The following is a 144,179-nucleotide window of genomic DNA, read 5'->3' on the forward strand; positions in this document are numbered from 1 at the left end:
GCGTTGCGGTCTTCTGTTATGGTCACGTGGTGTAGATAATCAATGCGCAAATTTATCCAACTCGGTTTTGCTGCCATGATGGGAATAACCTCTTCTGCCACCTTCTCAATGCTCAAATGCAACAAGTCTTCGATGTAGACAGTCTTTCGAGTTGTGTTTGTTGCATCGGCTAGCTTAGGAAGCACATTGGCTTCAACATTCTTGGACCTCAAAATTTGTTGGATATACCAGGAATGGTAGTTTGGGAGGAGCTCTTTCTTTAACCTTGGCTAAGTAAGCTTGCATGGCAGGCTCTCGAGCCTCATACTACCCATTCACTTGGTTACCTACCAACTAGGAATCATTGTAGATGGTGAGGTGCTTTGCACTGACCCCCTTGGCCAAAGATAAACTTGCAATCAATGCTTCGTTATTTGATGCTCGAAATGCGAATCAGAGAGCATACTCCAACTTGACATCATTCAGTCCAGTCCTACTTCCTCTTTGATTGGATGAATCATCCACATGGAGGATCCAGAGATCTTCATCCTAGGTTGGGACAGGTGCCACACTGGTCCATGCCTTCAAGGTGGTCACAGGTACTCCAATTTCAAGGGTCAGCGAGCTGAATGTACACTTGATGACAAAGTCGGCCAAGACTTGGGCCTTTATCGTTGGACGAGGCTCAAATCAAATATCGCATTCTCTAAGCTCGACTTCCCATTTTTTCAACCTTTCTGACACCTTGGGATTTTGCAATACTTGCCTTAGAGGCTTATCAGTGAGGGCAACAATAGTATGGGCCTAGAAGTAAGGGCGCAACTTGCGAGATGCTAAAACCAAGGAGAAGGCTAATGTTTTAATGTCAAGGTATCTAGTCTTGGCGGTGTATAGGATTTTACTTACGTAATAGACAAGTTGCTACACTCTACCCACCTCTCAGATTAATACCGAGCTGACAACCTTGTCACTTGTATAGAGGTAGAGCTTTAGCTTGTTTTTGAGGTTCAACCTAGTTAGTAAGGGTGGGGAGCTAAGGTATCTTTTGAGCTCATTGAATGTGAACTGGCACTCTTCGATTCATTCAAATTCTTGGTCCTTTTTGATAACCTTGAAGAATGGAAGGCTTTGCCTAGCCAACTTAGACATAAAATGAGGGTGGATATCTAGCCTATTAACCTTTGGACCTCTTTAATGGACCTAGGGGATTGCATGTCTAAGACGACTTGGATTTTATTGGGGTTGGCTTCAATGCCACATTGGTTTACTATATAGCCGAGGAAATTTCCTTACGTGACACCGAAGACACATTCATTCGGGTTGAGCTTCATGTTAAATTTTCTTAGTACGGTGAAAACATCAATTAAGTCAAAAATTAGAGTTTTAGAAGATTTACTTTCTGCTACCATATCATCTACATAAACCTCAACTTTATTGCATATAAGTTCAGAAAAACTTTGTTTACAAGTCACTAGTAGGTCGCCCCATTGTTCTTTAAGCCAAAAGGCATGGCCTTATAACAATATAAGCCCATTTTAGTTACAAAAGCAATATTCTCCTGGTCAATATGATCCATTTGAATTTGGTTGTAATTGGAATAGGAGTCCATGAAACTCAACAGCTCGAACCCCAAAGTCGCATCCTGACCACTACGTTTGTAACCTAGCTTGGGTACTCGACCTCTTTAATGAAGTTTGCTACAAGGAGCTTCCTGACCTCCTCATCGATTATTTTCCACCTCTCCTGGGCGAAGTTCCTTTTTCCTCTATTTTACTAGTCTAACCAGGGGGTCAACATTTAGTTTATGATTTATGATAGAGAGGTCTATGTCGGCCATGTCGGTAGTCGACCAAGCAAAAGCATTTAAATTAGAAAGTAAAAAACTTACTAGTTTAGAGCGCATGGTTTTTGCATTTGAGCATAAATCTGTACTGTCTTTTGGGGGTCATCATTTGAGACCGGCACCAAGGCAGTATCTTCCATGGGACGAGCTCTTTCTTTATTGTTTTCTGGGGGACTCTCCAAGTCTACCTCTACGACCTGTTTTCCTTTGTCTTGTAGGGCTACCACGTAGCACTTGCATGATTCCAGCTGATCACCGCACACTACTCCCACTCCATAGTCGGTGGGGAACTTCATTGTTAGATAGCAAGTGGACACCACTGCTTTCAACGCGTGTAAGATTGGATGACCGATAATTGCATTGTAGGGAGAGAAGGTCGCCACTATGAGAAAGTCATGAATGAAGTGAACCTTGTTTGGTGCAAAGCCCGCTATCACTCACAAATTTATCCTCCCGATAGGTCACACCACCTTTCCACTGAAGCTAACCATGGGTACATCGGCCGCTACTAAGTCCTTCTTTTGCAACTTCATCTACTCAAAGGCCTCCAAGAATAGGACATACACTGAGCTGCCCGAGTCTACAAGAATCTGCTTTACCTCGAAGTCATGGATAACATGTTTGACTACGAGGGTGTTGTCATGAGGGTTTTGGACCCTGCGTGCGTCATCCTCAATGAAGTAGATGACCTCTTCAACCCACGGGAGTTTTAGTGGGTTCTTCTCTTTGTGGATCAACTTGCATATTGAGTTTTGGTTGGCCATGGTTTTGTAACATGCTACTATCGACTCACCCGTGATCATATTGATAACTCCTAAGATCGAGCGATCATCCTACTACAATTTGCACGGGGGCTGTTCTCTCCTCAACGGAGCCTCTTCTCATCTTGGTTGCTCTACGAGGCTATCACAGTCATCTCTCTTGATGAACTTCTTTAGGTACCCCCTCCTGATCAACTCTTCAATCTCATCATTGAGGTTCTCATAGTTTTTTTGTATCATGTCCTCTCTCCCTATGGAAGTGGTTGTACCTTTCCTTGTTGCAATTGGCTGGGTCTCCCTTCAGGCGAGGTGGCCACTTGAAATACTTGGCCGATTTAATCCCCATCAGAATTTTGCCCCTTCTAGAATTAAGAGGAGTATAGTTCTTCGTCTTAACTAGGGGAGTCCAAGAGTGTTTGCGTGATGATCTACTACTTCTTCAGGCAACCTAGTTCTACAACGGAGCGACCTGCTGCGCTTGGGTGACCTGCTCTTTTTCCGCTACTTGCTATTGCCTTGGTCATCTTCCAACCTCTTCTTCCCACTCAACTCGCTTCGAGACCCAAGTGCTTCCTCAACCTTTATGTACTTGACCGCTTGGTCAAGAAACTCCTCCATAGAAGTAGGAGGGTTCAACTCAACCCTCAAGCGCAAGTTAAGGTGTTGGACGCCATTGACTATTGTGATGATCTGGATGGTGGGATCGAGGTTTGAGACATGTAGCAGTTTCAAGTTGAACCACTTGACGTAGTCCTTAAGCGGTTTTTCATGATGTTGGACCATGTTCATCAGATTGATAGCAGACTTTTAGCAATGCTTACTAATGCGTGTTGAATAAATTTGTGAATTGTTTCCACGAGTGGATTGTGCCCACAACTAATCCAAAATACCACATCCAAGTTATGCCTTAGAAGGTGGTTGGGAAGGCCATGCATAGGCTCATGTTTGAAGCCCTATGAAGTTGCATTAGGGCCTAGAAGCTCTTGACATGGTCCATTGGGTCACTGGTGCCATTGCAAGACTCAAGATTGGGGGCCTTGAAGTCCTTGGGCCGAGGGCTGTAAGGATCTTGGCCGCCAACAGAGATGTGCAGGGAGGACGACGTGGTTGTCTGACTATCTTCTTCCTTCTTTGCCTCTTCCTCATCCTTTAGGGCAAAGCAGCTTTTCCCTATGGCACTATGGGTGCATCTATGGCACCTCCTTCAGGACCCCTCAGTTGAGTCGGTGTTGGCGGGCCCGACTGAGGAGGTAGCTTGACTAGTTTCTTCAGATGGGACACAAATGGGGTCCCGAGCTTCCAAAATGTAAGTCCCCTCCTGGTTGTTGTTTCCGACTTGATTCTAGTTCTGGTCGTTCTAATGGCGAGGGGGGGGGGAGTATGACACTTGGTTTTAGTTCTGATTCAGGTCGCCATGTTGCTGGTTCATGTTCAAATTGACTATTGGTGCAAGGATCTGGCCAACGACCTATTGTTGTTGTTGCTGAAGTGCTTGTGGCATTTGCATGCTAGGTACAAATTGAGGCTACATCTTGGCCATTGCTGCGAAATGGCCTTCCCAAGTTTGCATCCATAGGTTGATGCCGCGAATGTACTACACCAGCTCATAAAACTTGTGGCCATTGATCCTAACAGAAACCACCAAGGGCTCAATTGGTGGGATAGGCATCATCTCAGTAGGTAGTGGAGGGTGGTTTAGTCCCGAGACAACTAGGATGCTTGATAGCATTAAGGGGATGGTAATCTACCTGATTGTGATAGATGGGTTCTCTACGTTATGCACGGGTTGATTTTGCTCCCAGTCAAAGTGTCGTCAATCTAGACGTTGTTGTTGCTAGAGGATGTCATTGCTCATTTAGAAGAAATGTGAGAACTTGGCTTTTTGCAGTGAGTTCCCACAAACGATGCCAATTGATGGTGCGCAATCTAGTGCTTCTTGCTGGAGGACAACTCGGACGCCAAAGTGGCAAGGTTGACTGGCCGAGCTATAAGAGAGTAGTGATCAGAGTACCTAGGGTGGGCACTCTGATGCTTAAGTTAGTGAAGAGTGTATGAATACTCGAAAGTGATAGGGCTTAGAGAATTTGAGAGCTAAATTGCGCGTATCTTTTGATTAATGGGACGCCTTTATATAGGTGCAAGTTTTTGTGGGCTTCACGTTGCACGTTCAAGATCTCCGAGAGGACATGGCTTATCGGTCCATCTCGATTAGAGTGGTTTCATGCTCAGAGAACTTTCGCGTAAAGCGATAGAGTTTATCTAGTTGCCTCTGAAGTGGGTGAGGCAGGAGTTAGCTTTGTCAATGAGGCGATGTGATTCTAGAGGATTTGGAGATGATAGCTCATAGGTAAAGGAGGTCGGCCACCACGTCATGCAGGTTGCCAATTGGGCCTCAGACAGGTCGGCAATGAGAGGTCGCCCCTTATGTCGAGGTGCCTATATATCAGCCCTGCCGCGGTGGTGTTGGTACTCTCTTATATTGTGCATGAGGTGTCTAAGGTGCGACCGAAATTGTTGCCTACATGGTGTTGATATATGTCAATTCCAAGGTGCCACGTGCCATGATATCACTGAAGGGCCAAATCACCCCTCATTAGTATATCTCAAATACGTCTCCTAAATTTTTCTTTTTGATATATTGAAGTTTGAACCTTGTTATATTGAATAAGTCAATGAGTTTGTGTATTCCTTATTGAAAGTTTGAAATTGGAAGTTTGGATTGATTGTGATGGAGCGTGATTTGGTTGCTTCTTACTAGAGGGCAGCTCGAACATCAGTTGCCTAGTTGGTCGGTCGAACTGCAAGGAAACAAGGCTCAAAGGACCAAGGGTGGCTTATCCGATGTGGTTGCTCCAATGCTTTAATTAGTACACTATGTATGCGAGCTTAAAGTTTGATATCAAGTAGGCTAGTGAGCAATAAATCGTGCGTACCTTGTGTCACTGGGGTAGATGCCCTTATATAGGTGAGTTGCCATAAGTCTCATGAAACACCTCCAAGATCCTTGGCCTGCGCTATTAGGAGATCATTCTATACCAGGAGGTGGACTTCGTGTTAGCCGAGGTCATCTCCATTCTTTTTTCTTAGATAAGCCTTCTTTTCCTCGCCTTAGTCTATTTTCAATCTTTCAATTCGGTATGTCTAGTGGTAGCATGGGTAGCCTGTTTGAGATGAGTAGTGAGTCCGGTCAGGTCAAGGTAGGCACCTCGGTCCAAGACATAGAATCTGGCCCGACTGAGATGGCCGTGTCAACCCGCAACTTAGAGTCCAACCTAGCCGAGGCGGACACCTCGGTTTAGGAGCGAAAATCTTCTAGTAAAAAGGCTTCGTCCTCTCACCACGCTCATCCTTCTTGGGGGCCGGACTGCTTTTGTCCTTTGATCTTGACGTATGAGCAGATTAGTGCTTTAACTACCCACTATAAGTTCCTGACCACTATGGATATAGTCTTCCTCGAGAGAATTTTCCTTGGGAGCACGATGACGGCAAGATCATTGTCTTCAAGGAGTAGTTGTCATCGGGCTCCGGTTTCCTCTTCACCCCTTTATTGTCAAAGTCCTAAACTTCTTTAGTGTCATCATAAATTAGCTTCACCTGAACTCAATTTGTACTGTGGTCGGCACCATTTCTTTGTTCCTTGACTGCAACCTCCCCTTATATATAGATACCTTCACCTCTCTCTGCTCAATCAAGAAGAACCCTGCCAGCCCCAAAGGGGTCGACAAGTTTAGCTATTATGTCACTTACCAACCTGGATACAAGCTGCTTCATAAATACCCTTCCAAGGTGTCGGCCTGGAAGACTAGGTATTTCATTGTGAACGCTGAAGGGGATGGCCCTTCCAAACTCAATGGAAAACTACCATCAGTGACCCCAAAGATAGCTTGAGTAGGAAGATGAAAAAGAAGATGCCGGCCTTAGTAGATCTTGGTTTGGACTTGGGAGACTATCTGGTTGAGGACAAGCTTATCGAAGCTAGGTTAAGTCCTCTAGGTAGGTCACCACCTTGGCACGCACAAACTTAGCTTTTTTACATTACCTTTTCTCTTATCACTTCGACTGACTCGGTACTTGCTTTTCACAAGCATTATGATGGGTGTCCCGATAACCAATCTCTTCTCGGGCATGAAGAAGAGGAAGAAGAGGAAGACGACTCGATGTGATAATTCCCAGGGGCCCATAGTCGAACCCACGGCCCCTGATGCAACCAAGGACCCTTCGGTTATCAACTTGGTCGATGAGGACTAAGGAAAGGATTCTCTGCCTCGCCAACCCGTAGTCCGAGCATCCATGCCTCAGACCACTACTCCGGGGGTCGGTTCTTCTAGTGAAGGACCCGAGATGATCCCAAGCATCCAGAATGATCAAACTAGCCTCTTCAAGAGTAGGGATAAGGTCTTCCTTGAGGAGGTCTCTAAGTTTGTCTAGTTGCCTATTGCTCAACTCAGGGCTAAGGTTGTAAGTAGTTGCATGCTGGTATGTCCCTAACCTCGGTACCTTATCTTCTCCTCACTCCATTTTTATACTTAGCAAACTTTTCTCTTTTACAGGTAAACTCGATGATCCATTCCATCAGGCAGTAGTCCGAGCAGCACCTGAAAAGGGCACTGGCCGTCGAGGTGAGGGTCAAACACATCGAGGGGATACTTACGGAGTCCCAAAGTAGATTAACGATGGCCGTTGATGCCATCCAAAAGCTAGAGGCTGAGGTGCTGGAAAAGAAAGGGCTGGTTGAACAACTAATGAAGGAGGTCGAGGATCAAAAGTTTGCTGCTATCGAGTGTGAGGCCCTTCTTACCTAGGGCATTAAGGAGGCCAGGAACGCCACTGTTGCTGCCTACAAAACCTCATCAGAGTATCATCAAATGAGGGAGGAGGTCAGCTCGGATGATTTTCGGAAGGGCTTCAAGGTTTGTCGCTGGCTGGCCAGTGCAATTTCCCCGAGCTCGACCTCGGAGCCCTCACCACTGTTAGAGTCAATACTTAAATGGTATTAGAAGCTGACTAAGATCCAAACTCCGGGGAGGAGAGTGATGATGATATCAATGGGGGAGCAACAAAGAAGAGCCCAGATGCTACAGTCAATGAGGTCATAGAGACCAAAGAGGTTGCTGCTGCTGAAGATGTCATGGATGTTGAGACGACCAAGGACCCCGAGGACGTTGAAGGTGGGGCCGAGGAGCCCTGTGGAGACTAACTTTTGCCTCTTTTTTGTGGACCCCCCTTGTAAATACAATGTATGCCGAGCCTCCGAACTTGGTTCAGCAGAATCTTTCTTCTTTCTTTTTTTTTTTTTTGTGAATGTACAACTCATCGTTTTTGGAAGAAATGAAATACTGTTTTTTGTCACTTCGCATACAATGAATCAATGATAAAAAATTTTCTAAGTGTAGGTTGCCCCGCGGTGCCAAGCTTCTAACACAGGTAGTCATAGTTAGGAGTAACCTGAGGTAACTATGTGCCGAGGTGAATAGACATTGTAGAGTATAGAACCCAACTGCTTGTGCTGCCCATATGCTTAGAAAGCGACTGGGTCTTAATCGTCTTTGGCACGGAGGTCACTATTGACTTGGCACCGTGGACCTTAGGCTTTGGGAGCAACTCATGGTCCACTCCCCATTGTATCATTTAGCCAATGTGTGGCTTGACTGGGTCGCCTAAGTGGGTGGTCATCTAGACTTAGAAAAATTTGGCGAATGCTTTGCTTCCAAGCTCATAGGTAATATCTCCTTAAGTTGTCAACATTCCAGGCATGGGGCACCTGCCTCCCTTCCAACATCTCAAGCTTGTACGTCCTTTCACCGAATATACGTCTTACCCTATATGGACCCTCCCAATTCGATTTGAGCTTACTCACGTCGGGCTTAGGTACCATCACCTTTCGGAGCACAAGGTCGCCTACTTAGAATTGGCGTCTCTTGACTCGAGTGTTGTAGTACCAAGCTACCTGCTGTGGGTAGGCCACACTCTGGATGTAAGCCAAGTCGTGTACCTCTTTGATCAAGTCAAGGTTCATGTGCAACTCATCGTCATTGGCCTCCTTGTCATATGCCTCTAGCCACAAGGCGGCTACTTGGCTAGTTAGCCTTTGCATTTCTTTTACGTTCCGGGGTGGTCCCATATCTAAGATGCCCTTTATCTTTTTCGGATTAGTCTCGGTGCCACGCCAGTTCACTATATATCCAAGGAATTTGCCTGACATGACCCCGAAGACACATTTGTTTGGGTTGAGCTTCATGTTAAATTTTCTTAAAATTTGGAAAATAGAGTCTAGATCATTAACTAAAGAAGAAAATTGGGTCTTCACAATCATGTCATCAACATGAAATTCAACTTTATTACCTATTAAAGACTTAAACACTTTATTTACAAGGTGCTAGAAGGTTGCTCCAGCGTTTTTCAGTCTGAAGGGCATTGCTTTATAACAGTATAACCCTAGTTCGATTACAAAAGTAGTTTTGTCCTAATCGACTAGATCCATCCTAATTTGGTTGTAGTCGGAGTAAGCGTCCATGAATCTCAACAACTCATGCCCCGATGTCTTGTTTACCAGGTGATCTATTCTGGGAAGGGGGAAGCTGTCATTTGGGCAGGCTCTGTTGAGGTCGGTGTAGTCGACGCACATGCACCACTTGCCATTATCTTTCTTCATGAGGATTGGATTTGCTACCTAGTTCGAATACTGGACCTCTTTAACAAAGTTTGTTGGGTTGAGCTTCTCGACCTCCTCGTCTACCACCCTCCATAGCTCTGGGGCAGGGTTCCTTTTTCTTTGTCTAATTGGCATGACTAAAGGGTCCACATTAAGCCTGTGAATTACAACACTAGTGTCTATGTTGGGCATTTCTACTACCAACCAAGCAAAAACCTCTAAATTATTTAATAAAAGCTTACCAGTTGTAACCGAAGTGGTTCATTTAGGTGAGTGCCGATCTAGAGAGTCTTCGTAGGCTCAGCATCAGAGACTTAGACTTGGACTGTCTTCTTCATCGGTGCAGCTTGCTCCTTGGTGTGCTTGGGGGGTGGTTCTAACTCCATGTCGTCTGCCAACTTGGCCTTACCCTTAGTGCGACCACGTAGCACTTTCGTGACTCTAGTTGATCGCCCCGTACTACCCCTACTCCATAGTTCGTCGGGAACTTCATTGACAAATAGTGGGTTGACACCACCGCACGTAGTGCATGCAAGATTGGCTGACCTAGAATGGCATTATAAGGGGACAGGGTGGTAACCACTAGGAACGTGTGCTTGAACAAGATTGTGTTGGGCCTAGTCTTTGCTGCAACCAGAATCATGATTCTACTGAGGGGGTTCACTATATCTCCACTAAACCCGACCAGGGGTGTATCTGCCGGCTAAAGATCCTTCCACTCCAGCTTCAGCTTGTCGAAGTCTTCTAGGAAGATGATATCCGTGGAACTGCCTGAGTCTACCAGGATACGATTTACCTCAAAGTCATTGATTACCATCTTGACAATGAGGGTGTCATCGTGCAAATATTGGATCCCACGAGTGTCATCCTCGATGAAGTAGATCACCTCCTCTATTCGAGGGTGCTTCGACAGGTTCTCGTCTTCGCTCTTGAGCTCCCGGACTGATGCTTTGCCTGATGCCATGTTGCAAACCTGGGTGGCCACTTAACATAGCTAGTGTCCTTGATGGCCATTAGAATTTCACCCCACTTGGCATTCAGGGCAGTATAACTGGACCTCTAGATAGGAGGGGTTCTAAATCGCCGACCTGACCTAGAACCCCGAGGTGGTGACCGGCTCTTCTCTAGCGACTTGCTTCACCTGCTATGCGGTGACCTGCTTCTTTTCGGTGACTTGCTCTTTTGTCGATGCTTACTGCTATTGTTCTCCTCTTCTGCTTTCTTCCTCTTCCCAGCCTAGTGTATCTCTAACCTGCACTTGAGAGCTTCCTCCGCAGTGATGAATTTGTTGGCTTCATCGAGTAACATCTCCATGGTCCTTGGAGGGTTCAACTCAAGATGCCAATGGAAATCCGACTGGCGAACTCCCTTTTGGGTTGTAGTGAGCTGTACGGCACGATCGAGGTTGGGTACTTGTAGTCTCTCCGAGTTGAACCTCCTTATGTAGTCTCTTAAGGACTCGCTCTCCCGCTGAACCACATTTAGAAGTCTCATCACAGATTTGGGGCACTTCTTACTTGTGACGAAATGGGTTGTGAACAGGCCCACAAACTGCGCCCAACTTCTAATTGATTCCGATGGTAAGTTCCTATACCACGACCTTGTTGTGTCTCTGAAGGTTGTCGAGAAGACCATGCAAAGGCTAGCATCATCTGCCCCGACGAGCAACATCAGGGACTAGAAATTGTCCACATGGTCGTTCGGATATGAGTTTCCATCATAGGTCTCCAGGGCAAGTGTCTTGAAGTTTTTTGGCCTTGGGGTTGAGATGATCTCTGGTGCTAAGGGGGGAGGCTAGCTTAGTAAAATAGGAGCCGACTGTGCAGCTATCGAGCTCACTTCTTCCAGTCTCTTCTCCACTGCTATTGTTGGTGCACTACTCTTACCCAAGGTGTGGCGTGCTCAATGATGGTGTCGCTTCTTCGCTGCTTCCTGTTGGTGCTATTTACCTCAGTGCTGGTTGGTATCTCGACCCTGGTGTTCTCCCAATCTCAGACACTACTGCAAGGAGGGAGCTAGTCTCTGTTATTGGCATTCTCACAAATGTTGTCTAGGTTTTGGTTGTTACTGGGAATAGAGGAGTCTCGAGCTGGGTCCTCGCCTCTTACCCCATGTTGTTGGTTGCTGATTTGCTGTTCGTCATGACAGCGGTGGTGTTGATCATTGCGTGATCGTTGTTGTTGATCGTTTGATGGTTGTGTTGTGGATGATTTCTCTGGTCCACTACTTGTTGGGGTGGTGATCGACGCCAACCTATCGAAGGGTCTCGAGGTGGGGTCTGGTTCCGAGGAGGAGTTGGGACTCGAGATGGCACTGATCCCTAAGGAGGTGACCGACATCCATGCTACTGGTTCACGTTATGTTGGTTTTGTTGAAGAGGAGGGAACTGTTGTTGATACTGGAATTGCTGGTACTGGTACTGGTAGTGCTGGAACTATTATACCTACTGCATTTGTAGTTGCATGAGTAGGACACTTAGCACAAGCTCATGGAATTGTCGAGCTTCTATCCCAACAAGAACCACAAAGGGATCTACAGTTGGGATAGCGGTACTCACATGCGGTAGGGGTGTGTTGACTGACTAGGTGACGAATGTCTAGCTCTAGACTGTCAATACCCCTGGGCTGGTGAGGGGGAAGGTGGACTGTCTAATGGTCACAGAGGGGATCTCTGGGTTAAATGCAGGTTGGTCCTGCCCCCAGTGACTATCATCTCAATGCTCTTGCCGATGTTGCTTGATGATGCCATTAATGAAATATTGCAGAAGAAAGGTAGGTGATTCAAAAGTGAAAACTTAGCTTTTTGTTGCATTTTCCATAGGCGGTGCCAATTGATGGAGCACGATTTGGTTGCTTCTACTGGAGGGTAGCTCAGATGTCGGTTGCTTAGTTGGTCGGTCAAACTGCAAGGAAACAAGGGTCAGAGGACCCAAAGTGGCTTACCCGGTGTGATCGCTCTGATACTTAAGTCAGTACATTATGTGTGAGAGCGTAAAGCTTGATAGCAAGTAGGCTAGTAAGCAATAAATTGCACGTACCTTGTGCCACTGGGGTAGATGCCCCTTATATGCCCCTTATATATGTGAGTTGCCGTAAATCTCATGAAACACCTCTGAGATCCTCGACCTGTGCTGTTAGGAGAACATTCTCCACTAGGAGGTGGACTTCATGTTAGCCGATAAGGCTTATTGTGTCTATTTGATCTGAATGAGATAAGGATAAGACCTACAGTTGTGCGACGTGATCTCGAAGAGCTCGGAGACAACTAACTTACTTCTAAAAGTCTACTACATGTCACCTCAGTTGATCGGGCCATCCCAACTACTCGGAATTCAGTTCTTGTCGAGGTGCCTGAGGTACCCAAGGTGACCCGACCTACTGAGGTGGCGTAAAATATCAAATCACTGTCAGCAAATTGCATCCACGTATCAGCTAATTAATAGGTTGGGCCAAATCACCCCTTATCATATCGTATACTTATTAATTATTTTATTAACTAGAGGGCATGGAAATAAGTCATTCACTTTACTGCTAATGGTTCATACATCTCCACTAAAATGGATACTTTGAGATACCACAGAATTCTAATTTAGTTTTGATTAAGTATGAATTTCATTTGTATTGGTATAAATGTATAAGAGTGTAAATTCTAATTTAGTTTTGCTTAAGTATTGACTTTACCGTGTTAAATGTTTGTAACAATTAAAAAGTAAAATAATGTGATCCTCAAAATCATTAGTGGAGGTTTATTTATTTGGAAGTGAGGTAGGAAGCAAGATGATGTGATATGCAATTTATATATGAAGGAAAAGTTAGAAAGAAATAGGGTTGTAAGTTGGGCGGGGTTAGGTCGGGTTGAGGCCAATCATAGCCCAACCCTAAGTTCTAAACCCCAACTCTAATCCTAACCCAACCTGACCTTCAACCCAACCAACCCAACCCTAACCTTAACCCTAACCTTAACTAAATTCCTTCAACCTTAACCCAACCCGACCCAACTTGGAGCCAATTTTGGATCGGGTTCGGCCCAACCCAAGCTTCTTCTCATCCCATAAAACCTCATAGAATTTCTCGATTTTATATCTTAACTCAACTTTTACTACATATATTAGTCCTATATTTCATTAGTATTTGTTTGTTGACGTTTTTTTTTTTGTTCTTTTGGTACAAAATTCAGAAAAACAAATGTTAGAAATGACTATAGTTTATTATGAGTTATGATTTACAATAGATCTTTCTTGAGCGACAAACAACATAGACGAGATGAAGAATAAAATTTTCAAAAAACATAAAATAATGTTATTAAGGTTTTAGTCTTTCTGATTAGGATTAAGAGAAATGATTATCTTAAAAGAAATACATGATACTATGTGGTGGGAGCTATACAAATATCATGCATCTAAACAAATCAATGTATATTATATATTACATATAACATATATTTATATATGACATGTACTATAGAGTCGGATTCGGTTGGGTCAGGTTGGCTAAGGGGTCAATCCTAACCCAACTCGAAGTAAAGTTGGATTCATGAATTTCAACCCTAACCCTAACCCAAACATCAACCCAACCCAACTTTTTCAGGTTGGGTTCGGACCAACCCGACCCAAGTTGCAGCCTTAGAAACAAAGCGATGCAAAATTTATATCAGTTTGTAGGATGCAAAATTTACACTATATTGAGTGCAAAATTTTGGCTTCTATTCAGATTTGCATTGCCAACAAACACATAAAATAGGGGTGTTTGATTGGAATCTTTTTTATTGTTTTATTGTTATTCGTGGCCAAAATATACAAAGATTACAATCCAAAGGTTTGCATAGGACCTCTTCCCCTTGGCCACTAATCGAAATCGTATTTTAACACTCCCTAAAAGGATTAGGCAAAGCCGCAAAGGTCTGAGTCTGCGTCATGTCATCGGTCTATTCCTTTAACAAAAGCCGTGACTTAAATAGTTTAGACTCTCTCTAAATAATTGACAGCACACTTATTCCAAAAGGTAAGTGGGCCCATTAATCTACTCAAAATTTAGTAACATATTCTAATCCAACGGTTCTCAATTTTAGGGTGGATCTCCGTTACATTATCCCATCTCGAGAGCAAAAGATAGTGCTGATACAGTCCCCCTGGTCTATTCCTCGCATGATTTGCAGCCGGCCAACCAAAAATTGCAGGACGGAGTGTCTCGACTCTGAAGACTAGGCCCCACCTTCCACAGATAATCTTTAACCGTCTGATCTTCATACTTCTTTTTCCAGTGTTACCCAACTCATTGCGCACCACCATTCGGATAAGTTTTTCTAATCCAACGGTAGACAGTTGGCCACAATCGAATCCATTGGCCGCACATGTTTGAATCATCAAAGGCTGGGTTTTTCGTCAGTTGATAGATGGGTGGGGTCCAGCCCAAAGAAAGGGATCCCGCCATATTCCGATGCGTTCTGCTTTGGTTGTTGACAGTGGACCGGAGGAGGTGGAGACCACCGAATCGTGTGGTGGACCTTGACGTGTACCGCAACATCTTCACCGTCGAAAGTTTTTCGGATCTTTGCCACCTCAAATGACTAAAATATCCTTCTGTCTATCCATTCCACATTTCCACTCTTGTCGAATGTCGCCATGTCGGTCCATTATGCCGTCAAGTAAGCATTTTGATCTACAACTTTTTTTGCCACGTAGAAAAAGATAAACTGATAATGAAATTTGCCACGTGAATAGAGATCACATGGTGAATTAATCTGGTCGAGTTTTGCAAGAGCAGGAGAAATGGTTTGGTGAGTGCGAGGAATGGGTTTAGGATGAAGAACAAAACCGCTGAACTGGGGTAGCTCTGGAATTCTTTGGAGAATTGAATTAAAAATTCTCTTTCCGTTGCCTTTTTTTAGTTGCTATAGTTGATCATGCATGGATATACTCATTTCAAACGCATAGACACAAGGCCAGAGAAATCTAGCACATAGATAGGGAGACAGTTGCAGAGAGGGGTAGATAGAGAGAATTGGATGAATTTGATCCGTTTTAGGATCTGGGTCTGCTCTGTAGTTTGAGGAGGATCTATAACAGCAGTTGTTCGCTTGATTAATTTTGAGTGTTGGAATAATCATCAATGGCGACCAGGAGACCTCTACAGTGTTTCCTGAAGAGGGCTTGCAACGGGAGGAATTTCAGTGTTCTTCCCCAGAAAAGCAGCCCTCCCTCTTCTCAAGAACTCATGAATTTGGAACATGAATACAGTGCCCACAAGTGAGTCCTTTTCCACTTCTCTCCCATAAATGTTCAATTGATATCTGGGCATCTTAATTCTAATTTTACAATTCCAATCTCTTCCATGTTCTGTTTTCTGGGTTTGTTTATGTTGCTTGGTTTCATTTAGAATTTTCTTCTTGTTTCCATGTATAAGTGATACACGTGCATGCTTGTAAATGTACAGTTTTACTGATGTCTATTTTCATTGACACGACTTGTTCTCCTCACTCTTTCATCTATCAATATGACTGTTTCAGAGTCTGATTTTGCATCCTTCCTTATTGTTCTTTGTTTATACTACATCAAGTCTCCTGTCTCGGTGGACACGATTGTATTAATGGCGTTATGACATAAAAGACCAAAGCTACCTTTCATTTTAAATTTTGTTTGGTATTCTTTTTTTGTTGTGTATAAGGGGTAAGAGGGTGGCGGAGCGGACTAGACTTTTGATAATAATATATAACTTACAAGCTATGATACATTAAACCTGCGGCATCTAAGGACAAAGATCATGGGGTTCCCCAAAAAATTCGGTCTTTAGTTTTTTTTCCCTTGTCCTTTGGTCTCTAGTTTTTACTAGAGATAGGAGTAAAAAGACACTTCATTAATTTCATTTTTTTGGTAAGGTGATTAGTTTCACTTGGTGCATATGCAAAAATCATGGAAAACAATTAGAAATAGAGTTTATGCAGTTTGGTTAGAATCGTTGGATATGATGGCCCTTTAAATGTTGTGGATTTTTGATAGCTTCAGGCTATAATTAATAACTTTCATTTAGTTGTCTCATGGCACTAGTAAAAGCAAAGATGGAGCTAGCCAGGTGATTTCAATCTATATGTTTACAATTGCAGTAGCAACCAAATGAGATTAATGTTATAGCTATTTGCTGGGGCCTCACAACAATCACCCACAGGATAAAACCACAAAGTAATTGAAATAACAACCAAGAAAAATCCAATAACAAAAATAACGAAATTCAAGCAAAGACAAATTAAAACAAACACCACCAATAACACAAAGAATTTACGTGGTTCGGCCTTACCGCCTACGTCCACGGGAAAGACAAAATTTGTTCTTTATTATGAAAGAAAATGAGAAACAGTATAGGTACCTTGTGGCTTGCAAACCGAACCAACCCTTAACCCTCCTACACCCGTTCTCCCTTTCTCCCTTTCCTCTCTTAACCTGAAGAACAAAAACAAGGGAAAACTCCACTCTTACACCAAGAGTGCCATCTTTCTCTCGACCTCCCTTTTTTTCTCTCCAATAAGAAAAAGAGTAAACTTCTTTATCACTTGTCTGAAAAAACACTAGCCCTACACAAAAAAGAAACCTTTTATATGTAAAATTCTCTTTAACCTAAAGAGGGACCACACCAACCTTTAGATTAAAAAATAATCCAACGGTTGAAAAATAAGACACAACCCCAACACTATTCAACAATAAATCTAAATACCATGTGAGGTTGTTGAGGAAGTGAGCTTTTATTGGGTATTTCATGCATTCATATAAAATTATTTTTATATTTGGATTAAAAACTTAGATACATTACATGAGACCCATCATTAGGATTTCCAACAAACATTGCCTAGAGGGTACCAAATAATTTCCATGAAGACTCCATTTAGGTGGCATTTGATAAATCTGAAACCTGAAGTCTGAAAAGTTATAAAATATCAAGTGTCTGAAATCTGAAAAGAGGCATAGATGCTTTTCTAATTTTTAGAGGCTCTGAATAGATAAGGTTGTTTGTGTTGGATCAAACCTTTAACATCTGAAATTTCCTGATTTTACTATTTTACCCCTAGAATAGACTATTTTGTAAAATTGAGCTCAATTTGTACTATTTCACTCACTAACCCAGAATAGATACTTGCTTTTCCATCCTACAGTTTCTTTCCACACCTTTCACTCACCAACCCAGATATGAGATGATTTATACTTTGTTCACAATGCTAAGCCCCAATATGATCAGCAATATTAGGAAGATCACTTACTAGAGCTAACCTTTGAACCACTGACCAACTTAGAAAAAGAAAAGTAAAGAGGGTCACCCTGATAAAACATTCTCCTCCCTCCCTAACTTCGCCTTTTGCATCAATATGCTGAGATCCTTCAGTGTGATAATGAACAAAAAAGAGTTTTTTTTTCCAGGTTCAACAAAAAAAAAAGGTTCACCCTTACCTGATGGATACTCTGGACCTTCTAAAGAAAGCTTTTCAATTAACCATTTAGTACATAAATATTATCTATGAGGTTTTCTTTGGCCTCGTGTTGCCATCTGGCAGGCTAGATAATTCTACACCTTTATCTATGCTCTTTAACAAAGCTATTGGTATTAATCCAACACCCTACCCCTCCCACCCCAAATAAAAACAAATAAATAACTAGTGTCATTCAACTTCATTTCTGAATCATAACCAGTAACATCTATTTAACTTCATTTCTGAATCATAACCAGTAGCATTCAGTTGTGTGACTTCTTTCAAAGTTAAAATGTTTTGAAGACATATAACAAATGCCTTTTCCTCTAATTTTCTACTTATAAATGGTACATACCTATTTATCAAACATCTTTTACTGTCTTGGAATAATCATTGACAATAGTGAAATAAAGAAAAGAAAATAAAGGCACAAACATATAAGAATTAGAACATCAAGTGAAGAAAATAGTTGATAAATGCCATATAACCACAAGCAGAAAACAAAAGACGAAATAAAAATACAGTAAATTGAGCAACTGAACAATAGTTGTTTTTTAGAGCATACTGCTATGAACAACTGTAAACAAATCGAAATTTAAACATAAACAAATCAAAATAAATAAAAAATCTGAACTGGGTTTCCTATGAACAGTCGAAGATGCTTGTTAACCGTTGGCTAGGCATGAGGATGCTACTTCAGACAAGTGGCGATCTTCTTTCCCGTTCGAGAGAGAAAACACAAATGAGATAGGTTTTTAGGTTTTGGGGTTAACAGGGACAAAATCACGTCATTTCCAACTTTTCGGAGGGATTTTTTCAACTTTATGCTTGCTCTGAAACGTGTCTGAGTGCATTAAGAGCCGGCCCACGACCTTACAATTTCAGATCTGAAAACAAAATTCAGACCAATTTTTAGAAGCAACACCAAATGGGTCTGGTGTCTGAAAAGCAAGTTTTTCAGACACCGAACCTCTGAAAAGCGTTATCAAACGCCCCCTTAGTTTCATGTAAAATAGAGGTAAACAAATAATTTCTACAGGAAAACACTATTTTATGGTGTTTGATTGAATGCGAGTAGTTGTAAAAAGCAAACATTTTCTAGACAATAAGCAGTTCGATGAAGATGTCGAAAAAAGGAAATAAACCATGGAAATGAAGTTTGAAACTTGGGTGGTGTCAAGATTGAAATCTTGAAATATCTGCATACTGCATATGTATCAATCCTTGAGGTTTATTTTCTAATTTAGTCATAACACCAGGAAAAAATAGTGATGATTTATTTTCCTATTAAACTTCTTTGCCTACCGAAATCATTGACTTTTCCTTCATTTCATGTCCAACTAAATTTAGCCGAATGGCCTCTTTGAAGGTACTGGTCAGAAGATGGTTCAGTGAACACAAGATGATTCAGTGACATCAAAATCATGGTCAGAAGTTGACGTAGGAGAGGATATAGCAATGGAACGAAAGTGGGAAACATTCTCTAAAAAGCATGTCAAGATATGCAAATGCGCTGAAGAAGTAGGATCATAAAAAGACAACCTTTATGATGAGAATTGTACCGCACAAAAGCACATAAATCTTCCTGTGTGGACTGCTTAGTGCACTCCTATAGAGGTAGATGAGCATGGCAAACACAACAAAAAAACATGCAAATTAGAATAATTAGGGACATGTTGAAACATAGGAAAATATGATGAGGTTATAAGATGATGAAGTCTGACAATTAATTAAACGAGCAGCATTGGTTTTTGTTGCAGCTTCAACTGGAGATATTTGGATATTGTATAGTGGTAAATGAGCTTATTGATTCAAGAAGGGAGGGAAGGATGGAAATCTTGTGCAATATGATCTGGAAAAAGTCTATGACAATGTCAATTGGTGATGTTTGGATAACGTTCATGAGAAAATGTATTTTGATAAGTGGAGGAATTAGGTTAAGGTGTGTGTCACTATCCAAAGTTCTTTGTTTTGGTAAATGGGCAATGGAACCCCCTCTCCCTTTTGCTTTTCATTTGTATCATGGAAAACATGACTTAGTTCTCAAAGAAAGTGATGGAGGTGGGGCTTATGGAAGGTTTTGGAATTACCCACATAATGAGAAGGTGCAAGTGCTGCATTTCACTGATGACACACTCTTCTCTGTTGATGCTCCACAAAGCCACTCTCTCAGCTCTCTAGGGAATTCTGATGTGGTTTTAATTAGTTTTGGGGTTTAAAGGTTAATACGGGAGAAAGCTCAATTATTCCTGTTGGCCAAGTGGAAGAGGTTAAAAGCTTGGCTGAGGTTCTCAATTTCAAGGTGGACTACCTCCCAATCAACTATCTGGGGCTGCCTTTGGGAGATAGCCTATAGCAATCTGGAGCCCATTCATTGGGAGGGTTAAAAATAAGCTTTCATCTTGGAAGGCAAAATATTTGTCTAAGGGAGGCAGGGTGACCTTGATTAAGAGCTCCTTGGTGCACCTCCCCTCCTATTACATGTCCTTGTTCCCTATTCCAATGAAAGTAACTAGAAGAAGTGAGAAGTTGTAAAGAGACTTCTTAAGGATTGGTTGGCAGGAGATCAAAATACAGGCTGTGAGGTGGAATCAGATTTGTCTTCCCTTCAATGAAGGAGGCTTGAGGATGCCAATTTGCTCGGGAAATGGATTTGGCGGTCTGGGGCTGATATGGAGGTTTGGTGGAGGAAGTTAATTGACTCAATATTTGGTTTTTCTAGGGGCAACTGGATCTCTTAAAACTATTCCTTTGTATGGATGCTCTGTTTGGAAGGATGTGATGAAATCTTACAGGTCTTTTTCTAAAGGGGTATCATATAAGGTGGGAGATGGAGGGTGGATGAACTTTTGGCAGGATAGGTGGTGCAATGAAAGGCCATTAGCAGAATCGTTTCCCTACCCTTTCTAATTAGCTGAGAAGAAAGAAACATCTGTGGCAGTCTGGCAGATCCTAATCAAATTTTGGAGGGGAGTATGGTGATGCGGGAAATGGAAGAGTCCAAATTGGAATTTTATGAATTTTTATGAATTTTTGTATTTTTGGACACAAGGGATATTTTTGACATTTTGCAATTTTATGTGGGGTCTACTGATAGGGTTTAATTTGTCTAGTTATAGTTTGTTTATGTTTAAAATTTCAGAGTCATTGCATAAGTAGGATTAGAGTTATTGAGTCTTCTTTGAATTGAAATAGGATATGACAACTTAGTTTGAGTCCTACTAGGATTATTAAGTCCAAGTGTCTAACAGTTTGATTCTTAGGACTATTATGAGTCTAACAGTTTGATTCCTAGGATTATTATGAGTTTAGAGTCTATAAATATGTATGGAAGTTTCGCACAAAGGCAATGAAATATATTGAGTTTTCTTCAGCTTATGCTAACTATGGTGAGTGATTCCAGGTATTTTCTCTCTTCTTTCTATCCCTATTTTCTCTCTTATTCCTTCAAGAAGCCATTACAGCCATCAACAACCATAAAATTCTGATCAACAAGACCAATAAACATTCTTTAAGGACTAGAGCTGAGCTAGTCCTACATTGTAGAGATACTAGGCCGAAAGGACCCTAGTACTTGTTTTTTGTTTAGTAGTGTTCTATTTATTTTTTATATATTAATGGGCCTGTTAACTTCTTTTAATTTCTTTCAAGTTATTGCTCAGCTGGATACCCACTTAAGGGCAGACATGTAATTATTTTGATTAGTTCATATTAATAAAAGATTAGTGAGGGGAGAGAGAGGGAACCATAAAACTTCTTCTTCTTCCTCTCCATCTTCTCAATCTTCTTCTTATTCTTCTTCTTCTCTTCTGTTGCATCTCTCTTATTTTCTTCCTTTTTTATTGCTGTAATCAGAAATTAATACCAGACTTAAGAGGACTGATTCACATCTTGGTATCAGAGTGGTCCTTCCTCCTTTTTTGTTTTTCATTCTTTTCCCATACACCCTTCGATTAGAGCAGTGTATGGATAGCTACGTTTCTGATTGATTAGAGAACTGTTTTTCCCTAGTTGGTAGAGGGTTGGAGAGTTAAAACTGGTTGTAGATTGCCAAGAAGTGAAGCTGCTGTTTTTGTCCAAAACCCTAACCGACTAGAGAGATTCTCAGTTATAGGTTAAAGAGAAGGATTGGGTGTGGCGCTCAGGAGTTGGGAGGTTCCTTTTGATCTGTAGAAGAGGGCGATTGAAGTTGGAAGAAGTTTGGAGAGCTCTGGTAGGGGTGGCTACTTTTCTCTTTCCCGGCAGCTGGGTGCAATGAAACCCTAGATTTTGAGTCCTTGGGTACTGGACTAACCTAAGTTAGGTTCATAAAGACTGAAAACTTTTTTTTTTTTGAATTTTATTTGATCAATGGAGCAATCTGGAAGTGAAATGAAGCAGATTCTAGCATCTGGGGTTGGTCCAGTAGACTCCCTTTTGACCGGTGTGACTAGGGGTGAGCAAATGGGTACATTCTACTCGGAACCGAATGGAACCGATCTTGAACTGACCCTACCCAATCTGTTATAAAGTAGGGTCTAATTCCAAATTCTTGGAACTGACCCCCACCTAGGCCGGTTCTAGGGTCTATGGGTTTACCCTACTCGAACCGATCCGATGAACCGACCTTGGTTGGCCTTGGTGGAACCTGCCTTGGAACTTAACTTGCCTTGAAATAAACCCCAAAATACTTTTGGGGATGTGAAGATTTAAACCCAAGCACTTACGGTTACGAAGGCCATGGCCTCACTTGAACATTTACTTAAGTTATTTGATCATTTGTTTTCATTTTAATATTTGAATGTTTACAATAAGTAATGTAAAAGGTAATATTTACAAAACTTAAATTTAAATTATAAGTTTTCAACCATATAATGATAATCTACATATTAAGTTACTCAATTTAATCAATAAAGATAATATAAGTTCTAAATTATATATTACATTTATTAAAAATCAAGTTTTTAAAGAGCATGCTTCATTTTTTTGAAGGGGAGTAAAGAAGGAACAGGTTCCTTGGGTAAACCTTGGAACTGACCCCGAAACCACCAAGGCTATAACCAACCCTGGAACCGACCTTCACAAGGTAGGTTCTGGTTCCAAAGACTTGAAACCGACCCCTATAGGGTAGGTTCCAGGTTCTGCCGTGGAACCGAACTGAACCAACCCATGTTCACCCCTAGGTGTGACTACAATTAAACTGGACGAAACAAATTACCTAACTTGGGCATAATCTATACAGATTTATGTTTGCATTAGAGGTAAACTGGGGTATCTCACAAGCAGTAAGAAGAAACCTAAAGAGACTAATCCTACATACTAAAAATGGATGCAGGAGAACTACACAATGATTGGACGGTTTGTAAACTCTGTGTAGCCCCACATAAGTTAGCATTTCCTTTGGATGACTTCAGCCAAGGAGATTTGGGATTGTGTTATGGAAACATATTTTCATAAGTTAAATGCTGCAGGAGTCTATAAGTTAAAGAATGATGTGAACAATCTGAGATAGGGAGAGAAGAGTGTGGTAGTTTACCACTCCATGTTAAAATCATTGTGGTAGGAGATTGATACTGTGGAGACAATTGTGTGGGAAAGCACCAAGGAGGCAAAGGCATCCAGGAAACTAATAGAAAGAAACAAGGTGTTTGAGTTTCTTACAGGACTCAACCCTGAGTTTGGCATTACTAGGCATAATATTCTGGCCAAGGGAAGCCACCCTTGCTTAAGCATATCCTATGGTGGGTAGTGAAGAAAGTAGGCTACAAGTACAGTTACATGGACCACCTTCAAAGTATTTTGCACATGTTGGGGTAAAGCCAAAAGGTTTGACTGAGAAGAAAGAAGTGATCTGTGAATACTGCAAGAAACTGAAACATACTAAGGATACTTGCTGGAAAATTCATCCAGAGCTTCTCTCGGACAAGTTTCAGAACAACAACAACAACAACAATCTTAAGAAGAATGGTTAGATAGGGAAGCTTAAGAATGCAAATGTTGCTACAGTAGCTGAAGAAGGAAATAGAGAAGGTGAAGAGAAATTTTCTATGGAGCAGTTGGCAGTAGTAAAGGCAGAATTTGAAAGGTACGAGAGGTTAATTAATCATTTGGAGATCATTGTTGCAGCATCCAACTCTTCAGACAACACTTCTTCATCCGCATTTTCCCAATCATCTACTCATGCTTCTACAAATCATGCTACTGTTTCAGGTAATCATAAAATCCCTTTTCTTATTGATTCTAGTACATAAAACCACATTACCGGCATATCTAACCTCTTTTGCTCATATCAGCTCTTCTCTGGTAGAGAAGATATCCCTTATTGATGGGTCCCTTGCCCCCATGTCTGGCAAAGGGCATATCGAAGCCTTTGACACCTATGTTTTATCCTCTATTCTTCATGTCCCTAAGCTTAATACCAACCTCTTATCTATTAGTAGCTTGACTAAATCCATGAACTGTAGCATAACTTTCTTTTCTACTTATTGTGTTTTTTAAGAACTGAAATCTTAGAGGATTATTGGTAGTGGCCATGAGGTGAATGGAATATACTTGCTGGATTCACTTGATAAAATTCTTGGACCACCTAATGGAGTAGCTTTGGAGTTTGTTTTATCAGAGTCAGTTGATAAAGTCATGTTATGTCATTTGCGTTTTGGTCATTTACCTTTTTTTACTGAGTCATTTGTTTCCCGACATGTTTACGGGAATATCTTTGTTGAGTCTTCATTGTGAGTCATGTGAACTTGCAAAACATTGTAGATAGTCTTATTCAAAGAGTAATAAAATATCAATTTTTCTTTTCCATATTGTGCACTCTAATGTGTGGGGGCCATACCATTTACCTGTTATGGGGGCTTACAAATATTTTATCCCTTTTATTGATGATTTTTTCTCGCTATATATGAATTTACCTTATGAGATCCTAGGATGAAGTACCAATTATTGTGCAAAAATTTCATGGACTTACTCTTACCCAGTTTAACACTTGACTCAAAATACTCCGAACTGATAATGCCAAAGAATATTTTGAGAAGAATCTTTCATCCTATTTTGATGCCTTTAGGGTTATTCATTAGAGTTCTTGTTCCTACACTCCACAATAGAATGGAGTGGTAGAAAGGAAGAACTGCCATGTGGTTAAGGTTGCTAGAAGCCTCCTCCAGCTCATCCTCCTACATTTTCTTCACATCCTATTGTCCAAAGGTGGTACCAAAGACAAGGACTCAGGTATGAGCAAGTTGTTTCCACTCCTTCAACAGAGCCTCTTGCACCTCCCATCACTACTAATGTCACAAGTCAGCCTTCCTCTGTCCCTTTTGCTACCTTCCTAGACCTTGATCTTCCTATTTTCCCTTGCAAAATAAAATGGAAGTATACTGCCCATTACATCTCCAAACACCTGTCTTACAACCTTCTTTCTCAACCTATTATCCCTTTCGTGCTTTTGTTTCTATACATGTGATTCCAAGATCCGTACCAGAAGCCTTGTCCAAAACCAAAATGGAGGGATGCTATGATGATCGTGGACTTTCCTGAGGGGAAGGAACCAGTTGGTTGTAAATGGGTGTTTACTATCAAGTATCATTCTGATGGTACTATTGAGAGGTTTAAGGCTCGGTTGGTTGTTAAAGGCTACACCCAGATATATGGTATTGATTGCTTGGAGACTTTTGCTCCTTTGGCTAAGATGACTTTAGTTCGGGTTATGTTGTCTCTAGCTGCTATTTTTGGTTGTCCACTTCACTAATTCGATGTTAAAAATGCCTTCTTGAATGGAGACTTACATGGAGAGGTCTATATGTCTTTACCTCTAGGGGTGTATGAGAAGGAAATGCAAGGGAAGGTGTGTAAATTGAATAAATCCCTTTATGGCCTTAAACAATCTCCTAAAGCTTGGTTTGAGAGATTTCGGGTTGCCCTTGTTTCTTTTGGATATACATAGACTCAGTTTGATCATACTATTTTGATTGTTTATGTTGGTGACATTGTGGTTACTGGCAATGACACCAAGGAAGTGGTTAAAATCAAACGGTTCCTTAAGACTAAGTTTGAAATCAAAGACTTGGGAGATCTCAAATATTTTTGGGAATTGAAGTTGCTAGATCTAAGGATGGTATCTTCATTTTTCAACGCAAGTATTTCCTTGATTTACTTGTAGAGACTGACAAACTTGGTGCTAAACCGGCCTCCACCCCTATAGACTTAAATCACAAGCTTTCTGCTATTGATGGTGAACTATTGTCTGATAGAGGAGTGTTCTAAAGACCGCTTGAGAAGTTGTTATATCTTTGCATGACTCAGCTAGATATTTCATATGTAGTGTGTCATTAGTCAGATTATGCATTCATCTAGAGATACACATTTAGCAGTTGCAGAGAGGGTTTTGTGTTACTTGAAAGGCACTCCAGGGAAAGGTATTCTGTTTGCCAAGCACAAACATATGAAGTTGGAAGCATACACTTACTTGCCGTTCATTGTTTCAAAAGAGCAGTTGGCTGATGTCTTGATCAAAGGTGTTCCAAAAGGAAAATGGATATACTATATAAGCAAGTTGGGCATGATTGATATCTATGCTCAGCTTGAGGGGGAGTGTAAAGAGGCTGGGCTGAATGGGCCCTAGTACTTGTTTTAATTTCTTTTAAGTTATTGCTGAGCTGGCCACCCACTTAAGGGCATACATGTAATTATCTTGATTAGTTCAGATTAATAAAAGATTAGTGAGGGGAGAGAGGTCACCATTGAACTCTCTTCTTTTTCTTCTCTTCTACTGTATCTCTCTTCTTTTCTTCCTTTTTTATTGCTGTAATCAGAAATTAATACCAGACTTAAGAGGACTGATTCACATCTTACATCATATGGTCTGGTCTCCAGGTTTTAGGAGAAACTTGCAAGACAGGGAGATGGGGGGGGGGATGCTGGGCCTTCTTCAAATGTTGAGAAATATAACTATAACAGCAGGGCAGGAGGATGGGTGGTGCTGGAAATTTGAGAACAATGGGGTATTTACTGTCAGATCCTATGAAAGAAACTTGAGACCCCAGATACACCTCGTTCCCAATAGTGGCCCATGCCCCATGGTTCCATCCAAGTCTGTTTCGTGCTATGGTCAACTAAGGACAGCTTGTTAAAGAGAGGATTATGGATCCAAGATAGTTCTTGTGGGCTGTGGCTGGACATGGAGAACGTTAATCATCTTCTTGTCCACTGCAGGGGTGGCTGGCTTCTAGATACACTTCTTAAGAGATACTAATCTGAAGTGAGTGTTGCCTAGGTCCCCCATTCCTGAATGATGTGCTTCTTGCCTGGCCAGTTCATGGTTTGAATAGGAAGGGTAAGCTCATTTAGGAGATGATTCCTTCAGCAATTGTGTGGACCTTGTGGGCTGAGAGGAATATGAGGATGTTCCACAATATTAGCAGGGTAGAGGATGAGCTTCTTGGTTTGGCTGTTGGTAAAATTAGGCCTTGAGTTAGTTAAAAAACAATAATCAGGGAAGATGGGTGTATAGACAAGAATTGATAGAAATAAAAAAGCTTGCATCTGAAGTTGGGGCCTCTTTCAAATGGTTTAATGGATCAGCAAATGGTTTGGATGATGCCAGATGTGTTGGCCAAAGACGAGGTTTCTTGGGATCAATTATATTGGGTGGCTTTGCATGATATTTGAGGTCTGGGCCAGCTCTAGGGAGCTGGTGGTTGTATTTCTTCAATACGCTTCTTTTAATTTAATATTTTTTGCTGATAAAAAATGGGTCTTGGGTTTCTGCCTCTAAGGAGTTTTCTCTCTAGTTTGCTATTTTTCTTACACAAAATGTAAAATTGTAAACTTGTGGAGCATCTGGTGTTCTTGTAGCCTGCTCTAGAAATCTTGTTGTATCTTTGGTTGTGTTTTGAATAAAATTACTTTATCCTTTTTCAGAAAAAAAATCTGAAGAAAATACCTGTTGCAGACTGTTTAAAACAGGTTTTGTAAATCTGGAAATTGATAAAGCAAAACCAGACAATATATTAAAACTTAAAAGTGAATCAATCAACTAAGCAGTATGATGTTTATTGGGCATTGAAATAGAAATAAAAAGAACTGGAAGCAACTTCTTATATACTAGTGATTGAGGTGTGTAATGCTCTTTACTCCCCACCCCCACCCCCAAAAAAAGTGTGTATTATGTATGCCTGCCATACTTAAGGTAGATTTCATCCTCGCCCATGAATGTTTTCCTGGTTCCTTGAGGTCATCTACATTTAACCCAGATATTTAAGCCAGCATCTTAGTATAGAGCAGAGCATGTACAGATCTCAGCAATAATATGACTCTGAGAGAGGAAGCAATGCCCAATCAATGAAAGGCAAACTAACTTAACAGCTTCCTATTGTTTGATTTTGTATAAATAGATTTTTGTATATCTGAGGGATTGTAATAGCCAAGGCTGGATAGCTACAATTCTGAGGGATTGTAATCCTTTCTTAGGATTAGTGAATGATTAAGCAAAGTCTATAAACAAACTTAAAATAAAGAAAATAACTTAAAACAAAATTTGGAATTTAAACCGATAAACTATGACTGAAAATAAGATTTCTGGTTCAAGAAAAAGATCAAAATCAAGAGTGAAAAGAGCCAGGGGATTTTCTCTAATTGAACAAGAGTCATCATTGCACCTATCTTGTGTAAGAGAATGATGGACTGCACCACCTAAAGTAGCTGTTCCAGGAATCACTTTTGGGCTTCAGAGAGACAATCAAATACATAAATCCTTAAATGTGTATTTTGGCTTATGTGAAAAAGGTGAAAGAATATTTAATTTCCTAATTAGGTTTAAACTGGACATTGTCAAAATTTTTTCTAGAAACTATCTTACATCTATTTAGAATCAAATTTCGATACTAAAGCTGAATAGAAAGTAGAAACTACTCATAAGTTAGATAACAATTAAACTACTCTGAAAGCAAAATATTAAGTATTTTGAATAATTGAGAAGCCAAGTAGAACTGTTACTCATTACCTGTCTATATTTTGGCCACAAGTCTTTCAAATCAACTACAGGGGCATAATCTAGGACATGTTGGTTAGATATCAAAAAACTTTTCCAAAAGCATCAAAAACAAGATTATTCAAAACTTTTTGACCAAAAAAAGTTGCAATAAATACTCAACTCTGCTCAACTAAACCTTGTCTCAACTGTATGGTGTTGGCTACACAAATCCTGTTCCGCCATTCTGTTCTGTTCAGTATCATATCTATTGTTAAACTATGGGCCCTCGAATTATTCCTCATTACTTCAGCACTTTTTTTTCTTGGTCTGCTTCTTTCTTTCTAGACTCTTCAACAAATAGAGTTACACCTTTGATATCAGTGATGCCCAAATACTCAACTTTCTTTCCATATGGATGAAACATCATTGTTCTATGTTCTAACCACAGCCATTTGCATTTACTATCAACCTTTAATACTTCTTTAAAGCTACTCCACAGGAAGGTACAAAGAGAAAAAAACATATACACTCACACATGTAGAGCGTCTAGTCTTTGTGGTTCATTGTTGGCAATGTGCATACATGCCTGGCATTCTATGCAAGTCAGTATTTACATCCATTTATTAGTTGTAGTCTCTTAAAGGTTGCTTGGTGTTTTGGTGCCATTTAAATTCAAAATTTCTTGTCAAAATGCAGTTATCATCCAATTCCCGTGGTATTTTCACAAGGAAAGGGTTCACATGTATGGGATCCTGAAGGCCACAAATATCTGGACTTCCTCTCAGCTTACTCTGCTGTTAATCAGGTAGACATATTCTTCTAAACATGAGGCAGGTTTAGTTCATTCTATACATGACTCCAACCTTCTTCAAGCGTAAATTTGAGAAAAAAATGTTAATTTAATTTTAAATTATTTCATTTTCAATGGAGTCTGTTGATGAAATGAGTTTACCAAATAGTGCTTGGATATTAATTCAACTCTGGCATCTAAACCTCAGGGGCATTGTCATCCAAAGATCATGAGAGCTTTAGTTGAACAGGCAGAAAGGCTCACTCTGAGCTCTAGAGCTTTCTACAATGATCAATTCCCAATATTTGCAAAGCATATAACAACGATGTTTGGCTATGACATGGTTCTTCCAATGAATACTGGGGCTGAAGGTGTGGAAACAGCACTGAAGTTGGCAAGAAAATGGGGTTATGAGAAGAAAAAAATTCCCAACGATGAGGTATAGAATAGTCATTGAATATACTAGTTTTCATAATGTTTCTACTTTTAATGCAGACTAAACATCATTGTCTTATATACAATGAAAATTCTCCTGATAGGACTTCGGAGTGAAGAGTGTTGGGTATGATACTCAACTAAATGTTGGTACATATTCCCTCAATTCACACATGTGTACCAATATAATATAGCTAAGTTATTTCTCATTGTGATGAGGAGATTATGGCCCTTTGATATTGTAAATACCATGAGTAGGCCTTACATTTCCTTCTTTTTGTTGAGGTTTTATTTTTTGAGGAAATTAATATGCATTTAAATTCATTGAACTTTACATTCACTGGGCCCTGGTGGAAGAGGATCCATCAAGCTTTTATATCTCCACTATTTAATTTTTATTTTATTCCCCTAAAAAAGGCAAATAACTCCAGTAACTTAAAACTGAGTCTTGCTCAGGCAATTATTGTATCATGTTGTTGCTGTTTTCATGGTCGTACATTGGCTGTGATTTCTATGAGCTGTGACAATGACGCTACACGTGGTTTTGGACCGTTGTTGCCTGGTCATCTTAAAGTTGATTTTGGTGATGCTGATGCACTAGAGAGGATCTTTAAAGGTATGCAGATATGAAATACTTAGAATATATTGGTGTTTTTTTCTGTGTTTGTTTACATAGAACTAAAACATTAAATTCATTGTTGGGATGTACCTTAAAGGCTTAAACATGACCTGATATATGGTATGCATGTTGTAACTTATTATCTGTTGGATCCAACCAAGGAAGTTTCATTAATCAAGCTAATAGGATTCTCTTAACCATCAAATATATAGATATGCCTGGATTGCTCTAAATAATTTGATAAATTACCAATTTACAGACATGCCAACCCTATTCTTTTTCTTGTTTATGGTATTTTATAGGTGGGAAACATCAAAATGTATTTCCAGCTTCTCGTATGTGATCCTCCTCTAAAGTATTTGTTAGTAGAGCTAGGATCAGGCCAAAATGAACGTGAGTTGGAAGTAGTGGGAAATGGTTTGAGGGCCCACAATTTAACAATAGATGTAGCACTCAACAGAGTGGGATGGCAGAACAGGATTAATGTAGCCAACCTTGTATAGTTGGGACTAACAAGGCTTACTTGAGTTGAGTCAAAATGAAAGGTTTAAGTATACCGGGGGCCATTTCACAAGTATGAGAGTGCAGTTTTAAGTCTGAGAGCAGCCACTTTGTGCAAAAAATGTCAATGGTTAGGTCCATATTTAGTCCACCCCTTCCAAGACCCTGGACAGCTGGGACCAACATTCGTAATGTTCCTTAAGGGGCCATTACATGGTGCAATGGTAAAATCTCAGTCTAACAAGCATGAGACCGTGAGTTTGAGTCTGAGAGCGGATAATTTGTGCAAAAACTGCCATGGTTTAGGCATGTTCTACCCCTCCCAGTCCCAAGACCCCAAACAGTTTAGGATCATAATTGGGTAATTGCCCTTTTAGATTTAAAGTATACCTAAAGTAACTTTTGGACTTTACTTTTATTATTTGTTATTAATTTCTCAAATCATTGTTGTTTCAAAAGTGTAATTGTTTGTCTCTCTCTCTCTCTCTCTCTCTCTCTCTCTCTCTCTCTTTTGATGCAGAAAAAGGAAATCAGATAGCAGGGTTTTTGTTTGAACCTATTCAAGGAGAGGCTGGGGTATGTGTTCTATGAAGTTGGAACTTATTATCGGCTGATTCTATTCAAAATTTTTTGGTGGATTATTCAATAAATTATTCCTTGATTTGCTAACTTAATCCAGTGGAATCAGTTTGGCTGCACCTTAAACACCTTGTCTTAACTCTAAATTAATATCTATAAACTTTTATAAGATCTCATTAACTCGGTTGAGTTCATGCAGATATCGATTTTCATATATAACCCAAAATATCCATTATTATTCAGAACTTCAATAATTCTGAAAGTATTAAATATTTTTCGATAGCTATTTTCATGATAACCCAATAGAGGGATCTCTCTTATTTTCTTCCTTAATTTCCTATGCAGACCTAGGATTTAACTTTGAATGAAGTAATTTCATTCAACCTTTGAGCTGTATAGCAGCGGTTAATCTTCCTACTCTTATGTGGAGAAGAAGGTCCCTTGCCATAACATGAGAATTCAACATTTTTTTTTCTTTTTTTGGCTGCTAATTTTCCTTGTATAAATTGAAAAGTTGCATATTAGATTTTCATTTTTTACAAGGTAAGTAGTATTTCGTGGACATCCTTTTTACTATTCTCTTTCATTTCTTTTCTAGGTTATACTTCCACCAGATGGGTATTTAAAAGATGTCAGAGATCTCTGCACAAAATACAATGTTCTAATGATTGCTGATGAAATACAAACTGGCATAGCACGTACTGGGAGAATGCTGGCTTGTGATTGGGAAAATATCCGACCTGATGTTGTGGTAAATATTTCTTATTTATCTTGACAAACATGCCAGTTATGAGTAAAATATGTGACATACTTTTGGTCCTTTTTTGGCATTTTTGAACTTTCTATCAGCAAAAGCAAAATTGTTAGCTGTCTAGAAATTCCTTTTTTCTTTGACTTTTGTCATATTCTTTTTCCTTGAGGTATGAAGCTTTTAGGTGGGTAATATTTTAGAAAATGTCACTTTCAAAATTTCCTACTTGCACAGTAATCTAGGTTTCTGGATGATGTGATGGGTGAGCTACATTCGACTGTCCTAGCCTCCAAACAACATTGTCTGAATACAGTAGTGTTCTTTTCCACGAGTGTCCAGATAACATACTATGGAATAAGTCCATCTAATCAAAACGGTTATTGATGTTAATCAACCCAAGAGGTGGCCACCTACTAGTGGTCAAATATGAAATACCCTTGCATGTGTCTGGTTGGGTGACTTTCCTTTAAGTGTGAAGTTTCATTTGCTCTATTCCCTCTCTCAGTGTTAGAAGGAACCCATTACTAAATTTTACTCAGTCTTTTCTTCGGGCTTGAATTGGGATTTCGGTTTTGGAAGGGGCTTTTAGGAAAGAGAGTGACTCTGTGATTGAACCATTGTCATTGCTTAATTCAGTCTTCTTGGATCCACTCATCCACATTCAACATATGTTGGGTTATTGCCCAATGCAAGGACCACTTTGAGGGGGTTCTCCTCCTACATAAGGAAGATAAGGAAGGGGAAGGAAGAAAGAGTTGGGATAATTCTTGGCATGCTCTTCTCCTCCTCTACTAACGTTATATAGTTCTCTTTATTACAACCATTACCCATTATTCTGCCCTAACCAATTCTGACTTCACAGTGGATCCCAACCAACTAGGCTGACGTGTCCTGTCTTTTGGTGATTGGTATACACAAAATGAACTGGGTGTGGAATATCCACTCTGTTTGCCACCATTAGACTGCTACTGATGTGGGCCTTGTCCTGGGCCTGAGAAGTGGCCTGAGACCGTGAGTCCTGTAGGTTCTTATCAATTGTCGTCCCTCAAGAAAACCTTGCCCTCAAGGTTGAATCCAAGGTACTATTGCTGGATCTGTGTACAAGATTCCTAAGTGGCATCATCAAGATTAAGTTCATTCCAGGCAATCAAAGCTTCTTTTGCGAACTTCTTCCCTTTCTTGACACAACAAAAGTCCAACACCTTAAGGGGAACTATTTAGAGAAACCTGTCCTCTGAGAATTCGGGGAGGGTGGTACACACTCGAGTTTCTGAGTTGAGGAACTGCTTAAGAAGTGAAACATGGGATACAGGGTGAAGCTTGGAAGTAGGGGGGAAGACCCAAGTGGTAAGCCACCTCTCCTACCTGAGCTATCACTCGAAATTATCCATAGTAACAAGGAGACAACTTCTGATTTGCTCTCTTTTCCACAGTTATCTGGTGATAAGGTTGTAGTTTAAAATAGGCGAAATCACCCACTTGAAATTGCACTTCCTTATGTTTCTTATCATAATGGAGCTTCATCTGTGATTGGGCCCAACGTAGGTGTTCCTTTAGTAGCTTAAGTATCTCATCCCACTCTGTCAGATGGGCATCCACCTCTGCAATTACTGAGTGAGGACCCCTTTTCATATGGTAAAATAAATAGATGGGGGTTCCCTCCCATTTAATGCTTGGAAAGGAGTCATACCAGTTGAAGCATTGAAAGAGGTATTATTCCAAAGCTCTGCCCAAGGGAACCATTTGGTCCATTACTTTGTCCAATCACTGTTGAAGCATCGTAAGTAAGTCTCCGAAGAGCGGTTTACCACCTTGGTTTGACCATCGGTCTGTGGGTGGTAACTGGTAGAGCAATGTAGTTTATTACCCTGGGCCCTGAAATAATCCTTCCAAAATTGGCTACATCTTGAATGAAGACCCTAGCCACTTGTGACCCGTGAAGCTTGGCTACATCTTGAATGAAGACCCTGGCCACTTGTGATGTTGTGTAGGGGTAGGAGAGCCGAAAAATGGGCATATTTAGTATGGTGATCCACAACTACCAAAATACAGACTTACCATAGGAGCTAGGGAGTCTAGTGATGAAAACTGTTTGCTGGAATAAGGCTGCCAAATGAGAAGAGACTAGAAGGGCGGCAATATTACTCTCAGCCAGCCCTAATCTATTATATATAAGGGCATTACATAGTGTTACATAAATAGACTAGAATTCCCCTGATTAGTGATGGGACACCTAGTCAAATAAAACACTAAATAAGATTAGGCCCAATAACTAATGTCTTAAGACACAACAAAGATAAAACAAACAAATTAAGACAGCCGAACCAACACTCCCCCTCAAGCTAAGCATGGATGTCAATCATGTTTAGCTTGCCAAGTAAGGCCAAGAATTTCACTATAGCTAGCCCTTTAGTTAGAACATCTGCAATCTGCATCTCGGAGGGAGTATAAGGAATGTAGAGTTCTCCCGAGACGATTCTTTCTCTGACAAAGTGGCGGTCTATCTCAATATGTTTCGTTCTATCATGTTGCACTGGGTTATTTGTAGTGTTGATGGCAGCCTTGTTGTCACAGAACAACCTGAGAGGGCACTCGATCTTTATTCCAAGTTCACCAAGAAGGATCTTAAGCCATAGAAGTTCAGCAACACCATGAGCCAAAGCTCGATATTCGGCCTCTGCACTAGATCTAGCCACCACATTCTGTTTTTTACTCCTCCATGTAACTAAATTTCCTCCAACAAAGGTGCAGTACCCAGAAGTAGACTTCCTGTCCCCAACAGAGCCAGCCCAATCTGCATCAGTATATCCTTCAACTTCAATTTTATTGTTTTTTTTGAACAGAATTTCTTTCCCCGGGCAAGACTTCAAATATCTGAGGATGCTTTCCACAACTCTCATGTGAGGGATTGAATTCACTGACAACATGTACAGCATAAGCAATGTCAGGGCGAGTGAGGGACAGGTAAATCAACTTCCCCACCAACTTTTGATATCTTTCCTTATCAAGGTAGTCCTCTCCTATAGACTCTTATAGACCATGGTTTTGTTCTATTGGAGTATCTGCTGGCCTACACCCCATCATGCCTGTCTCTTGTAGAAGACCAATGACGTATTTCCGCTGACATATATAGATGCCCTCTTTGGATCTAGCGACTTCAATCCCAAGAAAGTATCTCAGTTGGCCCAGGTCTTTGATCTCAAATTCAACAGCCAAGACCTTCTTTAGTCTTTTAATCTCTTCCTGATCATCCCCTGTAATTACCATATCATCCACATTAGACAATAAGTGTTGTAAGTTTGCCATTTCTCTTCCTTATGAACAGGGTATGATCTGCCCCACTTTGAGTGTAACCCCCTTTCTTCATGGCCCCACATAGCTTCTCAAACCAAGCACGTGGGGACTGCTTAAGACCGTATAGAGCTTTTCTCAGTCTACATACCTTCTTGCCAAACCCATAATCTGGTGGAGGATCCATGAATACCTCTTCATGTAGGTCGCCATTTAAAAAAGCATTCTTCACGTCCAACTGATGTAGCTCCCATGAGAAATTTGCATCCAATGATAATAGAACTCGGATTGTGTTGAGTTTTGCTATTGGAGCAAATGTTTCTTTGTAGTCAATCCCTTCTTTTTGAGTAAACCCTTTTGCTACCAGTCTAGCCTTGTACCTTTCAATGGACCCATCCTCCCTATGCTTCACAGTGAACACCCACTTGCATTCAACAGTGCCTTTCCCTTTTGGTAGATCCACTAATTCCCAAGTCCCTGCTTTCATTAAGGCCTTCATTTCTTCGTCCATAGCCTCTTTCCATTTTGGGTCAGATACTGCCTCTGAATACCTAGTAGGGACATGCACAGAAGAAAGATCCGACACAAAAGAACAATACCAAGGAGACAATTGTGAGTAAGACACAAAATCAGCAATGGGGTGTCTGATAGTACAAGAACGGGTAGACTTACGAAGGGCAATAGGAAGATCCAAGTCAGAGGAATTGATAAGATTACCTTGAGTTTTTGAGACAGGTTGATCCGACTCCAGTTGGTTGCTGTCATGAGTTAGATGACCCTTCTTCCTTCTGTTGTAGGTGATTTTGATATCTCTTTGCTGCCTGCTGGAGTCTTCAGTAACATTTGCAACATCATTAGTAGTAGCCGGAACAATGGGAGCCTCACTAGAATCACTCGGAATACCACAACTAGGTGGATCAAGAGGAGAAGATGGAAGGTCTGAGGTAGAGAGAGGCACAAAGAAGGAGGGAACAGAAGGATCCTCTTCCATCCCACTAGTCTCCCCCTGAAGAGGATTCTGGGAAGAATGAAAATAGGGTTGAGACTCAAAGAATATCACATCCTTTGTAACATTTTTTCTTGGTGACTGGATCATAACACTTGTACCCCTTCTGAGTAGGGGAGTACCCCAAAAAGATTCCCTTCATAGCCCTAGGATCCAATTTGGTCTTCTGTGGATCCTTGACATATACAAAGCAAACACAACCAAAGACTCTCAGTGGAAGAGAAAAGTCAGGAAGGTGAGGGCAAAGAACAGAGAAAGGAGTTTTCATCCCCAATACCTTGGATAACATTCGACTTATCAGATATGATGCAGTAAGGATTGCTTGAGACCAATAGTTTTTTGGAACTTTGTGCTGAAATAGTAAGGCTCGAGCAGTCTCCAATAGGTGTTTATTCTTGCGTTCAGCAACCCCATTCTGTTGGGGAGTACTAGCACAAGATGACTAATGAATCATTCCAGCATCCTCCATAAACAGATTCAGGGACCTTTCAAAATATTCAACAACATTATCTGACCTGAATTGTTTGATTTTCTTGCCAAATTATGTTTCAATCATTTTACAAAAAGTCATGGTTACCTGCGACACTTCATCTCGTGCTTTTAATAAGTAGATCCATGTGCATCGAGAATAGTGATCAATAAAACTGATAAAGTATCGAAAGCCATCAACAGAAATAATGGGAGAGGGGCCCCAAACATCAAAGTGGACTAAGTCAAAAGAAGCTTGAATTTCATTACTAGAAGTTGAATAAACAGTTCTACATTGCTTTGATAGTTGACAGACTTCACAGACTAACTCTTGACTTGAAACATCTTTGAATAAGTCTGGAAACAACACTTCCAATGATGAAAACGGTAAATGACCTAACCTAGCATGCCATAGATGTAAACTAGCTATTGACTCCACATTGGACCGACTACTAGTAGCAGATGTTTGTAAGGCCGAACTGATGTCTACATCAAGGTAGTAGAGACCTCCACACTCATGACCGCTCCCAATCGTTCTCCGTCAATTTGTTCTGAAAGACACAATTCGTAGGAAAAAAGGTTATGCTACAATTCAAATTTTTTGTAAGCTTTGAAATAGATAAGAGATTTGAAGAAATATTGGGAACATGCAAGACAGATTTGAGTGAGAGGTCCTTGCTTAGGTCAACCATTCCTTTCCTAGAAATGGGAGAGAGAGAACCATCAGCAACCCTCATCTTATCGTGGCCAGACATTAAATGATAGGAAGAAAATAGAGAAGACATGTGTGTCATGTGGTCAGTTGCACCAGAATCAATAATCCAAGAGGCAAAATCAATAGTACTAGTTGCACTAAAGGCAGAGACAATACCTGATCTAGCAAGGGAGGTGGAAGCAAGAGAATTGGTCCTTAGACGGGCTAGGGCCCGGCTGAGTACCTCTACCTCATCGGCAGTAAAACCCAAGGACCCGATTCTAGGGGAATTAGTAGTCTGTCCCAAGGAAGAGGAAGAAACAGTGGATGAGTGTTTTGAACCCTCATCACTGTGACTCGTAGCTAGATTCCCACTTGCAGGTTGACCTTTCTGATGCTTCTTATCTTTCCTCAATGCAGCTGGCTTTAGATGCGGATAGAGAACCCAACATTTCTCTTTTACATGCCTTTCTCCTCCACAGTGGGTGCACTCAGATGTCTCTTGTCCGAGTACCTGTTCCTTTTTGATTTGTAGAGATTAGGGCCGAATGCTCCACAAACTGTTCAACTAGTTTAGTTTGAGTATCAACCTGCATCTCTTTTCTTCTCACCTCTTCATTCTTCACAAGGTAGTAGACATGATGTAAGTCTGGCATTTCATCCCTTCCCAGAATTTGGGACCGTATGCTCTCATATATTGGATCTAGGCCAGCCAAAAATTTAAATGCTCTATCCTCTTCAACCTGTTTGTCATGCTTTTCCTTGTCTCTGTTATTCTCCCAATCAATAATAAGGTGATGATCTAGCTCTTCCCATAGTCCTTCTAGTGTAGCAAAATATGTTGCCACACTCATATCTCCTTGCCTCAAGGCAGCAATGTCTTGATTCAGTCTGTAAATTCTGGCATTATTTTTTTTCTGCCCATAGGTTTTAGACACTTTTTCCCATATCTTGGCAGTAGTGGAAAAATGTTGAACAGTCCTAGCTACCCTTGGAGTCATTGAAGCAAGTAGCCAGCACATAACTGTAGCATTCTCCTTGTGCCAAGCTGCACTCCCCACTTCGGGTTCCTTCTTCTGCCCGTCCAAGTAATCAGTGAGTTTCCTGGATGTGATGAAGAGCATGGCTGAAACAGACCATTCTCTGAAGTTGTACTCATCCAACAACACATTTGTGATCTGTAGGCTGTGCAGATTTGGATTCTCCAGATTAGGAGACCTCCTCCTACAAGCCCTAACATCTCTAGAAGACACTTCCCCAGATATAGAAGACATCTTCTCCTACTTGTAAATGTCAAGACTGTAAACACAATATATTGAGAACTGTTTCAAACTTACGGAACTTGCTGCACTGAAACTCAGTCCTGAGAACCCGTCACAGAGCTGAAACACCGAGTACTACACTGCTGCACTGCACCCTAATTACTGCTGTCACAGACTATAATCTGTTGTGCGACCCTCTGCTGTGTTCTAATCACTGGTGCCGCAGCCTGCAACTTGCTGTGTTGGCTTCTACTGTGTGCTAATCACTGCTATCGCAGGCAATAACCTCACCCACGAACAGTTCTAGGACTGCTGAGATCAGTCCTCCCTCCTAGATCTGTTCTACACAGATCCCTCTTAGCCGAATGGCTACAGTTTGCTGTACTGTGCCTATTAGGGCATCAGTTTCTGGGCCTAACTCCCCTTGGGCCCTACAACCAAGGGAAACCCTAGATGTAGGTCCTGCTTTGTTCTACGACCAACCCTAGGGTTTCTTTGCAGCAACCAAGATAGAAAAGAAGAAGAGAGAGAGGTAGATGCGAGTAGAAGAAGAAGCAGCTGCTGTAACCAGGCGAAAGATTAGAGCTCTGATACCATGTTTGCTGGAATAAGGCTGCCGAATGAGAAGAGAAGAAGAAGAAGGAGAAGATATGAGAAGGGTGGCAATATTACTCTCAGCCAGCCCTAATCTATTATATAAGAGCATTACATAATGTTACATAAATAGACTAGAATGCCCCTGATTAGTGATGGGACACCTAGTCAAATAAAACACTAAATAATATTAGGCCCAATAACTAAGGCCCAATAACTAATGTCTTAAGACACAACAAAGATAAAACAAACAAATTAAGACAGCCGAACCAACAAAAACCATCGTGATATCTTCCTAAACCCGGTTTGGCATGGGTAAGGGCTGCAATATCCCAGCCGGGGCCTGATTATTATACTTGTTCTGTTGCCAAATATGACAACTTGCTACGAATTCCCACACTTGTGTCTTCATATCTGGCCAGTAGTAGTGGCTTGATAGACACTTGTATGTTTGCAAAATGCTTCAATGCCCAACCATTGCTGTGTGAATAATTTCAGATTTTAGAAGTTCTTGGTGGAGCTCAGATGGAGTGACTGCCAACCTGCCTTTGTAGAAGAGCATTCCATCTTGGGCATAGTATCTTGGAACTGATGATGGATTTTTGGTCCAAAGCTCCCTTATCTGGCCCAAAGTGGTGTCATACTGGGCTTCTAATTTAATCATGTCCAAGAGGGGATATGTGGGCTGAGATAGATCTATGGAGAGGAACTATATTCAATTTAGTAGTCATTTACCATTAACTTGTAAACCCATTTCTGTTGCTCAGGCATCAAGACTTGCTGATCCAATAAATGCTTTAAATTCTGTTGATTTGTATGGATAATGAACTGGCAGCCTAGTAAATAAGCACACTACTTGAGAACTGCTAGAACTGCAACCATTAGCTCATTTTCATATGTTGACTTTGTTTGGGCCTGAGCAGAAAGGGTCTTACTGTAGAAGGCTATGGGCTGGTTGTCCTGCATTAATATGACCCGCAATCTGGTGCCAGAAGCATCAGTTTCAACAACTAAAGTTTTGATGAAGTTCGGAAGAGCTAGTGTAGGTGGTGGACTGGTCACCGCGGTCTTGAGGGCCTCAAAATCTTGTTTGCTGAAGCATCCCAATGAAATGCTTCTTTCTTTAGTAGTCGGGTCAGGGGAGTGGCTAGTTGGACATGTCCTCTTATAAAATGACAATAATAATCGGTCGAGCCCAGAAAGCCCGTAAGGCATTTCACTGAGTTGGGCCTAGCCCATGATACCATAGTCGAGGTGTTATTTACCATGAACTTACCATTCTCTACACCATGGCCCAAGTAATGCACCTGTGATTTCCCAAAAGAACATTTAGGTTCTTTGGCAAATAGATGGTGAGCTTGCATTACCTCAAAGGTGAGTCATAGACTCATAAGTGATCCAAATGGGATCTCTAATCTGAGTTGTAAACCAATATATCATCAAAGAAAACCAAGATAAACCGGCAAAGATATGGTCTGAATAATTCATTAAGGCCTCGAAAGTTGATGGAGTATTTGAGAGCCCAAATGGCATAACTAGAAACTCATAATGGCATTTGTTGGTGCAGAAGGCCATTTTGTGCACATCTTTAGGATGCACCTGTATTTGATGATAAATTGATCTCAAGTCTAATTTGGAAAAGATGGTGGCTGCCTTTAATTCATCTAGTAGCTCATCTATAACTGGAATTGGAAATCAGTCTTTGACCATAGTTTTGTTCAAGTTTCCATAGCCAACACAAAATCTCCAAGAACCACCCTTCTTCTTCATGACAAGCATCGGGGCTGAATATAGGCTGGTATTAGGATGTATTTGTTTTTTCTCAAGCATCTCCTTCACTATCCTCTCCATCTCAACCTTTTGGAAATGGGGTACCGGTAGGGATTGACATTTGGCAGGTGGGGCCCCTGGTTGAATTGGGATTCTCTGATCTTGTGGCCTAGCAGGTGGTAAATCATGTGGCTCCTGAAATATGGACGAGTAGGCCTGTAGAAACTGGGCCGTTAGGGCCCAAACTCAGTTACATGATGACTAAGCTTCCTTTGGCTAGACAAGTCTTCAACACAGTCCCATATTCTTCAGCCTGGGTGCCTTGGCTTGTAATTCCCTAAAGTATGTAACGCTGGGTCCCAATGGTAAACTCCATAGTCATCTGGGCCCAATTACAGATTACTTGGTCTAATTGGCTTATCCATTGGACCCCCAACACTATATAACTCCACTAAACCTCAAAGGATATAGGTCCACCACAGATTCTTGGCCTTGTACCTTTGGTTTAATCCCTTTGCATAGTCCCTCACAGGAAAGGTAACAACCATTCACTACATGCACCTTGAATGGTTGGACTAGTTGCACCACTAGGCCCATTTGTTTGGTCAATGTTTGGGTGACAATTCAATGAGCTCCCACTGTCTATAAGGATAGTGATAGTCCTGCCCTTAACATACCCCTTGAGCTGCATGGTTTGTGGGGAAGCTTGCCTGGTGAGGGCATGAAGAGAAATCTCAGGGAGGTCTATTTGGGCCAGTTCAGTGGCCTCAATCAGGTTCATTTGCCCCTCATTAGAAACCAGGTTTTGTTTCCCCCTTATCTTCAGCTTGAAGAAGGAATACTTATTGTGCCTTGCAATGATGGCGTGGTGTGAATTTCTCTTCGCAATTATAGCACAACCCCTTATCATGTCGGGCTTGCATTTCAGTCCATGTCAACCTTTGTATGGGAGAATGGGGTGTGAATCGGGTCATTGGGGTTTGGGCCGGGCTAGCTTTGTCTTCTTGGTTGGAGTAGGTAAGAGTGGAGCTGGGTTTCTTGGGACCTTCTTCAGGTGGTTCAACCGCTCTTCATGGATATGGGCAAGTTTAACGGCTTTGGGTATCCATTATTGTAACTGGTTGCTAGGCCTTAACCTCCAGTCTAATATCATCTCGTAACCCCCCTAGCGAAGCACTCAACTAAAACCTTTTCTTGCCAGCCATGGACATGGATAGCAAGTTTCTCAAATACATCCTGGTATTCTAGAACAGTCCTGGTTTATTTTACTTTGCTTAGATTCTCATCTAGGGCATCATAATTAGTGGCGTCAAAGCGCTGGCAAATGGCTTCCTCCATTTTCGTCCAAGACAGGTAGGGATGGGATCGGCAATACCATTGGAACCACTTCAGATCATTGTCGGTCAAGTAGATGGGTGCAATAGTCACCCTCTGTGGATTGATGATATCGTAATATGCAAAGTAGTTCGGATTTGTAAACCCAAGAGACAAGATCCTCATTTGAGAAGACGGAGAAGTCCAACTTTAGGGTGGGGGTGATTGGTCCCTGTTGAAGGCGTTTTTTTTAATCCAAATATTATTTAATAATTTAATAACCCAAATAAGTGGGTTGGCTAGTCCGCTAGCCAAATCATCAAAACTATAAAAAAGTATCCCGTATGGGAGTTCCTCTCTTTAAGTGGGAGGGACAGGTGTCCTTCACCTAGGAGGAGGGAGGTAGTTACATAACTACCCCACTCCCTATTTAAGCTCCTTAAGGGGAAGCTAGAGACTGACTTACACTCTTTGGAGAAAAATCTCTCAAGAGATTCTAAAGAAAAGCTAAGACAAAGAGAGAAGAAAAGAGAAGTTCTCAAGGGAAGGCAAGGAAGGAAAAGTCTCACTAATACAAGTAGAAAAAGGAAAGTCCTCTCTGTGAATACTTCCTATATATGTCTTCTGCTATGAATCCTTCTTCTTCTCTCTTTTATTTTCACTTTTGAGAAAAGGAAATAGGGGGAAATAAACCATCTACATCCAAGTTCCTCTACTTGGTTGATTATGGTACCTCTTTCAAGACAAAGTTAGGGATTAAACCATCTAAAGTCTAATTCTCAAGGACTGATTATGGTTCCCTTCAAATGAAAATGAAGAATAAAGGGATGAAAAACCGTCTACAATCAAATATTCAATTTGATTGATTATGGTTCCCCTTTTGTACGCAAAAATCCAAAGGATTAAGGCTGTCTATAGTCAGAATTTTATCTGATTGACTACAACTTATTGTGAAGAAAGGAGTGAGAAGGAAGTCTTCTTTGTACCAAAAAGAATAAGAATAGAGAGAAATGTATTGTTGTATAATTTCTCAATTGTACTTTCCATTTTTTTCTTCTTATTCTTGTACACTTGACGTAAAAGAAACACACATGGAAAGTTCTTAAGTACCCTATTGTTCTTTTCTTTTGTTCTATGCATTCATTTCTCTAAGTCAAAATCAAAAGGTGTTTTCTACTTTCTTGTGGAAATGTAATTAAGGGGAGCAATCTGTATGATTCCCTAAATGGGCCTTACCCAAAATAATAAAAACTTAATCACTTGATTGAGTGAATTATGTTGCATGAGAGTTTATTAAAGGACCCTTCATACTTATCCAGGGGAGGCATCTTGAAGTCCTTGGGCATCGGGGTCGCCAAGAGCTCGGAAGACAGAGGGGACGACCCAGAGAGCAGAGGAGCGGTCTTTGTGGCTACCGAGCTCGCCTCCTCTTTACCTTTCACCTGTTCCTGTTGGTTCGGTCTTGCGAGTTGGCTATTCTGAACTGAAGTTCGCCGTGCCTTGCGACGCCTTCGCTGTTGCTTCTTCATGGGCTTTGCATTGGTACTACTAACCTCGGTATGATCTGTTATTGTTCTGCCGTGAGGTAGCTCCTGGTTCCTTGTGGGATCTTGGGGCTGGCTGTTGCGGATGGAAGGACCTTGCCTTGAGTTTGCGGCTAGAACCCCAAACCGGTTACTTGCGAGCGATCCGCCTTCTTGATGTGAACGCCGAGGAAGAATGGCCCTGTTGGGCTGAGTGTCCCTGGACCTATTTCCGATGTTGCCTTGTGAAGCATGTAGGGTGAAATGTCTGTCTCTCCTGCCACGAGGTGAGACTTGGCTCCCCAGATGAAGTGGGACCTGGGAAGTCTCCTCGCCTCGGTGGAGAGATCGAGAGATGTTTTGCATGCGAGGTCGGTTCTGTTGAGTTGTTGGGTGCCGGGGTGGAACCGACTGCTGGCTTTATGGCAGTTGAGGGAACTGCTGCTGGTAGTACTGGTAGAACACATGCTGCTGGTATTGCTGGAACTACTGGACCTACTGCATTTGGACCTGAATGGCCTGCGCGCAGTGTACCAGGTCGTCGAACTGGGATTGCTCGACTTTGGGGGGAACCACAGATGGTTCAGCGAAGGTTGCGCTCACCATTGGAGGGAGTGGGGCATTCACCTGTGTAGTATTTTGCGGCATGGTTAGTGTTGGGACCCCAACCGCAGTAAGTGGTATGGTGAACTGGCCAATGCACTTTGATGGAAATTGAGGTTGCCCCCCAGAGACGTTCATTTCACTACTTTGCCTGTTGTGACTGGAAGATGCCATTGACTTTAGATGAAAGATGTTAATTGTTAAGAAGGCTTTTTGATCGTCTTCCCACAGACGGCGCCAATTGATGTAGCGCGACCTGACTGCTCCCTGCTAGAGGGTGATCTGGCTTCCAATCGGATGGTGAGCTAGGTAAATCTACAAAACAAGATCAGAGAATCCGGGGTGGCTAACCCGGCGAGGTCGCTCTGATGCTTGAGTTAGTAATCTGGTGCGAGCTAAAGAGCTTTGAGAATGTAGAGAGCTAGAGAGCTAGAGAGTAGAAAAATCACACGTACCTTGTGCCCTCAGGGTTGGAGCCTTTATATAGTTGAGTCCTCGTGGGTCTTGCGGGTCTGTTTCGTGATCTCCGTCACGATGGGATCCGTTTCCGCTTTAATTGGGAGATAACGTTATCAACTGATAAAGCTTATCAATTCCTCCCGAACTGGGTGGGGAGGAGATAAGGCTTGTCGTTATGCGGCGTGATCCCGTAAGGTTCGGGATCTGTTGGAGAGATCTTCAGGATCGTCACGTAGTGGTCTGGGTCGGTATCCCCGAGCTGATACTTTTTAGTTCCGAACTGGACTGAATGCCGAAGTGCCTTGGGGCCGATGTGGCTTTGTCTCGAGGTGACCTTGTCCCGAAGCGACCCTGTGTCGAGGTGGTTGGGTGTCCGAGCTCAACTGTTGCGAACTAGGCATGTCAGGTTGAGCTGTCATCTCTTAGTCAGGTCGCGTCCCCGTGTCCCCTTTTTACTAGGTCAGGCCAAATCACCTTTCATTAGTTCCCTTGTTCCCATTTCTAGCAAGGGAGACATCAAGTTGTCTAATATCATTTCCTTATCTTTAGTTTTGCATGTTCCTAAACTTAGTACTAACTTGCTTTCAGTCAGTAGCATTACAAAACACCAAAATTGTTTAGTAACCTTTTTTCCTGACCGATGTGTTTTTCAGGACTTGGAGACAAGGAAGGTGATTGGGACTAGCCGTGAGACGAATGGGATCTATATGCTTGGAGAGAGTTCTCAGTGGGAAGATAGTGAAGATAGGAAGTCTTTTGTTTCTCAGTCTGTTAGTCAGGTTATGCTTTGGCATAATCGGTTGGGTCATTTATCTTTTCGGTCGTTGAAGAATTTGTTTCCTAATTTATTTGAGTCTGTTCAGATGTCCAGTTTGAGATGTGAGAGTTGTGAGCTTGCAAAGCATTGTAGAACATCTTATTCATTGAGTAATAAAAGAAGTAATAATCCTTTTGATATTATGCATACCGATGTCTGGGGACCTTATCATATCACTTTTATGGGGGGATACTGATATTTCTTGTTGTTTGTTGATGATTATACCCGTTTTTCTTGGGTTTACCTTATGCGTTCTCGAGATGAGGCTCCTGCTTTGACTTAGATGTTTCATCAGACGATTTTAATCCAATTTGGGGTCAAAATCAAAATCTTTAGATCCAATAATGCGAAGGAATACTTTGCCAACCCATTAGCCTCATATTTGCTTGATCATGGGATTATCCACCAAAGTACTTGTCCTCATACACCATAGTAGAATGGAGTTGCTGAGAGAAAGAATACGCGCATATTGGAGGTGGCTAGAAGCATCATGTTTAACTCCAATGTGCCTATTCGTTTCTAGGGAGATGCTATTCTTACAGCAGTGTATCTCATCAACCGAGTTCTTTCACGGGTTCTTGATATGAAACCTCTATTTACCCTTCTAAATCCTGATAAGGAGTCATCGTTCCAAATTTGATCCTAAGGCCTCCAAATGTATTTTTCTCGGTTATGCACAAACTCAAAAAGGATATTGCTGCTATGAACCCACTTATGGGAGGAGATTTGTCTCTATGGGTGTTACTTTCTTTGAGGATGTACCCTATTATCCTAGGGTTTCTCCTCAGGGGGAGAGTAGTGAGTGTGGGGTTAACTCATAAGAAGATCCTTTACTTGTTCCATTGAGTGATGAGAGATGTAATGGGGAGGGTTGTCAGAGGTGTCGGGATTTAAGAGTATCACAAACGGTGGAGGCAGGTTGATTTTGGTCATCAGCAGTCTAGGCTAGTCCTAGTTCCTTCTGCGGATCCAAATCTAGGTATCACAATCCCTTTATCAAATTCGGATTCCAATGAGATACCTTCCACCGTTGAGCCTTTACCTCCATTGGATGACCTTGACCTCCCCATTGCAGTCCGTAAAGGCAAACGACGTTGCACAACATCCACAACCCACTGCATTTCCCAGTTCTTGTCCTATGATCACCTGTCCCCTTCTTATAGGTCCTTTCTTACATCCCTTGCTGATATTTCTATCCCCAGAACAGTGCAGGAAGCCTTGTCAGTTCCTGAGTGGAAATATGCAATGAAGGTTGAAATGGATGCTTTTCTGAGGAATAATACTTGGGAGCTAGTTGACCAACCTAAAGGCAAGAAACCAATTGGATGTAGATGGGTGTTTACTGTGAAACGTAATGCTGATGGTTCCATTGAAAGGTATAAGGCCCAATTAGTTGCAAAGGCATTTACTCAGACTTATGGTATAGACTACTTGGAGACTTTTGCTCCAGTAGCAAAGATGACCACTATTAGAGTTTTATTATCCCTTGCAACCAGTTATTCTTGGCCCTTGTTCTAGATGGATGTTAAAAATGCCTTCCTCAATGGAGACTTGCAGGAAGAAGTCTACATGTAGTTGCCTCCTAGATTTTATGATGCAGAAAGATGAAAGAAGGTTTTCCGGTTGAATAAAGCCTTGTATGGACTAAAACAGTCTTCTAGATCTTGGTTTGATAGATCCAGACAAGCCCTTGGAAAATTCGGTTATGTGCAGGTCCAATCAGACCATACATTGTTCATTAAGAGAGTAGATTCTTCCTTAACCTTGCTTGCTGTATTTGTGGATGATATTGTAGTGACAATAATGATAACAGTGAGATTGAGTCTCTTAAACAAATCCTTCATCAACAGTTTAAGGTACAAGATCTGGGAGAGCTACGATACTTCTTGGGTATTGAGGTAGCTAAGCCTAAACATGGGATTTTTGTTTCTCAAAGAAAGTATGTTCTTGACCTATTGGAATCAATTGGAAAGTTGGGTGTTAAGCCTGCAGACACACCTATTGAACAGAATCACAAGATCAGTGCAGAGGGTGGAGAGCCTCTTGAAGATAAAGCTATGTTCTAATGGTTGGTTGGAAAACTCCATTTTGTCTCACACGACCGAACATCAGTTATGCAGTCAGTGTTGTCAGTCAGTATTTGCACTCTCCTATAACCACTCACCTACTTGCAGTTGAGAGGATATTAGCATATTTGAAGAGGTGCCCAAGTAGAAGTATACTATTCAAGAATAATAATCACATGAAGATAGAGGTTTACACAGATGTTGATTGGGCTGGGAGTATTGATGATAGGTCTACCTCTGGATATTGTGCTTTTGTAGGAGGTAGCCTTGTCTCTTGGAGGAGTTAGAAACGAAGTGTTGTTTCTTGTTCCAGTGTTGAAGTTGAATATAGGTCCATGGAAAAATGTTGTGGCTGAAATCCTATGGTTGAAATCACTATTTGAGGAGTTGGGTGTTGCTTATGAGAAGCCCTTAATGTTGTATTGTGATAATCATGGTGCTATTAATATAGCCTATAATTCGGTACAACATGATAGAACTAAGTATTATTGAAGTAGACAGACATTTTGTTAGAGAAAGGGCTTCATCTCAAGAAGTGTGTCTTCTGTATATCACCTCCAGCATGGAGCTCGCAGATCTTCTCACCAAAGCAGTTCCAAGGAAGAAGTTAGAGGCAGATCTATGCAACTTGGGAACGACAAATATCTATTCTCAACTTGAGGGGGAGTGTAGAGAACACTGATGTGGACCCCACTGATGTGGTCCCCACTGTGTTCGTATGGCAGTAATATTTTAGTTAGTTATGACAGTGTATTAGTTGGTAGTTATTTAAGTTTTTATTAGTTTTATTCTTTTTGCCATGTAAGCAATAAGGGAAATTCAGCCCTTTTACAGTTAGTCAAACATTTATATAAATCATAAGAGTGGGTCGGGAGTGGTTTTGACCCTCTCTCTCCTTTTCTAAATTCCTCTTCATGTACTTCTTCTCTTCTTCTCCTCTTCAAATTAGTATTTGTTTCTTTCTAAAACCAAGACAGATTGTAGTCTTGATCAACTACTATTGCCATGATGCAAGTTCCTGCCAATGAGCACACAACTCTTGTGTCTACAAAACCCAAACAGAGTTCTGGTAAACCTGAAGATGTAGTTTGTGAATATTGCATAAAGCCAAGGCACATCAAGGATAGGTGCTGGAAACTAAATCCCCACCTAAAGCCTGAGAAGTTTAGAACCGGAAAGAAGGTAAATGTTCATGTTGCTATAGCTAGTCATGATTCTCAGACTCACATGCTTGAGGGAAATTCTTCTGCTTAGGCATCTACTCATGACACCTCTGATGTGATGTAAAAATTGAGAGGCATCTTGCTCCATCTTGAAAAGAGTGGGTTGCCTACATCTGTTGGTTCACATACACCTTCTAGTGCCTTTGCAAAATCAGGTACTGCACTTGCTTGTCATGCCTCATCCTCTGGCTCTTGGATAATTGACATAGGAGCCAGTGATCATATGACTGATATGCCTTCCTACTTTACCACGTATAAAATTTTTTCAGGGAAAGGTAAGATTACTGTTGTTGATGGATCTTAGACCCAATCTCGGGCTTGGGTGAAGTTAAACTTACCAACAACCTTTCTCTAAAATCAATTCTCCATGTACCACAACTGCATAGAAATCTCGTCTGTTAGCTCTCTTACTAAGTCTCATAATTGTTCTGTAGCATCTTTTCCATCTTCTTGTGTCTTACAGGATCCGAGTACAGTTAAGACGATTGGTAGTGTACATGAAGCCGATGAAGTTTATCTTCTTGACCAGTCTCCAAAGCTTGGGTTAATGTGTCAATCTGAGTCCTGTCATGATGAAAAACCAAGTTAATTGAAACTGTGGCATCACCATCATGGGCATGTGTCTTTTGGTTCATTGAAGTTTTTGTTTCCTAGTCTGTTTGAGTCCTTGTCTAGTTATGGTCTACAATGTGAAGTCTGTCAACTATCAAAGCAATGTAGAACCACATATTTTGCAAGTAACAAGAAAAGTAATGTTGCTTTTCATTTAATACATACTGATGTTTGGGGACCTTATTCTATTCCATGTATGTGTGGTTATAAATATTTTATTCTCTTTGTTGATGACTACTCGCGTTATACCTGGTTGTATTTGATGAAGAGCCGAGATGAAGTTCCTTCAATTATAAAAGAGCTTTTTTAATATGTTGGGGACACAATTTGAAAAGACAATTAAGATTATTAGATCTAACAATGCCAAGGAATACTTTGAGAAGCACTTACAAACTTTCCTTGAAGAGAAAGGAGCAGTTCACCAAAGTTCATGTCCTCATACCCCCCAACAAAATGGGGTATCAGAGAGGAAAAACATACATGGTTGAAGTTGCTAGGGGATTGTTATTCCATATGCATGTCCCAACTCGGTTTTGGGGGGATGCTGTACAAACAACTGTATATCTTATTAACAGATTTCATTCGTGGACCCTTCATCTCCAGTTTACTCATCAACTTCTTTTTCCTGATGAGGATACCTTCCATCTTCCTCCTAAGGTCTTTGGGTGCGTTTGTTTCGTCCATGACATGAGTCCTTCTAGGTTGAATTTTGATCCAAAGTCTATTAAGTGTGTCTTCTTGGGATATTCTTTAGTCCAAAAAGGGTACCATTGTTATGACCCTCGCTCTTAGAAAATGTATGTACCCAAAGATGTTACATTCTTTGAGTTTACTCTCTTCTTTTCTTCTTCTCGTCCTTCTCTTCACGGGGAGAATGCTAGTGAAGATCGGACTCCTTTTTGTATGATGATTCTTGCTCCAGTTGTAACTAGTATTGTCGATCCTCCTCTTCCTCCTCTTCCTCGTGGTGGTAGTAATATTCCTCCTGTGCCTCCTATTCCTCGGTCTTGGCACCAGTGGTTCGTTAGACGAAAAAGGAGGATGACTCCAGAGATTGAATGTTCATTACAATCTAACTTCCTTGACTCAGGTAATCTGGATTCTATATCTCTTCTTGTTTCTGATACTTGCGGTGAACTTGTTATTGAGCCTCCTAGTGTGGTTTCTAACCTTAACCTTCCTATTGTGATTCGTAAAGCAAAAAGGACATGTGCTAAATATCCTATCTCAAATTATGTCTCTTATAATACCTTATCTCCCTCTTATTGTGCCTATATCTCTTCCATTGTTTCTATTTTTATCCCTCATAGTGTTACTGAGACAGTGCAGTTCCCTCATTGAAAGGATGCTATGAACTAGGAAATGGAGGCGCTTGAGAAAAATCAGACATGGGAAATTATTTCTCTTCCAATGGGCAAAATTCTTGTTGGATGTAAGTGGGTTTACACGGTGAAGCATAAAGCTGATGGCTCAATTGAAAGGTATAAAGCTCCACTTGTGGCAAAAGGGTATACTCAATCTTGCGACATTGATTATTAGGAAACCCTTTGCTCCAGTAGCTAAGATGAACTCAATTCGAGTTATCATGTCTTTTGCTGCCCATTATTCTTGGCCCTGGTATCAAATGGATGTTAAGAATGCCTTCCTTAATGGCGACCTTCAGGAAGAAGTTTACATGGAACTTCCTCCTGGAGTGAACATCCTTGGGAGTGAAGGAAAGTTTTGTCGTTTGAAGAAATCCCTTTATGGCCTTAAACAGTCCCCTAGAGCTTGGTTTGACAAATTCAAAAAAGCTATCTTAAAAATTGGCTTTTCTCAATCTCAAGTTGACCATACCTTGTTTATCAGGAGAGTAAATGGAAAGTGACTATGTTGATGACATTGTTATCACAGGGGACGACATCTCTGGAATTGTTGAACTAAAGTCTTTTCTTGCTACTGAATTTGAAATTAAAGATCTTGGAAATCTTCAGTATTTCCTAGGGATTGAGGTCGCAAGGTCAAAGAGGGGCATTTATATTTCTCAGAGGAAATATGCCCTTGATTTGCTTCAGGAAGTAGGGAATTGGATTGTAAACTGTTAAGATGTGCCGAATAGGGGTAATTTAGTCTTCTTCTGTTTATTAAGTAACTTGCTTATGTGGTAGTGTTATTAGAGTTACTCTGCCCCACACTTAAGTAAGGGCATTTCTGTCTTTGTAAACATTATTAGAATCTAATATAGATTAAGGGGGTCGACTGGATGGGTTAACCATCAGATTTTCGATTGACCCTTCTTCTTCTTCTTCCTGTTCGGACTACTGTAGCAGCAGTCGAAACATGGTATCAGAGCCATGCTCCTGACCTACGTCAGTTGGTAAAGCACCTCAGCATTGTTCGTGACTCTTCACCTTCGTTTCTGGTCAGTCGATGGAGAGAACTGGTTCACCCTAGGTCAGAAACATTACAGCTTGTCTCTCTGCTGCGCATAACCTTCTTCAACAAGGAAAGTGACTTCAGCAGTGAATGGTTGATTGATATTCTCAAAGGAAGGTCGGTTCTCTCTTCTTCTAGTGTTACTTATATTTCTGGGTAGAAACCCTACAAGAAGCTGTTAGTATTGAGTAGAACCTAGAGAACTAGGTTCATTGTTGCCCTAGGAAGGGCTGTGTGTGCAGTAGCCGAATGGTGTAGGGCTGCTGTAAGTTGTTGAATGGTGTTAGGGCTGCTGTAAGTGGCCGAGTGGTGTAAGGTAGAATGCAGTGACCTTACCAAACTCCTTGTGGTTGTGTAATGCCCTCTTAAGTGTGTTAAACAAGTCTGAACTGGGTGCAGCAGATTTGGCTGTGTTGTGGTGCTTGAGTGGTTGTAAGAGGGCCTCTACTTGTGATTAGTGAATGGTAAACTGATGCTTATGTGGGACGTAAGTGTGTGAAGTCAGCAGTCGTGTGAATAAGAACAAGTGTGTACTTCTACTGTGGTGTTTTGAGGCTGCAATAGGTGTTGAAATATCAAATTGTGAACAACATCAATCAGCTTGTAGCTGAGAAGTAAAGTTCGAGACAACTGTGAAAGAGTACAATGGCAGCAATAGGAGATGGCTACAATGATCAGAAACCTAGTGTAGTAATTTCCTCCAACTACCTAGGGGTACAAATGACCTCAATTAAGTTAAATGGGGAGAACTATGCTCCATGGGCTAAATCAGTGGAAGTTTTCTCAAGGCAAAGAAGAAAGTAAAGCATGTAAGAGATGAGAAGCCACCGATTGACTCTCCAGGGTTTGATGATTGGGAACAAGAAGATGCTCAAATCATGACTTGGCTGTGGAATAGTATGGAACTCAAAATCAGTGCCAACTTCATGTTCCTTGATACAACTAAGGATATATGGGAGCATGCTAAGAAGCTATATTCTGGACAAGATAACACAACAAGAATATATCAGCTGTATCAGGAGTATTTTGATTTACAACAAGGAACCAAAACACTAGAAGAGTACTATGCCTGCATGAAGAATATAAGGAATGAACTCAATGTCTATCATCCCCTTACTCCAGATATTCAAGTTCAGAACAACAAAAGGAGCAACTAGATGTTACAAGATTTTTAGTGGGGCTAAAGTCGGAATATGAACCAGTTGGAGTTCAAATATTGGGGGATTCTACTCTTCCTATACTTGAGGAAGTATTCTTAAGACTTCGTAGAATTTCTTTGGGCCAGACAGAGAACCCCACACAGTATGATAGATCAGCACTTGTGACAGCTAGAGGTGGTGGATATAGTACAAGAGGGGGAGGTCATTCCAGAGGGGGCCGTGGCAATTCTATGATTGGTCGGGGTGGCCGTGACTCAGGGGGAGGCCGTGGTAGAGGAAAAAACAACTTTACAAGGAAGTGTACTCATTGTGGTAGGGATGGACACACAGTGAATTTCTGTTATGACCTACATGGTCCTCCCTCTAAATGGGCTAATCATGCTGTAGCAGGTGAGGTTGCTATTAGTGATAGTAAACTGGTAGACCGAACACCTCCCACATCTACATCTACATCTACTTCTTGGAGGGAGATGGTGAGTGTTCCGCGTGATGAGTATGAACGGTTCCTTCAAACTACTTCACAGCATACCACTGCCACATATGCCCAATCAGGTATTGCTTGCATGTCATCTAAAACTCCTTCCTGGATTATTAACTCTGGAGCCTCAGGTTATATGACCGGGACTCCAGGTGTGTTCTCTTCTCTTTCTGAAACCTCCACATCACAAACTGTTACACTTGCCAATGGGTCCTCATCTCCCATCTGTGGTGTTGGTAATGTTGACTTGGCTTCTGTCCCCTTATCATCTGTTTTATATGTACCTAAGTTTCCATTCAATCTTATGTCTGTTAGTAAAATAACTAAAGCTCTTAACTGTTCTGTTACCTTATTTCCTTCCACTTGTGTTTTTCAGGATCTCAAGACGGGGAAGAAGATTGGTGGGGGGCATGAAGCTGGTGGATTGTATTACCTTGATGGCGGTGGATCTTCAATTGCACTTCAGACTTCCCTTACTCCTCTACAATGGCATTGCTGACTGGGACATCCATCTCTCAAGGTTATCAAGATGTTGGTTCCATCATTGAGTTAGTTGTCAGTTTTACAATGTGAGTCATGTCAGTTTGGTAAACACCGTCGTGTGTCCTTCAGTCCAAGAGTTGAGAGTCGTATGTTGAGTCATTTTTCTTTGGTTCATTCAGATGTTTGGGGTCCAATCAAAATAGAGTCTTATAATGGGTACAAGTATTTTGTCTCCTTAATTGATGATTGTTCAAGAATGACATGGATTTACTTAATGAAAGAAAGAAGTGAATTATTTTCCATTTTTCAAAAATTCCATGCTGAAATACGCACACAATTTGGTGTTCCAATCAAAGTTCTCCGTTCAGATAATGGTCGTGAATACTTTCTTACTGCATTTCAACAGTATTTAGAACAGCATGGCATTATTCATCAGACCTCGTGTGCTTTCACCCCTCAACAAAATGGGGTGGCTGAACGGAAGAATCGTCATCTTCTTGAAATTGCTCGGTTTATGCTTCACCACATGAATGTTCCTAAACGGTTTTGGAGTGATGCTGTACTCACTGCATGTTTTCTCATTAATCGGATGCCTTATTTTATTCTTCATGGTCGGTCCCCCTTCTCCATCTTGTTTCTCACTTTATCTCCGTTTCCATTAACTCCTCGTGTCTTTGGTTGGGTGTGCTTTGTTCATAATCCGAGTCCTGGAATAGACAAGCTAGATGCACGCTCAATTAAATGTGTCTTCCTTGGCTACTCTCGCACTCAAAAAGGATACAAGTGTTATAATCCCATTGCCGGAAAGTGCTATGTCTGCCCTGATGTCACCTTTTTTGAGTTTGTCCCCTTCTCCAGTCATGAAACGCCCTTGTCCTCACCCTTACCTCCTCTTCCTCTTCCTGTCAGTGATTCAGTTCTAGAGGCTGTTGTTGGAGTAGACTCATCTCCTCATCCAGTGCAGGTCACCATTGAACGACCACCGATCCGACAAGTGTATACACGTCGAACGACACCAGCCCCTCCTGCTGCTTCTACCTCATCTGCGGATCCTCTCATGGCTCCTATTGCTGAACCTTCAGATCTTGACCTACCCATTGCCTTACGGAAAGGTAAATGTAGTTCTACACTCCATCCCATTTCCAATTTTGTTTCATTATCTCGTCTTTTTACCTCACATCGCCAGTTTGTTTCACTTTTGTCTTCTATTTCCATACCTAACAATGTTCAAGGAGCTCTTAGTTCACCTGGATGGTGGCGGGCAATGGAGGAGGAACTTTCTGCTCTTCAACATACTCAAACGTGGGAACTTACTACTCTCCCACCTGGTAAGCATGCTGTGGGCTGTAAATGGGTGTATACTGTGAAATACTTGCCAGATGGTAGTGTGGAGCGTCTGAAGGCCAGACTTATTGCTAAAGGTTACTCACAGTTGTATGGTGTGGACTACACGGAGACATTCTCTCCGATGGCTAAAATTGGTTCCGTTCGTGTCCTAATTTCCTTGGCAATTATGTATGATTGGCCTCTCCTTCAACTTGACATAAAGAATGCCTTCCTCCATGGTGATCTAGTGGAGGAGGTATATATGGAGCAACCACCTGGGTTTGTTGCTCAGGGGGAGGGTGGTAAGGTGTGCAAGCTGAAGAAAGCAATTTATGGGTTGAAGCAATCTCCACGTGCTTGGTTTGGGAAGTTCAGCGAAGTGGTGAAGAGTTTTGGAATGATACAATGCCAGGTTGATCACTCAGTGTTCAGCTATGACTCAGAAGCTGGGAAAATTTTATTAGTGGTCTATGTGGATGATATTGTCATCACTAGTAGTGATAAATTGGGGATCGGCAAACTAAAGGTATTTCTGCAAAATCATTTTCAAACAAAGGGCCTTGGAACATTAAAGTATTTCTTGGGAATAGAGGTTGCTAGGTCAAAACAAGGTGTGAATTTGTGCCAAAGGAAATATGTCCTTGATCTATTGGAAGAAACATGACTGTTAGGTGCAAAACCGGCTGAGACCCCTATGAAACCAAATGTTAAGTTGAGTAGTGATACAAGAGAAGTATTTGAAGATCCTGGAAGGTATAGATGACTAGTGGGAAAGATGAACTATCTGACTATCACGAGACCTGACATCTCCTTTGCAGTCAGTGTGGTGAGCCAATTCATGCAGAACCCTTGTATACCTCATTGGGATGCAGTCCTTAGAATTGTGAGGTATCTGAAAGGAGTTCCAGGCCGTGGGCTATTGTATAAACCAGGAGGAAAACTTGAAGTAGTTGGGTATACAGATGCAGACTAGCAGGCTCAGTGAGTGACAGAAGATCTACTACAGGCTATTGCACATTTCTGGGAGGAAATCTTGTGACATGGAAGAGTAAAAAGTAGACGGTTGTAGCCAGAAGCAGTGCTGAAGCTGAATATAGGGCCATGACTCACACTACCTGTGAATTAGTGTGGCTGAGGAATCTCCTACAAGAAATTGGATTTCATATGGATAAACCTATGAAATTGTACTATGACAACCAAGCTGCACTCCATATCTCATCCAATCCTGTCTTTCATGAGAGAACAAAGCACATAGAGGTTGATTGCCACTTTGTGAGGGAGAAGGTTCTTGCCGGAGAGATAAATACAGAACATGTGGGCTCCAATGGCTAGTGGGCAGATTTGTTTACAAAAGCTCTAAGCTCAGGGAAAGTGAACTATCTATGTAACAAGCTGGGATTATATGACATATATTCTCCAGCTTGAGGGGGAGTGTTAAGATGTGCCGAATAGGGGTAGTTTAGTCTTCTTTTGTTTATTAAGTAACTTGCTTATGTGGTAGTGTTATTAGAGTTACTCTGCCCCACACTTAAGTAAGGGCATTTCTGTCTTTGTAAACATTATTAGAATCTAATATAGATTAAGGGGGTCGACTAGATGGGTTAACCATCAGATTTTCGACTGACCCTTCTTCTTCTCTTCTTCTTCTTCTTCTTCTTCTTCTTCGGACTACTGTAGTAGCAGTCGAAACATAAACCAACTGAAACTCCAATTGATTACAATCATAAGTTGGGAGTTGATGATGGAAATGTCCTTCCTGGCAAAGCTGTGTATCATAGACTTGTCGGTCGCCTTCTTTACTTGTGTTTGACTAGACCAGATATATCATATGGTGTGATTGTGGTTAGCCAATATATGCACAAGCCTAGGTCATCTCATATGCAAGCAGTGAATAGAATGCTAGCCTATTTAAAAGGATGTCCAAGAAAAGGGATGTTGTGTTCTAATCATGGGCATCTCAAGGTATAGGCTTATTTTGATGCTGAATGGGCAGGTTCTATTGATGATAGGCGGTCTACTTCTGGCTATTGTACCTTGGTGGGTGGTAATGTTGTATCTTGGAGAAGTAAGAAACAATAAGTTGTGGCTTAATCTAGTGCAAAGGCAAAGTACAGAGCTATGGCTCATGGAGTTTCCGAATTGTTATGGCTGAAGGACTTGTTGACAGAAATGGGAGTGCGTATTGATACTTTAATGATATTATATTGTGACAATTCTGCAGCCATAAACATAGCCCACAATCCTGTTCAACATGACCGTACAAAGCATATAGAGGTTGATTGACATTTCATTAGAGAAAGAGTTGCGGTGGAGAGATTTGTTTACCTTTTGTGAGGTCTGAAGATCAATTTGTCGATTGTCTTACTAAAGGTATCTCCAAATCAAAGCTTGACAACAATTTGAACAAGCTGGGCATGACAAATATTTATACTCAGCTTGAGGGGGAGTGTTGAGAGTGTAAGGGCATTTATGTCCTTTTATCCTTTTTTGTATTTGGGTGCCTTTTCAAGGTCCCATTTGTAATTTTCTTAAAAAAGTTGAGAAGGCCTCTTCAGGGTGTGAACAGTAACACACCTGTCTTCTTCAACAAAAACTCTTCTTCTCCTCGATTACTTTAATTGTGTTGACTCGCCATATCGGAAAGCCCCATGGTACATTGTGAGAGAGTCTTCCATTTTAGGACAGGTCCCTTCCACTAGTATATGACGCCCCTATCATCCAATGAAGCAATCCCACCAACCGACTCAGTGAAACGGATAGCCCAATTTTATGGTGCATCCCCGCCCACCAATTCAACTGGCTTTCATGCTAATGACGGAAGGCCTTTAGAGATACCATCTTATGATATTCCCTATCATATAACACTTATATTATTCATGATGGAACAAAATATCAGTCCCTAGGTCAGCTTTAGGTTTTACCACGGTGGCTCTCACTGATTTTCATAAAGTCAAATTCAAATGGGCCCTTAATGGGCTAGGGTTCTCGTGGGGTTCCTCTTTGGAGGGGAAACAAGAGAAGGGCCCATTAGAAAGGAGATCATGCAATGATCCATGGGAATTATGGAAATGGTGTGCATTCAGCCATGATGATTGTAGAGAGCCACATAAGTCAATTCATGGGCCAAGCACTTATGGCTCATGATCGAATCACATTCACATAGCACATCACATACATAATTGATCCAAATCAATATTAAAACTTGTAAAACTTAGATCCATTTAGACTAAACACATGATTAACCCATCAATGGACCCAATTATCTAATAATATTTATCTTGGCATATGAGGCCAACTGCAAAAAGTAGTTCGGCCCATATAGCTGTCCATGCTAAAATGGGCTATTCTTGCTTTAATCTAACTCTAAATAGGTTTTACAAGCATGGGCTGATTTGGTCCATGCAGTGGCCCATCAAACCTTGAGTCAAGATCCAATCTTGATCACTTAATCAGCAATTTAAGGGGCTGCTATCAGTCCCCATTAAACCATAGGTTCGGCCCATATGAGTTGGACCAAAACTAGTTCAAATCGGCCTAGGGTTTGGTGTCCAAAGCATGCATCAATTTACAAGGCTTATGATCTGAAAATTTTCAGTTATGATTCACAATCACTTAAGCAAATAAACAGCAATTAATCAAATTAAATAACTAGGGCTGACAGTGTGATGGTTTGAATTCAGTTTGGACAAATGCAGGAAGCCATTGAATTGCTATCTCTAGATCAACCTTCTCTCTCTTTCTCCATGGTCTCCGGCGATTTCTCTGTGATCAAATAATCAAATTGATGTGCATGAATTTTGCCACCATCAAAGACTTCGATCTCCATCACACTTTCAGCCCAAGAACTCAAGAATTCAGAATAGAACAATTCTATAATATATCAGAAAATATAAAGATTGATTTTTAGACCATCGGACCTTATATTGAGAACCGATTTCTCAGTTTTTACTACTGACTAGGTCAAATTGGCTAGAGTAGTTTGTTGAAACTGAAGAGAGGAGAGGAGACTTGTATTTTCTGCAATGAGGGTTCTGTGAAGAGTTTTCGAACACTCTCTATCTCATCCCTCTAACACTGTTTTATTAGATATATTTGAGTAATTACAAGGGGGCCCTTAGTTGGGCAAGAATTTACAAAGAACTTAAAAAAATAACTTAATATTGACAGGATGGGCCCAAAATAACAAGAAGAATAAACAACCTATGGGCCATTCGGCCCATCTTCTCTACACTCCCCCTCAAGCTGAGCATAGATGTCAATCATGCCAAGCTTGCTGGTATCATGCTGAAGTTTTGCCTTGGGAATGCCTTTGGTAAGAAAATCTGCCAACTGTCCTTCAGATGTGATGAAAGGAAGACACACTTCACCCGAAGAGACCCTTTCCCTAATGAAATGTCGATCAACTTCAATATGCTTGGTTCTATCATGTTGCACTGGGTTGTGAGCAATGTTGATGGCAGCCTGATTATCATAGTACAACATCATTGGCTTGTCATATTCAACTCCAAGTTCTTCCATCAAAGATTTTAGCCATAATAATTCAGAAACCCCATGTGCCATGGCCCTGTATTCTGCTTCAGCAGAAGATCAAGCAACAACCGATTGTTTCTTGCTTCTCCAAGAAACAACATTAACAGCTACCAAGCTGCAATACCCAGAGGTAGATCTTCTGTCATCAATGTTCCCGGCCCAGTCAGCATCAGTGTAAGCTTCAAGTTTCATATGACCATGCTTGGCAAATAGAATACCCTTTCCTGGGGAGCCCTTCAAATAACATAGGATTCTCTCTGCAGCTGCCAAATGAGTGTCTCGAGGAGCATGCATGAATTGGCTAATGCAACTGACTGCATATGCAATATCTGGCCGAGTCATGCATAGATACAAAAGTTTCCCAAGAAGTCTCTGAAAGATTCCTTTGTCTTCTAACAATGTCCCTTCTGAGGTTGAGAGTTTATGACTCATATCAATAGGAGTAGCAGTTGGTGTAGCACCCATCTTTCTAGTTTTAGAGAGCAAGTCAAGAACATACTTTCTTTGGGAGATAAGAATCCCATCCTTGGATCGAGCCACTTCTATGCCAAGAAAGTATCTCAATTCCCCCAAATCTTTAATCTCAAACTCTGTATGGAGAAAAAATTTTAGATCATGAATTCCTGAGGCATCATTACCCGTCACTACAATATCATCGACGTACACAATGAGGTATACTACCAGAGGTCCACTCCTCTTCACAAAAAGAGTATGATCGGACTGTGTCTGCACATAACCAAAGTTAACAAGTGCTGTTCTAAATCTCTCAAACCATGCTCTAGGGGACTGTTTTAGTCCATAAAGAGATTTCTTCAGCCTGCATACCTTCCCTTTTATATCAGTTCCATACATCCCTGGAGGAAGAGACATGTAAACCTCCTCATGTAATTCACCATTCATAAACGCATTCTTCACATCCAATTGATAAAGGGGCCAGTCAAAATGAGCAGCTAAAGACAGAAGAACCCTCACAAATGTCATCTTGGCAACAGGTGCAAAAGTCTCTAAATAATCAATCCCATATGTCTGTGTATAGCCTTTTGCAACCAGCCTGGCCTTGTACCTTTCAATGGCGCCATCAGCTCTGTATTTGATAGTAAAGACCCAGTTGCAACCAACAGGATCCTTCCCTTCAGGCAAATCCACCACTTCCCATGTGTCATTCTTGTGTAGGGCATCCATTTCAGATTTCATAGCATCCCTCCATTCTGGAATCTTAAGAGCTTCTGACACAGACCTAGGAATAGGATGAGAAGCAACAGAAGAGAGATAGGCAAAATATGAAGGTGAAAGCAAACTGTAAGAAAGGTGCTTGGAAATGCAGTGTGCAGTACACTTCCGTTTTCCTTTTCTAACAGCAATGGGAATATCAAGGTCAGGGAAGGATGAATCCAAAGGTGCTGAACCAGTACCTGTTGTCTCTTCTGTGACTGGAAGTGTAGGAGGCTCATGTGTTGTAGGAGAAACAACCTGCACATTTCTGGATCTTTGCCTTTGATACACCTTGGGATTGAGGATAGGACGAGGAGGTAGGGTACCGGGACAAGGAGAATGGAACGGCTGATCCAACCTTGATTCATTTGAGGGAGAGGCAGACACATCAATGGACTCAACAGGGACAAGAAGAGGAAGAGAAAACACCTGTGTCAAATCCTCCCCTTGTGGACAATGTCCTTCTGGAGAGGAACCATAAAAAGAGGAAGACTCATCAAAGGTGACATCCATTGAGACATACCGATTGCCGGACTTTGGATCAAAACAGCAATAACCCTTCTGTTTGGGGGAATAACCAAGGATGATACACTTTTGGGCTTTGGGTTCAAACTTATGCCTTTGGACACTTGGAACATGTACATAACAGGTGCAGCCAAAGACACGAATTGGAACAGGAAAAAGGTCTTTGTCCGGATGAAGAAGAGTGAAGGGAGACTTAAACCCCAAAACCCTGGATGGCATGCGGTTTATAAGATAGGTAGCAGTAAATACATCATCACCCCAAAACCTGGTAGGAACATGTGAGGCAAATAAAATACTTCTTGCAACCTCAACAATATGCCTGTTTTTCCTCTCAGCAACCCCATTCTGTTCTGGGGTCCTAGCACATGAGCTTTGATGAATAACCCCCATGTCAGAAAGATAGCAGGATAGGTTTTTCTCAAGGTATTCTTTTGCATTGTCCGATCTGAAGATTTTAATCATGGTATCAAATTGGGTTAGAACAAATTCATGGAATTGTTTTATAGGTCTTGGAACTTCATCACGGGATTTCATCAGGAATATCCAAGTGAATCGTGAAAAGTCATCAATAAACAGGATAAAATATTTGTAGCCACCCATGGAGGGCAAGTGGTAAGGCCCCCACACATTAGAATGCACAATATTAAAAGAAACAGAAGATCTTTTATTTCTCAAAGGATACTTGCTTCTACAATGCTTTGACAATTCACAAGACTCACAATGAAGACTGGACATACTAATTCCCTTAAACAGTTCAGGGAATAGATGACTCAAAGCCGAAAAAGACAGATGACCAAAACGACAATGACACAACATAATCCGACTAACAGACTCTGTAGAGACAGATCCAAGAGCAACATTCCCAAGATGATCAGTGCATTGTCTCGGAGTATCAAGTAGGTATATTCCGTTCGCCTCATGGCCACTCCTAATCACCTTCTGAGACTTCAGATCCTAAAAAACACAGTAGGAAGGAAAAAATGTTACATAACAGTTTAGTGACTTGGTTAAACTGCTCACAGACAACAAATTTGTATTTAGTTTAGGTACATGAAGGGCAAAAGGGAGATACAAGGAATCCGTAGCCTTGATGGTTCCCTTACCAGAGATAGGGGCAAGTGAACCATCAGCTAAAGTGATTTTATCACGTCCAGGAAGTAAGTCATATGAAACAAACAAGGTAGACAGATTGGTCATATGGTCAGAAGCACCTGAGTCAATAATCCAAGGGATCTTAAGATTACCTGAAGAGGTAGCATGATTAGCAGAAGCCCTTATAATACATGAATGAACAAATGCTGAAGTAGTAGAATTTCCTGAAGGGTCGGTAGCAGAGGTCACATCACTCAGCTGACTGATCCTCTTCCCAAGTTTTTCATATTCTGCTCTCATGGCTGTCAACTGTGCAGAAGCAGACATCTCTTCACTATCTGGCCCGACAACTACATTTGTACTTCCTGATCTTTTACTATCATATTTTTTCTAAAACCTGATGGGAACAAGATTAGGATGTAACTTCCAGCACTTGTCTTTGGTGTGCTTCGGCCTCTTGTAGTACTCACATACAACTTCTTTCTTTCCTGTGCCACTAGAAGTTCCAACATTCCCTTTAGGTTTAATCCCCATATTGGCAAAGCGATCATTAATATCAGCCCCTTGAACCTGAACAACCCTTCTGCTCTCTTCACTACTCACCAATGCATAAGCTTGTGACAAAGATACACACTCCTTGGAAAGAATATTCTGTTTTGTGATATCATATTCCGGGTTTAGTCCAGTTAAGAACTCAAAAACCTTGTTCCTTTCAACCAATTTTCTGTAAGTCTCTGCATCATTAGTGGTGTCCCAAGTTACAGCTTCTATTAGGTCAATCTCTTGCCATAGGGATTTCAGGGTTGAGAAATATACAACAAGAGGTTTCTCTCCTTGCCTTAAGTTCTTTACATCACTTCTCAATTTATATGCCCGGGCCACATCGAGTTTTTGGGAATAGGTTTCTGCAACACTGTCCCAAATTTCTTTTGCTGAATTCATCCATAGGTAGTGTTGACTGATTTGTGGCTGCATTGAGTTCACAAGCCACCCAATAACAGTGTAATTTTCTTGCATCCACTTCTTGTAGGATGGATCATCTTCTGGGGGAGCCTTCTTACTCCCCAAAATGAACCCCCACTTTCCTCTACTACAAACATGAATCTTTATTGATTGTGACCATGCCAGATAATTAGTTCCATCTAGTTTAACTGTGGTCACAGTCAATAAGGAATCACTTGGAGTCCCTTGACCCAGTCCATATTCAGCACCACTTTTGTTTTCAAACTCTGAGGAGTACATCATGTAAACACTCCAAATATGATTTCAGATGACTTCTACAAGTATGCTGCATAAGAACAAGCAATAACTGAGTTCAGCCGACCACAAGGAGGCAACACACTGAGTTCAGCCGACCACAAGGAGGCAACACACTGAGTTTAGGCTTCAAGAAGTAATCAGAAACTCCTAGGCACTGTGCACTCAGCCGAAGTACCTTTTCAAGGTTGTACACTCAGCCAAGAAGAGTAAGTACCAATCGGTATTGCTGAATAGGCCTTTTCACAAACACAGTGTGGGCAATAGAGACAACCCCACTGTCAAGGAAAAGACCCCAAAAACAGTTCGTACAACCCCCTAAAACAGCCGAACAAGAGTAACAATACACAGCCTTGTTACAAGGATGTTTCGGCAGGTTTTAACAGTCCAAGAAGATGAGAAACAACAGCCCAGAAATTTCTGGGTTAAACCAGATTTAATGCAGTTGAAGGTAGTACAGAACAGCTAGGATTTTTGGACACTTCAACAGTCTAAACATAGTCGAAGGTAATACAAAACAGAACCAGAAAACTGAGCACAACTTACAGTTCGAGCTTCAACAGTCCAAACATAGTCGAGCTTCAAAAACAGAACCGAGCTGTTCCCCTTCCCTTTTTTTTCTTCTTCTCTGATTCTTCCTGGTCACTGAACCCCTTCTCCAAGAGATTCTAGTCTTGGGCTCGTTCAATGACCTCCAAGAATCAGGCAGTACGTGACTAAGCCTCCAGCCCTAGGATGTTCAAGTTCAGATACGCTCTGATACCATGTTGAAACTGAAGAGAGGAGAGGAGACTTGTGTGTTCTGCAATGAGGGTTCTGAGAAGAGTTTTCGAACACTCTCTATCTCAGCCCTCTAACACTGTTTTATTAGATATATTTGAGTAATTACAAGGAGGCCCTTAGTTGGGCAAGAATTTACAAAGAACTTAAAAAAATAACTTAATATTGACAGGATGGGCCCAAAATAACAAGAAGAATAAACAACCTATGGGCTTCGGCCCATCTTCTCTACATAGTTCTTGCTGATTTGATATCTTTTCCAAATCTGATTCGGTTCGGTTCAAGAATTGAACCTTTTGGCTCTGATACCACTGTTGGAATATGGTTGGGAGCTTCAAAAATTTTTCTAACCTTTTCGGGAATTGATTTCCTGGTAAACTGATATCTGAAATTTCAGGATTGTTCGTGCATTGAACCGGACCAGATTGGAACCAAAGAGAAGGGAGATTATACCTGATACAGAGACCACAAATTGCAGCTCCCAAGGTGGTAGTTCACGCCCAATATCAAACCCAAAACCGTTCTCCAACTGAAGACGGCATAGTGTACAGAGAACCGATTCGGTAACACTTGTTTTCAGCAAATCTGCAATCCAACCTGTTTGGTTCCAGTGCGGTAATTGAGCCTGAAATTCTTCTTAGTTTTTCTTGCAAAAACAAAGAAGAATACTGATCAAAATCAGTTCTTGAAAGCCTAGGTCATTCTAGGGTTTCTTGGAAGACGAGAGAAAAAGAGAGAACAAGAGAGAGAGAGAGAGAGGTGTTCTTGTCTAGTTCACCCTTTTCTTCTTTTATTTCATTATGGAACACTCTCCTAATCTAATTAGGAGATTATCCAAATCTGATTTGGATCTGGACTCTATTAAGAGATAAGCTTTATCCTTTTAAGAGGATAGGTGCTCCATACCCAATACCAAACCCAGATTCAACCCGGAGCACATGACAACTTGACAGCTTAATCAATCTTATTAATATTGGGCCTTTGGTCCATTTTCTTCAAAGGCTCACGACCCTAGGTGTTGCATGGCCACTTTAAGCTTGATATTTTATGGTGTGGCCATGTGGGACCCCACAAAAGTCTCTCTCAAGTCCATAAAGGTCCAGCCCCACCTCTGTAAGAGGCTAGGCCGAATACACTATTCAGAGCAATGAACCCCTAAGACAATCAGCATGGACTCAGTCTGGGCACAACATTTACACCTAAATGATCATTGGATTCAGCCACCCTATGAAGACCCAAGGATAATGGACTTAAGTGAGATAAATCCCATTAGGTAATCAACCCTATAATGGTCTCTTACACTTAACCTCTCAGCCCATAATGATCAAAACACTGCCCGACAGGGAATGACCTCTCCCCTGGCTGCAAGGTGCAGTGCCACACTCTCTACTTAGATGGATCCTGACATTATAACCTTTTGCAAACCTTTTTCATAAAATATTAGTATATTAAAAAGTTTAATAAATTCTCATGCAACATAATTCACTCAATCAAGTGATTGAGTTTTTATTATTTTGGGTAAGGCCCATTTAGGGAATCATATGGATTGTTCCCCCCTTAATTACATCCCCACAAGAAAGTAGAGAACACCTTTTGATTCTGACTTGGAGAAATGAACACAGAGAACAAAAGAAAAGAACAATAGGGTACTTAAAAAGAACTTTTCATTTGCTTTTCTTTTACATCAAGTTCACAAGAATGTGAAGAAAGAAAAAGAAAATACAATTGAGAAACTATACAACAATACATTTCTCTTTTCTTTTTAATACAAAGAAAATTTCCTTCTCACTCCTTCACAATAAGCTGTAGTTAATCAGATGAAGTTCTGATTGTAGACAGCCTTAATCCTTGGAATTTTGCATACAAAAAGGGAACCGTAGTCTAGATGATTTTCATATCTCTGCTCTTCATTTTCATTTGAAGGGAACCATAATTAGCCTTTGAGAATTAGATTGTAGATGGTTTAATCCCTAACATTGTCTTGAAAGAGGGACCATAATCAACCAAGTAGAAGCACCTGGTTGTAGATGGTTTATTCCCCTCTATTTCCTTTCTCAAAAGTAAAAACAAAAGAGAGAGAAAGAAGGATATGTAGCAGAAGACATAAATAGGAAGTATTCACAGAGAGGACTTTCCTTTTTTCTACCTGTATTAGTGAGACTTTTCCTTCCTTGCCTTCCCTTGAACCCTTCTCTTTTCTTCTCTCCTTTTTTCTACATGTTATCTGTGATGTGCTAGTTAGTTTGCATTTTACTTGGACTATTAGCTTATCAATGATTCTTATTATGGGAAATGAAATGGAGATTTCATGAGTCTGTCATATTTCCATAAACTAAATTTATTATCCAATTCTAGAACTAGATACTTAAACTAGGAAACACAATAAATTCCTATAGGAAATCTGACATGCCTTCCTCATAACCTTTATATAACTTGTTGATTTTCTGTCTGAAATAGATTCTCTCCGGAGCTGTTGGATAACAGCTGAAGTGTCTGAATCCAATGTTTTATTCTTTGTGTTTAGTTAAGAAGTTATTAAGGAGGTTGTGAGCTCCATAATTGCTGAAGCTGAAGTTGGGTTGCTTACCTTGAATATTTTGTTATTTAATTATTTTATCCAATAAAAGACAAAGCAATAAATCATTAAGTTCAGTCGCTTCATCTGATATCAAACAGCTCCTCAGGCTTATTGGATAGCTAATCAAATATTTTAACAGTACCAAAGTTCTTCATTTCAGAAGTGGTATTCTCATTGTGTGGATAAAAATGACCCTAGAATGGACCAAACTATGACCAGTGGTTCTTGGATTTTGGTCCCACATTTCTCACCTTATGCTGATCTGTTTCTGTTGGATGAAGCAACTCTTTTTAGGATGTTTTTATGCTAGACATCCTGAAATTTCTATACCGAATCTCTGCATGCCAACTGCTGTCTATGTTATAATTACCCACTATAATTATGTAATTTTGTTCAAAACTTACATGCCTCCATGTTTTGTTTTTGATAAACTTTAGTTACACTTGTCAAATCCAGATTTTAGGAAAAGCAATAAGTGCTGGAATATTACCCCTAAGCGTGGTGCTTGCGGACAAGGATGTAATGCTATGTATCAAGGCAGGAGAACATGGAAGGTTTGTGGTTTTTAATGATCTTGATTTCATAATAGATTAATTCATTTGAAATTTCCTAGTGCACTATTATTGGGTTGACCCATGAAGCATAATTAGTGGTGCCCTGTCTTTCAAGTTGGGACCTGAATCTTGCAGGTTTAGAGACAGCTTAGCTATGAAAAATTTGGTGCTTCTCTGAATCTTCATGCCTCACCTGTTGGCCCAATCCAATCACCATGTTGCTCTTGTGAAATTTAATCATATCCAAGTTGGTTATGAGAAAGTGCTGCTACAACAGTGTTTTAAAAGCACCAGGGGCATTTTACACCTGAGGCACGGACCTTTTGGAAGCAAGGCGTAAAAATGCAAATTCCAAATAATCAAAAAAAAAATTAAAAATATTAGACATAATATTAATTAAAACTATGAACTTAAGTTTTAAAACAAACGTTTAAAAACAATCCTATTATCTCAAATTAAACTACATAAGCATAACATGTAAAACATATTCAAAATGAAAATGTAAAATTAAAATCAAACATACAAAACACATTCAAGCATGTGAAACTTTAAATCACTTTATTTTTCCCAATTGCATTACTTTAAATGGCTATTGTGGTGTTAAAGATTTTGCGTTCCTAATTCTACAAGCCACCTTTGTACCAAACTCCTGGAGGCAAGTCCAAACAAGTCCATTTTAGGGTCCTAAATTCTTAATTCCTACAAGTAAAAAAGATTTTATAATTTAGTTAAAGAGGGCAGCGCAGTGCACTTAATTCCCACCAATGCAGGGTTTGGGGAGGGACAGATATATGGAGCTTACCCCTGCACATAGAGATCTGCTGTTTTCAAGATCTGAACCCTGGCCACCCAGGTTTCAATGGAGCAATCCAACCATTGGTGCCAAGGTCCACCTTATTTTATAATTTTAGTTGTATTTTAAAAGAAATATTTTATTAGGATGAATGAATGAACAATCTTAGCCAATAAAATTTCTTTTTAAAAGACAATTAAAATTATAAAATCATTTTTTTTGTAGGGATTAAGATTTTAAAACCCTAGCATGGATTTGTTTGGGCTTGCCTCAAGGGGCTTGGTTGGGGGTCTGGGGGTGGATCCCCCGGCCCAGCTGCTATGCTTAAATAAAAAGAAAATGCGCAAAATTTCGAAAAGGCGCATGCCTGGGATAAAGTGATGGCATGCCAAGTGCACACGCCTTTTGAAAATGCTGCACCTGGAGCTGAGGCACACCTTTTAAATCACTGTTCTGCAATTGCTGGAAGCTTCAAAATGTCAGGATTTATTTATAGACTACTTATTCTGTTTTTATATATTTTAATTAAAAGATTATATGTCACTGAAGAAAAGATTAGAGGAAAAGGAGTTGGACAAATTTAGTTGGGAAACCAAATGAAGAAGAGAATGATTGTTAACATGATTTGTTATAATTACTACTTTCATAACATTTAGAAGCCAATTTTGGAGCTTGCAGAGGCCAACATAATTGGTTTATCAACCAAGGTTCTTAGAACTGGATAGCGTAATTATTACACTTTAAAATTGGTCATGCCTATGGTTCAAAGTTTGTAAACTTGTGGGATTTATTAGTTTCCCTTTTAACTACCTTACTAGTTAGTTCACAAGTTCTTTCACATTTCTATTACTTATTTTTTATTTTTGTTATTTTTGAAATATCTATGCATTTTTTTTGTCAGTCATCCTTCTCTCTCTTCTATCTCTTGTTAGAGTTTATCTCATGGAAGCTAACCTTTATTTCTGTGATTTCAGTACCTATGGTGGAAATCCCTTGGCCAGTGCTGTAGGCATTGCCTCATTAAATATCATCAGAGAAGAGAGGCTTGCAGAGAGGTAACAACCTTTTTACCTTATATTACATCTTCAAGATCACAAAACAAAATTATTAAGGAAATAATTTGAGTGTTACTGATTCTAAAATATTTGTCATTGATATGGACATATGAAAATAGCTGTTCACTTTAATAGAATGGAGAAAATTTCCTGTTTCTTTACTTTCCTTTTTTCTTTCTCATTTTTTTAGTAAAATGAGTTTGGTAAGCCCTGATTGTCTATTGTAAACCAAATAAGTAAATCCTTCCATATATACAACTTGTAGCATTCTCCTCAACATCAAGAGAAATGGAACATAACAAGATAAAAAGTTCAAATAATCTCTGCCCTCTTAGCTCCTTTTCATCCCTGTTGTGTCTTCCATCCAGTAAGTGATTGAGGGCCATGGTTAGGGACATTACCAAATATTGGTGGACTTGGCTAGCATGATGGTTGTTAGAATAACTAAGTTTTTATAGTGTTTATGTTCTGTAAGTGCCGCAAGGGCGTAAGGCTCTTTTTCTTCTTTTTTAAGTGCCGCCCTATATATAAATAAAGAAATCTGGCGCAGCCAGATCTGATTCATTCTCCCAACCTTTTCTCTCTCTCTCTCCTCTCTCTCTCTCTCTCTCTCTCTCTCTCTCTTCTCTTCTTCCATATTTCTTTTTTTTTCTGTTAATATGGTATCAGAGCGGTTCTACTGTGCTTGAGAGTAGATCAAACAAGAATTTTTTCCTTCATCTTGCTGCCCTCTCCAGACTGAGATTAGAAAATTAAATCTACAACTGATACAAGAGTTTTTTATTTTTTTTCCTTCCTCTTGGTCGTGTACCAAGAAAACAACTATGATTTAAGGTGGCTGAATGCTGTGAAAAAGGATTATGAGTTTCAAAACTCTTTTATGTGGATCGTGTGATCCTTGTACCTGAGAATGGAACTTCTGTAGTTCGACCTGTTTTTGTCCTTTTATTCGGTGTGAAAACACTGTTTGTGGTCTCTTCTGGTAGTAGGTATGTTTAAAAGGTCTGGAAGAGTGGTAGACTGTGTCTGTTAAGCCTATTCAACAACGAAATAAACCTGGAAAATTTTTTTTTTGAGAAAAATTGGGGCTGATCTGTGTTCAAATTGTGTCCAGACTGTAGTTTGTGCACGTGGGCTGCAATTCTCGTGTTAGGTGGCTAGGTCCAGTGCTGAAGCAGAATACAGAGCTACATGGAGTTGCTAAAATCATGCGGATAAAGAACCTGCTAGGTGATTTGCAGTTAACTACCCTATGTCACTCTATTGTGATAACAAAACTGCTATCAACATTGCAGCCAACCTGGTCCTCCATGATAGGACAAAACATATTGAAGTGGACAAACATTTTATTAAGGAAAACTTGTGAGTGGAGAAGTATGTATGCCCTATGTCAGCTCAGAAGAACAACTTGCAGATATTTTCACCAAGGATCTTCATCACTTGCGGCACAACGATTTGTGTGACAAGTTGGGCATGATTGACATCTGTGTCCCAACTTGAGGGGGAGTGTTAGAATAACTAATTTATTATAGTGTTTATGTTATGTAAGTGCCACAAGGGCATAAAGGTCTTTTTCTTCTTTTTTAAGTGTTGCCCTATATATAATAAAGAAATCTGGCACCACCAGATCTGATTCATTCTCCCAACCTTTTCTCTTCTCTTCTCCCTTCTCTCTTCTCTCTCTCTCTCTCTCTCTCCTCTTCTTCTTCTTCTTCTTCTTCTTCTTCCATATTTCTTCTATTTTTTTCTGTTAATAATGGTAACCATAATATTCACATATATGGTCCTATATATACTCAGTCTTGGCATCAAGAATGTAGGCTACCTAAAGGAAGGTCTATCTATTTTAAATATCCCACTACTCCTCCTATTTCAATGGGACCATCCCCTGACAATCACTGTTAGGGGTTATCATTTCTAGCCCATTAAGGCTTGAAAATTTCTAGGCTTGGGCCTAGGATTTGTGCTCAGGTCTGGAAATTTTGAACTAGGCCTGAGACATACTTAAAGCCTAACCTACAATATATATTTATATAAAAACATTGTAAAAGTATAACATATATTTGATACTTATAATATAATATATTATATATACATTTAATGTAATGCATTTAAAGTCATAGGTCTAGATGCCCGGCCTGGCCCAACTCGGCCATGATCACCCCTAGTTACTATCACATTAGATTTTTCAGATGCTGGTCCCAGTTATTTGGGTCTTTATAGAGATAGACTGGATATGTGTTAGGCAGTGTATGCCCTTAGCTCCAATCAGCATGATGTACATTATGACATTTATTGTAAATGAATAAAGTACATATTTGATTCATGTTATTATGGTGTGTTTCTGTGTAATACACTTAAACTAGACACATATGAGACTCATGTTAGTTTAGAATCTTCATAACTGTTGGATAGATTTGGAGATTTGTTCTGGCAAGGCTGACACTAATGTACCACCAAGTTGGTTGGGGTGGCTTGTCTCAGATGCTAAGGTGAGACCTGAGGTACATGCAATGTAGGTTTTCTTGAAACCCTGAACCGGACCAAAATTCCAGTATTGCCCTGGACCTTGGAGATAGATGGGCAAAACTGAAATGTTACACCTGACCCCTAGACTCGATTATGATATTGCACTAGGTGCCGGATTGGGTTGCCTTTGATATGCCAACCAGTGAGATCCTTAGAGGGGGTCAAAACTTGGGCATGTTGGCACAGTCCGAGAATTCATCTGAGTGGGTGATCATAGTGACAGGATCAGCCCCTTTGTCGGACAAAGTGAATGATCGGGGATGCACTCTCTCTGATGGAAACCTAAACTGCCAACGATTGATTTCAACTGTTGAAATTTAGTTTTGCAAAATATATTTATATAGAGATATACATATATATTATAGTTTCAAAATGCTTGCAAAAGGTTTTAATTCCCGGGATCCATGTGAGTAAAGAGTGCAGCACTGCACCTTGCAGCCGGGGGAGAGGTCCTCTCTTGTCGGGCAGTGTTTGATCATTATGGGCTGAGAGGTTAAATGTAAGACCATTAAGGATTATACCCGATGGGCTAATCTTGCATCTGCCCATTTAGTGTAAATGTTGGGCCCATTAAGAGCCCATAGTGATGGACTCAGGGGTTCACTGTTCAGTAGTGAATTCGGCCAGGCTTTGTAACAGAGGCTAGGTTGAACTTATGTGGCTGATGTGTAGATCAATGATAGGGTCCCATGCCATACAAAGAGAGCCAAGCTAGCCAGCATTAAATAGGAAGTGAGCCTGAAAGCTTAATGGGCCTAAAAGCCCATTTCGAACTGGGTTAATTAGATTAATTAAATAGGGGCGGATCTAGGATTTGGATTAGCAGATAAGATAAGGGATTATCCTTGTCTACTTAAAGAGTCCAGATCCAAATAAAGATTTGGATCAAAGGAACTCCTAATTTGATTAGGAAGGCTAATCTTTATCTACAGATAAGATAAGAGATTATCCTTATCACTTAAAGAGTCCATATCCAAATAAAAGATTTGGATCAGGAAACTCCTAACGAGATTAGGAAATTGTCTCTTTAAGGCTATAAATAAGAGAGCAGGGTGAACCTTGAATTCACTCACTCAATACAGAGAGGAAACAACTCAATTAGACTGATCTTGCCTTTACCTCTTTTTTTCTTCCTGCTCTTGCCGCCCTACCCTATTCGATCTCCAGTTCTTGGATTGGATCAAGATTCGATCTTGATATTGTTTCTTGCCAGAAGAAACAATTTAGAAGTTGTGCTCATTGTCCCATTCGATTCTTGTTGAAGAATCACTAGTTCTTGGTGAAGAACTACCTACTGATCCTTCCTCATCCCAAGCTGTCATCTTTAGTGGAGGGAGGATTTGTTACACTCTTTGGGTGTGAACACCTACGTTGGGAGGAGCATTCTTGCGTGGATTCCGTATCAGGTATATCCCTCCCTTAATTTGGTTTCAGATTTGGTTCGGTTTGGTTACAAGAACGAACCTTGAAAATGCAGTTTTCTAAATTGGGAATAGGATTCTCGGATGAGAGTAAAGAATTTTTTGAAATTTCGCCCAGCCTTCCTACAGGGTTCGGCCATCCATATGATGGATCTCCCATCCCTACAGTGGTATCAGAGTCAGGCTCAAGTCTTGAACCGAATTGGATCAGATCTGAATCTGCGCAAATGGGCAGAAGGCATTTTACCCGATTTGCACAGTTAGCATTTTTTCTGGGAATTGGTTCCTAGATTTTGGGCAAATGATCTGGAAAATAAATCTTTATTATTCTTTGATATTTATAGAATTGTTCTGTGAATGTTTCTTGAATTTTTGGGCTGCACATGTGATGGAGATCGAATCTTTTTGGTGCCAAGATTGGCGCATCCTGTGATTTCTTTTCTATTCAAATTTGGTCTGTAAATAATTTTTTTTTTTTTAATTTTAGACAAATTGTATAGGAATTCAATGTGATGTAATAATAGAAAAATTAGGTTTTTCTATCTTATTTCCATCTGGAAATTGCTAGAGTGCGCAACAGAGGAGAGGAAGATTTCGCACAAACAAGTTTTGCAATCTGCGATTTTGCAGATATCGATTCTGCAATCTGCGATTAACTGTTCTTTGCAGGTTTGCAGGATCTCCAAGAAAATCACAGTGCAACCCTCTGTTTTAGTTTCTTGATAATCTGATTATCTTGAATTAAATTTTGAACTGGACACCAAAACTTAGGCCAATTTACACCAGATTTGGTCCAATCTGGTTGGACCGAATTGTTGGTTTGATGGGGTTGGTTTTTCTAACCCTAATTCGATTTAGGCCAGAGGGTTGATGGTCCACTTCAAGCTTTAATTCGGCCCACCTCTGTAAAAACCTAATTTTAATATGATAAAACTGAATCTACCCTAATAGCTACATGGGTTGTACTACAATGTACCTAGATAATGTTATATGATAACATTATGGGCTTTGTTGGGCTGATACTGATTTAACCTAATTAATTAAGGATTTTACAGATATTTTAATTGATTGGATCAGTTTATTTCATGCATGTGATGTATGGATGTGTGATGTACTATGTACATGGATCATAAGTACTTGGCCCATGATTATTTCGATAGTGGCTCTTTCGCATACCATGGCTGAATGCACATCATTGCCATGGTGTCCATAAGATCATTGGATGATCTCCACGTTTGGTGGGCCCCCCCATCAGCTTCTTCCCCAAGAGGAATCGTGCGGAACCCTAGCCGTTTAGTGCCCATTTAAATCTAGCCAGTGGGTGCCACTTTGGTTTAACCTAAATAAAACTAGGGCGTAATATTCCGTTCCCTCTGCTAAAATATGAGTGCATGTGATAGGGAGATTAATATGATGAACTCTCTAAAGGCCTTCTATCATTAACATGAAGATGGGTACTTCAGTAATGAGGAAATGCACCATAAAATTGGGCAATCCATTTTCTTCTGGATTTGTTGGATTGTTTCATAAGATGATAGGGGCATCATAGACCGATATGGGAGGGGTCTATCCTAAAATGGAACTCATGGTACCTTGGCGTTCACGAACATGATGGGTAAGCACTCACTAGACAGAAAGGTTTAACCTAAAATGGCAATGAACCTTGTCTGACAAAGGCCAAATGGAAAGCTCATGAGATGAGTGGATGTTCTTGACAGTTTAGTCGGCCAGAGATAAGCAGAAGAGGAGAGGAGAGAAGAGAAGAAGAAGAGAAAAGAGAGGAGAGAAGAGAGAAGGTTTGCAATGTAACAGTACTGGCGGCGCTAGTGTTTATTTTACTATATATAGTGCAACAGAAATAACAAGGGAAAAGACCCTTGTGCCCCTAAGTACAATAACAGACAACAGAAATAAAAAAAACACTTTAATTAGCCAAATAGGCCCTAACATCTGCAACTAAGTTATTTTAACATTATTCCGACGCTCCCCCTCAAGTTGGAGCAGGCAACTTGTCACACAAATCTTTGTGCCACACATGATGAAGACCTTTGGTGAAGATATCTGCAAGTTGCTCTTCTGAGCTGACATATGGTGTGCACACTTCTCCACTTTCAAGTTTCTCTCTGATAAAATGCTTGTCCACTTCAATGTGTTTCGTCCTATCATGCAGAACTGGATTAGCAGCAATATTGATGGCAACTTTATTGTCACAGTAGAGTGACGTAGGATTGCTTACTGTGAAACCTAGTTCACCTAACAGATTTCTTATCCACATGATTTCCGCAACCCCATGAGACATCACTCTATACTCTGCTTTAGCACTGGATCTAGCCACCACACTTTGTTTTTTGCTTCTCCATGTGACAAGGTTTCCTCCTACAAATGCACAATAACCACTCGTAGACTTTCGGTCATTGACTGCTCCAGCCCAATCTGCATCAGTATATACTTCCACTTTTAAGTGACTGTGTTTCTAGAACAACAAACTAGCTCCAGGAAACTTCTTGAGATATCTCAAGATCCTCTTTGCAGCCTCAAAGTGAGTTGTCCTCTGGCTGTGCATGAATTGACTAAGGACACCCACTGCATAGGCAATATCAGGCCTGGTCATAGACAAATACAGAAGTCTCCCCACGAGTCTCTGGAACATCTTTACATCTTTCAAAAACTCTCCTTGACTGTCTCCCAGATGGTGATTAGGTTCAATAGGTGACTCAGATGGTTTTACCCCCAACTTGCCTGTATCTTCTAGTAGATCTAGTACATACTTCCGTTGGGAAATAAAGATGCTCTTGTGAGAGCAGGCAACTTCAATTCCAAGAAAGTATCGTAAGGGGCCTAGATCCTTCACCTCAAATTTAGTGGCTAAGAATTTTTTTTAGTCTCTGGATTTCAGCCTCCCAATCTCCTGTGATCACTATGTCATCCACATACACAATAAGAGCTGCAATTTTACCTTCACCTCTTTTTACAAACAGGGTATGATTTGACTGGCATTGTTTGAATCCCATCTGTTGGACTGCTAAATGGAACTTACTAAACCAAGCCCGAGGTGATTGTTTCAACCCATATAGGGACTTTTTTAACCTGCACACCTTTTGTTCACTGCCTTTGGCACAAAGCCCTGGGGGTTGGGTCATGTACACCTCCTCTTCCAAGTCACCATTCAAGAAGGCATTCTTGATGTCCAACTGGTGAAGATCTCAGTCAAGATTTGCTGCCAAGGAAAGGAGAATCCGGATAGAGTTCATCTTCGCTACTAGAGCAAAAATCTCTGCATAGTCCACTCCATATACCTGTGTGAAGCCTCTTGCTACCAGTCTAGCCTTGTACCTTTCAATAGTTCCATCAGCTTTGTGTTTCACTATGAACACCCATTTGCACCCCACTGGTTCCTTCCTCTCAGGAAGATCTACCAACTCCCACATACCATTTTTGTGTAAGGCATCAATTTCTTCCTGCATTGCATCTGCCCATTCAGGTTTTGACAAAGCTTCTGCCACAGTCTTAGGGATGGGGACACTATCCACAGAAGAGAGAAAGGCATGATACGAAGGTGAAACATGCTCATAGGACACAAAGTTAGAGATAGGATGATTAGTGGTACAAGATCTAACACCCTTTCTCTTAGCAATAGGAATATTAAGATCATTGGGGACAGGTGAATCAACATTTAAAGGAGCAATGGGAGCAAGTGTACCTGCCTGATGAGACGGATCTACCTCGGGTGAATCCGATGATGTTGGTTGCATAGTGTCTGGCTCCACGGCTCTTGAACTCTACTGGCTCTTATGGCGACGATGAAAAACCCAGAACGGAGGAGGATCGGGTAAAGGAGGTAGTTGAATCTGAGTCGTCGCTTGTTTCTCCTCAACCCTACTCTCCCCTTGAGGAGAAACCGAGAAGAACGGTTGACTCTCAAAGAATGAGACATCAATGGAAACATAGTACTTACGGGCAATGGGATCATAGCAATGATACCCCTTTTGAGATGAAAGGTAACCAAGAAAAACACAGGGAATAGCCCGAGGGTCAAGTTTACCACGAGTAGGTGACAGGTTGTGGACAAAACGACACCCAAAAACACGCATCGGAATGGTGGACGCGGGGCTGTAGGGAACAAGAGCTGATGTGGGGCCTTATACTCTAGTAGCCGAGAGGGCATGCGATTGATGATATATGTCGCACACAATACTGCATCCATCCAGAACTGTTTTGGCACATTCATATGAATCAGCTAGCCACGAGCAACTTCGAGAAGGTGACGGTTTTTTCGTTTAGCCACACCATTTTGTTGGGGTGTCTTGGCACAAGAGCTTCGCTGAAGTGACCCACTCGAAGCAAAGAACTTCGTGAGATCACTATGGAAATATTCCTTTGCATTGTCTGACTGGAAAATATGAATTTCCGTTTGGAATTGAGTGAACACCATGCGTTGAAAATCTTTCACAATTTGTGGCACTTCATCTCGAGATCGCATAGGGTAAACCCAAGTGTATCGAGAATAATCATCAATCAAAGTAACAAAATACTTATAGCCAGCCGCAGTAGGTAGAGTAACAGGGCCCCAAACATTAGAATAAACAATATGAAATGAAAATTCAGATCTTTTATTTCTTAAAGGTAAAGAACTTCTACAATGCTTACTCAACTGACGAGTTTGACACTGTAACTGACTCACTGACAAGGACTCAAACAACTTTGGGAACATAACTTTTAACGACTCAAAAGAAAGATGACCTAAACGACTATGCCATAAATAGGCCTGACTCTTACTCGACGAACTTGTGAACTCAGTCGCCACTAGACCAACATTATTCTCCAACACATAGAGACCATCCACCATGCTTCCTCTACCAATCGTCTTCCCCGAGGTCAAATCCTGAAACACACATGAAGACGGAAAAAAGGTGACTGAGCAGTTCAAAAAGTGAGCAATACTACTAATGGACAACAAATTAATAGGTAATTTCGGAACATGCAGGACATTAGGAAGAGTAAGGCCAAGTGGGAGAGATATGGTGCCTTGGCCAGCTATGGTAGAAAAAGAACCATCAGCCAGTCTTACCTTATCTCTCCCAGAGAGAAGGTTATATGTTTGGAACAAATTTGACTTACCGGTCATGTGATTTGAGGCTCCGGAGTCAATAATCTAAGGAGAATCAGTAGTATGAGATGACACATGGAAGGTTGTGGCATTACCTGATGTAGACGCAAATGAGGTAGGAGTAGGCCCAGAATCAACCTGGCGGAGAGTCCTACCATATAATTCCAAATGTTCACGGAAGGAGTTGATAATATCTTCCTTAGGGTCAGAACTGGGATGTCTCTCCCAAGTTACGGAAGGACTTGTCTCTGTCGATGCCATATTAGTTGAGTTATACATTTTTTGATTCTACTGGCCTGGTTTCTTGCCCTGATCCGGTGCTGACTTCTTACCCAAATCCTGTGCCCATTTAGGTTTTCCATGGAGATCCCAGCATGTATCTTTAGTGTGTCGTGTTTTCTGGCAGTGAGTGCACCAAAGCTTGCTTTTATCTTCTGATTTTTTCTGAGTGTCATCCCTTTTAAAGCCACCTCCGACATTTGTATCTGAATTTCCCCGGACCGCTAGGGCAACTGACTCCCCTTCTACACCATTCATCACACTTCTGCTTTCTTCTGACTGCACCAAGGCATACACCTCCTAGACTGATGGCAAGTCTTTACTACCCAAGATCTGTACCTTGATGGACTCGTATGACGAATTCAGCCCTAGGAGGAAGGCAAACACGCGCTGCTGTGATACAGGTGACTTATAGGCCTTTGCATCTTCATCACACTTCCAATTCACATTCTGATAGTGATCAAGTTCTTTCCATATTGATGTCAAATCAGAGTAGTACATCAAGAGATTCAGCTTGTAGTTGATATATCTTGGCATAGTGTCTCTGTTCTGAATAAGTGGACTTCGCTTGTTCCCATATCTCACAAGCAGTTTCAGCCCACATAAAAGTCTTCCTTACTCGTGGCAGCATTGAAACCAAGAATCAAGACATCACCATATTGTTCTCTTGGTTTCACCTATCATGCTCAGCACTTCCATACTTCGGTTCCTTTACTCTCCCATTGATGTATCCTATTCGCCTCCTAGCAGTGATGTAGAGTTTTATCCCCCTAGACCACTCGAGGTAATTCAGACCATCAAAGGGAATGATAGCCATGGGAGAGCTCATATCCATTCCCCCACTCACTCCGTTGTGGCTCCCTGAGATCTCTGAAGTAGCAGAATTCTCAGTCGACATGGTCAAGCAGTTAATCAGTCCCAAACACCGGACTTAGGACTCCTTCTTACTCCACAAAACAATGCTCCACTCAGTTCACACCCACACACTCGGGTTTACCAACCAGATTGAGCACAAACAGTACCAAATTCCGGACAAAAACTTAGGTAATATTCGACAGATTTCAGACCTATATAGTTTTATTAGTCTCCACCTACCAGAATTCCAAAATCTAACAGCCACTAATCAGCAGGAGAGATCCTTCTCACTTATAGTCAACTCAAACCATTGAGAAGACAGGTCAACATTGACCTATAGTTGTCTTAATACATGAACTAGATCACACGATCCAAGAAAACTAGGGTTACACAGGTTCGACAACATTCAGCCGCCCCAGATTCATAGGGTTTTCACTCGGCACATGACCAAGGAGAGTAAAGAAGAGAAGAAATAGGGAGAACTGTACCAATTGTAGCTATTCTGTAGTCCAGAATCAGATTTCTTTTCTACTAGTCTGTTTGATCTGTTCTTTGGGTTGATCGATCTTCTCTTGACAGTAGGGTTGATCGATCTGCTCTCTTTTAATTAGCATTCCCGCTCTGATACCATCTTGATAGTTTAGCCGGCCAGAGAAAAAATGGAAGAGGAGAGAAGAGAAGAGAAGAAGAAGAGAAGAGAAGAGAGGAGAGAAGAGAGAAGGTTTGCAATGTAACAGTACTGGCGGCGCTAGTGTTTATTTTACTATATATAGGGCAACAGAAATAACAAGGGAAAAGACCCTTGTGCCCCTGAGTACAATAACAGACATAACAGAAATAAAAAAATGAAATAAAAGCACTTTAATTAGCCAAACAGGCCCTAACATCTGCAACTAAGTTATTTTAACATTATTCCAACAGATGTGATCCTTCACAGAAGGTGGTGGGGTTATGACAGTTAGCTCCATGCACCCTATGTGGTTTCCCACATTTCCAGAGACATAGTTCGTAGTCTCCGTCACTGAGATAGGAGGGAAATCTCAAAGATGAACAAATGGAAATGGAACATAGATTAAAAGCCATATCTATGTAGATAACATGAATCAAATCAGGTTGTGGACTAATATTTGATTTGCCTTTATTAGAAATGGCAAAAGGACAATTCGCCAAACTGTTGGATGACAATAAGGTTAAGGGTCCAAATTACGCTGATTGGTATTGTAATCTTATGCTGGTTCTGACGTCCGAGAAATTGGACAAGGTTGCTAAGAACCCTGCTTTGGATCGTCCGGGTGATAGGGCTTCTGAGGCCCGCAAGAGGAAATATCAAGAATGGGAAGCGAAAAACTCTCTTGCCTAGTGCTATATCATAGCCTCCTTAGACAATCAGATACAATGACAATTCAATCAGATCGAAGTGTCCAAAGATATCTTGGATAGTGTAAGGACCATGTATGAGGAGCATAATCGTTCTACTCGTCAGAAGGTCCTAAACCAGTTTATGATCGCACAAATGTCCAAGAACCAACTAGTTCATGACCATTGTCTTAAGATGATGAGTTAAATCAATGTACTAGAGGCTCTTGGATCTGGGCTAGATCATGTCACCAAAGTAGATGCCATCCTGAACTCTTTGCCTCATTCCTTCAATCAGTTCATAATGAATTACAATATGAACAAGCTAAATGTTAGCCTTCAGGAACTCAGCAACATGTTGTAGAGGGCCGAAGAACTGGTAAAGAAGGATGAGCCCATTGCCATGCTTGTTGAAGGTGGAAAATCAGGCAAGAAGAAGAGGAAGGAAAAGAAGAAACCTCAGAAGAAAACTAGCAAGCCTAAAAAGTAGAAGGACAAGGCATCAGATACTTGTCACTTTTGCAAACAGACCGGCCACTGGAAGAGGAATTGTCCTCAGTACCTAGAGACCAAGAAACAAGGTAATTTCAAATCCTTTGTCATAGAGACCAATATGTTGGTCACTTCTGCTTCCTGGTGTATTGACTCCGGGGCTTCTACTCATGCATGTAATACAGTGTAGGGGTTCAGGACAAGCAGAAGACTGAGTGACGGAGAAGTGATTCTTTACTTGGGGACTTCTACAAGTGTTGCTACTATAGTCATAGGAATTGTAGAATTGTATTTCAGATAAGGAATAATTACATTAAAAGATTTTCTTTATGTACCCAATTTGAGAAGAAATTTGACTTCTGTTTCAAAACTGTGCAGATGGTTATTCTGTTCTCTTTAGTAATGTGATTACTATCAAAAGAAATAACAAATTCTTCGCATATGGAGAACTTGAGAATGGTCTCTATGTTCTCCATCCTTCTCCGGAAACAAATATAACCGAAACTACGTCGGATAATAACCCCAAGAAAAGAACCCGTGATACAGTTAATCCCACGTGCCTGTGGCATTACTGACTTGGCCACATTAACATAGATTGTATCACAAGGTTGGTAAAAGATGGTCCTTTGGATTTTCTAATTGTAGAAGATCTTCCAACCTATGAACCTTGCCTTCAGGGTAAGATGACAAAATGGCTATTTAACGGTAAGCCTGAAAGATCAACAGGCACGCTTGACCTTATACATACTGATGTATGTGGTCCCATGAATGTTAGGACACGTAACCAGCATGTTTATTTCATAACATTTACCGATGATCACTCTCGGTATGGTTACGTGTACCTAATGAGATAAAAGTTTGAATCCTTTGAAAAGTTCAAAGAATTTAGGCAAGAGGTCGAGAAACAGTTGGGGAGACACATTAAGGCCCTTCGATCAGATCGAGGAGGCGAATATCTCTCTAACGAATTCAGGGACTACTTAAAGGAAAATGGGATAGTATCACAGCTAGCTCCTCCTACTACACCACAGTTAAACGGTGTGTCAGAAAGGAGGAACTAGACTTTATTGGATATGGTCCGACCACTTCTCGTACATTCGGAATTACCCACATCCTTTTGGGGTTACGCATTGGAGACTGCGATATACGTGTTGAACTGGGTTCCAACCAAATCCATTCTGAAGACTCCCTATGAGCTTTGACCAGTAAGAAACCAAGTGTAAGACACTTGAAGATTTGGGGTTTTCCGACACATGTTAAAAGAACAAGTGCTGAGAAATTGGAATCTAAAACTAGTCGTTGCCTATTTTTAGGTTACCCAAAAGGCTCTATAGGGTATTTATTCTATGACCCAGGATAGTAGAAGGTGTTTTGTAGTCGAAATGCCCATTTCTTGGAGGAAGATTATATCCTGAACAATCATCGTCAGGAAGTTGTTCTTGATGAGGAGAGCTCAGGGGTAGTGGGAGATGTCCTACAAGATCCAGTTAATAACCAACCTAGGGGATCTACCCGGGCATCCAGGCCTCCATTTCGTTACGGCTATGACCAAAAATGTTACTTGGTGGAAGATACGACCAGTGAGGAGGATCCCGTGACTTATACGGAAGCTATGTTGGACATAAATTCCTTGAAGTGGGCAGATGCCATGAGAGCTAAGATGGACTCAGTTGAGACCAATGGAGTCTGGACTCTGGTAGATCCGCCCCCTGAGGTAAAAGCAATTGGTTGCAAATGGATTTATAAGAGGAAGAAGGGCCTCGATGGTAAGGTTGAAACCTACGAGGCTCATCTTGTGGCGAAAGGGTACACTTAGAAAGAATGATTCGATTATGAGGAAACCTTTTTGTCCGTGGCCATGCTTAAATCCATTAGGATCCTGCTAGCTGTAGCAACATACCATGACTATGAGATTTGGCAAATGGATGTTAAAACCATGTTTTTGAATGGAGATCTTACTGAAGATATCTATATGCAGCAATCGCAAGGTTTTATAGCTGTAGGTCAGGAACACATGGTATGTAAACTTAATCGATCCATATATGGACTTAAGCAAGCTTCTAGGAGCTGGAACATCCGGTTTGACTCTACTATCAAACAGTTTGACTTTGAGCAGAATCCGGATGAGCCCTGTGTTTATAGGAAGACTAGTGGGGATAAGGTTACATTCTTGGTTCTATATGTAGACGACATTCTACTCATTGGGAATGATGTAGGAATGTTGACTATGGTAAAAGTATGGCTTTCACAGCAATTCTCCATGAAAGATCTTGGAGAAGCCTCTTATACCTTTGGACTTCGACTCTATAAAGATAGATCGAAAAGGATAATAGGATTATCCCTATCTACTTACATTGACAAGATAGTCAAAAGATACAGTATGGAGAACTCCAAGAAAGGAAAGGTTCCTTTCAGGCATGGAGTCACTCTCTCCAAGGGTATGTTTCCCAAGACACCTGAGAAGATTGAGGGCATGAAAGAAGTTCCCTATGCCTCTGCCGTAGGGAGCATCATGTATGCCATGTTGTGCACTCGGCCAGACATTGCTCAGGCCGTAAGTGTGGTAAGTAGATACCAATCTAACCCAGGACAAGAGCATTGGACCGCTGTGAAAAGCATACTGAAATACCTTTGAAGGACAAATGAGTTTTGTCTGGTATTCGATGGTAATTCACTACAGATCCTTGGGTATACCGATGCCGATTTCCAGTCAGACCCAGATGATAAAAAGTCTACATCTGGATACATCTTTACGGTGGGGTCCTGTGTAGTGAGCTAGAAAAGCAGCAAACAAGGGTCCACTACAGATTCCACAATCGAGGCCGAGTACATTGCCGCAAGTGAAGCTGCCAAGGAAGCCGTATGGATGAAGAAGTTCATTCGGGAATTAGTAGTAGTTCCATCCAGCACATCACCCATTCCACTATTGTGTGACAACATTGGAGCCATTACTCAGGCTAAGGAGCCACGAGCCCACTCGAAGTCAAAGCACATCGAGAGAAAGTACCATGTACTACGGGAGATATTTGGAAGTGGGGACGTCCTTATTCAGAATGTAGCATCAGCGAAAAATGTAACAGACCCATTGACTAATCCACTAACATAGAAAGTGTTTGAGAAACACGTGGAAAGTATGAGACTCCGGCTTATACCCGATTGGACCTAAGTGCAAGTGCGAGCTGTTAGACAGTGTATGCCCTTAGCTCCAATCAGCATGATGTACATTATGACATTTATCGTAAATGAATACTGTATATATTTGATTCATGTTATTATGGTGTGTTTGTATGTAATACCCTTAAACTAGACACATATGAGACTCGTGTTAGTTTAGAATCTTCACAGTTGTTGGATAGATTTGGGGAGATTTATCTTGCCAAGGCTGACACTGATGTACCACCAAGTTGGTTGGAGTGGCTTGTCTCAACTGCTAGAGTGAGACCTGAGGTACATGCAGTGTGGGTTTTCTTGAAACCCTGAACCAAACCAAAATTTCAATATTGCCCTGGACCTTAGAGATAGATGGGCAAAACTGGAATGTTACATATGACCCCCTAGACTTGATTATGATACTGCACTAGGTGTCGGATTGGAATGCCTTTGATATGCCAATCAGTGAGATCCTTAGAGGGGGTCAAAACCTGGGTATGTTGGGACAGTCCGAAAATTCATTTGAATGGGTGATCATAGTGATAGGATCAGCCCCTTTGTCGGACAAAGCGAATGATCGGGGGTGCACTCTCTCTGATGAAAACCTAAATTGCCGACAGTTGATTTCAACCGTTGAAATTTGGTTTTGCAAAATATATTTATATATATATATATATATATATATATATATATATATATATATATATATTATGGTTTCAAAATGTTTGCAAAAGGTTTTAATTCTCGGGATCCATGTGAGTAGAAAGTGCAGCACTACACCTTGCAGCCGAGGGAGAGGTCCTCTCTTGTCGGGCAGTGTTTGATCATTATGGGTTGAGAGGTTAAGTGTAAGACTGTTAACAGGTGTAATATATGTACTGTTCACAGACTTAGTACTCGGAGGGGTATTTTTGTAATTTTGTGGACATATTGTTATGTAATATATGTACTGTTCACTGCTTTCCATGCTGCCTCACACGACCTTGACTCTCCATGGATCATCGATTCTAGAGCGTCAAAACACATAACTGGTATGTCCTCTTACTTTCAAACTTATCACCCTCTTTCCGGAAGAGATAAAGTGAGACTAGCTGATGGATCATACACTTCCATAGCTGGTAAAGGAGTCTCTCTTCCATTCGGCCTTACTCTTTCTAATGTTCTTCATGTTCCAAAATTCCCTATGAATTTGTTCTCAGTCAGTAGTATTACAAATTCCTTGAACTGTTCTGTGACTTTTTTCCCTACCTATTGTGTGATTCAGGATCTGGCCTCGGAGAGGACGATTGGTAGGGGTCGTATGGTTGATGGACTCTACATGTTGGAGAATACGGCTGGCCTTCATGTTACAGAGTCTATGAGTCAGTTCAAAAAGAGTAAAATGTATTTGTGGCATTGTCGTCTGGGTCATTTGTCTTTTGAAACCTTGAAATTGGTTTTCCCAGAACTATGTAAGTCAATGTATGTTTCTAATTTTTCCTGTCAAACGTGTCAGTTAAGCAAGCATTGTAGAACTCAATTCCCTAAAATAAATAGTAAATCTGAGTTTCCTTTTCACATTGTGCATTTTGATGTGTGGGGCCCTGTTACTTTACCTTCTGAGAGTGTCTGTAAGTACTTCATTACCTTCATTGACGATTATTCCAAATACACTTGGGTATATCCAATGCGAACCCGTGAGGAAGTACCAAAAATTATCCAAGATTTTCAGCGGATGGTCTTCACCCAATTTCAGACCGAGATTCAAATATTCCAATCAGACAATGCAAAAGAGTTTTTTCATAGTGACCTCACGGAGTTCTTTGCTTCACATGGCTCTCTTCATCGGAGCTCTTGTGCCCGTACGCCACAACAAAATGGTGTAGCTGAACGGAAGAACCAACACCTCCTTGAAGTGGCACAGGGTTTACTACTCCACATGAATGTTCCCAAACAATTTTGGCTTGAGGCTGTCCTTTGTTCTATATACCTCATTAACCAAATGCCCTCTCGTTGGTTAGAGTACAAAGCCCCACATCAACTTTTCTTTCCTAAGGCCCCTCTTCTTTTTATCCCTCCTCGTGTTTTTGGTAGTCGGTGCTTTGTCTAAAACCTATCTCCCACCTGGGGAAAATTGGACTCTCGTGCTATCCCATGTATATTTATTGGCTACTCATTCTCTTAGAAAGGGTATCGTTGCTTTGATCCTGTTTCTCGGAGATTCTATGTCTCCATGGATGTTACCTTCTTTGAAGATGAGCCCTTCTTTCCTGTTTCTCCTCAGGGGGAGTGTAGGCATGAGGAGAAACTGGTTCGGCTTCCTCCTCTTCCTAATCCTTCTCCTTCTCCCCCTTCTCTTCCTGTTCTTCCACCTTTTCGTGTTTTTTCTCGTCATCATAAAGGCCAACCAAGTTCAAGAGCTGTGGAGAATCCAAAAGTTGTACCTCAAGTGCCATCAAACTCCTCGGGGGAAGATCATACCCTCTCAGGTAACTTGACTCCCAATGATAGTCCTGACCTCCCTGTTGCTAATGATCTTGACCTTCCTATTGCTCACAGGAAATGCGTTAGGTTGTGCACCACAAAACATCCCATTTCCAACTTTGTCTCCTATGAGAACATCTCACATTCATTTCGTCCCTTCCTTACCTCCATTGACAGTATCCCTATTCCCAAGAATGTGGCAGAAGCTCTCTCAGTACCAGAATGGACAAATGCCATGAAGGAAGAAATTGATGCTCTTCATAAGAATGGCACGTGGGAACTTGTTGATCTCCCTAAGGGTAAGGTTCCAGTTGGATGTAAATGGGTGTTCACTGTTAAGCATGGGGCTGATGGAACTGTGCAGAGGTATAAAGCTCGTTTAGTGGCAAAGGGTTTTACTCAAGTATATGGAGTTGATTATGCAGAAACCTTTGCCCCTGTTGCCAAAATGAACTCTATTAGAGTACTTTTCTCTCTTGCTGCCAATTTGAATTGGGATCTACATCAGCTCGACATCAAGAATGCCTTCTTGAATGGTGACCTTGAAGAAGAAGTTTATATGGCTCAACCCCCCGGTTTTTTGGCTCAAGGAAGTGAACAAAAAGTGTGCAAGTTAAAGAAGTCTTTATATGGGCTGAAGCAATCACTAAGAGCTTGGTTTAGCAGATTTCATATTGCAGTTCAGCAGAGGGGATACAAGCAATGTCAGTCAGATCACACTGTTTGTAAAAAGGGTAGAAGGTAAAATGGCTACCCTAATAGTATATGTGGATGACATAATTGTTACTGGTGACTAGGAGGATGAAATTCAAAGTTTGAAGGGCTTCCTTGCCACTCAGTTTGAAGTGAAAGATCTAGGACCTGCCAAATACTTCCTTGGAATTGAGATTGCCCGATCAAAAAATGGCATCTTCATCTCCCAAAGGAAATATGTCCTAGACTTGCTTAAGGACACTGGGAAGATTGGGGTTAAACCAATTGACTCTCCCATTGACCCCAACCATAAGTTAAGTGATAGCCAAGGTGAACATCTTAAGGATGTGAAGCAATTTCAGAGGCTTGTAGGAAGATTGTTGTACCTCTCTATGACTCGTCCAGACATAGCATATGTTGTTGCTGTCCTCAGCCAGTTCATGCATGCACCTAGGTCCACCCATCTTGAAGCAGCAGAGAGAGTACTTCGGTATCTTAAGAAGTTCTCGGGTGCTGGTTTATTATTCCAGAAACATGGACATTTGAGGGTTGAAATTTACATAGATGTGGATTGGGCTGGATCCCAATGTGATAGAAGGTCTACTAGTGGTTACTCCACCTTTGTAGGAGGGAACCTTGTTACTTGGAGGAGTAAGAAGCAAACCGTAGTAGCTAGATCCAGTGCTGAAGCTGAGTACCGTGCAATGGCACACGGAGTAGCCGAAGGTATGTGGATAAAGAATTTATTGGGAGAGTTGGGTTTTCCAGTTGGTAAACCCATGACTCTACTCTATGACAACAAGGCAACTATCAGTATCGCTGCCAACCCGGTACTACACGATAGAACAAAGCACATTGAAGTTGACAAGCATTTTATCAGAGAGAATCATCACAGGCGAAGTATGCACTCCATACATCAGCTCTGAAGACCAACTAGCAGACTTATTTACAAAAGGGCTAAACCATTCCAGACATCAAGGTCTCTGTGACAAGTTGGGCATGATTGAAATCTATGCCCCAACTTGAGGGGGAGTGTTAACAGGTGTAATATATGTACTGTTCACAGACTTAGTACCCAGAGGGGTATTTTTGTAATTTTGTAGACATATTGTTATGTAAGGCCAGAATAGTATAAATGCAAAAGCTTCACTCGACTGAAGTTAAGTTTTTGAGGCCTTAACTTTGTAGCCTCTTCTTCTTCTTCTTCTTCTTCTTCTTCTTCTTCTTCTCAACAAAGACCATTAAGGATTATACCTGATGGCTAATCTTGCAACTGCCCATAGTCCTTGGGCTTTCATAAGATGGTTGGACCTAAGGACCATTTAGTGTAAATGTTGGGCCTATTAAGAGCCCATAGTGATGGACTCAGGGGTTCACTGTATTCAGTAGTGAATTCGGTCAGGCCTTGTAACAGAGGCTAGGCTGAACCCATGTGGCTGATGTGTAGATCAATGATAGGGTCCCACGCCATACAAAGAGAGCCAAGCTAGCCAACATTAAATAGGAAGCGAGTCTGAAAGTTTAATGGGCCTAAAAGCCCATTTCGAACTGGGTTAATTAGATTAATTAAATAGGGGAGGATCTGGGATTTGGATCAACAAATAAGATAAGGGATTATCCTTATCCACTTAAAGAGTCCAAATCCAAATAAAGATTTGGATCAAAGGAACTCCTAATTTGATTAGGAAGGTTGATCTTTATCTACAGATAAGATAAGGGATTATCCTTATCACTTAAAGAGTCCAGATCCAAATAAAAGATTTGGATCAGGAAACTCCTAACGAGATTAAGAAATTGTCTCTTTAAGGCTATAAATAAGAGAGTAGGGCGAACCTTGAATTCACACTCACTCAATCCAAAGAGAAGACAACTCAGTTAGACTGATCTTGCCTTCAGCTCTTTTTTTCTTCCTCCTCTTGCCGCCCTACCCTGTTCGATCTCCAGTTCTTGGATTGGATCAACATTTGATCTTGATATTGTTTCTTGCCAGAAGAAACAATTTAGAAGCTATGCTCACTGTACCATTCGATTCTTGCTGATGAACTACCTGCTAATCCTGCCTCATCCCAAGCTGTGTCATCTTCAGTGGAGGGAGGATTTGGTACACTCTTTGGGCATGAACACTTAAGTTGGGAGGAGCATTCTTGCGTGGATTCCGTATTAGGTATATCCCTCCCTTAATTTGGTTTCAGATTTGGTCCGGTTTGGTTACAAGAACGAACCTTGAAAATGCAGTTTTCTAAATTGGGAATAGGATTCTTGGATGGGAGTAAAGAAATTTTTGAAATTTCGCCCAGCCTTCCTGTAGGGTTCAGCCTTCCATACGATGGATCTCCCACCCCTACAATATGGACCTAAACTTCAGCCTATTTTTGCACGAAGTAGCCACTCTCATATCTGAACCTGCATTCTTACACTTTTCAGCCTGAGATTTTAGCATTTTCATTAAGCAATGGTCTTTTGACATAAGGGCCATTAATATATTCCAATAATCTCCCTTTGGATTTCCAGGGACTTGGTTTAAAATGCAAGAGGCAAAAGCTTGAAAATGTAATGCTACATGCACTTCTTACCTTTAATTTAAGCAAGCCAGTTGCATCTTTCTCTAATAACACCAGATTCCAATTAGAAGGATGCCAAAAATCCTTGTTTATGCTCAAATGCAGCCAAAACTCTATCCTTTCTGATCGTATATGATGTTTTCAGTACCACACTATCTATCTTGGGTAGATCCATAAAATATTTAGGACCCATCACTTGTTATTTGATATGACCTAGAAATTTGACACGCAGTTCACAGACTTACAGCAGCGTTCACACACTCGAACATCAACAAAAGAAACTAGTATTCATTCAGCAGAAAACATTAACAGTTGGTCGGTACTTCGAGAGACCGCCGACTCTCCCAAACACTCACAATATTCTTTACTCAAAGAAAACATGCAACCCCCATCCCCCAAAGCCCCTTCTTATACTCTACTGATAGCATAACTGACTCCTTCTATAAATGCCCAGCTGGCCTAGTTATAAATGCCCAAAAACTCTTCTTATTCATAACTGACATAGCTATAAATGCCCCAAGACTCTCCTTATTCCCTCTGGCTATAATTGCCCTCATGTGATTAATTGTTCAATTATTTCCCCCCCTTAGCTGATTGTTGACCTTTCCTCTTCCTGGTATTAATTGGGGCCTATCATTACCTGCCGCCCAAAGTCTAACCTTGTCCTCAATGTTAAAATGAGGAAACTGGTCTCGAAGTAAGTCAAAAGGCTCCCAAGAAAAATCAGGCAGGCCCAGACAATGAATAAGAACTCCCAAACCAGTAGCTCCAGGCATAGTAGATGGACGCACACCGCATACTGATATGTCCCTGCACAGGCCAAGCAGCAGCATCACCCAATGCACGGATGGTGTGTCTGCTTTGTCACCTCTTGAAGCATGTCTATTTCCTCCAGCTTCGTGTTTCCAACCTTCAGCCTCTCCATGATCATCGACAGCCATCCAGTCCCCTCCCTGCATAGTGTGCACTGCCCACAACTTTCATGCTTATAGAAATAAAAGAGCCTAGCAATTGCATCCACAAATCAGTTGACTTGTCCATCACAATTACAGCAGCTGTCCCTAAACTCGTTTGGACAGCCTTGAGTGCATCATAATCCATCAACACATCATCACATATGTGCTATGGAATCAGTGGAACAGAAGAACCCCCTGGTATCACTGTAAGCAAATTATCCCATCCACCTCTAACTCCTCCACAGTGCCTCTCTATCAGCTCCTTCAATGGAATACTCATCTCCCCTTCAACTGTACAAGGCTTATTCACGTGGCCTGAGACACAGAATAGCTTTGTCCCAGAATTGTTCTTCCTGTCAAAACTAGAAAACCATTCAGGACCACGCCTTAAAATGGTGGGGAAAACAGCCACAGTTTCAACATTTGTAACAGTTGTTGGACATCCATATAGCCCTGCATTAGCTGGAAAAGGAGGCTTCAACCTTGGTTTTCCTTGTTTTCCTTCAAGGCTTTCCAACAATGTCGTCTCTTCTCCACAAATGTAAGCATCAGCCCCATAGTGGGTATGAACATCAAAATCATATCCAGGTGGAAAACCCCTTTATGTCCCTCATGTTGTAAGTTACGTATCATAGCATGCAAAGATACCTGAGAAGAACAGAGAGAAGGATCGCCCTGTAATTTCACCCGGACAACTCCCAAATTGAGCTTCATAGACATGTTGCCCCAATTCATCACTGAGTCCCCGGGGGATGCTAACCAAGGAAAACCAAGAATGACATCCGTAGAGCCCAATTTTAAAGGAAAGAAATCAGCAATAACATCCAATTCGGGTAAGTTGAGGCAAACCTGACGGCAGACTCCGGAAGTTCTCACCTCCTCACCATTTCCCATCTGAACTCCAAATTCATGTGTAGGGGTGCGGGGTAATTTCAATTATTCCACAAAAGTTTCGGAGATAAAGTTGTGGGATGCACCCGAGTCTACCAATATGACCACCTCACGTGACAAAATGTGTCCATGTACCTTAAGGGAATTTGCCGCACACAACCCGACAAGAGATGAAACACAAAGCGTGGCTGATTCTGGAGCCGGAGCAATTTCAGTGTCCCCGGAAGTGCAGTCCAAATTAGACGCAAGTTCCTCCATGTCATCTTGAACCCATAAAACCTGAAGTGATTTCTGAGCACAACGATGTCCCGGGCTGTATTTCTAGTCGCAACGGAAGCATAGACCCTTCGCTCGTTTCTGCTGCATCTCTTTGCCAGTCATCTTTTTGAAAGCAGGAGGTGGGGCCTTAACAATAGGGGCTGGTGCAGGAGAAGGAGGGACGTCGCGGGCCCACGAGGATATGAACTGGATTGATACCCATAAGGCCTGATTCTTTTCCTCAATTTTCTGGGCTGCAACCATTTTTCTAATCAGCCCAATGGGTTCCATCTGTCAGAGTTCGGCCTGGATATCTGGGCACAACCCATTCACAAAGGCTGCTTCAAGGACTGATTCTGGTAGGTCACGTAAGGGGGCAGAAAGCACATCGAAATGGCGACAATATTCCTTGATAGTAGTGGATTGACGTAATGATGGAAGCTGCTCCTGCAAGTTTCCCTCCTGAGTTGATCGGAAACGTTCAAGGAGGAGTTCCTTGAATTCTGCCCAGCTACGAAAGGGTCGCCGACCATCCTCCCAATAATACCACGCCAGTGCATCACCCTCTAAACAGACCATTGCCGCCCGCAGACATTTCGTCGGAAGCAAGCCGTTAATTTCAAAATAGCGCTCCGCGCGAAAAAGCCAGCCGTCTGGATTTTCCCCATAAAAAATGGGCAGCTCCAACTTCCGAGGAAGTGAACCAGAAGTATGTTCCGGGACTGTCATTGAAGGGGACATCGGGAAAGCTGCACCCTTCCCTTTGTCAGCCGCATGACTTGATGCGGATACAGGAGGAACATTGTCAGTTGTAGACAAAGGAGCTGACAAGGACTGTTGCTGCAGCAACAGATCAAAACGCCTTACCAAGTCTTGAACACCTCCTTCCAGGGATGTGATCTTCGACAGTCCAGCTGTTATCTCATCACGCAAGCCATCCACTTCAGAATGTAGAGAAGTCAAGCATTCTTCGAAACCCTCCACCTGTGATGCCACTTCCTTATCTGTCACCATGGCCGAGGAAAGACGTGCTCTGATACCAGTGATATGACCCAGAAATTTGACACGCAGTTCACAGACTTACAGCAGCGTTCACACACTCAAACATCAACAAAAGAAACTAGTATTCATTCAGCAGAAAACATTAACAGTTGGTCGGTACTTCGAGAGACCGCCGGCTCTCCCAAACACTCACAATATTCTTTACTCAAAGAAAACATACCACCCCCATCATCCAAAGCCCCTTCTTATACTCTACTGATAGCATAACTGACTCCTTCTATAAATGCCCAGCTGGCCTAGTTATAAATGCCCAAAAACTCTTCTTATTCATAACTGACATAGCTATAAAGGCCCCACGACTCTCCTTATTCCCTCCAGCTATAATTGCCCTCATGTGATTAATTGTTCAATTATTTCCCCCCCTTGGCTGATTGTTGACCTTTCCTCTTCCTGGCATTAATTGGGGCCTATCATTATCTAGCTTTGCCTATAGGCACCAGTTGAGGCCAGAAGAAGGAAAGATGGAGGGAGGAGAAAAATAGGGGGGGGGGGGGAAGAAATGCATTGTATAACAAGGAAACGATGACACAACTTTATGCTACTAACTTCAGGGTGTACTGGGAGTTTTGTTTACTCTCTCACTCACCTTCTGCTAGGTGAAGATGAAGTACTCATCAATTTCATGTTTATTTCCAATTGTATAACACTGAATATCTATAATCAAGTCATGCTTTAAAGATTACTCTTTTGAACATAATATCTTTCAATTATTACTTCTTATTTCTTTTAATGGAATTTCTGTGTTAATTTCAAATTGCTTAATTGAGTTTGTGTTCATTCAAAATATTGGTTAAATCTTCCCTCTGTCAATAAAAAGGTATCAAGCCTGACCTATTGAATTTGTTATGCTGCTATGTTACAGGGCTGATCAGATGGGAAAGGAATTTAGGAATCGGCTAATGAAAGTTCAGAAGCAATTCCCTCAGATAATAAAGGAAGTTCGAGGAAAAGGTTTGCTTAATGCCGTGGAGCTAAACAGCAAGGCTCTATTCCCTATCTCTGCTTATGATGTCTGTCTCAAGTTGAAAGATAGAGGAATTCTTGCTAAACCCACACATGACACAATAATTCGCCTAACCCCTCCGCTCTCCATGAGGTAAACAATATATTCTTGATGAATCTTCCATCTTTGGAGCTATCTTGAGTTCTATTGTATATAGAAGTGTTTCTTGACAGAAAGCCCAATAAGTGTTGGTGGTGCCTTCATCCAACAATGTGGATGGTCAAGAACTACATTCTCACTAACTGGACTCTCCAAATGGTCCAATACCTTTGGATAGGCTATATACATGGATAGTTAACATTTACAGGGTTATGAATTCCAGCCCAGGGGCAATGCAAAGGATGGCCCAACCAATATCATAGGCCTTGATAAATGCATAAGTAGGCTACGTGTTCAATAGGGGATAAAATAATAACCAAGCAGTACACCACTCTGCACCATCATTTTTTTGAATTAAATATTACAGTGAAAATTGATATTCACCTCTATGTTGGTGATTTCAACCATCACTTTAATTACTTTTATCCTGTTAAATGGATGAAGTGTCCTTGTCAAACATGCATCATATTCCATCACTCTATGGATTCTTGAGGGACACTTCTATGTAAAATTTTGCTTATTTTAAATTAATGAACAGCTAATGTACACTAGCATTTTCCTATAAATAGTGAAAAACAAATTTCAGAGATTCTTCTATAGGAGTACAGTGTTGGATATAAAAAATAGGACTATTTTAGTAGTTTTTTTTTTCTACCTATATCTCCACAAGTCTTTGTATTTTCACCTTGCTGAGTCAGACTTGCAGACATGCATTGGGTTCTGATTTCATATCCGTGTGTATGCAATTATGAAAAATAGTTATAAATTAAGTGTTATAAATTTTGGGCGTAATTACCTGTTTTATCAAATGAGTCTTACAAGGCTTGGTACTTTTTTTCAGTAAGTTATCTAGTATTAAATGCGAAGGAAGTCATCATACTTACTAGTATAAATATGAGATAAAGTCGTCATACCTCCGTAATTTATAATTTTTTGGGGTTATTAGTGGCTGGAATTTGTCAGGGTTGTGAAGGCAATCAATGAATTTCCTTTTTTTTTTCTTGTGGCCTATTTTACTATTAAGTTGTGGTGATAGGATAGTGTGTTTGCTAACTGTTAGAATACACAAATCAGGGGTATTTTGGTCATTTGGGTTTATCTATTTGAGAGTGAAAAGTTTATTTTATTTAAGTTTAAGTTATGTGTCCCATCACTTATGAGGGACAATATGGTCTTTCTTGTAACTATGTTATTGGAGATAAATACAAGTGGGTCGGCTAGAGGTGGACTGACTTTTCCTAATCTGGTCGAACCCTTCTTCTTCTTTCTCTTCTTCTTTCTCTTCTTCTTTTTCTCTACTTTAACCTAGAATTGAATAGGGATTCACATGGTATCAAAGCAATAAAACCTAGTTCTCTTTTCCCTTTTTCTCTTTCCTCACTGTTTGTTTTCTTCCTGGGTTTGCCGCCAACTATTTCAGCTTTCTTCGATTTTCTTCTAGCCTGAGTGGAAGCTCGACAAGAGGTAAAAAAGGAGTGGTCGTTTTGTGATTCTGGAGGTGAGTATGCCTCCGGTTACTGTGGTGGTGGTCATTGAGGTCGTGTACTAGATGCCCTCTATTTTGTGATACGAAGAGGGCTGTTTGTGGACAGGTATGAGCAGTTCTGTTTTTTTGCCCAAATAGTGGACTGTAAATGCTGTGTTTTGGTTCAAAATATTTTTTTTGTGGAGGTTTCAAGTGATTAGTATGTATATCAGCCTTGTTCTTCTCTGTTTTTACCTCATATGTGTGCTGAAAGTAGAGTTTTTCGACTGCTGAAGTTCACGACAGCAGTGGTGTGGTGGTGGTTGTACTGTGTTGAATGGTGTGTGGGTGATTCTGAATAGTTGAAAGTGAAACCTTGTGTCGTGTGGTGGTGTTTATACTGATTTCTGTGTTTAGTTTAATGGTTGAGCGACTTCAGCCCTTGTATTTGGTGTGTGAATGGTTCTGCAGTGTGCAGTACAGGTGTTTGATTTAATGATTGAGTGATTTCAGTTATCGTATTTGATGTGCAATGTGTATTTGAAGAAGTTGGTGGTTCTAAGAGTGAGACAAGTTTTGTTGAAGTGCGTGCAGTTGTGCTGAATATTTGAAGGTGAATTAGTTAAGATGGCATCGATTGGAGATGGGAATGACAATAAAACAGGTGTTATGATTTCTCTAGATTACCTAAATGTTCAAATGACATTTATTAAGTTGAATGGTGAGAATTATGTGTCGTGGGCAAAATCTGTGGAGGTGTTTTTAAAGGCCAAGAAAAAAGTAAAACATGTGAGAGAGGAGAAACCCTCCTCTGATTCTCCGGGGTTTAGTGACTGGGAACAGGAAGATGCACAAATAATGACATGGCTGTGGAATAGCATGGAACAAAAAATTAGCGTGAACTTTATGTTCCTAAATACAGCTAAAGAAATCTGGGATCATTCTAAGAAACTGTATTCCAGACAAGACAATACAACTAGGGTGTATCAATTGTACAAAGAGTACTTTAATCTGAAGCAAGGTAGTCACAGCTTGGAGGAATACTATGCAAGTCTGAGGAATATCCGAAATGAGCTCAATGTGTATCATCCTCTGACATAGGATGAACAGATTCAGCAACAATAGCGTGAGCAACTTGATGTGACAAGGTTTCTGGTGGGTTTGAAGGATGAATATGAGCCTGTTCGTGCACAAATACTGGGGAGGATCTGCTCTTCCCTCACTTGAAGAAGTTTTTGCCCGTCTCAGGAGGACATCTATTGAGTCCATAGAGCATTCTTCTCTCTCAGACAAATTTGGTTTTGTGGTGACTAGAGGGTGAGGCCATGGAAATAGAGGTGGTGGTGGTGGTCGTGGACTTCCAGGTAACCATGGTGGTCCCATGTTTAACCGTGCTGGCGGGCAGAGTGGAGGTCGGGACTCAGGGGGAGGTCGTGGTAAAGGAAGAAGTAATGCCCCTAGGAAGTGTACACACTGTGGATTAAAGGGGCACACGGTTAATTTTTGCTATGATTTACATGGTCCACCCAACACTTGGGCTAACCATGCTGTGACTAAGGGTAGTGGTACAATTACTGAAAGTCAGCAAACTGACTCGATTCCCTCCACATCCACTGGTTCTTCTGGGAAGGAGATGGTGAGTGTACCCCGTGCAGTATATGAGCAGTTCCTTCAGACATATCAGCGGAACACAACCATCCTTGCCCATTCAGGTATGGCTTGCTTGGCTTCAAAGCCTTCACCCTAGATCATTGACTCCGGAGCCTCGAACCATATGTTTGGGACTCCTAATGTATTTTCTTCTCTTTCTCGGTCCTCCACATCTCAAACAGTTACTCTTGCTAATGGTTCTACATCTCCCATCAGTGGTGTTGGTGATGTTGATCTCTTCTCCTTGTCTTTATCATCTGTTTTATATGTTCTCAAGTTCTCCCTTAGACGTTGATCTTCCTATTGCCCTGTGGAAAGGTAAACGCACTTGTACTTCTCATCCTATTTCACACTATGTTTTAGCTGCTTACCTTTCTGCTTCTCATCGCAAATTTATATCATTACTATCATCTGTTTCCATTCCCAAGACTGTCCAAGAAGCCCTTACCTCCCCAGGGTGGCGGCAAGCCATGGAAGAGGAACTCTCTGCTCTACAACACAATCACATGTGGGAACTTATTGCTCTTCCTCCTGGTAAGCATGTTGTTGGGTGTAAGTGGGTCTACACAGTGAAGTATCTTCCAGATGGTAGTGTGGAGTGATTGAAGGCCATGTTAGTGGCCAAGGACTATTCTCAGTTATATGGTGTGGACTATATGGAGACATTTTCTCCTATGGCTAAAATTTGTTCAATTTGGGTGTTGATTTCATTAGCTGCTATATATGATTGGCCTCTTGTGCAATTGGACATCAAAAATGCTTTCCTATATGGTGATCTCATTAAGGAAGTGCATATGGAGCAATCGCCAGGGTTTGTTGCTCAGGGGGAGGATGGTAAGGTTTGTAGACACAAAAAATCAATTTATGGACTGAAATAATCTCCACGTGCATGGTTTGGGAGGTTCAGTGAAGTAGTGAAAGAATTTGGGATGAAATAGTGTCAGGTAGACCATTCTGTGTTCAGCCATGACTCAAAAGATGGGAAAATCTTGCTAGTGGTGTATGTGGATGATATTGTCATAACTGGGAGTGACAGTAACGAGATTGACAGGTTGAAGAAATTCCTACAGGACCACTTCAATACGAAAGATTTGGGTAAGCGGAAATACTTCCTGGGAATAGAAGTTGCAAGGTCAAGTCATGGAATTAACTTATGTCAAAAGAAAGTATGTTCTTGACCTACTTGAAGAAACAGGATTGTTAGGTGCTAAACTAGCAGACTCCTATGGAACTTAATGTCAAGTTGAGTGTTGATGCAGGTGAAGAGTTTGATGATCCTGGAAGATACAGGAGGTTGGTGGGAAAGTTGGATTATCTAATATTACTCGACCAGATATATCATTTGCTGTGAGTATGGTGAATCAGTTTATGCAACATCCTCTGATTCCTCATTGGGAAGGAGTTCTAAGGATCGTTAGGTACCTGAAGGGTGCTCTAGGTCGTGGTTTGCTATACCAAAGTGGAGGGACTCTTGAAATAGTAGGGTATACAGATGCTAATTGGGCTGGTTCTATATCAGACAGGAGATCAACTACAGGGTATGTACCTTCCTTGGTGGCAATCTTGTAATTTGGAAGAGCAAGAAACAAACAATGGTGGCAAGTAGTAGTGCAGAAGCTGAGTACAAGGCTATGGCTCATACCACATGTGAACTAGTATGGTTGAAAAACTTGCTACAAGAGATGGGGTTCTCGGTTGACAAACCCATGAGACTATACTATGATAACCAAGCTGCTGTTCACATCTCTTCCAACCCAATCTTCCATGAGAGAACTAAGCATATTGAGGTCAATTGTCACTTTGTGAGAGAGAAAGTGAAAAGTGGAGTGATAACCACATCTCATGTGAGCTCAGGAAATCAGTGGGCAGATCTCTTTACAAAGGGATTGTCTCGGGGCAGAGTAGATTATATTTGTGACAAGCTGGGACTATATGACATATACTCTCCAGCTTGAGGGGGAGTGTTAGAATACACAAATCAGGGGTATTTTGGTCATTTGGGTTTATCTATTTGAGAGTGAAAGGTCTATTTTATTTAAGCTTAAGATATGTGTCCCATCACTTATGAGGGACAATATGGTCTTTGTTGTAACTATGTTATTGGAGATAAATACAAGTGGGTCGGCTAGAAGTGGACTGATTTTTCCTAATCTGGCCGAATCCTTCTTCTTCTCTTCTTCTTTCTCTTCTTCTTCATCTTCTCTACTTTAACCTAGAATCGAATAGGGATTCACACTAACTTTTTTCCTTATTAGAGTTAATTATATATTAGGTTTTTAACTTTGTTTTGATGGAGATACTGATGAGAACTCATTTTCAATCACATTCTTTTTGGCTAATAAATATTTGGGCTGTAGCTAGCTTTCAATGCCATTGAATTTCTTCTTTTTTTCAGCCACTGAATTCCTAACTTGGAGATTGTTTACATCAACTCATCTGGCTTGTTCCATTTATCATAATTTTATCAGGTTATTTACAAATGGTTCCTAAAGAAACTATCAAGGTAGACAGTTTTAAAACAAAACCAATAGCTTGGCTGTGCTTCTGCGTTGAAATTCCATTTGGCAACTGAAAGTTGTTTTCTCAACAGTGTCTGCTTCTACATTCTGTGTTCTAGAAATCTAAGGTACATACCTGGCAGATCATGAATATGACACCAACTGTGCAGCCACCAAAATGGTGTGAATGAAAGTAAATACACCATTGTATAGGTCCAGTCCATTTTTGGATGGATAGAAACAATATGGTAACTATATAGAGGGCACCCCACAGGTTCTACTATGATAATCCATTTGATGACTTCACCACAAATTTGGAGGAATGTCACTGCACCTTCATCACTTGTCTTATGTGGACCACATGTCAACTCGCTCTTGAATTATGGGTACCAGGAAGTTATATTTTTTTGTCTACTGAATGACATGTTACAATTTTATGGCCAATGTACTTTGAATAGAAAAATGGACAACTGAGTTAAACCACCTACTACTTTCTGTTGTTTTTGGAATCGTTCCATTTTATAGTTTTATGACGATTAAAAAGCGGTCTTTATAATGGATTTTTGTGCATGTCTGACTTTCAGTTCTGAAGATCTCCAAGAAGCTCCAAAAGCACTGCACGCTCTTCTGGAGCATGATCTGCCAGAGATGAAGAAGCAGAAGCCAGAAACTGTCTCTGGAACAGTCCCTAATGTATGTGACCGCTGTGGAAGAAACTTATATGGCTAGCCAGATAAGTATTTGACGTATATATAAATACAAATATACGGGCCTACAAAGCTTTCTCGCTATCTTCTCTGTTTCCTAGTAAAATTAAGAGTGTATTTGTTTAATTGAAGTCGTATGAAGTTTGCATTGGGACTACAATTTCTGTGAGATTACTCATCAATCAGTGGTTCAAAATGCAAATTATGCGGTGAAGCAATATTACAGTTTTCCTGAACATGTATATTTAATTTTAATTTTATTCAAGATTACAGTTTATCACAAGCTTCAAGCTAATTGCCTGTTTCAGATGTGGTCTTCTGATTGTGATTGTGAGTGATAACCAGAATGACAGATAGATGGGCCAAATGTATGGTATGCTAGACGTCTCCATCAAAGATTATATTAACTGGGGCCATCCTGTATTCCCTCTGTAACAGATTAAAGCATCTTCTAATCTATTTTCAATGATTGATACAGTGGTTTATTTCGAGAAAAAATGATAAAAAGAAATACAAATTCTGTGTGCACGTGAGAGGAAATGGGATACCTTAGCAGTTTACACGGATCTCCTCCTTAATTGGTGAGAACACGTGCAACCAATGTATGAATGAGAGAGAGAAAGAGAGGGGGCTTTATGGAACAAATAAAATAAAATGCTTGTCTTGAAAAGACAACCCATCCTATACACAGAAATATATAGTCTATTTGAATGGGTGATGTAGTTCATATTATTTACTTGTATGGATTTGATTATTTTAGAAACTTATTGGAGCCTAAAGGAGACATGATTGAGACAAAATAATGCAGAGTTTTGGGTCTTATATGGTTATATTGTAAAGGACAGCTTCTTTTCATTATATAATACTGAGTTATGTGGACGGGGCATGTAATCCATGAGGGGTTAATACTTTTCTTTTGTTTGGAGACACCATTAGGACATTATTTTAAGAACCTCTGTTGTCTCACAATTGGTACTTAGAGCTTCTCTTTCTCAGAAAGAAGAAAAAAAATGAGGAGCTTAGCTGTTTTGAGATTATATTCTATAGGCAACCTCTATTCTTCAGTTTATTAATGATGCTTTGTATTATAATATAGTTTTTCCTCATTTAAGTCTACCCATTTTGTACTGATTTATATTGTGTTAATAATATTAGCAGGATAATAGGATCCATGGGTTAGTTAGGGAAATTATAAACAAATTATTGATCTTAGCTCATCTAGGGTTGTAGTCAGATTTATTTAATTATTAATTATTATATATTACTTGGAGATTAGAATAGAGAAATTATCGATGGTACTGATGTTTTCAAGTCAGGTTTATGGCGCCAAGCTATGCATAATGAGGATTAATTAAGGTAATGAACTATGATTAGCAAAAAAAAAAACAAGTCAATGCAAATGGATTGTTAGAATTTCTTTATGGTTTACAATTTTGAAAAGAGTATCGAATTCAGGAAACGAGCACATAATCAGAGGGTCCCGATTGGTCGATTTGAGCCCGGCCGGTCGGTCTGGAGCATCTACATTGATGATTTATATGAGGAAGCATACTCAAGAGCTTGCATTGTTCTTGTTGAGAAAAGGCTGAGTCAGTCTTTAGGGCTGTGAAGCCCACATGTTTGCCACTGGATCCTACACTTCCTTTCTTCCTTCCTTTTGCCTTTCCACTTTCCAGTGGTGGATGAGCTAGGGTTCAGCCTGACCCTAGCTTTCCTTAACAACTGCAAAATAATTACAACCAAATGTATTTGCTTTCTCTAGCATCATTCCCCAGCAAACTCAGGTGGAAGCAGAATTATGTTTGCCACTGTCCTTTGCTCTTTTTTACATGCACTCCCCTTCATATTTTAGTGGCCTCATTGGCCACCCAGCCCAGCCATCACCATAACATGTAATAATCCTGTGATTTTCTCAGAGGCATTCTCACGTGCCACTTGGCAAGAAGACAAGAATACCCTCCTAGAATTGCCCAATAAAGAGGATGGTTTGCTCGCTTAAGCCAAAATGTAAGGGGCACCTAGGTCTTTTCAGCAGATGGTCTTGTGATTCTGTAGATATTAGTGGGGCCAGATTGGAGTGCTTTGTTCTTGATGTTCTCACGTATCTTGCTTAATTACTTACTGCCCCTTTGATTATTATTTAACTAATATTTAAAATAGCACCAACGGTCTATCTCTTGAATTTAATGCTTCCGTGCTAACCCATGATGCGCATGTGTGATTCTGCCTGTACTGTACGCCTCTGTGCTCTTCTTTTTAAAATTAAATAAATAAAAATGAAAGTTTATTACCATTGAAGGTACATAAGGTACTATAGTATCTTACTACCATGTGTAATCCCTCAACCTAATGACCAAAATACCCTTTCTCATAGAAGGACATTCCTGTCTTTTCGTTCAATGCCCTAAATCCCCAAGTCCTAAGTCCTAACCCATCTCACCAGTCACCATCATCACAGTGCAAAACTTTTTAATCTAAGGACTGTGAAGGTTTCTGATGGTATAAGAAAAGATTCCTTCCCGGAGTTCCGGGCATTCTTTGAAGGGTCGGTAACCCCAGGGATTTCAGTGGATCGGGTTAGGTGGCAAACCGCACCGACCCCAACCCTATTGAGTTAGGAATTAGGATCGGTTTAGTCGGGTTCAGGTTGAAGTGATCATGTGCTGCGCCTCTCTCCCTTCCCCTTTTTTTTTTTCTATTCGGGTCGGGGTAGAGGCAGATACTTACCGAACCGAACCCATTGACGCCTTTATAGCCGTGGATGAAAAGACAAAATTACCCTTGGGGAAACGAATCTTCATATCCTCGGGTTTAACGGAGATCCTTGAATTTAGCAATTTTCCTTCTCTTACTCCAGCTCTACGGTTGTTGAAATCCTCGAGACATGAGCTGTTGAGTCGCTGTCGTGGAATGGAAGTACGGCACCGCATCTTTTTTCGTTCCGTTCTCGGGTTCTTGTCCGTAACTACGTTTTTGGCTGAAAATCATATGCTCGGGAAGCGTGCCCATGCGTGCGTGTTTTCTTATAAGATGCCTTCGCGTGGGACTCACCCAAACCAAACCCAATTCGCCACGTATCCCTTACATAATGGTTTCTTGTCGGGACCCACCCACTACCGAAACATATCAAGCTGAATCATGATCTCAACCGGGTGATGATCATGGCTTCTGGAGCCATCTGAGCACGTGCTTCCCTTGGTGGGACCCCACTCCTTTATAATGACTGATCTTTTCCTTACGTGGCACATGGCAAATCATATTAACATACAGAGACAAAATAGCAACTTAACTATTCTTTCGCGGGACCCACCCACGAAAGAAATCATGATCACAACCAAGTGATGATGGTTTCTACTTTGTCGGGTTCATTGCCACGTTGCAATTTGCGTAAAGGGTGTGAAAAGAGAAGGGGAGGAGTAATTTGGTATCTCAAGAAATAGCGTTTCTGAATGGACCACAAGTCCCGATGCCCTTGGATCTAACAACGGTTCAGATTCTAGGGACTACCGGGCTTTTTAGACGAGGAACATCAATCAAGTAGACGCGCTCTTGGGTTGCCAAAGAGTCAACCGGTCAAATCCATATAGTGTCGGAACCGGGCAGACCGGTCTAACGGTCCTTCGGGATGTTGTCACGATATGGTTAAAATTTAGGCGGAAACAACGGCTATTTCGGATTCCGAAACCGAAATGTTTATTACAGCAGCGCTACAAAGAAGGTGTCGGATGTTCTCCGCATATGTAACATTGTAGTTCTTTTAGGAAATTTTAGGTGATTATAGTGGCCAAGTTGGAGAATTAAAAGTAGAAAATAGATTTTTAAAGAGGAAAACAATAAAAAGCAAAAAAAGAACTATTTTAAAATAAATAAATCTATATAAATATGTTTTTCTCATTTTAAATTGAGTTATATGATACCGGCATATCAAGAGACATTGGAGAGAGTGTGTTGAGATTGTAAAAATCTCAAAATCTGAATTTAAAAAACAAAAAATCATTAGAAAAAAGTGTATGAATGTTTCAATAAGAGTAAAAAGTATGGTAAAAAAAGATTAAGTCAGGAACATAAAAATCTTGGAATTAAAAAAAAAATTATCCTTCACTTTCAGCCTGATAACTTAGAAATTCATGGCAATAAAGCTTCACTTTTAGGTTTATCTTTCTTTTTCTTTTTCTTCGTTGGGGGCTGGTATTTGGACATATTTTATTTTTGATAAACCAGGCTCATCCCTAGTGAAAGGACAAAGTAACCCTTGTTTGTAACGATAAAATTAATACATATGGATCTTTTTCTCGACGATAGGGTCTCCAGTTTCTTGACAGTTTGATCACACACGGGGTAAATCATCTGATTCAGCTCATGATCTACTCAGTTTTTCAGTTTGATGTTCGAATTAATTTTTAGAATATTGGTTTTTTATTTATCTTTTTTAAAAAATAGCATTAATTAAGAGCTGATTACTCCTTTATCACACACACACAAAAAAAAAAAAAACAGCAACCCTACAAAGGAAGAGAAAAGATCAATGTATAGATGATGGGGACTAAGGACTGAACATATAGTACATTATCTGAGATTGCTAGTTTAATGGATGGCATGGATTGGTCATAGTCATATTATGCTTCAAAGTGGTTGAGAGAATCGGGGCCCTTAGCAAAGGGATTTCACTCACCTTTATCCTCCAACCAAATGATTTTCCAACAATTTTTTAATAAAAGAGATTGTAGCCTTGTAGACTTATTATTGAACTTGTTTGAGTGGGTTTTGACCAATGTTTTCAACTTATCACTGACTTGGCCGGTTGGACCGCTGATATAATGATTCGGTCATAGTCCCGGTTCAAGTCGGCCTCTAAACCCGTTGACCTGGAATGTTGAACCATTAATACCCTGTGAGATGGGTGTGAGGGTTATTGGGTTTTTGTATTATTTTGTCTTTTAAACTTTTTTATATTGATAACATCATGGGTTGACCCTCTTAATCCATCCAAATGATTAAGAAGAATGGTTCAACATCCGGCCAGGTTTTGAAACATTGGTTCGAACTGAAAAAAAAAACAATAATTTATTTTTATTATTATTCTTTTAATCTCTAATCCTACTCCCAAAAAAAACAAGTCTAAAAAGAATATATATATATATCAAGCCTAAACATCTTGCTTATGTATATATCCGATGGAATTGCTATAATCAGCAAAAGCCAAAAGCTATAAGCCTTTATAGTGGAAAGCACATAAGGACAAAAATTATCTAGAGACGTCTTTGTTCTGTACACTCTCCCTCTCCAAGGCCTAAATCACACTTATCACCAAAAGCAACTGCAATAGTTCTTGTCGTTTTATGCTTTAAAGGATGTATTTGCTGGGCCAAGCCTAGGCTTGACTATCTTATTTCTGCCACGTTAGGAGTGCCGCCAATTTCCACCACTCACCAGTTATAGACACCTTTGAGGTTAGTTTCTAGCACGCATTAAACCTTACAGCCTATTATTTATTAGGGCATTCTTTCAGGTGATGTTAGTTGTTGAAAGTTGAAAGCTATACTTTAGGGTCTGTTTTGAGGGTTGAGCTGAAAATTCAGCTATGTTGGTTCAGCTGTTTTGAAGTAGTTTTGGATAAACTATTCAAAGAGGATGAAGCAGAAAGCCCAACAAGCAACTGATAAACAGCCAATTTGGAATCTTTGGGTTTTTTTTTTTATCAAACACTGCATATGGACCGTTTATATGGAGCCCATCTTGATAAGCTAGAAGCTGTTGTGCTTCAGCCCTCCCGGATCAGTTATGTCAACTGTGCCCTGTTTGAATGACTTGAACACAGTGCTTCAAAACTAGGTTTAAAATATCTAAACACCATGATACGTCAGAACATGTGTATAGGGGATTTGAAGAACAAATTTTATTTTTTTAGGTGTCGTTTGATAAATCTTTTTTGAAATACCTTCTGGAATATCTAATAGCCAAAAAACATAATGGATTTTTACATAAAAATCTTGGCAGTTTATAAATTGTTTGGTTGGAGATACGTCTTTCCACGCAAAAATGAGATGAAAAAAGGTAAAAAATTTCATTTCTAGCTTGTCAAACTTGCATCTTTTTGGAGTGGAGTCTTTTGGCAGCTAAATCTTCCCCTAATCAAATGAAAAAAGACAAAAACATAAATTATTAGACTTTTAAACAACCAATAACCTGTATGAAAAGACCCACCAAACGGAACCTTAGAGTTTTTCAAAATTTTACAGGGGGTGCAATGTTAACAAAGTCTGCCCCTCGTTATATTAAAGTTTTAAAATATTTAATATTCCATATATCCAAACGGACGGATATGATACAATATAACCTATTACATGACAAAATTTTGAACCTTATTTCAATACCGTTGAACCAGTTTAGCTGAATTTCAACTCATCCTCCCAAACAAGCCCCGACAGAGAAAAGGAAAAGGAAATTGAAGGATAGCTGGTCTGTTCTGGCAAGGGCTTTGGCTCTTTGGACAAAAGGGAGCAGAGGGCGATACGTGGATAATTTTAACACCCCACCTGATCCCACCAATCTCTTCAAACTGACAAACTCATGTGGCCAAGGAGGCACATAAAAGAGAAATGCCCAACAGGAGAGAGATTCCCTGGAAGTAACATATCCTGCTTCTTTGATAGTTCAAACAACATTCAATGTATATTAAAGAAATGTGATTGTGGATTAGATTTCCCCATACCCAATTAGATAGACATTTGGCTGCAGCCCTATCTAATCTAATACCACAGAGATTTCCACGTGGGTGCTTTTGATTGGTGCTCTCAAGGTTTGTTGTGATTAACTAATGGTGGAAGATTAATTAATCTCAATCTAGTTAACATTTTTATACTAGTTGAACAATTATGGTCCATGTGAAAGGACCTTGAATTTGGCCTTTTTAGTGTTGTGTCAACCAGTGGTTCAACCAAAAAATAAAAAAAGCATCTGGATGTAGTATAAAAAGGGCTATTGATTTCTACTACCAATTGTGCACCGGACAACTTTTTGGGTCTCTCTCTTGCTAGTCATCATTGCTGTACCTAAGTACTAGAGTGGGTTTTCATTGCATTTGGAGGGTTTCAAGTGGAATAATAAAGAAATCTCTGTTAATGCTCAGCTCATATTTTATCACAAGATTTGGAGACTTCTTTTTAATTTTTTTCTATTTTTTATCACAAAATGGGTCTCTTTCCCATTTCTCCTTCATATATTTTGATTCATTTCTCTCAGAAAAAGAGGGTTTTTTTTTTTTTTTTGGAATAGGAACCACGGCAAGGCCTTAGAGGCTGATAGTGAGGTGGCCTTGTGTCATTAATTAATCAAGCATTGTGTCAAAGGAAACCACAAGATGCATGGGTGGCATTAGCCATTTGAGCTAGGGGTTGTAGACTAACTACCATTTTGTCTAGAAGGATTGGAAATGCAATTTGCTTGTGGTTTGAACATGACTACCAACTTTCTAATAGATTTCTTATTAAAAGAGAAAGGTCTCTAACAGGAAAAGGTCTCTACTTTATTTTTTGGAGGGCGGGGAGAGGAGGGGGGGGGGGGAGTGAAAACTTCATAGTTTCAACAAGAGATCAGCATATCCATGTATTTCAAGCACTAGAAAAATATAAATCTGTTGAAACTTGAAGGATCAAATGAAAAAACAATGCAAAAAATATATATTTTGCATTTATTTCTAAACTTCTTTGATTACAAAATCAATTTTAAGGTTTAAAAAAAAGAATAATAGATCCTAAGTCATTTTTCTATTAGGAACTTATTTTTTATCAAGTTTGATACCACATGGGCAAGGTTTGATAGGTTTGTTTCTTCATTTATTAGGTTAGGGTTAGAATAAGAGAGGTAGTCTCCAATATTGATGAGGCTGGCTGAGTATATATGCCTATCAACCATTGTGCATGGTTGAGTTTCGCTTTACAAACATGCTAACTGATACCACATGATACAATCTAAAACTGCCCTTTCCTCTTGTATATGATGCATATATATCTAGAAAAATTGATATGTGTCAATCTATATTGGCTAATTCATGTTATGTTGTTCAAATCGAGGTGGGCGCGCAACAGATAGATCTTACTAACTTGGACGATCTAAGGTAGAAGGATTATGAGGTGTACTAAGCAGAACCTACAACCAAAGCATGGTTAGAAGTTCCAAGGATGAGGTCCTCAAGGAAGGCATTCCGATGCCCAAGTCAGTAAGGTGTAAGCAAAGGGCGGCAGGGTCGAGTTGTTGATGACAAGTTGGCTCGGGCCGAGCAAAGTAAGGAAGCAAGGAGGGTAGAGAATAGGAGAGCTTAGAGATAGTGTACCTTGAGGGGAGATGTCTTATGTTGTGGTGCACTTGGACACATCCCTTGTGAGGCTTAAGGGAGAAGGCCGCCTACCAAAGTCTTCAGATAGCTCCCTTCCGAGGTTTTTTCTTTCTGGTCTGTGACCCCGGTGCATGGTGTGTTGGCCTATTGATGAGGCCTAAAGAGGTCAGATGAGCCTAGGACACGACAACATCCATGTGGCAACCTCGACCAACTGAGACACGACCCTAACACATGTGAATTATCTACCAAAAAAAAATTATGTTGATACTCAAACCTTGCTCACCATATCACCAAAAGAATACTTAACCATCAAGTAATAAGAGGGCTAATGTAGGCGCACATGGCAGGCCCAGGATGGAGACATGTGGAATGGGCCGGATCGCATCCTAGTCGTTCACTACTAACAAACTCTTGGCAAGCTCAAGTATAAATTGGTGTGCCACTTATAATGTAAGCCATCTTGGCTTTTGCTGCTCTAAATTCCCTAGTTTTCTAGTGACCTCGCCTGAGCTAGCTATCTCTACTCAGGCCTCGTCCGACCCCTTGTTACGCACTTACTAACTTGACCATCGGAGTCTTTTCCCCTAGGAGAACACCCAAGGCCTTTGACGTGTTCCCTTACTCATAGGTCAGACATTGAAACCCTCGGACTCAATTGGCCCTCGTCTATGAAAGTGTAATTACATTGTTGCCCTCGACCCATCCTTGGCAACAACAAGGGCCAATTTGTTTGTATCTCCCTCTTCATTCTTAAGCAGTGCTTTAAAAATTGACCAGACAAAAACTAGAACAACTTCGGCCACCCGGGTCAACATGTTTATGATCAATTCAATATTTTTTTGGGAAAATAATAATTTGGGGCTGAAACGAAATTAGTACCCTAGCCGATATATGGGCTGAATGAACCAACCATCCGGGTCAATGAGGGTTTTAAAACCTTGGTCTTAAGGCTTTGTCTGTTTGCAATGCAAATCTAGATAAAATATAAATTTTGCACCCATTTGTTTGTGACTATGGTTTGTATTTCTACCTGTTGCAAAATTTGCACTTTTTTTTTTGTTTCCTTTGCACTCATTGGTAGTGCAAATTTTGCATCTAAGCATATGTTTGGCATTGATGTCATTGCTCTAGAAAACAGTGATACATTAGTGCCACGTCAAAAAAAATGGTGCTCCAAGAAATTATTGTTTGTTTGGAACTGTTTTTCCATAAAAAATGGTGCTCCAAGCCATGCCTTCGAAATCGAGAAGGCATGGTTTGGAGCAACACTGAATTTTGTTTTTTCTCAGATTGCAGCACATTGCTTCCAACGAGGACATGATGTGGACTTCCTATAATGGGTACCAGTGCTGAAAATAGACATGGAGTACTGGTACCAAACAGAAAGTATTGTTGTTGCTCTAGGAAACATCCTACCTGACAGATATGTTTCCAAATAGAAAAAAAAAAAACACCATTTTCTGAACGGTGCTTCCAACCCACACATCAGCAGCAACATTTCCTATATTTGCAGCATCGATGCCAAATATATACTAAGAATGTGTTTGGTTGCGGTACAATTTTATTTGTATTAGTACAATTACATAGGAGTGCAAATGATAAGAGCACAAATTCTGGTGTAATTTTGTTTGGAATTTTATTTTATTTTGCTTAAGGTCTTATTTTACTTCATTTGTACTACAATCAAACAAAATGAAGTAAATATTGAAATAAAAATAAATCACAATTTGCACTGAAATCATTTACACTATTTTTATATCAGTGCAAATAAATTTGCATTGCAACCAAACACAATCTAATGCTTAGTTTGGAAGGAGTACAAATACAAATATGCACAATACAAATATATAGAAAATAATACAAAATAAAAGGTTTTGCGCTCTACATATTTGTATTTGTACTCCCTCCAATGGAGCCTAAAATACTGATGCATAATTTGCACAACCTTCCTCCATGTATTTCTCTCATATAATGAGGGGACTACAACATTATGCCTCCATCTTACTATTCTCAAACAAATAAGCTTCATCTTGCCTCCATTTTCTTTCAAATAAAGAAGGGGCTACATCCTTTACTCCTCATAAACAAACGAAACAAAGTCAAATCTAAAGTAAAAAGTAAACCAGAGTTTGCACTAGGGGTGCAACTTTTTTGGGTTAGGATTGGGGTTTTGTCAAAATTTTAATAGGCTCAACTCGAAGCCCAAGCCCAAAACAGTATAAACTGTTAACTCGAGCCAACCCGACTTGCACCCTTAGTATGCACCCAGCCCATTTGCACTCCCCTTTATTTATACTAATGCAAAAGAAATTTGTTCTGCAAATAAATTGATCCTAATGTTCAGTTTGAAAGGAGTATAAATACAAATATATATTGTACAAATACATACAAAATAATACAAAATACAAAATTTTGCATTTTACATATTTGTATTTATACTCCTTCCAAACTGAGCCTAAGGCTCCATTTGAGAAGAGGACAAATACAAATATTCAAGTTTCATAGAAATGGCAGCATTTATATTTACATTGAACATATTGTAAGGGCTTTGAGGATGGTGTGGACAGCTTAAATGAAAATGCCAACACCACAGGCAAATACAATAACACAGTTGATACCATTAAGACCTAGTGGACTTCGTTATCACAAATGAGTTCCAATATTCAAATGCATGGATGTAAGGGCTTTGAGGATGGTGTGAAGATGAATTTTGTGGGGATGAGATCTGAATTAATTAATCAAAAATCCTTGTTGGGGAAAAATTTGAACAAGTTGGCTCAACATGGAAAATTTCTAATGAGATTCTTGTTGTATTTTGTATGTATTTGTAGTCTTCTCAATGGCTGAACATGGCTGAACAAGTTGACAGCTAACAATACTGCTAATTCTCTTGCCCTCTTTTCAAAATACATATCTTATATCCTTTTGAGATGAACGATTCTAAACATCTTATACGAAATTATTAGAACCCTAAAAACACAAAATATTTTGTCATGTAGTACACATGCATCTATTTTATATGTAATTACCTCATATAAACAATAGTCCCAGTTCTCAGTCTTTCTGTTTTGCTTTTTCAGTGCTTTTTTAATAAATTCCTTCTTACCAAAAAATATATATAAATAAAGCAAGAAGCAATTAACTATGTGGGTGTTTGGTATTGATGTCGTTTTCTGAGAAAACATCATTTTGGACGTTAGATAATATGACCAATGCTGAAAACGGTTCTACAGCACTGATACTAAACAAAACTCGTATTGTTTTCCTAGAGATCAGTCTATGTAGCAGTACCACTTCCAAATAAAAAATAAGCACTTACAACTCACACATACCCATCACTATTTTTATGAGAAAACGATGTAATGTTTCAATACCGATGCCAAACACCTATTATGTCGTGATCTCTCAAAAACAATATTATTATTTATATCAAGGTTCAAGGTATTGATGTGCATAATATTCAAAATTTGTGCATCATGCATGCCGTTGGGATCAGGGGGTGATGTGTTTAAATTAAAAACTTTTCAAGTTTCAAGAATTGAGCCAGGACATTATAAGATGGATATTAACCTTCAAATATTTACAATCTATATGCACCGATAAGTAGTAAGTAGAATACTGGCCTATAAACTTTGGAGTAGCTTGTCCCAAATAATCCTCAAATTAAAGGTTATATATTCTTCTTATTAATTAATCTCTAGTCTTCTTTAATGAATTCACTTCTTTCTTTTTGTTGCCCCATCATGAGAAATCAACTCCTTGATTTTTCTTCTCTTACGAATATATATAAATTGATTAGTTACAGTTATTCCTTCTAAAATCCGTGACAGTTTGGTAAGCTCTTAGTTGGTTGAAATAGCTACGGTCTCTATTAGTTAGTCAAGATGATGTCAGAGTCAGGTTGATATAGTGGCATATCATGGGATACAAACCTATAGTGTCAAGCTAAAACATATGCTCTCTTTCAAATTGAAGGCATTTCTGTTCTTTACCTTTCTTTTCTTACTTGATAAACTAATTGACCATGTATCTTCAGCCATATGTAGGGAAAGGCACAGCTAGGGTTGCAACTTGGACCGGGTTATATCAGATCGACTGAGGGTAACACTAACCCTACTCATAAAAGTCTGGTTGGGTTCGGGGGTTGGCCCGGTTTTCTCGTCTTATTATGACAAAATGTTCTTATTTATTAGAGATATATCAAAGGTTCGTTGCAAGGTTTAAAATATCAATACGCCGGTATGGGCATATTGAGCGAATCGATAAATCTTTTGATGCTTTTTTTTTATTTTTTTTTCACAACCGGTTCAGGGGGGCCGATTTAGGGCTCCTCCACCCTCTGAACCAGTCAGACCCTCCAATACATCCATTGTAGGAGCGTATCAAAGGAGTCCCAGAATGATACGTATTGTCCGATATGGGTCAATACGTGTCGATACTTTGAACCTTGGTTCGTTGGTTTTAGAACTATTATATGGATGAGGACAAATTCATAGTTGTTGGAGTACCATATTTAATTATATCACACCAGAAAATTTTTGTCTTTAAAGTTTAAAGTTATTGTCCAATGTTGGTCTCAACTATTCGGGGTCTTGAGAGGAGTAGACTCCAAACAATCCTAACCGTTGACTTTTTTTTTACACAAAGTTAAAACTAAAAAATTGTTGATACACACTTAGGGGTGTCAATTGGACTGGATTTGGTTCAATCCGATCCAGTCCAATGTGAGTTCATTGCAAATGGACCTGGTTCAATCCAGTCTAATGAATATTTTCGACCATTTTGGATCAGTCCAGTTTAGTGTCTGGACTGTCCAATCTATTTAAATTCATCTTAATTTAGATTGGTTCCAACTCAAATCTGGTCCATTAACATCTATGTTCTTATCTTCTATCGATGGACCAGATATTGGCTCAATATGTCTTATTGGTCTATCCAGTCCATCCAAATTCAATATATCTTATTAGTCTGTCCAAATTGATTTTAATTTGGATGGAATCCAACTCAAAACCAGTCCATTGACACCCTATGGACACACATAGGTATATACATTTGTGGATGCATGTTTAGATAGTATATACATATTTATATATACAAATATGAAAGACATATCAGGTTTGGATTCACCAAGACCTCAGTTCTAACTCAACCCAAAGTTACTTTGAAAGTTAAGTTGGGTTTATGTTTTTCAACCTAGCCCTAACTTGGACTTCAACCCGGCTTTTCAGGGTGAAATCTTCGCACTTGAACTCAAATTCAACATCTAAGAGTAGAATATTGACCTCTTAACCATTTGATACCAGTTGATTGGTTATGTGTTTTTCCGGTATGATGTCTTTTCGGCATCATAGTCAAATCCTTATAACTAATAGGCCGTTAACCTGATAATTTGACAATAAACCTGTTAATTCCTTCTCAAAATATCTTGAATATCCCCTTAAAATGACAATTTTAGACATTATATATGAAATTTATACAAATAAGCCATGAGGAACACACATAAAAATGTCTTTGTCATGTACTGCACATATATTTCTATATATAATCATATTTCTCTTATAAACAAAGCAACAAGAATCAACTAGTTGTGTCTTGATTTGTGAAAGACAATTTTATCCATCTATATTACGATTATTGATTCTCCTCAACATTAACATCTTTACCCTTCAAGAAAATATATATAGTACATTTTTGGTAGTAAGCAGAAGACTGATCTAAAATCTTTGAGGGTAGCTTATTATATCCCGAATAATTCTATTCTTGTTATTAATCTCTAGTCATCTTTGGTGGGATTGGGATTAATTACTTTCTTTCTTTTTCGTGCTCTATTCTCACTACAAGTGGACAAATTAATTACCTGTATTCTTTGTAACTTTTTAAAATATTTGGTATTGATTAATCAGTACCACCTTTGTTGTGACAGTTTGGTTGAAATAGCTAGGGTCCCTGTTCATGGGCCGGGTGGCCCGGCCCGGCCCGGTCCCTGGACGGGCTTGAACAGGTATATAGGCCTACGGGTTTAACCTCGAGCCAAAAAGTCCGGCTCGCAATAAATTCGAGCCGGGCTCGGGATTTGCCAAAATCGCCCGGCCCGACTCAACCTATAAATAAACCTAGAAAACCTAGTTGAATGCCCTTCTTTTTTTTACCTCTTTTCCTTCTTTTTCCAACCAAATTCTTCTTCTCCACATCCTCTTTCCCTTCTTTATATATATATTTTTTAATATAAATAAATTTTGAATTTATATATTTTTTTAATGTAAATAAATTCTGATTTATATCGATTATTGAATAGGGAAAATTTCTAATTTTTTTTATTAGGTCGGGCTTCGGGCTCGGGGTCGGGCTTTGGGCTTTTTATTAGAGCCGGGTTTGGGCCCAAGTTGTAGGCCCATTGGTCGGGCCGGACTCGGGCTTAGGCCTAAAATATTTCTGTTAATGAATAGTAAAAGCCCGGCCCAAGCCCAGCCTGGCCCGGCCCATGAACAGGTCTATCCCTGTTAGTTAGTCAGGTTCACTGATTTGAGTCATTTCTCCTTTTCCTTTTTCTTTTTCAATCCGACATCTTTATCCATAACTAGGTTAGGGTTAGCTAGGGGTGAAGTGGGGAGATCAGATTGGCTTCAGGTTGGTCCAATTTTTTTCATTTCATTTGGTCATAATATTCTAATTTCTTAGACTTAAAATTAGCATATCAAGGTTCACTGGTTTCTTACACTTAAAATTAGAAAACTTTGCCTTGGTGTTCATTTATTTAATTTACAATAAACATAGGAATTAATGAAAAGATGAAAATTAATATCTTAACTATAAGACTTAATAAGAGAGAATTGAATGAATTTAATATAAGTAGTAGCTTAAATAACATTTTTTTGCCTTATAATAAAGAGGGACTAAATTCAACAAAAAGAGTATTTTATTCAAAAAAAAATTCAAAATCTAGACCTTATTCCTACTTTTAATAATAGATATAGATTCGTACATTAAAATCATCAAATGTGAAGACATGTCAGTTAAGGCTGAACCCTAACCAAACCCAAACTTCAACCCAACCTAACCCAATCTGACTTTTTGGCATGAAATGCTCCCAGTTCAACTCGAATTCAACATCTAAGAGTAGAATTGACCTCTTAATTAACAACTTGAGCTTGGGCAAGATCAGGGCAGAGTTAGTCTTGAATTTATAAGAAAAATACATAACCTAGTCCCAACCATGACCTTGTAGCCTATGCATTTTGTGTAAGTAGTGAAGCCAACACTAACCCTATCATTCAAGCTTATTGGTTGTAACTTAACAAGGCCTGATTATGCATGTGTTTTTTTCCGTGGGCGTTTCATGATAGACATTTATCAAATTGCCATTATGTCATCACCAAATCAACATTTTTTCTATCATATTCATCTGTATGTATTGATATTCATAAAAGTGGGTTTTGATTTATGTGTGCACTAACTCTTGGGGGGAGTTTCATTTTAATACTTTTCTCAATGGTTGAAGGTATTCACTATTCTATTGATATAGCGCTTAATAGTGACTAATGGCATCCATAAATTATTTACTAAATACTTTTTTCGATTTTGAAAAAATCAAATACATTTAATAAACAATAGATATACCAAACACATACTATAAGAGTTTAGCCCCAAACCTTTTTAAAGTATCTTAAAATGACAATTTTAGACACCTTATATGAATAAACCATGATAAACACATAAAAGCGTTAAGAATGTCTTTGTCATGTACTATACATCCATCTACATATATAATTACCTCTTACAAAAAGAGAAGCAACAAAAAGCAATTAGTTTACATCCCGAATTCTCAAAGACAATTTTGCCCATCCATATTAATTATTGATTGTCATATTTTAACGCTTTAAAAAAAATATAGTACATTTTTTTGGTAGTGAGCAGAGAAAACCTTGGGGGTAGCTTTATCCCTAATCATTCTCAAAAGCTATTCTTCTAATTAATTTCTGGCCTCTTTCTCTGAAATCGCTTTCATCTTTTCCGTGCACTATTTTCACATGGACATCAGCTATTTGGTTTCCTTCTCTTGTAACCTTCCCCCACTATATGAGATTAGATATACTTTTGTTCTATTCAAATATCACATTTAATGCTATTATTTATGGTATTTTTCTATTTTTCTTCTTTTCAAGATTTTATAGTGAATAATTATTTTAAAATAACAAAAACTTATGAAGTTATATGTATGAAATAATGTGTGTGTATTTATTTACAATGTGAATACAAATGTAGAGGTAGATGTGGTGAAATCGGGTCAGAATGGTTTAGGTTTGTGGATCAAATTAATGAACCGTTTTCGGGTCAAGCATTTTAGTTCAATATTTTGTAATACATGTGCCATGTGCCTAAGATATACAGCAAAGGAACAGGATTTCTGTTAATGATTGATACTCTGATTGGGTAATGATGAAGGAAGATTTGGCCCGATCTCACAGTTAAGCGATACATGGCAGAAACAACAGCTCAGCAAAAGGGCCAAGTCTAAGGCGTGAACAAGGGGACACCAGCGGACCGAACTCCCTACGGGGCGCCCGAACTCACCCTTGGCCCAAAACTAGAGTAATCCGAACTGGCCAACCTTGTAACAACTCGGGATATACCTCGCCGAACTGGCCAACCTTGTAACAGCTCAAGGTATACCTCGCCGAACTGGCCAACCTTGGAACAGCTCCGGGTATACATCGTCGAACTGACCTGCCTTGTAATAGTTCGGGATACACCTCGCCGAGCTGACCTGCCCTATAGATACCTCTGAACTCAAGACTTCGCCTCACTCACCACTCCGCATCACCTTCTGGGCACCAAAACCAAACAAGTCATACCATGCCTGACACTGAGGAAGTCCGTGCCCGAGGGCGCCGCACTTGACTGACTTGGGATCTGATGCTTGGCGGCCGCACTCTAAACGGCCACCTGCCACCACCACTGACACCGCCATCTCCAGTTAGAGAGACGGTTAGGCAGTGACGGTTTTGTCCCAGCAGAAATGACGACAGCCGAATTGACAAGCGCAAGGGTAATCATACCCGACCTGACAAGGGCCTCGGAGTGAGTGCGCGAAGTGATTATAAGAGCCCCTTGCCCCCAACAAACAAGGTATGCAAACTTTGCGCTATCTGGTTTTATCTTGCTTTTGAAGGATTCTAACTTAAGCTTCGGAGCCATTACATCGGGTTCCCCCTGGAGCTTCCTCATCTCCTCCGTTTCAGGTTCCCTGCTACCCAGTTCAGAAGCAAGGTCGTTGACAGCTAAGACCGGCCGGATCACGCTTCATCAATTAGCGCCGTCTATGGGAACGCTTCAAAAAACCTCCCTCCAAACTTTCATAACCCCTTTTCTTCAAAAAACCCAACACTCATGGCCTCCTCCAGCAACGCCGGACGTGGCACGGAGACAAACACTACCAGGGAACAACTTCAAGTTCCCGTGGTGTGCGTTGGACAGTTCACCATCCCCCTTTCGGTGGATGGGATCCCCAGCTTGAATGCGCCACAAGCAATGGCGCCCGTAAACCTTCCTGCCACAAGCATCCCCTTTCCTCCCCCTATTGAGACAACCTTTACTGAACCGACTGCCGTCCCCCTGGCAGCCAGCCAAAACTGGTTGGACGACCTGATGCAGTGCATGCGGGCAATGCAAGCCCAAATGCAACAATTCCAGCAGCACCAGCTTCACCAGCACCAAGTGCTGCACAACATCTCCCAGTATCACTATCAACAACAGTTCCCCCAACTGCCACTGAACCAACCACTACTTCCACCTCACCACCCCGCTCCGAGGCCGGTTAAGGCCTCCCCGCAGGATGGACGCCCCCACCAGGGAAAGGCCTCCCGGCCCTAGAACCCCCCTAACAGCCAGGCCTCGTCCCCAGGCCGAAGAGAGAAAAAAATCATCCCCGCCTCGCAGCTTACAGACGGGTCAGGAACCTCGCCCGCGAGATCGGCACCTCGACGCTCCAAGCCCGAGCTCCCGCTCACGGAAAACCGATTCGGCACCCTGGCGGTAGACTACCAGCATTCCGGGCCCATCGAGCTCGGCAACACGGAGGCCAGCAGCGCCAGTACAAGGCCCACTCAACAACGAAGGCGCCGGTGAAGTCGCCGAACCGCCACCCGTGTCTTGTCAGAGCTCAGAGGCAAAGAAGAAATGAGCTTGGATGAGGTAGGAGCTGCCCCGATTCTCTCAGTTCCTTCCCCCCTCGCATCAGAACTCCTGGCGGTCCCCTTACCCAGAAATTTCAAGCTCCCACCTCTGGACAAGTACGACGGGTCCTTCTACCCCAACGACCACGTTGACGCTTTCCAGTCCCAAATGCACCTCGCCAGGGCCAGCGAATCGTGCATGTGCGTGGCCTTCACCACCACCCTCAGGGGGGTAGCCCGCACTTGGTACAGGAACCTGGCCCCCGGGTCGATAAAGTCCTAGGCCCAGTTCGTGCAGGTCTTCACCGCACACTTTGTCACCAGCCAACGGTGCCCCATAACAGAGGAAAGCATCTTCGGAGTAGTCCAAAGGGAAGGAGAATCCATCTGGGGCTACATCAAGTGATTCAACGAAGCATGCTTGCAGATACCGCAGTTAGACCCCGTAGTGCAGCTCACGGCGGCCAAAAGAGGGGTAACGCACAAAATTCAAATGGCACATGGTGGCTAACCAACCTGCAACTGTGGCCGAATTCCTCAAGCTCGCGAACAAATTCATGAGGACAGAGGAAGAAATCAACCAACGAACCGAAGGCGGGAACGAGAAAAGAAAGAGGGAAGGCGAGCTCTCCAACCCAGTCGACAAGAAAAACCCGGCCCGGGAGTCGAAGCCGAACCAGTCGTTCCGAGCTCCCCTAGCAGTTCGGACGGATTACACGCCGTTAAACACAAGGCGGACCGAGATCTTAATGACGATCAAGGACGCCCCATACGTGAAGTGGCCACCTCGCCTAAAGGGAAATCCGAACGAGAGAAATAAGAAATTGTATTGTAGTTTCCATAGAGACCATGGTCATAGTACCGAGCAGTGTAATAATCTCCGAGACGAGATAGAGGGGCTCATCCGTCGCGGGTACTTGAGAAACTTTGTACAGTACAACAATAATAACAATAAGGCAGGTCGGCAAGGGGAGCACGAAAAGGATGCCCCCGAGTCTAGCAGCAGACCTACCGAACCGTTGCAGCGACAACCTCCGAAAGAGAGGCCAGTTCGGGGAACCATCCATGTAATTGTGGGAGGTTCGGTGGTAGAAGGGTGTACCTCGGCAGTGGCCCTCGAGGAACGGAACCCCCCAAAGAGACCAAAGACCGAAGAACCAATCTTCTTCACGGAGGACGACACGCGAGGGGTTCGCTACCCCCATGATGACGCGCTTGTCATTAAACTAAGGATCAACGACTTCGAGGTCAAACACGTACTCCTAGATTCGGGCAGCTCAGTGGACATCCTCTTTAAATCAGCGTTTGACTAGCTACAGTTACAGAGGAGCGAGCTAAAGCCCGTGAACACTCCCCTGGTGGGTTTCAGCGGAGAGGAAGTCAGGCCCCTCGGAAAAATAACAGTACCTGTGGAAGTCGGCACATGGCCTTGTGTAGTCAGACTCAACCATGATTTCCTGGTAGTCGCAACCCCCTCCCCATACAATGCCATAATAGGGCGGCCGATCACGCATATCCTACGGGCAGTGGTCTCCACCTACTATTTGGCCATGAATTTCCCTACAGAGTTCGGTGTGGGGGTAGCGCGGGGCGACCAGCTCAAGTTCCACAAGTGTTATGTTGCCGCTCTGAAGGGAAAAACCAAGGCGGCCGATGACCTCGAACTAGAGCGGCCTGCGGAGCAAGGTGAGGAACAAGCTTCGCCCACAGAGGAAACGGTCGCAATCCCGACTTCGGCTACAGACCCAGCTCGCGCACTTCAGATCAGAGCTTCCGTCGAGGAACCCCTACGAACCGAACTGGTGAGTTTTTTACTTCAAAATTAAGATATTTTTGCCTGGTCCGCGGCTGACATGCCCGGCATTAGCCCCGGCCTGATAACTCACAAACTTAGTACTGACCCTGTAGTCAGACTCGTTAGACAGAAGAAACACAACTTAGCCCCAGAACGTTGGAGGGCGGTCGACGAGGAGGTCAAGAAGCTCCTCGCAGCAAACTTCATAAGGGAAGTCCATTACCTGAGCTGGGTGGCCAACCTGGTGTTGGTAAAAAAGGCGAACGGCAAGTGGCGCATGTGCGTCGACTACACCGACCTGAACCGAGCTTGCCTGAAAGATTGCTTCCCCCTCCCCAGAATTGACCGCCTAGTGGATGCGACCTCGGGACATGAGTTGCTAAGCTTCCTGGATGCCTACTCGGGCTACAACCAAATCCGGATGGACCCATCCGATGAGGAAAAAACCAGCTTCATAACCGAGTTCGGCCTATATTGCTACAAGGTCATGCCCTTCGGACTAAAAAGTGCCGGGGCAACCTTCCAAAGACTTGTAAATAGGCTGTTTCGGCCCCTGATTGGCACGAAGATAGAGTGCTATGTAGACAACATGGTCGTCAAGACTTAGTTTTCACAAGAATTAATACAAGACTTAGATTTTGTCTTCCAAATCCTGTGTCAGTTTAGCATGAAATTGAACCCCAACAAATGTGTCTTCGGCGTCACCTCAGGCAAATTCCTAGGGTACATTGTCAATCGGCGCGGTATTGAGGCCAACCCGGACAAAATTAAAGCCATTCTAGATATGAAACCACCTCGGAAAGTAAAAGAAGTTCAGAGGCTAAACGACCGCATAGCCGCTCTAAGTCGCTTCATGTCCAAATTGGCAGACCGCTGCCTACCTTTCTTCAAAGCAATCAAAGGCAAAGGGTTTGAGTGGACCCAGGACTGCCAGCTCGCGTTTGACGAGCTAAAAGGTTACCTCGCTAGTATGCCGACCTTAGCCCGACCCGAGGAGGGCGAGGTCTTAGAACTGTACCTCTTGGCAAGCGACGAGGTGGTCAGTTCGGTACTAATAAAAGAAACAGACTGGGTCCAACGGCCCATCTATTATGTTAGTAAAATTTTGCAGGGAGTAGAGACAAGGTACCCGTAGATAGAAAAGCTAGCATACGCACTGGTGACAGCAGCTCGGAAACTCCACCCATACTTCCAAGCTCACACCGACATCATCCTGATTGACAAACCTCTGAGACAAGTTTTACTCAAACCCGAGGTTTCCGGTCGACTGACGAAATGGGCCATCGAACTCAGCGAGTACGACCTCTAGTACAAGCCAAGAACTGCTATTAAGGCCCAAGCTTTGACAGATTTTATCGTCGAGTGCACTTTCAACCACGAAGCCCTACAGGTCGAGCCCGAGGTCCCCAATTCGGGCGAACCCGAAGCTCCCGAGCCAATAGAGTCTGAACCCCGTGAAGTAGCAGCTAGGGTGGCATCTTTCCTGGTCAGGCGAAATGCGAACTAGGATGAGGAGCCCTGGATACTTCACGTGGATGGTTTCTCGAACTGGCAAGGCAGCGGGGCTGGAATAGTCTTATGCGGCCCGGGCGACAAAAAATTAGAATACGCACTACGCTTTGAGTTCGCGGCATCCAACAACGAGGTAGAGTACGAAGCACTGATAACTAGGCTGGACCTAGCGCGAAAGGTAAAGGCAAAACACTTAGTCATCTGCAGTGATTCCCAGCTCGTGGTCAACCAAGTTACGGGCGAGTATGAAGCACGCGAGCTCTCCATGATCACATATTTGGCGAAAGTAAAAGAGGCCCTGCTCAACTTCCAGTCACACTTCATCAGGCAAATCCCGAGGTCAGAGAACACTGAGGCCGACGCTCTATCCTAGTTAGCCAACACAAGTCACAAAAAGCACTTGGGGGGCAGAGCACTCGTCCAAAAGGCACTTCGACAAGGATACTACTGGCCAACGATGAAGGCAGAAGCTGTCGAGCTCGTCAGAAAATGCGACAAGTGTTAGAAGCACGCCAATATCCACCATCAACCTGCCTCCGACCTCAAATACCTCGCCAGCCCGTGGCCCTTTGCACAATGGGGCATCGACCTCCTGGGGCCATTCCCACCAGCAACAGGTGGAAGAAAATTCCTAGTCGTTGCAGTAGATTACTTTACGAAGTGGATAGAAGCCGAACCTCTGGCAACTATTACGGCCCAAAACATACATAACTTCTTTTGGAAGAACATAGTATGTCGCTTCGAGTTACCTCGGGTACTAATCTCCGACAACGGCAAGCAGTTCGAGGATATCAAGATCCAAGAGTGGTGCCAGAACATGGGGATTCGGAAAAACTTCACATCAGTCGCGCACCTGCAGGCAAATGGTCAGACAGAAGTAATGAACAGAGCCATCCTGCGCGGACTGAAAGCACGTCTAGATCGAGCTAAGGGATTGTGGGCCGAAGAGCTACCAAGTGTCTTGTGGGCTCACCGAACTACAGAAAAAATTGCCACGAGAGAAACCCCCTTCAACCTCACCTACGGCACTGAAGCAGTGATCCCGGCGGAAATCGAAGTACCAACATTGCGACTAGAAACATACGACGATCGGACAAATGGAGATGAGTTACGTACCAACCTTGACCTATTGGACGAGGTAAGGGACCTCGCGCACATCCGGACAGCGGCATACCAGCAGCAGGTAGCTCGCTACTACAATGCCAAAGTAAAGCAATGAAGCTTCCGAGTCGGCGACCTAGTCCTTCGTAAGATTATGGTGCCCGAACCCGGCATGGGCAAACTTGGACCAAACTGGGAAGGGCCCTATAAAGTAAAGAGAGTGCTCGGGGGGGCATACGAACTCAAAACCTTGGAAGGCAAACAAGTACCTCAAGCGTGGAACATCGTGAACTTAAGGCGATACTACCTATAAACCGCCAAGCGAAGTGGACGAAATCAGGTTTTATGGGCCACGATGCAGAGCCAAGAGGAACCTCGGCGTAAATAAGCAAAGAAAAGTCGGGCATATTATCAGCTCGGCAAAAAATCAGTTCGTTGCAAAAGCCTTCGCGGAAAAATAGGTCGCGGAAGTATAATAACCCGGACAAGAAAGTGGCGTATTCAGTTCGACAAAGAATCAGTTCTTGGAAAAGGAACACGGGGAAAAAGATTATCTATTCCGTTGCAAGAAACAAGAGTACATTGGCCATCAAATATATATATATACATCTTTACATGCCCGGAGCTACTTCTTCGCCATCAGAAGGCACTTCAACAACACCCGAAGGCCCTGCCTCTCCTTCAGAGTCCGGCTCGCCATCGACAGCATTGGCCATCTCCTGAGTTATACGCGAAGTGGATATGGCACTAACATCGAGGTCGGGGTACGTGTTCCGGATCATCCACCTGCTCAGTTTGAAACCCCTTCTGTAAGAATCCACCATCAGATCGTCAAAACGCAGAGAGGCAATGTAGCCTTCAACGGCCTTCTTCTTGGCGTCTTCAATGCCTTGGGAAAAAATCTGTGTTCTCTCCCTAATGTCCTCCTGAAGATATTCGACTTGATGCTGCAAATCCAACTTCAAGTCCGCCATGTGCTTGAAAACTACCCCCATGGCCTCGGCGTCACGCTGAGACCTTGCCTGCCTGGCCTTTGCGACGCGAGCAGCCTCTTCGGCAGCATAAGCGGCCGCCTCAGCAGCTCGGGTATTCGCCTCTGCAGCACGGAAAGCTTCTTCAGTAGCATGAGTGGCAGCCTCAGCAGCTCGTGCCTGTCGTGAGCTCCTCTCCACTTGGGCTGCTAAGGCATGAATTGAAGAATTCACCTACCAAAAGAAGCAAGTGAGCAATAACAGCAAAAGCGATAGAGAATGAAAAAGGCAGACGGAATCTGACTTACCACCATAGCATGTGTTACGGCGCGGCAGGCGACCTGATTCAAAGGAAGATCAGTCCACGCCGTGATCTCCTTGGAGAAAGTAGCCTCCCTACTCTTCTGAAGAGCGTAGTTCGGCGTCAACACACTCCTGAACTCCCCTCGAGCTCCCGAACCAGAGGGCCCAGCCCGCGTATGAGCGGACCCAGAGTGAACAGAAGCACTTGAGTATGCAGGAGCGCCCGTATGAGTGATCTCAGCGTAAGGCGCCCCGGCAGCTTCATGCATCGGTGGAGTCACCTCGGGCTCCCTAGGCAGATCCTCCAGCGTGTGGTCTGGAACTTGAGGCTCCTCATCCAGGGGCAACTTGGTACGAGTTCGCTTGGCGACCCACTTCCTCCTCTTCATACCTTGGAACAAACGCCCCCCATGAGTTCTCTCCGCGTCCATCACACCTGCCGAAATGAGTTCGACATCAGAAAAAATGAAGGAACAAAGGAAGCAAGAAACCGCATAGCTAGAAACCTACCCGAACTCAGGCCGGCCGCAATAAGCTTGGCCTCCGTTAAGTAGTGATGGCACTTTAAACCTTGTCATGCCCATTGTCGGAGGCCCTTCACCGTCCCTTTATCGAGAGTAACACCTGAATCAGGAGCGGCCTCACCCCACCCGGTCTGAAAGGGCCATCCTTGTGCACTTCACACACCGAAGTAGTCCCGCTTCCACGCCAGGACCTTATTAAGAAGATCATGCAAAAGCTTAAAGCCCTGGCGAGGAGAAAGGGAATACGCCCGTCTTCCCCCAAGAAGAGAACCCGCCTGTCTCTTGAGCATCAAGATGGAGGAGAATATTTCTAAGTCTAAGGGGAAATTCTGCTCGCAAAAAAGGGAAACTGTTCCCACCAGGTTCCGAATAGAGTTCGGATGAAGTTGGCCAATGGTGACACCGAAGTGGTTTATGATTTCGACGAGAAGGGGGTGGAAAGGAAGTCGCAACCCCGCAGCGAGCTGCTCTCAAAAATCACGATCTCATCAGGACCGTGTTCCCAAGGAAAGCTACCCGAAGGAATAAAATATGTATACCCCCCGGGAAGGTTGTAAGACATAAGTATAGATTGAAGCCCCTCAGGCGTCATGGTCGAGGGACCAAACCTGTCTAGCATCCGACCTCAGCGAGAGGTAGACGCCAAACTGCCCGAAGCGGCTCGGCCTACTGGTTCATAGTCCTCGAGTTCCACCTCAGGATCACTGAGGCAGTCGGGGGACACAGCTCGGTTGGTAGAACCTACGTCAGCCCTACTTGAAGAGTCGTCTGAGCTATCAAAGCTAGACATTGAGAAAAAGGTGGATTCAGGAAGGTATTCACCGGAAGAAAGTTTTGAAGGCTCCGGAGACGGGAACAAGCCAAAGAACCTTGAAGCCTATGTAACCAGCCTTGACGCGAGCTGGAAAAAACTTGGACGCGAGCTGAAAAGTTGGACGCGAGCTTAGTAGGCAAACTGCAGAAGTGAAAAATCGACTAGGGTCCCCCACTATTTATAGCTACAGTAACTAAGAACCGATAGTGCAGATTAAAGACGATCCGACGACCCACGTTTGCGCTGACCGCACGTCCCATAAGGTCGAGACGTGATTGACGCACATCTTTCCAAAAAGAGTGAAATGTCAGCGCACGCCTTCTTGAATGACCCGTTGTCACGTCCCAGCGGCGTGAATTTTTGAAATTTAAAATGCGCGCTGTCACAACCATCAGCATTTGTGAGTAGGCACGTTTCCAGCCTTCTCGAAAACCGAAGAACCTTGGCAAAAGCAACTCGCGCAGTCAAGATTCGAAGGACGGGACAAATCCACCTACTACCTCGCGAAACTCCCCGCACCAGGGCAAGACCCTTGGTGCGAGGAGTGGGGGCAATTGATGAAGGAAGATTTGGCCCGACCTCACAGTTAAGCAACACGTGGCAGAAACAACAGCTCGGCAAAAGGGCCAAGCCTAAGGCGTGAACAAGGGGACACCAGCGGACCGAACTCCCTATGGGGGGCCCGAACTCACCCTTGGCCCAAAACCAGAGTAATCCGAACTGGCCAACCTTGTAACAACTCGGGATATACCTCGCTGAACTGGCCAACCTTGTAACAGCTTGGGGTATACCTCGCCGAACTGGCCAACCTTGTAACCGCTCAGGGTATACCTCGCCGAACTGGCTTGCCTTGTAACAGTTCGGGATACACCTCGCCGAACTGACATGCCCTATAGATACCTCCGAACTCAAGACTTCGCCTCGCTCACCACTCCGCATCACCTTCTGGGCACCAAAACCAAACAAGTTGTACCATGCCTGACACTGAGGAAGTCCATGCCCGAGGGCGCTACACCTGACTGACTTGGGATCTGACGCTTGGTGGCCGCACTCTAAACGGCCACCTGCCACCGCCACTGACACCGCCATCTCCAGTTAGAGAGATGGTTAGGCAGTGACGGTTCTGTCCCAACAGAAAGGACGATGGTCGAATTGACAAGCGCAAGGGTAATCATACCCAACCTGACAAGGGCCTCGGAGCGAGTGCGCGAAGTGATTATAAGAGCCCCCTGCCCCCAACAAACAAGGTATGCAAACTTTGCGCTATCTGGTTTTATCTTTCTTTTGAAGGATTCTAACTTAAGCTTCAAAGTCGTTACACCGGGTTCCCCCCGAGCTTCCTCATCTCCTCTGTTTCAGGTTCCCTGCTACCCAGTTCAGAAGCAAGGTCGTTGACAGCTAAGTCCGACCGGATCGCGCTTCATCAGGTAACACCCCGAAGACAAGAATACTTTTGCTCACCTACTTGGCCTGGCCCAAAAATATCAGGCCACCCAACATTCAAACACTAAAACCAAAGTATGGGTTGCACCACATTTAGCATCCATTTTTTTATTTGAATATGCAACAAAAACAATTAGGTTGTGTTTGGTTGCAATGTAAATAAATTTGCACTGGTACGAAATTGTGGCAGTATAAATGATTTGAGTGTAAATTCTGACTTATTTTTGTTTTAAATTTTTGCTTATTTTGTTTAATTGCATTTATAAATGAAGTAAATTAAGACATGAAGCAGAATGAAGTAAAACCCAAAACAAAATTAAATAAGAATGCATTTTTTTCGTTTGCACTCACATGCATTTATACTAGTTCAAATAAAATTGCACTGCAACCAAACACGTGTTTTTCCTAATGGACACCAAATATAACCGGGCTGACCATTTCACCCTGATGTATTTGCATTGTATATATTTGTATTTGTACTCTTCCAAAACTGAGCTGATGGGTCAAAATCTCTTGGGTATGCCTTCATGCTAGAAAGACAATCTTTTTTTTTTTTTTTTCTAATTTCTGAATGTGGGTTAAATCTTAGACTTTGGGCAATTGATAATAATGATTTTTTTAGAGCTTTTGGGTTATTCGTTAATTAGGAGTGAAGTAGTAAGAAATGATTTAGGTACTCATAATTTAATAATGAATATGGCAGTAAAAAGAATGAAAAAGTAGGTTTGCTTAAATTACATTAATAACATTTGGGTTTTTTAGGGCATGTCCCAAACAATCTCCATAACCTCACCCATGAGTCATGACCCACTTAATTACCACAGATGTAGAATCAGGATTTGCCTTTGGTTCTGGGCTCTTTCTTTCTTTGGTTCAGTCAGGTTTAGAATATAGGGTTGGGATTTAAGTGAGTATGGATCTCCTCTCAAAAAAGAAATAAAAGTTTCAATAGGTTCCAACATGATCTGTATCCGCACATTTCATACATGATGGATCCCAGCCTTATCGTGAGATGTGAGGACTCAGATCATATTGGAAGAGTATTGGGACAGTTTTTGTTGGGAGGAGATCCCAACTTGAGTCAAGTGAAGTGAGCCAAACCTGCAAAAGGTTTGGTTTGGGTTTAGTTTTGAGACAAGTCATACCAAATTCAACTAGTTTGACATCCTTTACCACGGCTTTATTTTTCCTTTCCACCTTGTGATGGGTCTTGTGATGTAGCTGGTTCACTTATTAAGGGACAAGGAGATACTTTGGTAATGTCCCATTATGTGACTTTGGTTAGGTTTTAAGAGACATAAAAGGATATGTTTTGTGATATCGATGTGAATGTCATATGCCCTTCTTTTCAGATTTCATAAATGTAACAGGTTGGCCTTCTTCCACTCCTCCTTTTTCTTCTCCACTTGCTAAAGGTTTGAGAAAGTGAAAGACAAGTTAAACAAGAGTACAAGGACCATCAGTTGACAGCTTCGATCAATTTGCTTGTCCAAATTCTCTTCTCATTGTCAGAATGGTCATCGGTTTTCAATTAATGTTGGGAATTCATGGTCCAAGTTGGCTAAGCCATCTTTTTTTCCTTTACTACTTTCTTTTTCAACACCTTCCACTTCTAAGGAGTTAGTAATCTGGCTATCTATCCTCAAGGTTCAAAGTATCAATATGCTCAACACTAAAATTTTTATAGTATCAAGCATTTCAAATATACGACACTCTAATTTCAACAACTTGAAAACTGATACATATCATTCAATATGCACTGATATGTTGTGATATTTTAAACCTTATCTATCTTTTGTTCTTTTGATTTCTTTAAAGCCTTCCTTTGAGGTAAATTCTTTCATATTTTGAGCCTTTTAACTAGCTTCATGTCCATCATTGGCACCCATTCCTCTACAAGATTTTCCACACAACTATCTGTTTGTTTTGTAGTGCTTAGGCACAAAAACGTTACAAATATATACAATGAAATACTCATGAAACTACAGTAACATTGAAAAATATATAAATATAACTTTCATTGAACCATAACAACGGGTCACGGGTGAGCAGGTAATTAGGTCCATATTAGTTGGAACAGTTTTATATATGTATATATAGAGAGAGAGAGAGAGAGAGTTGGGGGCAGGTTATGTTTGGCCTGTTTGCTTGAGGTTAATCCTAACCCAAACCGAGTTAATTATAACAATGACTTCTGGGGTTTGGGTTGGTTTGTCATTTTTTTTTCTCAAAATGTTTGTAGTTTAATACGTTAAAATTGACTATTTTTAGAATAATATATTAGTGCAAGGGAACGGCATCATGCATGTATAAGAAAATCTAAAAAGGTAAAGAGGTGAAAACGAGGGGAAAAGACATGTTAGATTGTGAAATTATTTTAATGTACTTTTTAAATGGGTTAACATTCATTTAAAGATCAGAATATTATCCTTTGCAAATATGGATATTATATAATATTATTAAAATATTTTGATTTAATTTTTATGACATGATACATTCACTGATGGTGGCTTAGTTAGTGGTATCTTTTATTCGTTATAGCAAAGACATAGGATCAAATCCTATTGCTACCATCAGGGTTTGGGGGTGTGAAGGGGAATCAGTTGTACATGTGCACAATACGTACTGTTAACATTAATTGGTATGTGTATATTTGTTTTGTATGTCACAAATTTATGATGATGATAGTATAGAATATGTTTCTAAATTTTTTATAATTTTTTTATATTTCAATGTCTATAAAAATTATTTTTATTTATCATATTTATTATTGTTTATTAATATAAAGATATTCCCAAATATTTTTTACATAATTTATATATTATAGTATATTTTTCTGTTTTTATCTTTTTAAAATTTTATTATTTAATTATAACTACATGAATGGACACATTTGACCTAAAAAGTTAGCTTTGAATTTTTGTATTTTTTTTATATCATCAATAAAAAGTTAAAAACTATTCTTGTTTATTGTGTCTATTTTTTAATATGATTACTATAAAATGTTAGAGCTGTGTCCAAATGTTTTCTACAGAGTTTATATCTTTTTCATATTTTTGTATTATTATTTTGTTTTAATTTTTATTATGTAATTATGAAATCAATAATTGACACATATGACCCAAAAGGTTGAACTATTGATCCGCTAATAAGAAAACAATTTCATTTTTTGGTTGGTTTTAAATTTTATATTTTATTTCCAACATCAATAAAATAAATATTATTTATCACACTAATTTTTCTTTAATACGATTAATATAAATATGAGATAGGTGCATAAATGTTATTTATAAAATTTTGTATTATTATATAATGTCTTTGTGTTTTTATACTTTTCCATTTTATTTATTTATTTATGATATCAAGGGTTAACACATTTGGATAGATTTTACAAAACATGTATTTTATATCATTAAAAGTATTTGTAAATCCAATTTATAAAATCTATTTATTTTTTATTTTGTGAAATGTAGTAGTTTAAATTACTAATCTTTTCAACCTGTTGTTGACTTGGTTGGTTAAACCGTTCGAACCGTCACCTGGCCAAGATTCTAGGTCTGGTCCAATCAAGACCCGTTAGATAGTTAAAAACTATTGACTTGGTCAAGAACCATTTGACCTGGCCGGTTCGACCGTTGACCCGTTCGACCCAGTGGCTTGGTCATAGGTTGCACACTAAATACATGCAAACTTCAGAGGCCGTAACTTTGCACTCCGATGTCCGATTGGGGTGATTTTTTTATTTTGGATAACTTTTCAAGATCTATGCGTCCCAAGGCCAAAAAAACCCATTTTTGGCCTCAAATTGTAATTTTTAGTATTTTTATAAATAAAAAATTAGAAAACATACATTAAATATAAAATAATACATATAACATATCTAAAAAATATTTATACATTATTTTAAATATGTATATGTATATATATACACTTAATACATATATGCTAACGTGGCACGGTCTGAACCGCTTAACCCGGCCAGTCAAACTAGTGACCCACGACCCGGAGGCAAAAACGCTTCAACCTCTGTGTTGGTTTTTAAAACATTGCAAATTACATTTTATGACAATTACAGAGGTACCAAATTCAAAAATATGAGTATTTTAGTTAAGAAAACGATTCAATGAATGTTAATGAGAGTTAATACTTTTAATAAGAGACTTAATGAGAGGGATTTGAATGACGAGAAAAGTGGTTTTTAAAATTGCATTTCCATCCTTAAAATTAGACAAAAACCAAATTTAAAAACTATAGTAATTTAGTCAAATAAAATTTCCACACCATTATTCACACTTTTAATAATAGTATAAATAAGCATTCAATGAAAAATGTAAAATGGCATCTTTTACTATAGTTTGTTTTTAAATTATTGAACAAAAGAAGTATTTTTGTGTCTTTTTATCAAATAAATAGTACTAAATGAAAATGTAAAATAACAATTTTGTCTTTGCTTGTTTTCCAATTCAAACTATATAAAGGGGAGATTTGTTGTCCAATAAAACTTTCACAAGTTAGGGACAACTATTCACACTTTTATAGATAGTATAGATAGATAGATATAGGCATGTTTGAATTTTTTTATATTTAAATTTAAAATTACTGATACATACATTCATAGATGCCTATATAGGCATATTTAATTATATAATATTGATATATGTAAATATGAAAATAGGCTGGAATTAGTTCAATAGCATGCCTAGATGAGTAAACGGTAATAGTTATTTTAGGGTAAGAGTTTGCGAATGGTATGTGATTGTCCGAATTTGAAATTGATATCATTTTAGGGAAGATTTGAAATCAACCCATTTATAATTGAATCAATATAGATCCACCCATGTTTGACAATTGGCAACAACAATTGGCGTCATTTGTGGGAGCGTCTTAAAAACTTTCCCTTAAGAAAAAAACTAATCTAATTTAATTAACTAGCGTCCTAAAATGGCTAACAAGCAAGACTCCATCCCTGATGTTCGAAATAGTCACAATTGACCAATTTAAGTTGGTCCTAAGCAGGATGGACAACCTGGCCCAACAATTAGACAACATAGGGCACCTGATAGGAAGCCACCCACAGGGTAGCTGCCCCACTGGAAGCCACAAACAATGTGGAGGACAATCCACTCATACCCCGCTAAGCCAATTCTTGGGGGGGGGGGTGTTAGAAGGGGCCGACCCCTCAGATTCCGATAGCAGCAGCTGACAGGCTAGCAATCCCCATTCCAAGGCCCCTCATCTCGATACCCCTAGACGAGGTTGAGCCCCAAAAAATGGTACAAGTCAGGTCTCGCCTCCCTTAGGACATATTTTTTGAATTGGTAAGCTTCCTCAAAGTCAATACTGACGTGTTTGCTTGGTCTGCCACTAATGTTCTAGGAATTAAACCCTCGATCATTACTCACAGGCTGAGTGTGGACCCAAGCTGTAGGTTGGTTCAGAAAAAGAAGAGGAACTTTGCACTGGAGCGTTAGAAAACCATCGGAGATGAGGTGGACAAGCTACTCGGGAAATGGTTGTCTAACGTGGTCATGGTTAAGAAGGCTAATGGGAAATGGCACATTTGTATTAACTTCACATATCTCAATAAGGCCTACCCCAAAGACAACTTTCCTTTACTGGTGATTGATCACCTTGTTGATGCCACCATAGGATATGAGTTACTAAACTTCATGAATGCCTTCTCCAGCTACAACCAGATAAAGATGCACTTGGTTGATGAGGATAAGACCTCATTCATCATCGAGCACTACACCTACTACGACAAGGTGATGCCTTTTGGACCAAAGAACACTGAGGCCACCTATAAGAGGCTAGTAAACAAGATCTTCAAGGAGCATAAGTGAAAAAACATCAAAGCCTATGTCGATGACATGGTTGTGAAGAGTCTTAGGGCTAGCTAGCACACCTCGAACCTCGACAAGACTTTTTGGATGTTGAGAAAATACAACATGAAGATGAACCCCACCAAGTGTGCCATTGGAGTTACCTCAGGAAAATTCTTGGGTTTTATAGTCACCCAATGAGTCATAGAGGCCAAAGCTGAGAATATACAAGTCATACTGGACACGAACCCCCCTCGACCGACCAAAGAAACTCAGAGGCTCACCAGCTGAGTTGCGACCCTCAATCGATTCATGTCCAAGTCGGGCGACTGGTGCATAACCTTCTTCCGATCCATCAAGAAGTTGAAGGGTTTCCAATGGACAGAAGAGTGCCAAAAAGATTTCGAAGAGTTAAAGTCATGCATCGCATCACCACCCTTGCTCATAAGGCCCCTCCCAGGAAAGACTTTACTTTTGCACCTCTCGGTTGTGGACAAAGCCATTAGCTCAATATTGGTTCAAGAAGATGAGGGGTTTAGAGGCTAGTATATTACATTAGCAAGGAGCTCTACGAGGCCTAGACCAAATATCCAGAAGTAAAAAAGTAGCTTTTGCGCTAGTGATCTCGACCAAGAATCTAAGGCCTTTACGCTAGTGATCTCAACCAGCCCCTCAAATTGGTGCTCTTTAAGCATGAGAACGAGACCAACTATAAAGGCACAAGCATTGGCAGACTTCTTGGTTGAATGCACCTTCAACCACGATCATAGACAGGCCCCCAACCACAAGAATCACCGACCTGGACTTTGTTTGTAGGTGGATCCTCCAATTCCAAAAGAAGTAGAGTCAGCCTCATACTTCTTACCCTGGATAGTAGCGAGCTAGAGTATGCATTGCAGTTTGGTTTCCCCGCTTCCAACAATGACACCAAGTACGAGACCCTGCTAGCTAGCCTCCAGCTCGCAAAAGACCTTGGAAGCAAGCACATCGAAGTCTTTAGCGACTCACAATTGGTTGTCAACCAGGTGAATGGAGAGTATGAAGCTAGAGAGCCAAATATGGCCAAGTACTTGAACAAAGTCTGAGAGCCAACTAATCACTTTCAACACTTTTCCTTGCACCAGGTCTCACAGGCCGAGAACACATAAGCTAACACCCTATCAAAACTTGCCAGCTACTCATGGTCTGCCCTCGGCCGCATTGTGCACATCGAAAGCTTGACACATCCTAACACCGAAGAGAGGAAAGTGTACCCCATCCAAGTTGAGCCTTACTGGATGGATTCCATTCTCTTCTACTTGCAACATGAGTAGTTACCGCCAGACAAGAATGAGGCAAAGAAAGTTTGACGGTAGTCAGTATAGTATGCCATACTCAAGGGCAAGTTGTATAGAAGATCCTTCACCTTACCCTATCTTACATGCCTTCACCGAGACAAGGGCAAATATGTGCTAAGAGAAATCCATGAAGGCATCTGTGGAAATCATCTGGGGGGCAGAGCCTCGTCATAGAAAGCACTCATGCAAGGATGCTTTTGGCCGACCATCCAAAAGGATGCTATTGAGTTGGTACGGAAGTGCGACCGATGCCAAAGGCATTCCAACATCCTTCATTGGCCTGCAATGACCCTCTCGGTCCTCAGCAATCCATGGCCCTTTGCAAAGTGGGGGTATGGACCTCCTTGGAGTTTTCCCCCCGGCCACAAGAAATAAGAAATACCTCATCATGGTAGTAGACTATTTCACCAAGTGGGTTGAAGTCGATGCCCTAGTGACCATTACGGCTAAAACAATCTAAAGCTTCTTCTGGAAGAGTATCATCTGTTAGTTTGGCGTCCCATACATGCTCGTCATCGACAACGGCCGATAGTTTGATGATGCCAAGTTTAGAGAATGTTATGGAAGCCTAGGGATAAGGCAATAGTACACCTTAGTTGGCTACCCTCAAACCAATGGGCTAGACAAGGTCACCAATATGACAATCCTGGATGGACTGAAGGCAAGATTAGACACAACCAAAGGGATCTAGGCATACCGAATGATACCTCGGATTGCCATAGGTGAAACCCCCTTCAACTTGACATATGGGACGGAGGTTGTCATCCCAATAGAGATAAGCCAATTGACGCTTCAGACTGAGGCTTACCAGGAAGCCAAGAACAGTGACGAGTTAAGGTATGACCATGACCTACTGGAAGGTGTTCGAGAACAAGCCCAAATCAGGGTCGTGACATACCAATGAAAAGTTGCAAGATACTACAACTCCCAAGTCAGAGAGCGTCACTTCAAAGAGGGTGACATCGTCCTCAAAAAAGTCATGGTCCCTGAGCCTGGTGTTGGAAAGCTTGGCCCAAACTTGGAAGGGCCCTACAGAATCAAGCTAGTAGTAGGACCCGACACCTTTCGGCTAGAACAAGTGGAAGGTTGGTGCCTCACACTTGGAACTATGAGAATCTCTGAATGTACTATCAGTAGAGTTATAAATACCTTAGTGAAAAAAATCTGAATGAAAAGTGCAAAGTTCCTCTCACCTTGGATCTCGTTTTTTGTGTAAACGTTCTCATTCCCTCCAACTTCCAGGACCCTTCGACTGGTTGAACGCAACATAAAACCCTCTTTAAGGTTATATGCTCAAACCAGATGTCTGTCCCAAAGCATACAACCTTCCTTAAGGTTATACACTTGGACCAGTGATTCTCCACTAAGGAACCACTTGTGACCTTAGCTACAAAGCCCTTGCGTGATGATGCACTAAGCATGATGTCGGCCTTGACCAGAATAGACTTCCTTCTTTTTCACTAAGGCAAAGAGTTCCAAGACTAAATAAAAAAGAACAACTTGTGGTGTTGGCATCGGCCTACAAGACTCTAATACGGAACATCCTCGCAAAAATACTAAGTAAAAGACACTTTAGATGTAAAGGATTACTATGGCAAGTTTCTTTACAAAGATGCCTCTTTGAGGGGAGACCTTCGGCCCTTAGCACAAAGCAAAAAGAAGAAAAGAAAAGAAGTAAAGAACATCTTTGCCAAGAAACTCAAGTTGTATTCACTTAGGTGTTTTTACAAAATAAAGGCCTCTTATGGGGGAGGCGTCGGCCCCTTACAAAAAAAAAAAAAAAGAAGAAGAAGAAAAAGAAAAATTTACAAGTATCAAGGTAACCTAGGCCCAAACAAAAGAAAACTAGGAAAAAAAATTTTATTAGCCCCCTCCAGTTTGAGCGATGGCCTAAGTAGTGGCATCAGCAACAGCTTCGGCAGTTGGGTTGTAGTCCATCCTCAATATATCTACTACTAGCGAGCTTCGGTACCAAACAAATCCAGTTGGTTGACATTGAAGTTTAGAAGGACCTTCATCACCTGGGCCTTACAGTCCTCGAAGCCCTCCAAATAAGCCTGGGAGCAAAGATGTCAAGTCCATCTCATGTTCCTTCATGCTCTTGCATTTTTTGACTGCCTTTATGGTCGATTCCTCCAGTTGTTGCTCCAATGAGGCCAAGGAGGACTTCAATTCCTTCACAAGCTCTTTGTTATTGGTCTCCTCAACCTCGACCTTCTTGTAATGCTCGTGCTTGTCGTGTATCCGGCTCTCGGCTGCATGCTTCTTCAAATGCTTGATCTCCTCTTGCATTTGCCGGAGTTGCTAAATCAGCACCTCAACCTTATCATAGAGGCCAACCAACCAAGAGACCATTTGCACATAAGAAAGGAAAAACATCAGTCAGATACCAAGAAGACCTCGATGACACAACAAATTCGAAGTAGTGTACACATACCTTAGCAGCCTTGTCTAATAGCGTGTCCCGAACAAAGTCCACTGAATATTATATCTAGGACTAGAAGTCCCCGAGGAGGACCATGCCGATCGCTAGCTATCAGTCGACGCTTGGTGAGCGGCTTGTCCCATGGATCAGACGACTGAGGCTCCACCTGATGTGGTCTACCCAAGGTCCCCTCAGGCCGATGTTGCCCTCGTAGTTGAAGTCTTTTGGCCTAAACGTCTTGGGTTGTTTCGGAAGGGCGCTTCTGCGCCTTTGTCTTTCTATGGGCCACCTCGACCTTGGCCCATTGTCTTGCAGCCCCCTCCTCTGGCTAACGCTGAGGCATGCTCCTAGTAGTTTCCTTCCCAGTAGCTCTCTTAAACACTGTCACGAGCAATTTCACCTTCCTGCCGCTCTCCATTTCTATGAACAAGAGAAGCAAACGAGTTAGAAGAATGCTAACAAAACTCAAGCAACTTCACAACTAGCAGACAACAGGAGCATCCATACTGAGGGGGGTAGGACTAAGGCCGGCCATCATCAAGGCTTCCTCCTCCTTCACCAAGGGTCCGGCATGAATCGTCCTGCCCAGACGAAGCCGAGTCATCATGGCCTTCTCTTCATCGCTACTGCGTGGTTTAATCCTTTTGGTCAACATATCTGGTCTCCCCCAACCAAACCGAAAGGACCAGCCCTCGAGGCAACTCATGAAGAATAATTTGTTCTTCCAATTAAGGAAAGATGACGAGTTGTCCACCACCCTTCCCCATTGGCCTTGGAATTAAAACAAGCCCTCCCTGTTAGGGTGCTTTCTTAGTGCGAATAGACATCAAAATATATTTAGCGTCACTGTCACCTCTTAGAGATGGGCCATCACCAATTCGACCACTATTGTCCTAATGGCATTGGGGGCAAGCTGGCTAAGGGTGAGGTTATAATGGTTTAGGATCTCGGGGATGAAGGGGTGTAAGGGAAACTACAACTAGAAGTGAAGGTAATGCTCATGGAAGCACACCTCCTCTTCAGGAGCAAGCCATGGCCAATCACCCATGAAAGGGACTTTAACCTTATAGTCCCCTGGAGTGTGGTAATTCTTGGCCAACGCACTAACTTGCACCTTGTTGAGAGTATTGTCTAAGTTAGAGTGGGGGTAATGCCCTAACGTCACACCTCTACTCTCAGCCTTGGCTGTGGGCTCCTCGACCTCTTCCACATCCACAACATTAAGGTGCCCAAGAACATTCCCTGGGGTGTCAACCCTCGGCCGATTGGAATTGGTACTCTCATTGGTAGGGCCCACACTCTACTAATCGTGCTTGGCCCCATGGAATGTAACTTTGTCCCTTAGCACTTGGGCACTAGATGTCCGAGAGGAGTTCTCAAAATCACTACTATCACTCCCATCACTACTAGGAGTGCTGCTAGGAGTACTCCAGTTAGGAAGGTTATATTCCTCACAACTCAAATTCGAGGAGAACATGTTGAGGACATGAATCCTTTACCTAAAGATGTTTGTTAAAAAAAGTTTAAGGGAATTGGTTGTTGATAGCCAATGTGTCCTTACTAGCTCCCAAGCATAAGGTTTCGAGCAAATGGTGGGGAGTTGCTTAACCAGCCTCCCTATTTAAAGAAAAATGTATGGCTCAGATCCAACGATCATGGACTTGCCAACCTGACAACCCGAACTGACGGGCTTCACGTGGCACCAACCTCGGGAGACGAAACGACACAAAAAAATAGGGCTAGTTCACCCATTGACTCTGGCTCAAGGATACGCCGAACCGGACCCTCTCGCACTGTCTCGTGCTTGGCCTCATTCGGTCAACCTCGATGCCCATCCTACGTACGAACACATGACGCCCGTCCTATGTACGTGCATGCGACACCCGTCTTGTGTAAGGACATATGATGAGAAACATCAATGCCCATGCTAGGCATGAGAAATGAACATGGACAACCTATGTTCACACGGGCCATGGTCACGACCCTTTAGCCCGAGATGGTCCTTTATTGACGCAAAGGGAGAACGTAGGAGCAGTTGCCGCACAACCCCTAAGAAGAGCTCTGCAGCCAAGGCTAACGCCTCCACGCAAATACACTATATTGTCTTTGACCGATGTCAAGGCTTCAACGCACCCTGCCAAACAACCTCAATTGCTATGACCTCAAGAGTGGGGGGCAAATGATATGATGGTATTTGTTTGACCTACAGATCTTGACATGTGGCATTGACTGGACGTATCCTAGCCACCCATCATTAACCATTCCCAACTGCCGCCACATGCTCCCAACTACTCCTCTCAAACAATTCCAACTAAAAAAAGACTCGCACATTGAAGTAAAATACACCGGAACTTAAACCCTAAAAATTTAACCATCTTTTTTCTCATAACTTTCGTCTAATTTAACCATCCGAGTCTAACATCTTCTTTCTCATACCTAGTGTCAGCCTCAAAACCCTAAAAATTACGTTGTTGCCGTCGGCTACAAATTTAGCAACAATCCAAATTCGATTCTAATATGATATGAATTTGATGGATTAGATTCGCTTCGAATTCCAAAACAAACGAATCAATTTAAATCGAAGTCTATACGATTCGATCCAATCCGTTTTGCAGCACTACCGCCCCGTCCCCGACCCCGATGAAGCGTTGAAAGACAACATTGCCACCATTAAGTACACCAAAAGCAACAAATTAATCTAGGCATTGTTGACCTTTTACCTATCGGTGAGTCATGCGACAAAAACCGGGGGCGCTCAAAGTCATCTGACGGTTAAAAAGTAACATTCTCACGTGATCCCTCTCATGCCGCCGACTCCCAAATAACAAAAAAAGAGATTAATCAAATACCTAATATACCCTCAGTAAAGGACAGGTTTGCCCTTCCTCTAATCCTCTTTCTTCCGAACCTCCCCCCTTCCAACAACGTCTCTCTCTCGCGCTCCGCGTAATTAAATAATAATAAATAATTGCAAAACACAAAAGCGAGACAGACAGAGAGATAAAATTAAAATCTAAATAAGTAATATTAAAATATTAAAAAAATCAAAACGTTCCTTTTTCTCACTCACACATTCTCTCTCCCTCTCTCTCTTCCGTGGATCTATCTATCTATCTATCCTCAGAAGAGAAGTAGAGAACGATAACCCTCTCACCTCTGTTTCTCTCCCTCTCTTTCCCTCATTTGGTCGTCGTCTCTGATCCGGTGATGTTACATCTCCGGCTAGATCTGGCACGGAGAACCTTGCCGGAGAAGTGCTTTGCCTCTCTCTCCTCGGCGTTCGCTTCGTATAACTAGGGCTAGGGTTTGCAGTCTGAATTAGGTTTCCATTTGTATTACTGGTTTAACCTGAAGAGTAGATCAGATCTGATCTGTACTGGTCGTATAAGCTGATCCGTGCCTCCGACTTCCTATCATTGTCTATCTTCCTTTGAGGGTTTTGCGATGGCGTCTCACCGACCGGATCTCAACGGAAAAATCTGGCCGGAGCCGTCCACGGCGGAGGTGGCGGAGATCGATCATTTCGATCGGTTGCCGGACTCTTTGCTTCTGATTGTGTTCAACAAGATCGGAGATGTGAAGGCGTTGGGTCGCTGCTGCGTTGTGTCCCGTCGGTTCCATGGTCTGGTTCCTCAGGTGGATAACGTTGTTGTGAGGGTCGACTGCGTCATCTCTGACGACGACGCTTCTTCGGGGACTGCCGCTTCTGATAAGACGCGAGGCGTCTTCTCGAACCTCGTCCGTCTTGTTTTCGGTGGCATCGTTAAGCCTCTCCAGGCCCTTGGTCAATTTCTTGGCCCTAAGAAATCTTCGTCTGCCTCGTCTCTGAACGGTGGTAGCGGTGGTGGTGGGGGAGGCGGAGGTGTTGGTGATGACGAGGAAATGGAAGCAGGTGGCGTTACCCACCACTCCCCGACCCAGGTGTTGAAGAACTTCAATGAGATCCGTCGCCTCCGAATCGAGCTTCCTGGTGGAGAATTAGGAATCGAGGATGGCGTTTTGCTTAAATGGAGGGCAGATTTCGGATCCACCCTTGACACCTGCGTCATACTCGGTGCTTCATCTGTCCTTTCTCCGGGAACCACCAAATCTTCATCCGTGCAGGAAAATGGCGTTGGTAACGATGGCTTGTGCGTTGGAAACGGAGATGACAATGGGAACATCCCTGAGTCGTTCTACACCAACGGGGGCCTAAAACTGAGAGTCGTCTGGACAATCAGTTCTCTGATAGCTGCATCAGCGAGACACTACCTGCTCCAGCCGATTATCGCTGAGCATCACACCTTGGAAAGCCTTGTCCTGACGGATGCCGACGGACAGGGTGTTCTTTGTATGAACAGAGAGCAGCTGGAGGAGCTGAGAGTGAAGCCCTTGTCTGCTTCGACAGCTTCAAGACGGACGCTGGTGCCTGCGCTGAACATGAGACTCTGGTATGCTCCACACTTGGAGCTGCCCAACGGGATGGTGCTGAAGGGGGCGACGTTGGTAGCCATTCGACCAAGTGAGCAGGCTGCCGCCAAGAAAGAGATCTCCGATAGTTCTTGGGTTTCGACAGCATTTGAGGAAGAGGAGCCGTATGGAACGGCAGCGAAGCTGCTGGTGAAAAGACGGACCTATTGTCTTGAGATGAATTCCTTCTGAGCGCAGCTAAAATTGAGGTAATTTTACCAAATCCTCTTCTACCCCTGGTCATCGGGTGCAGGATAAAGTGGTAGCGGTGAACTGTGTAATGAAACCCAGACCCTTGACAACTGCTCCTCTTGTGGCCGAGCTGCAATGAGTTTATCCTCGACAAGGTCCAACTTGACAATCACAGGGAAATTGTATACAGTAGATGTAACGTTTAGTCAGTCAGAAGGCACTCTTCGAATATGTACTCAGCGATGTATAGGTTAGCTGGAAGATATGTGCTTCTGTATTGCTTCCTTGCTTCTTAGTTTTGATCTGCTTTTGTTGTTGTCTTCCCCAAGGTGCATGTATATCTACTCAAAAAAGTTCCTCATTATGTAATGAGAGAAGGTTTGTTCTTTCTGAATTTACTCATTTCCTTTATGGGAATTTCAGGTGGAAGTTTGATGATTTAAGGAAATTTGGATTTGGTTATTTTGGAAGGCAGAAATAATTTTTTCTGTTTTTGGATTCGATAAGTTGGGAATGGTCTTCCATCAAAGCCCAACCATTTTTGCCGCCACCCAAACGATGCCCCCTGCTGATTATGTATGTGCTGTGAATATATTGTTCTTTGTGCTTGAACTGAAAGAAACCGCACCTACTCCTGGTTTTCATTGAGGGTACATATCACACATTCAGCTCGACTGATGTTGCGAATGCCCTTAAATATGCCCCTAGATGTGTAAATATAGCCATAAAGATCAATGGCATTTATCTTTATCTTATTTGAATAGGCTTACCTAGACTAGGCATCAATACCTTGTTTACATTTTCCTGCCTGTTATTATCTTTGGACAATCCTATTGCCTTGTCAACTAGGTTATCTATCATCAGATGTTGTAAAGTGATTCTTTTGTGATAATTCATGGTTCTTCAGTTTATAACATTCTGCAGGCAGCAGGCTACTTGACTTCTGCAAGGGAATGGATTTTGTGGGGCCTGAATAAATCATAGAAACTTTGCCCGTGTGGAGTGTCAAATTTTCCCAATATATTCTTGTTGATAATCTAATGTGTTAATAGGGATTTTGAAATTTTGAGTATGGAAGTGTTCTATGCACAAGGGCAAGAAAGGTGATAGTCTTTTTTTATCGAGACCATTCAAATGGCCAAGGACCGGGCTGGCTCATTGATTCATCCTTCCTCATTCCATTGGAATGTTATCAACTGCAGTACAGCACTATGGAATGATGATATGAGAAAAT

General features: G+C 41.2%; 2 protein-coding genes across 2 annotated transcripts; both read left to right on the forward strand.

Annotated features, from left to right (window-relative positions):
- The first annotated feature begins 14,830 nt into the window (after positions 1-14,830).
- Positions 14,831-102,030, forward strand: DELTA-OAT (ornithine-delta-aminotransferase). Its single transcript, XM_088976247.1, has 10 exons — positions 14,831-15,479; positions 29,334-29,442; positions 29,636-29,866; positions 30,319-30,478; positions 31,503-31,558; positions 32,160-32,312; positions 68,307-68,404; positions 70,172-70,252; positions 95,188-95,421; positions 101,625-102,030. The coding sequence occupies exons 1-10, from the start codon at positions 15,343-15,345 to the stop codon at positions 101,767-101,769; spliced, it is 1,404 nt and encodes a 467-aa protein (XP_088832373.1). The 5' UTR covers positions 14,831-15,342; the 3' UTR covers positions 101,770-102,030.
- A 39,270-nt stretch (positions 102,031-141,300) lies between these two features.
- On the forward strand, positions 141,301-143,339 carry LOC148866136 (F-box family protein). The gene has a single exon (XM_088975842.1). It carries the CDS (start codon positions 141,749-141,751, stop codon positions 142,943-142,945), a length of 1,197 nt encoding a protein of 398 aa, XP_088831968.1. The 5' UTR covers positions 141,301-141,748; the 3' UTR covers positions 142,946-143,339.
- The last annotated feature ends 840 nt before the right edge of the window (positions 143,340-144,179 follow it).

The sequence above is a fragment of the Nelumbo lutea genome, chromosome 3 (assembly GCF_056320005.1).
Source record: "Nelumbo lutea isolate HS-2025 chromosome 3, American lotus-T2T, whole genome shotgun sequence".
Classification (NCBI taxonomy): Eukaryota; Viridiplantae; Streptophyta; class Magnoliopsida; order Proteales; family Nelumbonaceae; genus Nelumbo; species Nelumbo lutea.

Excerpts from the sequence above, each read along its gene's own strand:
- LOC148866136 (XM_088975842.1), top strand. The coding sequence starts at position 141,749 with ATGGCGTCTCACCGACCGGATCTCAACGGAAAAATCTGGCCGGAGCCG.
- DELTA-OAT (XM_088976247.1), top strand. The coding sequence starts at position 15,343 with ATGGCGACCAGGAGACCTCTACAGTGTTTCCTGAAGAGGGCTTGCAAC. Across the intron at positions 30,479-31,502 it reads ACTAGAGAGGATCTTTAAAG|AAAAAGGAAATCAGATAGCA; the intron begins GTATGCAGATAT and ends CTTTTGATGCAG. Across the intron at positions 70,253-95,187 it reads GAAGAGAGGCTTGCAGAGAG|GGCTGATCAGATGGGAAAGG; the intron begins GTAACAACCTTT and ends GCTATGTTACAG.